General features: G+C 36.2%; 2 protein-coding genes across 2 annotated transcripts; both read right to left on the minus strand.

The window, feature by feature from the left end:
* Nucleotides 1-45,511: 45,511 nt before the first annotated feature.
* LOC141512005 (olfactory receptor 10R2-like) lies at nt 45,512-102,005 on the minus strand. The gene is made up of 3 exons (XM_074220934.1): nt 101,903-102,005; nt 50,808-50,899; nt 45,512-46,477 (listed from the first exon to the last, which is right to left on the minus strand). Exons 1-3 carry the CDS (start codon nt 102,003-102,005, stop codon nt 45,512-45,514), a joined length of 1,161 nt encoding a protein of 386 aa, XP_074077035.1.
* Nucleotides 102,006-129,729: 27,724 nt separating this feature from the next.
* Nucleotides 129,730-135,710, minus strand: LOC141512006 (olfactory receptor 10R2-like). The gene is given in 4 exon segments (XM_074220935.1): nt 129,730-130,695; nt 135,149-135,186; nt 135,189-135,294; nt 135,669-135,710. Coding segments are annotated over 4 exon segments (1,152 nt in total).
* Nucleotides 135,711-137,531: the final 1,821 nt, after the last annotated feature.

Consider the following 137,531-nt stretch of genomic DNA (forward strand, 5'->3'; position numbering starts at 1 on the left):
ACAGCTCAGCAGGCAAGACACAAAAGGCCAATTAGGAGGGGCCCATCTCAGAACCCGTGTTCATCTGGTTCAACTTGGCTATATGGAATTTGATTCCTGGGAAAATCCTAGAGTAGATTCTTAAAAAGATGCTTTAAGAATATCCAAAATATGAAGAAGTGATTATAAAATACAACATAGTTTCATCAATTGTAGACTGATTTCTCCTTTGGATCAGATTATTTTACTAGTAGTTTATGGGAATATAATTAGTGAGATATCATTTCTCTATATTTTAGAAAGCTTTTGATGAAGTTTCTCATACTATTCTTCTGGGGAAGATGGAGAAAAATGAATTAGGTAATAACTATATGAGAATTCAGAACTAATTGGAAGACTCAAAAGTAATTGTTAATGGTTCATTGTCGATGTGGCAGAAGATCTCCAATGAAGAGATGTGAGCTTGTCCTTATTTCTATAGATATACAGTAGAAATATATATGTAAATAATAGAAATAAGATAGACATTTTTACCAGTGTCTTAGACAGAAGCATAAATAGCACACTTGTCAAAATTGTGGATGACACAATGATGGGCTCGTTAGCCAACAAAATTGATGACAGAGTCCAGTTAAGAATTTATCTTGATAAGCTTGATAATTGAGTTGAATCTAGTAGATGGAAAAATGCTAGAGGTAATTGTAGAAGTCTTATACTTCAATTCTATGAACACAAGTTGAAGGAAACATCAGTTGTTTTATGAAAATAATCTGAATATTTAATTGGGTTTTGAGTTGAAAATGTTAATTTGGGTAATGTGTTAGCTTTAAATAGTAACTGTGAAGGGCAGCTAGGTGGTGCAGTAGATAGAGCACTGGCCTTGGTTTCAGGAGTACCTCAGTTCAAATTCAGTCTCAGAAACAATTATTACTCAGTTGTGTGACTATGGGCAAGTCACTTAACCCCCTTGCTTTTCATTAACCAAAAGAAAAAAGAAAAAGTAGCAGATAAATGCATTTGTGGGGCAGCTAGGTAGAGCAGTAGATAGAGTCAAGACTTGAGTTTAGATCCAACCTCAGAAACTTAACAATTGCTTAGTTATTTAATTTTGGGTAAGTCACTTAACCCCATTGCCTTAAATAAATAATTTTTTTTAAAAGTGACAGTGAGCTTGAGAAGCATAATTTGTTGTACAATAAGAGAAGCATATTTTACAAGAAAAAGTGACATAGATTAAATTTACCAAGAAGGCAAACTGAGGTATCTTCTCTAAGAAAGATAACATTTACTGGGCAGGTAAGTGGTGCAGTGAAGAGAGCATCACCTCTGGAGTCAAGAGTACCTCAGTTCAAATCCAGTCTCACACACTTAATACTTACTTAGCTGTGTGATTGTGGGCAACTCACTTAACTCCATTGTCTTACAAAAACAAAACAAAAAAACAAAGATAACATTTTATTCAAATTATCAGATTCCTGGGAAAAGATGAATCAATATATGGTTCAGAGCAAAAGGAAAGCTCCTCTTTTATAAGCTTTTGAGGACTAAAGAACAAAAAAAAAACAAGATAGATGACAATATAGGGTTAAGGGAAATGTGACAGGTTACAAAACTGAGGCATGGGAAACAAGATGATTGATTAAAGTTGGGAATGGGGTATGGTAAAATATCCCTCCTTAATCCTGTTACTAGTAAGAGTTCACTGTTTGCCTCTACCTGCAAGATCATGACCTAGATAGCTTTGGATGACAAATGCAACATCATTGAAGGAGAGCTTAATGGTATAAAGATATTGGACCCAACTCCTTTATGTCAAGTCACATCTCCTAAGGTTAGCAAAATTCCTATAGTTAAGAATAGAACAGTGACTAGCAAAAAAATTTAGAACTTAAATCATCTGAATTCTGAACTTATCAGAGATAGAAAACCATGACTTAGGCAATAACAGGACAAAAATCAATTAATTCTGAATAGAATCAATAAGAAAATCATACAAAATAAATGGAAAAAACACTCCAATATCTTAATCAGGAAAACCCCAAATGGGATCATGAAGAGTTGAATATGACAGAAATGACTGAACAACACCAACAAGGAGTTGAATAAATTATTGATTGATTTATTATAATAACAATTTTGAGCATCACATTTTAAATACAAAATGGATAATATCCAAAGAAGAACGACCTTTTTCCTTTTCTCTTTTCTTTCTTCTCTTTATCATCTCCCTAGTCACATATGATCAGTTATTGACTTCATGCAGATGATTCCCAAATCTATATATGCAGCACTTACCTTTTACTTAAGCCCCATACACATCAACAACTGCTTTATGGACATCTCTATGGACATATCTAGATGTCCCAGAAGTACCTCAAATAGTGCAACCTGTCAAAATAGAATTTATCTTTTACCTTTAACTCTCTTCTCCTCTTATTTTCCTTGTTTTCCTTATTTTCCTTATTTCTCCAAAAGACAGAAAATCTTCAGAGAAGAGTGGAACTTAATAGAACTTTGAAGCACACTAAGTTCCTTGTTGTGAAATGTATAACTTTTGATTCTTCTTGTTATTTAATGGAAAGAACAATGGTATTGGATCATTAGATCATAGATTTAGATCTTTAAGAGAGAATAGAGGCAACCTTATCCATTTCTTTCATGGAGACAAAAGTTTGTTCTCCTGACAAAGTGATTTTCCTAAAGCAGATGTGAGCAGGACATCCCCATTCTAAATATACTCCAGTGGCTACCTTTTACTTCCAGTATCAATTATTCATATTCAAATTCAAATACAAAGAATCCTACTTTTCCAGTCTTCTTACAAGTTACTCCCTCATCATGACCACTGTGATACCCTTACTCTGACCTTGCAGCTGTTCTATGAACAAGACACTCCATCTCTATAGTCTGGGCAGTTCCTCTGGCTAGCCCTTATACCTGGAATTTTTCTCCTCCTTCATTCTAAATACTGACTTCCTTGGCTTCTTTATGTCCTATAAAAACAATCCCACCTTCTACAAGAAGTCCTCCCAAACCCTTTTAATTCTAATGCCTTCCCTCTGTTAATTATATTATATTTTTGCTGAATATAACTCATTTGTACATATTAATTTGCTGGTTATCTCTCCCATTAGACTATGAATTCCTTGAAGAGTGAAACTGTCTTTTGTCTCTTTTTGTATCTCCAGCATTTAGTGCATATGGTAGAAACTTCTTATTGACTGAGTAGGACTGATTAGTCCGTTACTATGTATATGACCACTTAGAAGCCAATTAATATTTTTTTAATCTCAATTTCCTTAACTATTAAATGGAGATAATAGTTTTGACTGCCTAGATGAAAGGAATATTGTGAGAAAAGTATTCTGCAAATCTTAAAATCTTATGAGATATTATTATTATTTTACTTTTAATGAATTAATTTGACTACATTCAATAAACATATATATGTATATATATATATATATATTTCTTCTATTGTTTAGACTTTGCCAGATATACTGGGAGGAAGTATGAATAAAGAAAAAAGCAAAACTGCTCCAAAATTTTCCTGGACCTCTTCATACCTTGAAAGTCCTTTGAATAAAGGTTACATAGAGGCATACATACAAGCACACAAATACACACATATACACTTTTCTATTTTTTTATCTGATACATAAAATTTTTCTGAGTAATTTAATCATTTTATTAATAATGCCAACATTTTAGTAAAAGTGTGAACATTTAGGTATATCTCTTGTAGGACAAAGATAACCATGACTGTGGCTCCAGGATTATATGCCCATTGGAAGAGGATGTGGCAATCAACTCTGATTGATGAGAAAATATATAGTACAATGAGGAACTGAATCTATTAAATTGAACTTTGTTTATACCATTTACTTCTAAGTTACCCCAGGCTTGGGTAATCTATTCAAAGAATTTATCCCCACCTAAACCTAAGCACATTGGCTTCTCCTCCTGGCCTGAAATTTTAGTCTGATCTCATTATCAGTAAATTTCCGAAAGATACTAAACTTTTGGAACCAGGACTTTAGAAAAGGGGGGAAATTCAGCATGTCCCCAAATCATTGACTATTAATAGTCATTTTTCCTCTGGTTGTTGCTTTCATGAGATAACTTGAAGAGTCTCAGAAAATTTCTATTTCCTGCCATTCCATATAATCCCCAAAATATCCCTGCTCTGGACCTATCTATGATGTTGAAAATTCCTACACGAGACTTTCAGTAGGTTATTTTTTTCTCTTTTCTTACATACTTTTAAAAATAAAACCAAAGTAAGAACAATTTGACCTTCTGTACTTTAGCTTGGTAGAAGATTAAGCCTATACAATCTTCATAAACTCACTATAAGCCTTCTCATATTTGGACATTAAGTACTCCTTAGACTAGCTACTGCTTTATCTTCTTCCACCTCACTCTTCTGTTACCAAATAGTATTCTCTCAATGCCCAGGTAGGAAGCAGAAGTTTCTGTCTTTTGGAAAATGATGACAAGCTAAGGATGGATTTCTAAGTTATAGTGATAGTCCACCAAGAATTAGGCAATCATTTAGGATTTAAAGGAGGCTGAACATATTTGTATGATGTCATAATTTCCATACTTTCAAATCCCTGCTGTACTTTACCTCACTATCATAAAAGACAAAGGCAAAAAAAATCCTAAAAAACAAAAACAAAACTAAAAATAATAGTTACACTGCAGGTTTCAGAGTAAATACTTTATTCCCTTCTTATGACTGTCAAAAGTAACTTACTAAGATGATTTGGTTAAAAGACCTTTATTTCTCAGCACCTTAATCAAATTATTCTTCATGTCCTTGTTTCTAAGGGTGAAAATTAGGGGAATAAAAAAGGTGTGATAAGAGTGTAAAAGATAGGCCCTTCTCTCCCACCATGAGAGAGGTGTGTCTTTTTGTTAAGATATCTTAATAAAAACTATTTTAATCACTCTGGACTAAGTATTCTCGAATCATTTATAACAATTTGAGGGTTCATCTCAAGATTCTAATGTAAATCTCTTTTCCTGGTATTTTCCAGAAAGAACACAAGAAAATAATGCACGTCAATTGCTTGATTTCAAGGCCACTTTCTTGGTGTTCTTTGCTAGGGAAATATCTCAGAGATTCCTAGGAAAATTGGCCTGGGTTTGGAATCAAGGGTGATAAAAATGCCTGGGAGTAGAACCGCAATAAAGGGGAGATTTCCAGGGTGGCACAGATAGCCAGAACCACCCTGGACTGGCTAAGAAGCCCTCAATGTGGGAGAGCTATCCCAAAGGAGAGGCCAGAGGATGAGAGTGTAGGTGCCCCAAGGAGGGGGATTTGGGTTCCCTCTCCAGGAATTTCTCCAAAATCTTAAAGGGGGAATGTTGCCTCCAGGTTTGGGGAGCAAGGGACCCACGTGGTTGCTAGCTGGAAGCCAAGGAAGCTAGAAGGAAGGAAGCTGATGCGATCTAGTGCTGTGTGAGTGAGTTGGAATGTTCCCGTGGGAGTGTGTGTGTGTGTTTGTTCTATGTCCTGTCTTGTGTAAGTGTCTGTTTTAGGGATTTCTGGGTCTGAAGATCCACCTTAAGTTTTAAAAGAGGGATAGCTAGAGGCAGCTAGGTGACGCAGTGGATAGAGCACCAGCCCCGGGGTCAGGAAAACCTGAGTTTAAATCCAGCTTTCAGATACTTAAATTACCTAGCTGTGTGGCCTTGGCAAGCCACTTAACCCCATTGCCTTGCAAAAAACAAAAAAAAAGAGGGATAGCTGGGAGTTGAGCCCAGGAGTTTCAGAAGGTGGGGGAGAAGGAAGTAGGTGTGCGGTGACCCCCACGTGGAAATCAGCCCCTCCCTCACTGAGCCAGTGGTAGCTAGGTGTATACAGTTAAAGAGAAGGGAGGGGGATTCTAAAAGAGAGAAAACTGTGGTTTGGGGAGAGATTAGAAGAGTTTAAGAGAAGAAAGAACCTTTAAGGAAAAGATTGAAAAGTTATAGGATGGAAGATGCTTTTATACATATGAGTGATTGGGAAAGATCCAGTGTTTTCTCCCTGGTTTAGGGGAAGGGGGTGGTAGGTTGGATACATGATGATCTTGATCCCATCTTGTTAAGACTTGAACCTTAGACTGAGTCTACCTAATGGGAGGGGGGGATAGACCAGAGACTTCAAATGCTTAAGCCTTAAAGGGAAAGAGATTCATCCATAGGTGGGATATATATATATATATATATATATATATATATATATATATATATATATATATATGCTCTGGCCACGTGGCCTGAGTGATGACACACTGTCTTTAAGGTTTCTCTACTAGAGTTTTCGAAAGCACACTGAAGGTTTTTAGTGTCGTAACATTCTGATGAAATCATACAGAATGGGAAGAATTAAATGACCGAGATTGTTAAATTAGTTTGGGATTAAACTATTTTAACACTATTGTAACTTATACAAGGATTTAAGTGGTTTGGAATTTTAAACATTATTGTAAACTTTATTGTAATACCTTTGGGTTAAAGAAAATGATATTGTGTTACTAAGAAGAGAAATACTTAGGTTATCAGGGATGTTTACTGATTTCATTTGGGAAAAAGCTCTCATTGTTTATAATGTTAAGCCTAATAATGGTAACAATTGTATTTTTATTTTGGATAGAACTTTTGGAATGTGAGTGCTGGATTCTCTGTTTAAGATACTCTAAAGTTTTTGTCAAACTAAATTGTTGGGAAGTTTAGTTGTAATGCATTGGGGTTTTAAATGTATCATATGTATGAAGTTGGATTTTGAGAATCTGGGTAAAGAGACAAAAGTGTAAAGATCATGGGATATTAATTTTGCTCGTTCTAAGGAAAATGAGATGTTTAAATAAGAATCTTATGATTAACATATATTGACAATGTATGCTTAATTTTAAAGAAGTCAAGAAAGTGAGCTTCTTGGTAACTGCAGATAGCTGATGTGTGGGACTCTGACTGATGCTGTAGTGTAACTTATTGATGAACAAAATTTATCTATCAGTTATGTGATATTTTTTTGTAACTGCAAAGAGATTATATTTGTAATATTTATTTATCTATTGTGAATGTTATTTAAATACTGTATTGTTAAACCCTGAGATTAATGTGATTGTTTTGAAGCACAATAAGAAAAATATGAAAAAGTATGACCCTTTCTGGGATAGGTCTGTGGGTTCATAATTAATTAATTAATTAATGTAATAATGGAAGGATTGCTTTGTACAATCAAGTAATTTCTGTGTTACTCTTATTGCTCTTCTGTTATAATGAAATTAATAACGAATGTTTGAAATTTAAAGCTACCTAAGATATTTTAATGGTTTTAAAGAATTCTGAAAAGTAATTTGTATGTTAGGGGGCAGCTAGGCAGTGCAGAGGATAGAGTACTAGGCCCCGGAGACAGGAGACCTGAGTTCGGATCAGGCCTCAGATACTTAGTGATTGCTTAGCTCTGTGACCTTGGACAAGCCATTTAACCCCATTTGCCCTGCCAAAAATAGCCATTTATATGTTTAGGATGGCTAGTAGATAAACAAGTTTATCTATAGAAGTTTCTAGCTATGTATATGAATTGGGAATATTTTGGATCTATATATGTATATTCCAAATTATTGGTTGTTGGCTTTGAAGTAAAAGCGCTATTTAATATAGGAAAGATAAACATAAGATAATTTGAGATTTCTCTATGCAATCTCCTGGACAAAGGAGGAATTTTTTGTTGTAAGATACAACAGGCTAGAAGGAGATTTATCAAGCATAGGGGGATATGATAAACCATCTTTATATAGAGATAGAGAAGATATGTTTTCAGAAAAAAGGATGTCTCTAGTAAGAAGTTGGAGATGAGGTTTGTAGGACCAGTAATAGTTAGGATACCTGGTTTTAGGGAAAGACCCAGGAAGGATATTTGGAGCATTAGGTAGAGGTTTCATTAATTGGGACTTCATTAAGAATATAATTTGAAATTTAGGGAATTGTATTCACTGGAACTTCTAACTAGGTGAAGTTCTAACTAGGCAAAACAGCTATTTTAGGTCACAGGACTTTGAATCAATTTTCTCTTAAGTCAGACACCAGGATGGTCACTAAAAGGAAATGCTACTGGGTAAATGTCATGTTTTTAGAGCCAATGAAGACAAAGGGCTAAAGATGTCAGGTGACAGGGATGGGTAGCTGAAGGGGCAGCTTCTCAGTACAGCTGAGGCTGGACCTTTTTGACTTGATTTCCCCAAAATAACATTTGGATAATGTCTCACCTGGAAGAATGAATCTGGCCTAAGACATTTGACTTGCCCACATGACCTGCCTGGACATGACATTCAATATTTATATCTATAAAGGAATTTTCATTTAATGTTCTGGATCTTTATAATTAGTTACTAAGCAAACCAGAAAAAGCAGTTTTAGGTGAATTGGATCTAATAGCCAGAGATGGGTTAGGTGTCTGGCTCTGATACATGCTATCAGCTACATGTTACGGTGGGAAGTAAGTTTCCTTAGTTTTTGTAAGAAGGGTGGAGATATTTAGGTAAGAAGAATGGGAATTTCTTAGGATAATTACAGTTTCAAGTTCTAGTTTAAGTAAAGGAGTGATTTAGATAAGTACACCAGGAAAAGGAAAATATGGGAATATTTGGGGAAAAAATTTCATTTTGGTTAAGGATGTTTGAGTCATTATTGTAATGAGAGCAAAGGTTAAAATTGATTTATTTTAAACCAGATGCTGGGTGGTCTTAGAACAAAGATGACTGTTGAATGTATGTGTCACAAGCTTGAGTCAATGTGATCATTCAAGTTTGCTTATGTAGTGAAACACTAATAGAGGTTTATTGTATTAAAAGTGAATTTTGGGGGAGACTAGGTGGGGAAGTGGATCTAGCACTGGCCCTGGAGTCAGGATTATCTGAATTCAAATCTGGCCTCAGACATTTAATAATTACCTAGCTGTGTGGTCTTGTGCAAGCTACTTAACCCCATTTGCCTTGCAAAAATCTTAAAAAACAAAAAAAAGTGAAGTATGTGAGTCAATATGTCAATAAGACAAAATGTAAATTATAATAAGTTCCATAATCTCATTGTTTTGTGATGGAAACATGTGTTTTGATCCAAATAAGATGTTAAGCAGTTTCTCTACCAGATGACAAGGTCTCAACTAGTCACCAGAGCTGTAAAGTACTTTTTTGGAACAGATTCAGAAGATGCTGAAGGACAGCATGGGGAGAAGAGAAGAGAGCAGAGACACTGGACCAGTTCATCTCCACCATCTCTGGCCTATGTATATTCTTTAGCTGTAATTTCCTCTTGACTCTGTAAGTGTGACACCCCTACTTATGTCCTCCTTATGGAAAGGAGGAAAGGAGGCAGGGTCAAAATTTTCTCTATTTAGAGAGAAAGAGGGAGATTATTGGGTGGCATTATTATATCTACATAAATCTGTATATCCTATCTAAGGAGTGAGTCCTATCTCTGATTTAGACAATGGGGTGCTAGTAAAGGTGGGAGGAGAGTCTAGCTGGCAGAAGTCAATGCCCAGTCTTTTGGTGTGGCTAACAGTTGGACTTGTGATAGTTCACAGCAGTTTGAAAATTGGCCTTGGGTGATGGTACCCCTGGGTTTGGTCTAGATTCTCAATCCCTAGTCAGAGTTGTACTGTGGCATAGAATTTTGATCCAGAGCAGAGAGACACCAATGGCATATGACTGAGCAAGTTCAGGGTGACTATTGTTTATAATTGCCTGGCTGGGATATTTGCCTAGGGAATAGCAAATGTCTATACATGTCCAGAAGCAGGGCACATATATTCAGGACTGTGCAACTTAAGAGATAGGTGGCCTCAGACTCATATGAGATTAATGATGGTACCTGGATCACTTGTAAAGATGAGCAAACTGGGGCATTTGTTAAGGGAAACTGATTCTGAGTTAGTATGGACTTGCAAGGAAAGTGCTGAAATGGTCATTTGCAAGAAAAATAAATTAAGGAACATCACTAGGTATATTAGCTATTCTTGAGGTTGATCCAATGGCACAAAATCAGGAATTTAATCAATTTTGGAGACAAGAAGACCTTTCTAAAGACATTGGTATAAAACCTTGCAGTGGAGGTAGGTACAGCAACTTTGTAAATGCACCTATTATCATGGTGATTATATGGCCTATTTAAGAGGGCCCCTTGGAAGTAAAAAGGAACAGTTGGAAACTATGTTGCTGGAAGACCAACTAGCACTAGAGGGACATTATCAGATTTGTAGGACTACTGCCTACCCCCAGTTGTCCAAAGAGTTGGTCAGGGAGTTGTTATCTAGACTTAAGGGCCTACTACCTGGGCACAGAATGGGAGTTGGGGCTATGGAAGCCCAGTTAATATCCTGAATAGACTAATAAGACTCCAAGCTATGGTGGAAAAATTATGCAATCCTGCAACTAAGGCCTTGGACTTACTGACTGATCAAGCCTTGCTAACAAAAGAGGTGATTATTCAACATAGATTGGTATTAGACTATCTTTTGGCTGAAGGAATCTGTGGTAAACTGAACTTATCAAATTGTTGTCTAAAGATAGATGACAATGGGAAGATGGTAAAGGAGATAACCAGGGATATCAGAAAGTTGGCACATGTGCCAGTCCAAACCTGGACAAGTCTCTTTAGTACCTCTTTGGATGAATGGGTTTACTGGTTCATGGTGGAAACAATTACTGGGTATCTTACTATTGGCCCTAAGTGGGATAATCCTATTAGCCATGTGTGTCTCCCATGTATGATCCTAGTTAATAACTCAAATAGTACAAAATTCTATCAGCAAATTAAGACTGGGGTATGGCTGTAATAATGAAGAGGTAAAAATATTGATGGAAAAAAAGTCAGTAGTGCTGCTGAAGATGAGTGATTTTGAAGTAATTTGAGGAAGACATTGCTGGTTAAGTGTGAAGACCAAGTAGTTATTTAAAAGAAAAGTGGGGGCTGTGAGGAATGAAGGGTGTTGTTGGTTTTCACAGGGTATGGAGAGGGGCTCCTTTGAAACCCATTACAAAGGAGGAATGGCCCCAGTCAATCACAAAACTGTGAGAGTTCTAATCCCATTCCAAAGATGACAAACTAGATTAGAAGAAACTAGTCTTTAACTGGTCAAGAGTAACCTAGTCTTGACCTTCTCCTTTGCACATGCTCAAAAGGATCTATCTGTTCTTGTTCATTAGTATAATGATCAAGGTGGGGAAAGATATAGGAACCAATGTATGAATTAGATTTGTGATCCCAGCCTCTGATTGGCATGAATGGGGCAGGAACAAAGTCTTTCAAAGTGCATAAAAGAGCCTGTGTGTTGGGATTTCCCTGCCCCTATCTCCCACCATGAAAGAGGTGTGTCATTTTGTTAAGGTATCTTAATAAAAACCATTATTATCACTCTAGGGAAAAAAGGATAAAAGATAGCCATAAGGTTGTCATCCCTCTCTGAATCTCTGACCACAGTGGGAAGCACAAGTAGAGAAGACCTTCATCTTCTCCTTAGTTGAAGGGATCTTAGACAGTAAAGAGAATGAAAACACATAAAAGAAAGATAAATAGAAATATCCCCAGTAAAGCCAATATTGAGATATCTTGGGACAATAACCTCTGTGACAACACCATTATGGCATGATAACTTGAATACTGCTATCATGTGGCAGGGGGAGTATTTTAGATGATTGGAGTCTCAGAATGAGTTTAAAAAGATCAAGATGGTTTGCACTAAGGAGATAAAGAAGGCACAATTCCAAGCTAAAACCATAACATGCCCACATATTTTGCAAGTCATCAATACTAGGTAGTGGAGAGTGTTGCAGTTAGCCAGAAACTGGTCATAACCTATCAGAGTGACATTATTGCAGTTTAGACCAATAAAACCATGAAAAAATAAATATCTGTAGTCTACATCCCTTAAAAGAAATGGTCCTATTCTTGGTTAACAAGTCTACCAGCATTTTAAGAATAATGGCTAATATGTAACAAGTTTCAGAAAATAAAAGAGCCCTGAGGAAGAATTACAAGGGAGTATAGAGCATCCAATCTACCCAAGGAAGGGTTATGATTGCCAGATTACCAGTGAGTGTGAGAAGGTAAAGAAAGAAGAAAACAAAGAGGACAACTTGGCAGTCTGGGTAGACTGAGAAACCAACAAAGCCAAATTCTTCCAAGAGTGTTTGATTTACTTTCATTGCTCTGAGATTTAGAAAGGTGAAAGAAGCAATTAGATTATCACAGACTAAATCAATTTTTTAAACCTACATTCTTACAGACCTAAAATGCATTTATCTTAAGGTTTAGAAAACAATATTTATAGGGAGCCAATTTCCAGGCCAAAGTTTGTTTTACTCAGGTCAGTATAAAAAAGAAAGTATTTCTTTGGAGTATTACTAAACTGTATAGGCTTCATTTGTGTCAGGTGATTCAAGAAGGGTCCATTATCATCTTAGAGGATAAAGACTAGGTATTGAACCTTTCCTATCATTCATGCTGCAAATCATTTTTAGTCTATATGGAGGTAAAAAAATGTTAAGGATAGAGCCTTTTAGAATGTCAATTGATCAGGTTACACTCAGTCAACTTACTTTAAATGAATTCTATGTGACACACAGGATGGTAAACTCCAGGATTCAAATAAATGTAAAAATAATCACTGTCATCAGAAGGTTTGTACCCAGTGTACCCTAAGGTCCATTTTGATTGCAATTCTATGATCCTCTGATCTTTGGTTCTCTAAGATTTCAGATACAGACAATAACCTTGCTACTTTTTTTTACAGATTGGGGGAGGAGGACATACAGTAAAATTTCATGTAGGAGAAGGATTTTTTTCTAAGCCTATAAAGAAGATGGGATTTTTAAAAGGCAGAGATATTAGAGTTAGGGGAATTCCAGATGGATGACAAAGAAAATAAATTTGAAAAAGTAGGATACTCTAGAAAATAGTTGAGGTGTTTCATTTTGACTAGAGTTTAGCTAGGATATAAATAGGAGAATAATAGAATAGGAGAGCTAGGTAAATCAGAAGACTTCTGGAAGGCCTCCAATTTTAGACTAAAATTTTTAAATGTTTGTGAGTCACAGGGTCTTTAAGCAATGAAAGATATCATCAGAGTTGTTATTTAGAAAGGTACCTTTCAGCAATGGAAAATTCAGAACAAATGTTGAGATATAATGAGCATCTGAACAAAAGAATGTCAGTGTGAGTGGAAGTACAGGCACATATAAGAACTACTGAGGAAGTAAAAATAATATGATTTAGCAAGAGGTTTGGTATGGGGCATGGGTGAGGTAGAAATAATTAGATATATTCTCAAGGTTACAATAATGAGAAACTGGAACAAAAGACAGAATCTGACAGTGCTATATCCTAATCTGTTTCTAGATGTACTAATCATCATATATTCCACCTTTGAACTACTCATCAATATTTGATTGGCAAGAGATTAAACACCAGTTCAATGTCAGCTTGCCATTCATTGTAATATACTGCTCTCTGAGGGAACCTTTTTCACTTCAGTCTTCAAAGTTTAACATTAGGTCATTCCATCCTAAGAAACAAGGAGCAGGGGCAGCTAGGTGGCATAGTGGATAAAGCACGGGCCCTGGAGTCAGGAGTACCTGGGTTCAAATCTGGTCTCAGACACTTAATCATTACCTAGCTGTGTGGCCTTGGGCAAGCCACTTAACCCCGTTTGCCTTGCAAAAACCTAAAAAAAAAAGAAATAAGGAGCATCATTCCTAAGAGATGGATGATGGTATCTGTTGTCCTCTGATAATTGGAAAGGAGTTCTATTCAGATCACTGAATCTGTAATGATGGATACTTGTACTATGACATGTTCAATGCAGTTATAACATGACCTATCCCATAGAAGTTGGCAGGAGCCCCAGGAAGTCTTCTCTTTTCTTTGTGCAGGGCAGAGCTATCCTGGAACTAGTGACCAAAGAGAGGGCCCAAAAACTTAGAAAACATCACAGTTCTGGTATCCAATGAGGTTGTGCTCAATGGATTATATTAACAGCAGAGCAGCATGGTAGAAGTGATGAGGAATAAGTCAAAATGTAACTTTTAGCACTGAATGGGTGATAAGGAAATGGAGATAATGAGGCCAGTTTACATTTTTGATAAGTTTTTTCAATGAGAGGCATGTGAGATGGAGACATCTGACTCCTTAATACCATTTATAATTCTGGAAACTATAGAATACAGAGGGATTAAGGGAACAATTTAGGGAACAGAAAAAAAGGAGATCTGGGCATGTCTACAGGAAGAGGACATGTTGTCAGTTGAAAGAACAAAGCTGCAGAGAATGAATATCTGAAGGAATAACATTCTGGAGAAGGCTAGAGGAGGAAGGATTAGCCTAGAGTCAATGTGCTAATAATTGAAGAAGCATTAGCCTAGGCCTTAAAAGTGCTGAATTTGAATATATTATTTTGTAGCTTAATGACCATGACTATTTCCTGATCTTCAATTTTCTTACCTATAAAATGGGGATATCATTGTTTACTGCTTATAATCACTGGAGGAAATTGCTTTGTACACTTTCTTTGAACTTGTCAAAAAATAATTGTTACTTTTTTGACAAAGAGGAGCAGGTTCATCACTTTCAAAATACTCAACTTCTTCTCACAGGGCAGAAGATTCTCAGTCTGTTATTCAAAATCATTCAACAATCATTTATTAAGCTACAATGTCAAGCATTGTACTGGGTAAATTCGAGGTATGCTTCTCACCTTTGTTGGAATAAAAAAAAATTGAAACACTTTTATTCTCAGTCTTTAAGAACCTTTATTTTAATTAGTGGAAGTAGGGGAGGGGCAAAAGTTCACAGAATACTTAACATGTGAATTATTTCTGTGGGGTATGAAATACAGCCCTGGATGGTAGACAGTTGGATAGAAATAATCTTACCTTTCAAATTATTATTCAAATTCAGTGCAATATGAAACTTTTCCTGGGAATATGTGTACTAGAAACTGGTTCTCAACTTCATATATACTAGCAGGAAAATAATGTGGTTTATAAATGCTTTATGAATAGCCCAATAGGCATGTAAGATAGTCCTCAAGAGAAAGAAGAAACCTGATGAAAATAAGACCCATTGACCTTTTTGTTCTGTGCTGGTAAATACTGAACAATAAGCTCTCCACAGAGATCAAAAGGACATAGGAAAAACTTTAAAATTAATTTGCATTATTGATATTGTTCCCATCATTTCTTAAAGCTAAGCAATTAACACAATAATAAATGGAAATATGAATGAATTCTCATGCTCTCTCTGGGATGTTAAAACTGTTCAGGATTTTTTTCATTTCATTTGTAGATCTCCAATCTGTAAATGCTCATACTGATAATTTAATAATGGCTCTCAAGCATTTATTTGACCTGACTATAGTATACCCCTCACTCAAAAGATTGTTCTGACAAATAGTGAGGAAGAGAATAAACATTTACATAGAAACTACTATGTGTCAGGAAGGCATGGATACTTTTTCCACATTATAACTAATAAAGCTGAGGTACACAAGATAAAGTGACTTGCCCAGAATCACACAGTTAGTAAGTATCTAGAAGAGGTCCTCTGGATTCCAGACCTAGAAGTCTTTCTATTGAACCATCACTGTCTCATTTACTTTTAGTTAGGCAGGTGACCAGGTGCCGTATGTTTTTCTTCTGTATGATCTATAGGAAAGAGAGAAGACTTGGAGTCAGGAGAGTGAATAAATCACTTCACTTCTTCGTCCTTATCTGTAAAATGAAAAAGATTGAAATAAAAATTGCTAAAGTCCTTTTCTGCTAACATACTTGAATTTTATCTATTCTTTTTTTTAATCAGTGATTTCTTCCCCTACTTTTGAAGATTTTTCTCCTACTCCCAATGAATGGATTTTCCAACCTGATGTAGAGAATTATGAATGTAGCAGAAACAAAATCTGTAATCTTTTAATGCTGTTACACCAGGGTATCTTGTTAAGGGTATAGATGTAAATTGAGATGTAAATTGACTCCCATTATATTTCTTTGTTTAATGTAAAATTTATATCCTGTCTCTTCATTTCCAACCCCCAGTCTCTAACCCTCTACCTTATTCCAGTCATATAAGGGGGGGGGGGAAGGATTTCCCCTTTTCTCCTTAGTGCCCAGATAAGGGGAAAAGCTATAAAACCTGAGCTGGTCCTCCATTTGGGGTGGCCCTCTTTCTCTTGTCCAGTCAACTATCTCTCTCCTTCTTGCTGTATCTGTCTCAGTCTCTACCAAGCAACTATGTCTAGCCTTTTGCTCTGAATTCTTTCTTAAGTTCTTTTTGACCTTTTACTTTGATATATTTCTTAATAAAATCCTGAACAATTTTAACATCCCAGAGAGAGCATGAGAATTCATTCGTATTTCAGTGGCCTCCAAATTCTTATGCTTATCTGGTTACCCAAATCCTAGGCAACACAACTTCTTTCTTTTAATTCTGATGAATTAAGGAGCACTCTAAGTTTTCTCTCAGATATTTTTTCCCCACTATACAAATCACCAAATGTATCTTCAATTATGTAAACATCTCCATTCCAATTTTCCAGGTTATTTTCAAAGGGGCTATAAACTGCTTGGTCACTGGAACAAATGGGGCCAAGTTGTAATAAACTTTCAATAAAGCCAAGATAAACTTTATAGAAAACTGCTTTCCAGAGAATAGGTAGAACCTAATATTCTCATCTAATTCCTGAGATATCAAAGAAAGGTAACCTGGGGATTCCCACTTACTAGTGAGAATCATATTCAAAGTAACCAAATGGCATGATTCCCAGGAATGGACCAAAGACCTTAACCAGGAGTCACAAGTTTGTCTTATCTTTGGGGCACCTGAAAGAAGAGTATTAAAGTATGACTGAAGAGACTGTGAATAGGACATGGTTATTTAAAAAGCTTGATATGAATGGGGGGAAAAAGCAAGGTTAAGAATCAGACTAGCAAGGTTCAAATCCCACCTTGGTTATTTATTGCCTATATGACCTTAAAAATGAATTTTACCTCTGGGTCTTAGCTTCCTCAATTGGAGTCAATAATCTTTAAACTCCTTTCCACCTCTAGTTTCTATGATTCTATGCTCTCATTTTATTCACCTGATTTATGAATTATCCTGAGGAGAGAGTGATTCTCAAGCTAGTTCTTTGACTGTTCTAGATTCCTGGAGGGAGTTTCCTTTATGGAATAGTGTCTATACCACTATTTGGAGTTAGACTTTGCCTTTGACACTAACAGGCTCTCTGACTCCAAGAAGCCTCTTAATGATATCTTACTCTCCAATTCCTCCTGTGTAACAAAAGGATAGATAGTATTTACCTCTCATGATTGTTATGAAGATTATATTAAATTAAGCATAGTAAATGCTTTACAAACCTTAAAGCAAGCAAGTATGAGTTATTGTTATTAGTATTATCCTCTTTGGTAAACTCAAAACTGACAAACAACAGGAGAACAAAGCTTATTCCATTTTTTCTCTCATGCAGATGAATAGCCACTGAATGTAATACAGTGATAAAGCACATTTTACCTCCTAATTTGGGACCTTCATCCATCTATGTTGATGACAACCTGTATGTAACTCATAAAGAGCTGCTTGAGACTCTGAAGTGATAAGTAACTTATCATGATAAAAAGTTATTTAGATTCAAAGGTGGGATTCAAATTCATATCTTCTTGACCCCAGAAAGAACCTAACACTTATTCCATTAACCAATTCAGATCATTCAGTTTTATGATAAATTAGAACTCGTGCACTATTTTGCACTATTTTATTTCACAGTCCACTTTTGATTCCATAATTTATACTTGACCACAAAGGCTAGATTGTATTGCAAAAGAGATTTCTACCTGAATGCATTTTTTCAAGTTTCTCAAAGTTCATTATTTGTCAAAATTCCATTTTTACTAGTCACAGACAATGTCTTCCAATTTTTTACTCACTCAGGAGAAAAGTCAACAACTCATAATTTAAACAAATGTATAGGTTAGGGCAGAAGATTATTTTCATCCTAGCTGGGAAAGTCTTCACTTTTTTTTTAATTAGTGAGATCTGATGTTCTCCAGCTCCAGGGAATTAAGGTTAGAAGGTTTTATTGGAACTATTCTGATCCTCTCATCAGAGGGTATCAAAGAAACTTTCTCACCCAAATTTGTAATTTATCCTCATTATTCCAATGTGTTTCATGTCATGTGATTTAGGTACACAGAATACTAAACTCTGTACAACATTTCCAGGTTCACACAAACTGACTCCAATAGTTCAGACTCTTATTTCATAGCAATTTATCCAAATGCCTTATGTTCAGATCTCCATACAGGCTCCTTTTTGCCTGTCATAATGATTATTTTTTTGGTTGACTGATCCTTTCATTCATCAAATAATAGCATACAATTACAATGTTAAATATTGGCAACCCAAAGGTGTATGCCACCATCGATCTCTAATATCAAGAGCTTATGCTCTTAGGTGATATGATTTTAATGCACGAAAAACCAAATAAAAATACAAAAACCATACACTGGAACGTGGACCTTCCATCAAAGTTCCTGATGGGCTATGTGAGGAGATAGAAATAGAGTTTAAGAAAAGAAGATGGGGGTGGACTTCCGGCCAAGATGGCGGAGAGAAGAAAGGCACAGTTCTAAAGTCTCCTGATCTCTTCCCCATCTATCACATGAAACAAACCTCTTAAAAGAAATCCGAACCAGGAAACACAGAAAGAAAAGCCAGGAGAGGAAAATCTAGCTCAGGATTTGTCTCCCACAGCAGCCTTGGCTGAGTACCAGCAGGTGAGTCTAAGCTCCAAGGGAAGATCAGCACGGGATCAGCCAGATCAACAGCTGAATTAGAAGCGGGAGTCTGAGGGACCGAGAGCAGGACCTGCTGGATCAGCAGTGGGGCTGGAGGAAGGGGGCTTGGGTCCACGCGGAAGCAGAGACGCTGGTGTTGGTGCTGTCCCCCTGGAGACTGGGGAAGGGGCTGCCGGGAGAGGTCTGGTGCAGGAAAGCTGTGGATGGCATCCCTGGGCTCCTCAGGTCTGAGAAACTCTGAGCCCACACCTCCATTGCACTGAGGCCTCTTCTCAAAAAAATTCAAATTACTTCTGCCTCAGGCCCAGGTGTGTGAGCAAAAGAACCAGCCCAGCTGAGGAATGACCTCAGGCCAGGACAAAGCCACCATGGATTGAAGGCAAAAGAATTCAATAGCTCCAATTCCCTCCCTCAAGCAAAGGGAGAAGGCCTCGCAACCAAGGTCACAGACACTCCAGAGAAAGAAACCAGCACCTCCTACTGGCCAGCCAGAGAAACTTCACGCAGTAAAGCCTTTAGAGATCACAAGCCCAGGTGAACCAGCTCCACCCAACTCAAGGTCTCAGCATAATGAAGAAAGTCAGCAGAAAGGTTTATCCACAGAAAAATTCCTGGAAGGGAAAGACCCCAACCCAGAGAGACCTGGAACATCTGAGGAGAATATAATCTAGTCTTTATCACAGAAAGACTTCCTTGAAGAAATAAGGAAGGACTTTAAAAATCAACTGGAAAATTTGGGGGAGACAATTAATACCTTGAAACAAGAGAACAAAACCTTAGAAAGTACAATTGGACAAACACAAAAGGAGAATAAATCTCTTAGATCATCAAATGGACCATTACAAAATTAGAATAATTCTCTCAGATCCTCAAATGAGCAAATGCAAAAAGAAATGAATTCTCTCAAAACCTCAATTGGTCAAATGGAAAGCTCTTTCAAAAGCAGAATTGACCAGTTGGAAAACGATAATGAAGAAAACACCTCCCCCCCAAAAATAATGGAGTCTACAGAAACTAATGACTCCAAGAGACAGCAAGAGTCAGTTAAACAAAATCAAAAAGTAGAAAAAAATAGAAGCAAATGTGAAATACCCCATAAACAAAACCACTGACCTCGAGAATAGATCGAGGAGGGGCAACATGAAAATTATAGGACTTCCTGAAAACACTGAAGAGAAAAAAACCCTGGACTTAATATTACAGGATCTAGTGATGGAAAACTGCCCTGACATCATGGAATCAGAGGGCAAAGTAGTTATTGAAAGAATACATCGATCCCCACCAGAAAAAGATCCTAAAAGGAAAATACCAAGGAATGTTCTGGCCAAACTCCAGAACTATCAGATAAAAGAGAAAAGCCTGCAAGCAGCAAGGAAGAAACAATTTAAATATCAAGGAATCCCAGTAAAGATGACACAGGACCTGGTTGCATCAACTTTAAGGGATTGAAGGGCCTGGACCAAGATATTTCGAAGATCACGGAATCTTGGAATGCAGCCAAGAACCTACTTTCCTGCAAAGATGAGCCTTCTCTTCCAGGGAAAAACATGGACATTTAAGGAAATGGAGGAATTCCACAAATTTCTGATGAAAAGACCAGAGCTAAACAGAAAATTTGGATATCAAACAGGAGGTTCAAGAGATATATGAATAGGTAAAAAAAAGGGGGGGCAGTAAAAGGAATAAAATGCAATCCAGCAAGTTGAAACTGGCTATATCCCAGGATGGGGGGGGGGGGGTAGAGACTCTCTCTTAAATCCTGAGAAATGTAACTCTAACAGAGAACATATACCTACCCAGAAATGATGGACATCCATGACCTATCCATGAGACTGATATCTAATGGCATGTAACTGGCTTTAACTCCACTGGGGAGAAAGGCTCTAATAATTCTCAGGAATTTGGACTCTATTCAACAGAATATACTGAACTAGAAGGGACAGACACTCAGAATTTTGTATGACATAGATAGAATGATCTAAAAAAAATGCACTACTTCCCTAAAAAGGGGGACAGGAAAGAGACGGGAGGAGGGAGGGGATTGAATGGGACAAATCTCATTACACTAAGAGGTAAAAAAAGCTATGGTCATAGAGGGGAAGAAGGGAGTAGAGGAGAAACACCTGAATCTTCTTCTCATCAGACTTGGCTTAAAGTCAACCTACACATACTCAGTTAACTTATGAAATATCTAACCTTTCAAGAAGTAAAAGGGGAAAAGGGGAGGGGGGACAGAGAAAGGGAAGGGGAGTGGAGGAAATAAGGGGAAATAACAAAAGGTAGGGAAGGGAACAGGGAAAGGGGAAAGAAAGGGGAGGGTATGATATAGGAGGGCAAACACACTAAAGGGGGTAGTATTCTAAAAGAAAATCCTGGGGAATATGGCAAAAAGGTGGGAAAAAGGGGAAAAATACAAACAGAGGGAAGATAGCACAGAGGGCAATAAAGAATTAGTAATCATAACCTTGAATGTGAATGGCATGAACTCTCCCTTAAAACTTAAGCAAATAGCAGAGTGGATTAAAAACCAGAATCCTACAATATGCTGCTTAAAAGAAACACATTTGAAGCAGAGAGATACATATAGAGTAAAGGTAAAAGGTTGGAGCAAAATATATTTTGCCTCAGCTGAAGTAACAAAAGCAGGGGTAGCAATCCTTATCTCAGACAAAGTAGCAGCAAAAATAGATAGCATTAAAAGAGATAAGGAAGGAAACTTTATCCTACTAAAAGGTACCATAGTCAATAAAGTCATTTCAATATTGAATATATATGCACCCAGTGGGACAGCACCAAAATTCTTAAAGGATAAGCTGAAAGAATTACAGGAAGATATAGACAGCAAAACTCCACTAGTAGGAAAACTCAACCTCCCGGTATCAGATCTAGATAAATCAAATCATAAAACAAACAAGAAAGAAATTAGGGAGGTAAATAGATTGTTAGAAAAATTAGATATGGTAGACTTATGGAGGAAACTGAATGGGGATAGGAAGGAATATATCTTTTTCTCTGCAGAACATGGAACTTATATGAAAAAATTGACCATGTACTAGGACATAAAAACCTAATGATCAACTGCAGAAAGGCAGAAATAGTGAATACATCGTTCTCAAATCACAATGCAATAAAAGCCATATGCAATACTGCACCAAGGAGATATAGACCCAGAGCAAATAGGAAACTGAATAACCTCATCATAAAAATTGAGTGGACCAAAAAACAAATTATAGAAAGAATTAACCATTTTATCCTAGAAAATGATAATAATGAAACAACATACCAAAACCTATGGGATTCATTCAAAGAAACTCTCAGGGGATATATCATAGCTCTAAATGCTTATATGAATTAATTGGAGAAAGAGGAAATCAGTGAACTAAATGTGCAACTGAAAAAATTAGAGAAAGATCAAATCAAAAATCCCCAATCAAATACCAAATTAGAAATTTTAAAAATCAAAGGAGAAATTAATAAAATTGAAAGCAAAAAAACTATTGAATTAATAAATAAAATCAAAAGTTGGTATTATGAAAAAACCATTAAAATTGATAAAACCTCTGGTCAATTTGATACAAAACAAGAAAGAAGAAAACCAAATTGCTAGTATTATAAATGAAAAAGGTGAACTCAAAACCAATGAGGAGGAAATTAAAACAATAATTTGAAATTATTTTGCCCAACTTTATGCCAAAAAATTTGATAATCTAGGTGAAATGGATGAATATTTACAAAAATATAAGTTGCCCAGGTTAAATGAAGAAGAGATTAAATACCTGAACAACCCTATCTCAGAAAAAGAAATTCAACAATCCTTTATTGAACTCCCTAAAAAAAAATCTCTAGGGCCTGATGGATTCAAAAGTGAATTCTACCAAACATTTAAGGAACAATTGGTTCCAATCCTATATAAACTCATTGGAAAAATAGGGAAAGATGGAACTCTGCGTAACTCTTTCTATGAAACCAATACGGTACTGTTGCCTAAACCAGGAAGAGTTAAAACAGAGAAAGAAAATTATAGACCTATTTCCTTGATGAATATAGATGCAAAAATCCTAAATAAAATTTTAGCAAATCGACTACAAGTTATGACTAGGATAATATATTATGATCAAGTAGGATTTATTCCAGTAATGCAGGTTTGTTCAATATTAGGAAAACTATTAGTATACTCAATTATATCAATAACAAACCTATCAGAAACCCTATGATCATATCAACAGATGGTGAAAACGCTTTTGACAAAATACAGCATCAATTCCTATTTAAAAAAACTAGAGAGTGTAGGAATAAATGGACTGTTCCTTAAAATAATTAGCCGTATCTATTTGAAACCATCAACAAGCATTATACTCAATGGGGAGAGGCTAGAGGCACTCCCAATAAGATCAGGGTTTAAACAAGGGTGCCAATTATCACCACTACTATTCAATATTGTATTAGATATGTTAGCATCAGCAATTAGAGAAGAAAAAGAAATTAAAGGAATTAGAATTGGGAAACTAGAGACAAAACTCTCACTATTCGCAGATGACATGATGGTCTACATAGAGAATCCCAAGAAATCATCTAAAAAACTACTGGAAACAATTAGGAATTTTGGCAAAGTTGCAGGTTATAAAATAAACCCTCATTAATCCTCAACTTTTCTATATATGTCTAGCAAGAAACAGCAGGAAGAGCTAGAAAGAGAAATTCCATTCAAAGTAACCTCAAACAGTGCAAAATACTTGGGAGTCTATTTGCCAAGACAGACTCAGAATCTTTCTGAAAACAATTATAAAACACTTCTCACACAAATTAAATCAGATTTAAATAACTGGGCAAATATCAACACCTCATGAATAGGGAGAGCTAATATAATAAAAATGACAATTCTACCAAAACTCAACTATCAGTTTAGTGCCCTACCTATCAAAATTCCAAAAAAATTACTTTAATGAGCTTGAAAAAATTTTAAGTAAATTCATATGGAAAAATAAAAAGTCAAGAATTGCCAGGAGCTTAATGAAAAAAATTGCAAACAAAGGTGGCTTAGCACTACCCAATCTAAAATTATATTATAAAGCATCAGTCATCAAAACTCTTTGGTATTGGCTAAGAAATAGAGTGGTGGACCAGTGGAATAGACTAGGTGTAAAAGCAGGAGAGGATTATAGTAATCTGCTGTTTGATAAACCCAAAGAGTCTGGCCACTGGTATAAAAACTCCCTCTTTGATAAAAACTGCTGGGAGAATTGGAAGTTAGTATGGAAGAAACTTAGATTAGACCAACACCTCACACCCTTTACCAAGATAAGCTCCAAATGGTTACAGGACATAGACATAAAAAACAATACTATAAGCAAATTAGAAGATCAAGGACTACTCTACCTGTCAGATATATGGAAAGAGGAACAGTTTATGACTAAGGAAGAGTTGGAGAATGCCGGGTTTTTATTTACAACGCCGGCTTCTTTATGCTAGTCCGTCCTCTTACTCACCAGTCCAACACGTGATGAGTCTTCGGGGTACCTCCGGCCCCCACTCTTTGATGGGGGAAGAACCAGACAGAGCGCCTGAGGTGGGTAATCAGTCTTTATTCTTCTGTGATCACATTCCCGCTCTCCCACCTCTCAGCAGACCCTTTTATCCCCTCTGTCCTCCCTCCCATGAACTCTTACTCAATGAGGGGCCGAGTTCTGTAACATTCCCTTATAAGGTGATTATGTTTCCCCTCTAAGCGACCGCCAAGCCTCTTCCCCCCGCCCCCAACATCTCCCCCTTTCTGTTTTACAAGGTTATCACTTGGTGTGACCTTAAGCGGTGCTGAGGTTAGCCTTAAGTGGTGTCATTTCTACTGGCCTCTGATAGCCGGGGGCGAGGAACCCTGTCTTAGGTCATCTCCTTCAACCCAGGACCTTGCCCGTCTTAGGTGGCTGGGTCAGGAGAAGTTGCCCGTCTTGGGGTTTACCTCGTCTTACCCCTAGGTGTCACATGTCATGCATGGCGGCTAGCCAGACTTGGGGATCCGCCGGGGGCGAGGAACCCTGTCTTAGGTCATCTCCTTCAACCCAGGACCTTGCCCGTCTTAGGTGGCTGGGTCAGGAGAAGTTGCCCGTCTTGGGGTTTACCTCGTCTTACCCCTAGGTGTCACATGTCATGCATGGCGGCTAGCCAGACTTGGGGATCCTCCCCCGTCTCCATGGCCATGAAGGCTTTCTGAGTAAGAAGCATATAGCCCCTCTGTCGCCTAGCTAGGCGTTAGAAACAGACAACAAGTAGGGTAATTCCCAGAATCAGCGTCCTTGTTCACCCTCAAGGGGGTATCCTCCCGCCATCTGGCAATCCCTCCATGGTATGGGATCCTCGATGTTTTCCCCTGTGGCCACACATGAGGGGCCCCACCGAGGCAGAAGGGAGCCCCATCGATGTATTGGTCACTAGCAGGCGAGGGTAGATCGGGGAGTTCCGTGCTACCGGAAGGGGAGAGGGAATAACTCGGAGTATTCCCCATGTCGGATTTCCTTCAGATGGAGCACCTCCAAGGATCCCTACGATGATCAGAAGGCCTGAAAAAGAAAGAAATTCCTCTCACCCCGTAGGGTTGGTCATTAATCAAGGTCTCTTATCTTGTAAACAGGGAGCCATCTTTCTGGCTCTTCTATCTTATCCTCGGGATGAAATGACAGGTGGCCCTGTCTTCTGTTCTTTACCGTTACAAGGCCATGCCAACCTCCCTCTTCATCTCTCCACATGACTTTAGAGCCTGGTAGGGCCTTGGTGGGAGAGGGCAGGAGTGTTGGTTCTTTCTTAGCATGTCCTTTTGGGGAGAAAAATCTCTGGGCGGCTGTAGTGCCGTCATCCCTGACTTGTAGGAAATTCATGGTAAATAGTACCTGAGACAGGTCTGAATGGGTCAGTGACCTGCCAACTCCCCCTTTCTGTTTAAAAAGATAGGATGTAGCAGAGTATCCATGTAAAGCTGGCACAGGGTGGGGCTATTGGCCATTCCCTGAGGTAGGACGGTGAACTGATAACGTTTACTGGGGGCTTGGAAATTGATCGCGGGGAGGGAAAAGGCAAATTTTTCTTTGTCCTCCGGGTGGAGGGGAATGCTATAGAAGCAGTCTTTAACATCAATCACTATAATAGTCCACCCTTGCGGGACTGCAGTGGGCATAGGGAGACCAGGTTGGAGGGTCCCCATGGGTACCATGTTGGCATTTACTGCCCGAAGATCAATCAACATTCTCCAACTCCCCCCTTTCTTTTTTATGACAAAGACGGGGGAGTTATACGGGCTAAGGGACGGTTCCACTTTGTTCTCGTGCAGGAGGGTCATTACTATGTCTGTGAGGGCGATGAGCTTTTCTTTTGTCAGGGGGGGGGGGGCCACTGCTCAACCCAAATAGGTTTCTTATTAATCCATGTTATTCTAGGGGAAAAGCTCATCTCTAGAGTGGCCCCAATTAATTTCCCCGCAGGCTATCAGGGGTGGCAAGTGTCAGGTTAAGCTGGCTCAAGATATCTCTACCCCATAATGCATAAGGGAGGTCGGGTAGGCACAGTGGGGTGAAGAGTCCAGATTCTTCCAAAGCTGACCACCGTAGGGCGTGTGCTGCTTTCATGGCAGATCTATTGCCCCCCACCCCCGTCACTGCTTGAGGGTTCTGTAGGAGTGGCCACTCGCGCCTCCACTGTCCCCTATTTATGACAGAGCAATCGGCTCCAGTGTCAATTATCCCTTCGAGCTTCTGATTTTCCACCGTGACGGTTAACAGTGGTCGCCCAGAGCTGACCGGGTGGACCCAGTTCACATGAGCGGGAGGGGCCCGCAAGGGCAGCGCCTTTCCTACCTCTTGGCCCTGTTTTACCAAGGTGGGAAAGGGGTGGGGGTTTGTGACCCTTACGGATGTGGGACTTCCGGGACCAAAAATGACCTGGGTATGGGTGACTAAGTCCACACATCTCTCAGCCCCTGTGATGAGCGCTGGGAAAATATTTAGCTCAATGGGAATCATCGAGGTTTCCCAAGGCCCGATCTCTCTCTGCTGTGTCCCTTCTCTATAGTCAACCCTCACGGGGATAGTCACAGTAATGGGGCCGCTGTCTTCGAGCACGGGGGGGGGGGGGGGGGGCCCCGCGGCCGGGCCCCTCCCTTTCCCTTTTCCCGACTTCCCTTTGGATCGGCAGAACCTGGCTATGTGACCTGGCTTTCCACAGGAATAACAGGTCGGAACTGAAGTGGAGGGGGGCCGCTGCCTGCACTGTGCTTTGAGGTGCCCTGGCTTTCCGCACCCAAAACAGGTGGGTCTCACCTGCATACCGTGAAGGGCGGTCAGGAGGCTATCCTCCCGGTTCTCCATGGCAGTCACTAAGGCTTGAATTGAATCCTCACTGGGCATGTCCAGCAATTTGTCAACAGTTCCTTCTAATGAAGCGTCGGGGGGAAGGCTGCTAATGGCTGCGATCCCTTTGGGGCGAAGACCCTCTTTAATCAATTGTCTCATAAGTAGATCAGATCCCGGGGTGTCTCCCATTATACGAGTCACTGTCTCTTTAACCTCGTTCACAAATGAGAGGGGTGTCTGATCTGCTCTCTGCTTCAGCCCAACCAACTTCTGTGTGGCTCTCCCCCCTTTCATGGCTCCAATCTTATCCCAAGCTGCAACATGTGTTTCTTTAACAGTCTCTAGCTCAAACTGGCCATACCGGGCCTGAACAGCAGGGTCAGTATAGGCTCCAGTTCCACACAGGAGGTCAATGGCTAAATCCAGGGGAGTATAACCCCGGGATTTTGCCAGCTTAGAGGCCTCTCTGCGGGCCTGAGCCTTAAAAGCTAAATATAAGGAGGCATCTAGGCACGCGGCTGCAATTTCGTCAAAGTCAGCAGGGGTCCAAGGGTGCGTAGCAAAGAGGTTTTGCATCAGTCTTTTTACATAAGGGGAGCTTGGGCCGTATTTAGTCACGGCCTCCTTAAGTTCCTTAAGCATCTTAAAAGGGACAGGGCGGTAGTCTCGGGCTCCGGTAAGGGGGTCCGTAAATACCGGGTAGAGGCCCCAGTCATCCCAGTCCACCTCCTCCCCTTTCTCTATTGCTATGGAGGCACTGGTGGCAAGTAGGCCGGATGGGCGGAGCCCTTGAGGGGATCTCTGAAGGGCGGACAAGGAACATGGGGGATTTTTTTGCCTCTGTTTCCTGGCTGGGCCGCCAAGCCTGGGGCGCGGCAGCTGTCCAATCAGCGCGGACTTCTCCCTCCTCGTCAGCAGCCTCCCGGTCCCACCTACTCACGCTCCTCTTCCTGCCACCCCTGAGGACTGTTTGCACCCCTCCCTTCCCGCGCTCGGAAACTTCCGGCCCTGAATCTTCTCCCTGGGGGCCCCTTGTTCCCCCATTGTTTCTTCTAAGTTCCTCCCACGGATACAGGGGAGGGGGTGGCCTTCCCTCTTCCTCTGAGCTCTCTGAATCCGATCCCGCCAACGAGCTACCCACCTGAGTGCTGATTGTTCGTGCCAAAGTCACCTTCTGGGGATGCAGGGCTGCATCCACTATCTTATACACTGTAAAATCCTCAGGGGTCAGTTTTCCCGGGCAGGTGTCATCATAGGAGGCCATCTGCTGCCCTACCACCTTCCATTTATCTGGTTGGATCCCACTATGTTGCACCCAAGGGCAGATGTTCCAGATATTCTCAACAAAAGCACGGCACGTCTTGATAGGTAATTTACAGCCATGCTTAGCGCAGAGTTTATAAAGCTGCGCTGCAACGGCCTCTTTTTCCTCCGGCTCAAAGGCGGGAATACTATTCCGGCCCCCCATGCTGTCTACTAGCCGAGGCTGCAATCCTAACAGGTGGCAGAACTGGAAAGTTCCCGTTCGGCAAAAGAGAAGGAGGCAGCAGGGCACAATCAGACAGGCCAGCACGGCAAGGAGCGTGATTAGAGCAGAAGGAGAAAGGGAGGGGAAAGTAAGCATAGTCAACACAATAGGGATATGTCCTTCAGGCAATATCTGAGAGTAAACGCCCTCTCCTTCCTCCCGGTCAGAAACGACCGAGGCTGTCTGGAGAATCCGACCAGCGGATTCAGACGTTCCCTAGCAAAATCAGGTCCCTGTTCCGGGCGCCACTTGCCGGGTTTTTATTTACAACGCCGGCTTCTTTATGCTAGTCCGTCCTCTTACTCACCAGTCCAACACGTGATGAGTCTTCGGGGTACCTCCGGCCCCCACTCTTTGATGGGGGAAGAACCAGACAGAGCGCCTGAGGTGGGTAATCAGTCTTTATTCTTCTGTGATCACATTCCCGCTCTCCCACCTCTCAGCAGACCCTTTTATCCCCTCTGTCCTCCCTCCCATGAACTCTTACTCAATGAGGGGCCGAGTTCTGTAACATTCCCTTATAAGGTGATTATGTTTCCCCTCTAAGCGACCGCCAAGCCTCTTCCCCCCGCCCCCAACAGGAGAACATCACTAAAAACCAATTAGATGGTTTGGATTGCATTAAATTAAAAAGGTTTTGCACAGATAAAACAAATGTAACCCAGATCAAAAGAAAAGTAGTAAACTGGGAAACAATCTTTACAACTAATGATTCTGACAAAGGACACATTTCTAAAATATACAGAGAACTGAGTCATATTTTTAAAACAAAAAGCCATTCCCCAATTGACAAATGGTCAAAGGATATGCAAAGGCAATTTACAGATGAGGAGATCAAAGCAATCCATAGCCTTATGAAAAAATGCTCTAAATCATTAATTATTAGAGAAATGCAAATTATAGCTTCGCTGAGGTAGCACCTCACACCTCTCAGATTGGCCAGTATGACCAGGAAGGATAATGATCATTGTTGGATGGGATGTGGGAAATCTGGGACACTATTAGACTGTTGGTGGAGTTGTGAACTCATCCAACCCTTCTGGAGAGCTATTTGGAACTATGCCCAAAGGGCAACATCAGTGTCCATACCCTTTGACCCAACAATACCATTACTGGGTGTATACCATGAAGAGATGAGGAAAAAGGGTTAAAAACATTACTTGCACAAAAATATTTATAGCAACCCTGTTTGTGGTGGCAAAGAATTGGAAATCCAGTAAATGTCCTTCAATTGCGGAATGGTTTAGCAAACTGTGGTATATGTATGTCATGGAACACTATTGTTATATTAGAAACCAGGAGGGATTGGATTTCAGGGAAACCTGGAGGGATTTGCATGAACTGATACTGAGTGAGATGAGCAGAACCAGAAAAACACTGTACACCCTAACAGCAACATGTGAGTGATGTTCAACCTTGAAGGACTTGCTCATTCCATCAGTGCAACAATTGGGAACAATTTTTGGCTGTCTGCAAAGGAGAGTACCATCTGTATCCAGGTAAGGAGCTGTGGAGTTTGAAGAAAGTACAAGGACTATGCCCTTTAATTCAGGGAAAAAAACCAAAGATGTCTCATTTTTTGATCTGGTTACCTCTGAGAATTCTGTTCTCTTTAAGGATATGATTTCTCTCTCATCACACCCAATTTGGATCCAGGTACAACATGGAAACAAAGTAAAGACTGAAGGTGTGCTATCTGTGGGGTGGGGGTGGGGGGAGGGAAGCAAGATTGGGGGAAAACTGTAAAACTCAATAATATCTTTAATAAAAATTTAAAAAAAATAAAAAAATAAAAATCAACTGTAAAATTTGGGGGGAGACTATTAATACCTTGTAACAAGAAAACAAAACCTTAGAAAGAAGAATTGGACAATTACAAAATGAGAATAATTCTCTCAGATCCTCAAATGAGCAAATGCAAAAAGAAATTAATTCTCTCAAAACCTCAATTGGTAAAAGGGAAAGCACTTTCAAAAGTAGAATTAACCAATTGGAAAAGCTTAATGAAGAAAACTCCTCCCCCCAAAAAATAATGCAGTCTACAGAAACTAATGACTCCATGAGACAGCAAGAGTCAGTTAAACAAAATCAAAAAATAGAAAAAATAGAAGCAAATGTGAAATACCTCATCAACAAAACCACAGACTTCGAGAATAGATCAAGGAGGGGAAGTCTGAAAATTATAGGATTTCCTGAAAACATTGAAGAGAAAAAAAGCCTGGACTTAATATTAAAGGATCTAGTGATGGAAAACTGCCCTGACATCATGGAATCGGAGGGCAAAGTAGTACAGAAAGAGCACATTGATCCTCACCAGAAAAAGATCCTAAAATGAAAACACTAAGGAATGTTGTGGCCAAACTCCAGAACTATCAGATAAAAGAGAAAAGCCTGCATGCAGCCAGAAAGAAACAATTTAAATATCAAGGAGTCCCAGTAAGGATCACACAGGACCTGGCTGCATCACCTTTAAAGGATCTAAGGGCCTGGAATGAGATATTTCGAAGAGCACAGGAGCGTGGAATGCAGCCAAGAATCTACTTTCCTGCAAAGCTGAGCCTTCTCTTCCAGGGAAAAAGATGGACATTTAACGAAATAGAAGATTTCCAAAAATTTCTGATGAAAAGACCAGAGCTAAACAGAAAATTTGGATATCAAAGAGGAGGTTCAAGAGACACATGAAGAGGTAACAAAAAAAGGGGGAGCCGTAAAAGGAAAAAAATGCAATCCAGTAAGTTGAAACTGGCTATATCCCAGCATGGTGGGGGGGGGGGGGGGAGAGAGAGACTCTCATAAATCCTGAGAAATGTAACTCTAACAGAGAGAATACACCTAGCCAGAAATGATGGACATCCATGACCTATCCATGAGACTGATATCTAATGGCATGTAACTGGCTTTAACTCCACTGGGGAGAAAGGCTCTAATAACTCTCAGAAGATTTGACTCTATTCAACAGAATATACTGAACTAGAAGGGACAGACACTCAGAGTTTTCTATGACTTAGATAGAATGATCTAAAAAAAATTACACTACCTCCCTAAAAAGGGGGACAGGAAAGAGACTGGAGAAAGGAGGGGATTGAATGGGAAAAATCTCATTACACTAAGGGGTACAAAAAACCTATGGTAATAGAGGGGAAGAAGGGAGTAGAGGAGAAACACCTGAATCTTCTTCTCATCAGACTTGGCTTAAAGTCAACCTACACATACTCAGTTAACGTATAAAACATCTAACCTTTCAAGTATTAAAAGGGGAAAAGGGGAGGAGGGATGGAGAAAGGAAAGGGGAGTGGTGGAAATAAGGGGAAATAACAAAAGGAAGGGAAGGGAACAGGGAAAGGGGAAAGAAAAGGGAAGGTGCAATATAGGAGGGCAAACACACTGAAGGGGGTGGTACTCAAAAACAAAATACATGGGAATATGGATAAAAGGGGGGAAAAGGGGGAAAAATACAAACAGAGGGAAGATAGCACAGAAGGCAATAAAGAATTAGTAATCATAACCTTGAATGTGAATGGGATAAACTCTCCCTTAAAATGTAAGCAAATAGCAGAGTGGATTAAAAACCAGAACCCTACAATATGCTGCTTACAAGAAACTCACTTGAAGCAGAGAGATACATATAGAGTAAAGGTAAAAGGTTGGAGCAAAATATATTTTGCTTCAACTGAAGTAAAAAAGCAGGGGTAGCAATCCTTATCTCAGACAAAGCAGCAGCAAAAATAGATAGCGTTAAAAGAGATATGGAAGGAAACTTTATCCTACTAAAAGGTACCATAGACAACAAAGTCATTTCAATATTGAATATATATGCACCCAGTGGGACAGCACCCAAATTCTTAGAGGAGAAGCTGAAAGAATTACAGCAAGAGATAGACAGCAAAACTCTACTGGTAGGAGACCTCCCCTATCAGATCTAGATAAATTGAATCATAAAACAAACAAGAAAGAAATTAGGGAGGTAAATAGTTTGTTAGAAAAATTAGATATGGTAGACTTATGGAGGAAACTGAATGGGGATAGAAAGGAATATACCTTTTTCTCTGCAGTACATGGAACTTATACAAAAATTGACCATGTACTTGGATATAAAAACCTAATGATCAACTGCAGAAAGGCAGAAATTGTGAATACATCTTTCTCAGATCACAATGCAATAAAAGTCATATGCAATATGAGGCCGAGGAGATATAGACTTAGAACATGTTGGAAACTGAATAACCTCATCTTAAAAATGAGTGGACCAAAAAACAAATTATATAAAAATTAACCATTTTATGCTAGATAATGATAATAATGAAACATCATACCAAAACCTATGGGATTAATTGAAAGCAACTCTCAGGGGATATATTATTGCTCTAAATGCTTATATGAATAAATTGGAGAAAGAGGAAATCAATGAACTAAACGTGCAGCTAAAAAAATTAGAGAAAGAACAAATCAAAAATCCCCAATAAAATACCAAATTAGAAATTTTAAAAATCAAAGGAGAAATTATTAAAGTTTAAAGCAAAAAACTATTGAATTAATAAATAAAACCAAAAGTTGGTATTACGAAAAAACCAATAAAACTGATAATCCTCTTGTCAATTTGATTAAAAAAAAGAAAGAAGAAAACCAAATTGCTAGTATTATAAATGAAAAAGGTGAACTCACCACCAATGAGGAGGAAATTTAAGTAATAATTCGAAATTATTTTCCCCAACTCTATGCCCATAAATTTGATAATCTAAGTAAAATGGATGAATATTTACAAAAATATAAGTTGCCCAGGTTAAATAAAGAAGAGATTAAATACCTGAACAACCCTATTTCAGAAAAAGAAATTCAACAATCCATTATTGAACACCCTAAAAAACAATCTCCAGGGCCTGATGGATTCACAAGTGAATTCTACCAAACATTTAAGGAACAAATGGTTCCAATCCTATATAAACTCTTTGGAAAACAGGGGAAGATGGAACTCTGCCTAACTCTTTCTATGAAACCAATATGGTACTGTTACCTAAACCAGGAAGATTTAAAACAGAGAAAGAAAATTATAGACCTATTTCCCTGATGAATATAGATGCAAAAATCCTAAATAAAATTTTAGCAAATCGACTACAAGTTATGACTAGGATAACACATTATGATCAAGTAGGATTTATTCCAGTAATGCAGGTTGGTTCAATATAAGAAAAACTGTTAGTATACTCAAATATATCAATAACAAACCTATCAGAAACCATAGGATCATATCAATAGATGCATAAAAAGCTTTTGACAAAATATAGTATCCATTCCTATTAAAAACACTAAAGACTGTAGGAATAAATGGACTGTTCCTTAAAATAATAAGCAGTATCTATCTGAAACCATCAACAAGCATTATACTCAATGGGGAGAGGCTAGAGGCATTCCCAATAAGATCAGGGGTTAAACAAGGGTGCCCATTATCACCACTACTATTCAATATTGTATTAGAAATGTTAGCATCAGCAATTAGAGAAGAAAAAGAAATTAAAGGAATTAGAATTGGGAAGGAAGAGACAAAATTCTCACTATTCAGAGATGACATGATGGTCTACATAGAGAATCCCAAGAAATCATCTAAAAAACTACTGGAAACAATTAGCAATTTTGGCAAAGTTGCAGGTTATAAAACAAACCCTCATAAATCCTCAACTTTTCTATATATGTCTAGCAAGAAACAGCAGGAAGAGCTAGAAAGAAATCCCATTCAAAGTAACCTCAGACAGTGTAAAATACCTAGGAGTCTATCTGCCAAGACAGACTCAGAATCTTTTTGAAAACAATTATAAAACACTTCTCACACAAATTAAATCAGATTTAAATAACTGGGCAAATATCAACACCTCATGAATAGGGAGAGCTAATATAATAAAAATGACAATTCTACCAAAACTCAACTATCTGTTTAGTGCCCTACCTATCAAAATTCCAAAAAAATTACTTTAATGAGCTAGAAAAAAATTTAAGTAAATTCATATGGAGAAATAAAAATTCCAGAATTGCCAGGAGCTTAATGAAAAAAAATTGCCAACGAAGTTGGCTTAGCACTACCCGATCTAAAATTATATTATAAAGTGTCAGTCATCAAAACTCTTTGGTATTGGCTAAGAAATAGGGTGGTGGACCAGTGGAATAGACTAGGTGTAAAAGCAGGAGAGGATTATAGTAATCTGCTGTTTGATAAACCCAAAGAGTCTGGCCACTGGTATAAAAACTCCCTCTTTGATAAAAACTGCTGGGAGAATTGGAAGTTAGTATGGAAGAAACTTAGATTAGACCAACACCTCACACCCTTTACCAAGATAAGCTCCAAATGGTTACAGGACATAGACATAAAAACAATACTATAAGCAAATTAGAAGATCAAGGACTACTCTACCTGTCAGATATATGGAAAGGGGAACAGTTTATGACTAAGGAAGAGTTGGAGAACATCACTAAAAACCAATTAGATGATTTCGATTGCATTAAATTAAATAGCTTTTGCACAGATAAAACCAATGTAATCAAGATCAAAAGAAAAGTAGTAAATTGGGAAACATTCTTTACAACTAATGATTCTGACAAAGGACACATTTCTAAAATATACAGAGAACTGAGTCATATTTTTAAAACAAAAAGCCATTCCCCAATTGACAAATGATCAAAGGATATGCAAAGGCAATTTACAGATGAGGAGATCAAAGCAATCCATAGCCATATGAAAAAATGCTCTAAATCATTAATTATTAGAGTAATGCAGATTAAAGCTTCACTGAGGTATCACCTCACACCTCTCAGATTGGCCAGTATGACCAGGAAGGCTAATGATCATTGTTGGAAGGGATGTGGGAAATCTGGGACACTATTACACTGCTGGTGGAGCTGTGAACTCATCCAACCCTTCTGGAGATCTATTTGGAACTATCCCCAAAGGGCAACAAAAATGTGCATACCCTTTGACTCAGCAATACCACTACTGGGTCTATACCCTGTAGAGATGAGGAAAAAGTATAAAAAAATTACTTGTACAAAAATATTTATAGCAGCCCTGTTTGTGGTGGCAAAGAATTGGAAATCCAGTAAATGTCCTTCAATTGGGGAATGGTTTAGCAAAATGTGGCATATGTATGTCATGGAACACTATTGTTCTATTAGAAACCAGGAGAGATGGAATTTCAGTGTAACCTGGAGGGGTTTGCATGAACTGATGCTGAGTGAGATGAGCAGAACCAGAAAAACACTGTACACCCTAACAGCAACATGGGAATGATGTTCAACCTTGAAGGACTTGCTCATTCCATCAATGCAACAATCGGGAACAATTTTTGGCTGTCTGCAAAGAAGAGTACCATCTGTATCCAGATAAGTAGCTGTGGATTTTGAACAAAGTACAAGGACTATTCCCTTTAATTCAGAAAAAACACCTAGATGTCTTATTGTCTGATGTGGTTGCCTCTGAGAATTCTGTTCTCTTTAAGAATATGATTTCTCTCTCAGCACACTCAATTTGTATCAAGGTACAACATGGAAACAAAGTAAAGACTGACAGAGTGCTATCTGTGGGTTGGGGTGGGGGGAGGGAAGCAGGATTGGGGGAAAATTGTAAAACTCAAATAATATCTTTAATAAAAATTTTAAAAAAAGAAAAGAAGATGGGAAGAATACTTATATCAGACCAAGTAGATACAGAAGAGTTTCATATTAGTGCCAACCCAATTTTGAGGACAGTAATGGACTAATTCTTAAAATTCAAGAGAGAGGGTTGGTAACAAATTATTATCAAAATGAGATGAGGAAGAAAATATAAATAATTATAGACCCATATATCTACCTTCTTAACTCTACAAAATATATATTAGAATAAGTTATACATATACTAAAACATCTTTGATGAATATATGTAAAGTAAGCAAAGTTTTGCTAAGACTATTCCACAAAAAAACCACATATTTATAGTCACATAATTTAGTTGAATTATTAACTAAAAGAATCAAAATGCAACTTTATTTCAAGACTTCAACCTAGTTTACTAGCTTAAATGGATATTGGAATTTGTTCTTCCTTCCCACATTCTGTAATTCAAATTGACCTTTTTTCCACTTTTCTCACATAACACTCTATCTCTATTACTGCACTGCCTATCATACCTGTTTATAGCATAATCTCTTCTTACCTCTGTCTCAAAGCATCCCTCTCTTCTTTGAAGACACAACTCAAGCATTATTTTCTTGAAGTCTTTTCTGATCCCTGAAAATGCTTATGACTTCCCTCCCAAAATTACTTTGTACTCTTGCAATTATTACCTTTATATATATATATGTATATATATGTATGTATGTATTTTCACATATGTATATATCTATTCATGCATATTATATACATGTACATATATTTGTTGTTGTTGTTGTTGTTACTGTTGTTGACCCCATTAAAATATAAGTTTATTGAGAATATAGCTTGGTTCGTTCTTTGTGCTTGTATATTGTTAGAGTCTAATCTATTGCTTGGGTCATATTAAACTCTTAATAAAATATTAAAATACCTAAATATCAGCTGTAGACCCAAATTTGAAAAGGCTTTGCTGTCAACTTACAAGTTACTTCCTTCCAAAGACATCTGTTCCACTGACCAGGTTGTACATCAGGAGGGAAAAGAAAAAAAAATCCTAGTTACATTCCTGGTTTAATATAGCAGTCCCAAAAAAAGCCTATGTTAATGCTGCATTAATTACTCTGATTAATTGATTTGTTGATGTCTTAAAAACTATTTGGTACAGTAAAATATCAGTTCAAAGTCTCTTTTCTAAAAGAGTATCTTGCACGCATGTCTCAAGATCACAGGAGAGTCTTTGAAAATCCATTAACAAAAATATGTTTGTTTGATGACTCGTTATTAATATCTGGTGCAATGTGAACAATTTGAGATGGATGATCACCAAATGACTTTCTACTCTCAAAGAAGACATACAAGATGCAATCTAAATGAAAGAGGAATTCATTATAAATGTTGATGCTTTACAGATACTTCTTTGGGGGGGGTGATATTGTGTTAATTACATCGAGGCTTGAATTATTGTAGAATTTTCTAAGTATGATACATAATTATTCAAAAGAGTTCAGTGTAACTGGACACATTATTAAAAACTAATTGGATGAAGAATGCCTGCTGTCCAGATTATGATATGAAGTTACATGGGCCATATTTATAGGCAGTCTATCCAAGTACACATTAGCATAGACAGAAAGCATTCTCCATCCACTGGAGACCAACAATGAACTGGACTCAGAACAGAATAGGAGGAAGGGAACTCCCTGGTTTACTTCAGGGAAATTGTGTTAAGCTTTTTTGATTAACAAGTTTCTTCCTGAAACAAATGCTCATATTTTTTCATATTGCAGTAAGTAATCAGAATACAAGGTTACAAGTCTCTAAAAAATTAAATCTGTGGGTCATTCAAAGAAAAATGGAGAGGAATATGATGGGCCAGAGTCTACTATAACTAAAAATGCATGGCACAGACTACAGAAAGATTACCAGGCCTGGCACAAAGTGGGAACTTAATTAATGTGCTTTTTTTTCTTTTTGTCTTTCTCAAAGAGATAAATCGGTCACACAGAGTAAACCACTTTAGGTTGCAGTGATATCCATGCATTGTTATAAATCTTGAAGAAGAAAGCTACAATTTGTTAAACCTCCTTCCCACTGCTTGGAGGATTATCTTTCTTCCTAAACTCTATCCCCTGCCACCCTCTTACTGTAGAGGTTAACACCAGTCCCTCAGACATACAGTCAAGGAGCCATCATCTCTCAAACTCCCCAGTCCACCCTCTCCCCCCACCCAAACACACATTCAAACTCCTGTCAAGGTCTGTTTGTTTCATCTTTGCAACATCCCCTCCATATACCCCTTTCTCTCCTCTGACACTGCCTCCACTCTAGAACAGAATCCCATCAACCTCATAGAGTACTACAACAACCTGCCAGTGGGTTTAACTGTCTCAGCTCTTTCCAAACTACAGTTCATCCTTCATTCTGCCACTGAAGTGATTTTCATAAACCATGGTTCCTACCATGTCACTCCCTTGCCGAAATAAACTCTAGTGGCAACCTCTTATCTCCAGGAGCAAATATAACATATTCTACTTGGCATTCAAAGCCTTTCATTACATCGCCCCCCCTCATTTCATTGCAATTTTATTATACCTCATTTTCCAAAATGTATTCTTAAATCCATTTACATTGGTGTCCTGTTTGCTCCATGAACAAGACATTCCATCTCTGGGATCCAAGTAGTCTCATTCTGGTACCTAAAATGTTTTTCCTCCTTTGTTCTGACTACTGATCCTCCTGACTTTAAGTCCCAACTAAAATCTCACTTTCTCAATTCCAATGCTTCTTCTCTTTTATTTCCTTTATATCTCATATACAATTTTCTTTGTTTAAATTTGTTTGTATGTAGTCATCCTAATTAGATTCTAAGATTCTTGAGAACAGGAACTGGTGTTAGTCTCTTTTGTATCCCAGAGTATAGTAATATCTTTGGTACATTGTAGCACTTAATAAATTCTGAAGAAATAGAATTCATTTGTAGGACTATTTTCAATTTGAGTCATAGCATTTTAGCAAGTGCACTGATGAACTAGAAATAAACTGATGCAAAACAACCAGAAGATTGGAGTGCCTTGATATGTCATTTGATGAACCATTGAAAGAACTGAATAGGGTTAGCCTGGAGAAGGAAGAATTAAAACATTAATGTATCTTCAGATTGTTAAAGGACCTTCATATAAAAGCTGGATTACATTTGTTTGGCTTAGCTATAGAGAGTTCAAAAAGGAATGGTAAATGGACTTGTCAAAAAAAAAGAATTGTAGGCTTATTTTAAGTAAAATTTACCTAACAGTTGGAGACATCAGGAATCAAAATGGGATATTCTGGTCAGAAGCAGTTGTCTTTATCATAGTGCTGGATCACTACTTGCCAGATATGAGGTAAAGAGCTGACCTTTGGTATCTCTTAATTCCAAAATTCTTAGAAGTATTAATTACTGAAATTAAAAAGTTCATCTTCTTTTTCTATAACATAATCCATTAGTTATTCTTCCATGGTTCATTATTTTTTTATGCATCAATTCCTGTTCTCCTGTATCATGCACTCTCCCAAGAAATGACACTATTTTTAATTCTTCACTTAGTGTAATATTTGATGATTTATAGTAGTAGAAACAATAACAGTAATAAAAGTAGCATCCAGCATTCATGGAGTACTTACTCTACATCAAGCACTTTACAATTATCTCATTTGATCCTCTCAACCACCCTTGGTGATAGGTGCTATTATTACCCCCATTTTGGAGAGAAGAAACAGACAGCTGGGTTACTTGCCCAGAGTCACATAGCTAGTAAGTATCTGTGTCTAGATTTGAACTCCAGGTCTGGTAGTCTATCCACCAGGCTGCCTTGATGTTTAACTGTCTCATCTAGCAATAATAGCAGAACATTATTAAGGGATAGACCTTTGTTTTGGCAAGAAATTTAGTCATTGAAAGGGCTTTGTAATTTTCCACAGACATCAATATCAATTCTCCTTTTTCATTTAGTGTGGGTCCAATTTGTTGTCCATATCTTATAGTCATTTTTATCATTAAAAAAATCACTTATCTGATTACATAAATTAGATAAATCAGTAATGACTAGCACATTAGTAATGAGTTATTTCCTGGCTTTTAAAAATATAATACATTTCATGCTTTTGTGAAATTATTTCACACTTGTAATATCCATTACCTTTTGTTTCATTTTCAAAGACAGTTGCACAACTAGACAGTGGTACAGTGGAGAGTTAGAGTCAGAAAGACCTGAATTCAATTTGTGGCTCAGATACATAGTAAATTAAGTCACTTGACTCTGCTCATCTCAGTTTTCTCATATGTAAAATGAACTGGAAAAGAAATTGGAAAACCTCTCTAATATCTTTGCCAATAAACAAAAACAAAAACAAATGGTCACAAGATTCAGGCAGAACAACAACAATAACAATACATGATACACTGGCCCAAGGCTCCAGTGTGGCCTAGAAGGTCTTTCAAGTCTCTAGTTCTTTATTGTTGATTCAAATTTAGCAGTAAGTTTTTCATCATTCTCCCTGAATTTCTCTTTCTGTAATTACCCCTGTGATTGCTTTCCATGAGTAATTCTAGTGGTTCAAACTCAAGAATGGAATAAAATGAGGCATTTTTAGTCACGTAACATTTTAAAAAATTGAACAATAGCATGGAGAGAAGATTCAATGAGCCTATAGCATTTAGAGTTCCCCTCATATCTACACTACCTTGGTGGTAGGTCCAGGCAGAAGGGCATGATGGCTTATTTAAAAGAAAGATATCTTTGCCAATGAAGAAAAACAATTTCTTGTGTTTTCAACTTTTTTTTCCTGAAGCTTCTGGAAATTTTACTTCATTGGTTCAAGCCTTAATGAACTGTATGAAATAAATCTTCAGGATGGTTTCATTATATTTTTAGGTAAAAACCCGCCAGTGTCAGGCAACATCCAGTAACTACTACCATTTGTCACAGTCATATTGATATTAGATGTTGCTTCTCTCCTACTTATCTATTCCCCCATAACCTTCTTTGGATCCACTGACTTTCAAAGTGTTTTTGTATCTCTTGATCCTGTGCTACCCAGTATTCTGGGCTGACAGGAACTAGTTCAAATACAGGTAATTTACTCCAAAGGGACATTTTTCTCTCTGACTCATTGACCGCACCTAGAGCTGACTTAGGAAAATCTCTCATCCATTTATAATATATTCCATAGATTTGAGCAACAGGGTCCCTAGTTTCCATTCATGAATTTAATATGTAATATGAAATTGGTATGGGGCAGTCTTTTTCCTCCAAAAATCTCAAGAAACTCAAAGGGCTTGCAGCATTCCACAAAAGGAGACATACATAATCGCAGTCCTATACAAAACACTAATATAGCTTATCACATTACTCTAAAGGGGTTTAAACTTGGGTATCATCAGAGAAACATTCTAGTGTATCAGGAAAAATCACAGTTCCTTGCAAAGGGACACATTTTAACAGAAACTCTGCCCTGTTAGGGAAATGTTATTTTTTGAGAGTGCTGAAATGAAATGAAATATCTTTGTTCTGCAAGAAGGAAATGACAAAGGAGTAGAGAGATGTATCATTCTCTGCTTTGAAGAACATATCACACATGGGAATAGTTTTTACTCTTTGGAAGGTCTGTTCCCTCACTCCATGTATTTAGGTTAAGGGACAAATACTTCTCTGAATTTGCTATGCATTCTGTTTTGAAAAATTATTAAAATTCTTCTGGCCAAGATGGTGGAGAGAAACCAGGCACTGTGCTAAGGTCTCCTGGTCTTCCCTCATATATAATATAAAACAAACCTCTTAACAGAAATTTGGACAAACAGAAATTTGAAAAAGCCCAGAAAAAGAGCTAAGTGGAGAATATCTATGAACAAGGTCTGTCTTTAGAGATTGTTTTTAAGTCAGGTGCAGAGAGCAGAGAGACAGTGGGAGAAGGGTGAGAGCTGGATTAACCTAATGTTTTGACTGTGGGAGCTGCAGTATGATAACCAGCTAAAAGACAGATGTTTTGATTGTGAGAGAAGCAGTCTGGAGCACTACAGAGGGACTGGAGAAGAAATTCCAGCTCAGAGAGTTACAGTGTACAGCTGGACAAGATCTACTGCGCTCAGCTGGTCTGGAGGACTATGGACTTCATGCTTTCATTTCAGCAGATCCCTCTTCCCAGAATAAACACAGTAATATGCCCCCCAACCCCCAAGCTCAGGCATGGGCAGCAGAGCTCCCTCTGCTGAATAGGGAGATTAACATTCTCACCCCAGGGCATAACCCACATTGTTCAAGGAGAAAAGTATAAAACAGCACCTCCTTTCCCCTCCAAGCCTAGGGAGCGGGCTTCAAATTAAGGTAACAAACTCTCCAGAGAAAGCAACCAGCACCTCCTATGGGCAAGCCCACTTGGAGCTACTAAGTCAAGTGAGCAAATCCTCTAGAGATCTCAACACCATACCTCTGTGAACCAGCCCAGCACCCAACACAATATCATAGGAAAATGAAGAAAAGCCAGTGAAAAATGTGTGTGGGGTGGAGGTGAGGGGTCATAGAAAATGACCTAAAAGATAAAGACCCTAACTCAGAAAGATCTAGAACTTCTGAAGAGAATATGATTTGGTCTCCTGCCCAGAAACACTTGCTTGAAGAAATCAGGAAGTACTTTAAAAATCAATTGGAAACTTTGGAAAAAGAAATCCAAGAGAAAATTTACATCTTGCAACAAGAAAAGAAATCCTAGGAAAATACCATTGAACAAAAGCAAAAAGAAACTACTTCTCTCAAAACTTCAATTGGACAAATGGATAACTCCTGCAAAAATAGAATTGGAAAAGGAATTGCAAAAGATAAATGAAGAAAATTCTTCCCTAAAAACAAAAGAATGGAGTCTGTGGAAACTTATGACTTCATGAGACAACATGAATCTGTTAAATAAATCCCAAAAATAAAAAAAAAAATAGAAGAATATATAAAATACCTCATTGGCAAAACCACTGACCTTGAGAATAGATCTGGACAAGACAACTTAAGAATCTTTGGGCTCCCTGAAAATATTGAAGGGAAAAAATGCCTGGACTTAATGTTTTAGGATTTAGTGATGGAAATTTCCCTGACAGCATGGAACCAGCGGGCAAAATAATCATTGAAAGAATACATCAATCTCCACTGGAAAGGGATCCCACAATGAAAAGAACAAGAAGTATTATGACCAAATTCCAGAACTATCAGATAAAAGAGAAAACCCTGCAAGCAACCAGAAAGAAACAATTTAGATACCAAGGAGACACAGTAAGGATTACACAGGGCCTGTCTGCATCAACATTAAGGCATCAAAGGGCCTGGTATGGCAATATTACACAGAGCAAGGGAACTTGGAATGCAAGCAATAATTCACTATTTGGCAAAACTTAGCCTTCTCTTCCAAGGGAAAAAGATGGACATTTAATGAAATAGGAGGCTTCTGCTGTTTTCTCCCCACCATGCTCAGCAATCCCTCCCAATATATCCCCACTTTATTTTAAATTTCTCTTGCCTTTTCCAACTAAACTTCTTGTACAGGCTTCTGTAGTGGCCTTTACTTCTTTTCCTCTCCCTCCCTTCTTAACTCTCTATGGCCTAATTTCTGACCTCATCAATGAAATGAAATTTCTTTCTCAAAAATTGTCAGATATAGCTTAACTGTCACATTTCTTGTTCTTTTCTCTAGTTATATTCATCCTCATCTCTGTCTCTGTTTCTTTTTGCTTGACCTTTATTTTTTGTTTGTTTGCAAGGCAATGGGTTTAAATGACTTGCCCAAGTTCACACAGCTAGGTAATTATTAAGTTTCTGAGTTCACATTTGAACTCAGGTTCTCCTGACTCCAGGGCCAGTGCTCTGTCCACTGTATCTTTTTATGCTTGATATTTATTCAGGTCATTCCTGATAACCATCAGTGTTCCCCAGAGTTATATTTTTGGCACTCTTCTCTTTTTATTCTATTTCATTCAGTGATCTCATCAGCTCCCCTAGTTTTCTCATTTCTATGAAAATTTATTTGTCAATTCCTAACTTCTCTCCTGATGTCTAGTTAGTTCTCTCCAATGAGATGCCTATTAGACATCTCAAACTGCTTGTTCCATATACATCTTAAACTTAACATGTCAAATATGAAACATATATTTCCTTTCCAAATTCTTTATTTTTCTTCTCTATTACAGTGGAGCTTGTCATCATTCACAAAGGCTTAAAACCTATCATTCTTAAGTTCTTACTCTTTCCCACTCCCTCAAAAGTTTTGTTGTTGAAGTGTTGATTTGAATCATTACTTCCATGGAAATAGTATATGCTTTTTAGCACATGTATACCTGGACTCAGGAAAAATTTTTAAATGATACCTTGGCCAACTCATTTATTCCTAATTACATTACATCCAGGGATTCCAGTCATGCTGATTCACATTTGGCCCTTTGACCCAGATAACTCCAGAGGAAGTGAGGTTGGTGACTACACAACACTCCCACACTCAAATCCAATTAGTTGCTTGTCATAGCATTACCTCCCTGTTGTCATGGTCTTCTTCAAAAATGAAGGACAAGCATCATCATTTTCTTTTTAGAAGAATTTCCATACAAGGGAAGATGATCCAAACAAGTTCAATAGTGGCAGTGGATTCTGCACTCTCCCACATTCATTCTTTGTTCTTCCACTGATGTTGACTTGCAAAATCATTATCTTTTTGTTTTTTCCCTGGCACTCTGATCACCCAGAATAGATTTCAATCACTTCTCCCCATGTAGATGATCTTCTTTCAGAATCTTTAAAGTGTTTTACATATATTATCTTATATTACCTCAAAATAACACTGTAGGTAGATAGAGTAGGTATTATTGCCTCTATTTTACCAATGAAGAAATAAAGGCTCAGGGAAGTTAAAATAATTGGCCAGGGTTATATAGTAAATGTCAGAAGTGTAATTTAATTCAGATCTTCATGACTTCTAAGCCATGATGTCTCATGATGTATGGAATAATATTTCTGGTATTTCATCTTCAAATAAGACTTCTTTTGTGGCAACATAAAGTGTTTCTATTGAAATGTGCACATGGGTCAGAAAAAATCCAAATACAAGTATGAAAAGCCTCTATCAAAGTCATTGCTCTGCCACATTTATCATGTATAGAACCATATATCCACACAATTATTATCAGCTTTTCTGAAATGCTAATGTTATAAGATTTTATGGGAAAATTTTCCTCCACTGATAACTTTCCGGATGGCCATCTGAACATCCCTGTTCCTGAGGCTATAAACCAGAGGATTCAGCAAGGGGGTGAAAACAGTATAAATCACTGTCACCAATTTGTCCTTGTCAGATGTGACCTTGGATGAGGGTCTCAAGTAGACAAAAGATGCACATCCATAGTGGACTATAACTACTGTGAGGTGGGAGGCACAAGTAGAGAAGGCCTTCCGCTTCCCTTCAGTAGATGGAATCCTCAAGATAGTGCTGACTATGAAGCCATAGGAGATGCAGACTAGAATCCAGGGTACCACAAGTACCAAAACACCACAACTGAATATAATCATCTCATTGACATAAGTGTTACCACAGGCAAGGTGAATAACAGGTGAAATGTCACAGAAATAGTGGTTGATCTTGTTTGAGTTACAGAATGGGAGAATGAAGACTAAGATGGTGCCAATCATTGAGATCAGTAATCCACTCACTCCACAAATAGCTGCTAACAGTCTGCAGGTCCTCCAATTCATCAGGATTGGATAGCGCAAAGGGTGACAGATGGCAGCATAGCGATCATAACCCATTACACCCAACAATAAGCAGTTATTAATAGCAAAGGAAAGAAAAGAGAACATTTGGATAGCACAGCTGGTAAGAGAAATTACCCTGAACACAGAAAGCAAGTTGAGAAGCATCTTGGGCAAAATAACAAATGTATAACAGGTCTCAGAGACAGAGAGGACACCTAGAAAGAAGTACATGGGGATATGGAGATTGTGCTCAAGGAGGATGACTGCAACAATGGTGATGTTTCCACACAGTATGACTATGTAGAGGCAGAAAAAGACAGAAAAGAGAACAAATTGGAGTTCCTGGAGGTTGGAAAATCCCAGCAAAAGGAATTCAGTTACCATGGTAATGTTCTCTGCTGGAAGTTGCTCCCAGGGAATGGTCTGCAGAAAGGAGAGAAAAGAGAAAAGAATGTTAAGTTATGTGGACTGAAGGAATCAGAGAAATTTATATTTACTTGTCTAGGCTATTGTCACTATTCTGTGTCCATTAAATGAAGCCCTTAAGCAAAGGAAAAAGAAGAAAGATGAGAAGAAGGAAAAATGAAAGGGGATGGTATCTACAATAGAAATTACTCTGGTCATTAAAAGGAATGTGAATAAGCAAGAGAGGAGCCCTAACAGTGAAGGGACTATCATCAAATAACTATCTATTTAAACTTTTGAATTTGTAACCTGCAGAAAAAAGATAGGTATCTTTCAATAAATGAAAAGCTATAATATAATAGAGGGAATACATTGATTGTGCTTGACCCCAGAACTAGTGACAAAATACAGAGGCTGCAGAGACAAAGATTTCAGTATTTTCAGAAGGAAAAAGTTCTTAGCTGAGTTTAAAGCATTATAGAGATATAACTTTATGTTCCTGAGACTTTTCCCAGGCATTCAAAAGAGCTTAGTTAGTTTGAGAGTTTCAATTACCTAAAGGAAAAGAATTTCTTCACGGGTATGGGGCACAACAAGGAAAACACTGAGACACTGAGATACAAGTAGGTAAGGATGTGAACCTGAGTGAAAAAGGAGGGAAGTCAGAATAAGGAATTGTTAAAATAATGAAAAAAATAAAAAAAATAAAAAATAAAAATTAAATAATGGACTGAATTTGAAACCCTGGAAATCAGATCAGCAATTTTGGACATTAGGAACATATAATACAAATTGTGTTGAATCCATTTTTTGTCTTGGATTTCACAAAGCAAAATGGTAATTGTCTGGGCTTCCTGAAATAGCCTTTTTGTCTTGTTCTATTGTTTGTTCACCTTTCTTTATTATTTAATAATATTCTTAATAAATTATATAAAAATTATTAATGAATATTGAATAAACATATAAGTTTGAGAAATGAGATGGAGAGAAGCTATAGATCTGTGACATAGATCAAGAGATTTGTCTACTTTATTCTAAGAACAAGAGAATAAATTTTTATAATTTCATGTCAGATGTGGTCAACTTTAGAATTTTGATTGAAAAGTTGACCTCTTCTCTTTTAATTCCATCATCAAGAATGCTGTTGATTTGTTTTTATATTATTTTCCAAAAATTTGCATTTGTGTATCTGAGAAAAACAGATAGTGATGGAAAGAGGGACAGAGAAATAGGGAGTAATTTTATATGTGAAAAGTTTTTAGTTATAATTTTTGCAGTAATATTAAAATCAAAGATTTTCTCTCAAATTTTTACTCTCATCCCTTTTTTCACTTAGATAAGGATCAATCCCTCAGTTTCATTGAAATTGTATCCCTTCTCCCAAAGACATGTTATCTGTACAATTTGTCTCCTTCTGGGTTTTTTTCCCCATCTTTGATTTCGTCAGTGTCATTTCTAACTCCTCTATAAGCAATTTGATATTATGATATTAGAATCTGTTTTATAAACCTACAAAAGCACAAATACAGATTTATGTATATATATATATATATATATATATATATATATATATATATATACATATATCAAATATGTGTGAATTTGCAGGAATTTTCTGTCTTTCTTTTCCCTGTTATCTTTCTAGTTTCATACTTAAGTGTTCTCAGGTTCACTTATCTAAACTGGAAAACTTTCCAAGTATTTTTTAAATTGATTTTATACCCCTTCCTTCAAATAGTTCAAATAATTATTAATTCTGATAATCACTTTCCTGCTTAAGAACTTTCAGTGGATCTTTATTGACTATGGGATAAAATACCTCCTCTGTCAGTCTCTCCTTGTACACAATGTTCACAAATGCTTTCTTGTTTCCATCTCTATTTTCAATTAATTATTATATGTTTACTAATTATTATCCTTCTGGCTTTTCCTTACTAATTTATTTGAAGAAAAATATTAGAAAGATTAAGAGAAGTAGATATCAAAAGCAAAGCAAACTTTTGAGGAGACACAGAGAAAGATAAGCATAAGAAAATAAGCAGAAGGGAAATACACAGCTAGATACTACATCTATGAAATTGTTGTTCAGTCATTCATTAATTTTCAATCTATTTGATTCCTATACTTTGTTCATGGGGTTTTCTTGGCAAAGATACTAGGATGGTTTGACATTTCCTTCTCCAGTGTGTCATCATTTTATTGAGGAAATTGGGGCAAATAAGGGTAAAAGTGATTTCCTCAGGATCACCCAGCTAGTAAATATCTGAGGCCAAATTTGAATTCAAATCTTCCTGACCCCAATCTAAGTGTGCTATGTGCTATACCAACTACCTGCCTTCATATTTAAAATAGAAATAATAAAATTTATGCTGGAAATACAAGTTCCTTCAATTCAATTAATGAAGTCACAGAATAGCAAAGTTAGGAAAGGTTATTAATCTTACCAAGACAAACTTATAGTTGAAAAATAAATTCATCTATAACATCACTACAGAAAGATCACTGAGTCTTGGTTAAAAGAAATATAGCCAGTCAACTAGGTGGAGCAGTGGATAGAGTACCTGTTCCGGAGTCAGGAGGACCTGAGTTCAAAGCTGATCTCAGATACTTAAAATTGCCTAGCCGTGTGACTTTGGGAAAGTCAGTTAACCTCATTGCTTTGCAAAAAATAAATAAATAAAAAAAACAAAAAAGAAACATACCATCTTCCAGGATAGCACATTCAAATATTGCATACCTCTAATTGTCAGAAGAAGTTTTTCTTTACAATAATCAAAGTTAATTTTCTTGCTACTTCCACCCAATGCTCCTGGCTGTCCTGTGAGACTATGGATAAGTGCAATCCATATTGCACAGTTATCATGTCCTCTCCTTATTCAATTTCAAAAACATGTATTAAATAATCCAGGGGATGTTTCCAAACTTTGAGCTATCTTCTTCATCTTTATTTCAGCAACTTGATCCAAGACATAATTCTCTTATTTTTATAGACATTGGGCATTTAAACTGTTGCCTTTCTACCTCCATTCTTAGACATGGCTATCCCCTGTTAGCTCCTAACCTCCTCTCCAATTTCCACCTATAAAAATGAAATCCATTTCTTAAGACCTAGTTTAAATGTCACCTCCTTTAGCAAGTATTCCCTTACCTTAAGTGATTTCTTCCTTCTCTGAAATTTTTTCACGTTATTTTTCATCATTAATAGTAGGGATTTTATCTTAGTTATTATTTTATCCTTGAAACCTAGTCCAAAAGACCTCAATAACCTTGATGAATCAATGAATGAATGGATATTTGGAAGTTGGATTCTATGTTAAAATCCTTCCTCTCCTAAATCTTTGTTAAACACCTCCATCAAGGTGCTCAGTGTTTTAAGGTACCTAATGTTTTCTGCATTAGTCAATAAAAGAAGTCAGAAAATATGATCTTTAAGACTACTATCAGTTCTAAATTTCATGATTCCTTCCCTTGTTGTCTGGTCCCAATGATAATGATATCAATTCAGATGGGATTAGAAGGATGGGAACCCAATGTCCTTTCTTCCTGTTCTGCAGCTTTGTAAATATGACATCAATTTTTTGCCTGAATATTCTGTCCTTCCTGTCCTACCTTTTCAGCATGAATACATACTACTTGAAAATAGAGAAAAAAGGTAATATCTGTGAAAACAAAAAAATGCGGGTTGTTGTTATATGATACCTTTTGTGTATATCCTGATAGAGATATAAAAGTTCTTTGTTTCAAGTATATATATATATATTATATATTATATATATATATATAATATATATATATATTTAAAATCGAAATAGACAGGTAGCTAAATACATGTATACCTGACCACACAGAGATATATATCTATACATATACAAGTACATATTATTTACATATAAATGTATCATTAAGAAAACTAAATAAAACCAAATACTGAATCACAGGAATAAAAATCTAACTTTTTATTTGATTTCTTACAACAATCCTGAGTAATACATTATTATCCAGTGTCTGATATGAGTTGGACTAGGAAGTGGTTGAGACTCATTACAACTCTAAAATTCTGCGAACCCTATTTTATAGAGAATAAAAATTAAATCCCATTATAGACAGTAAGTGACTTATCCAAGCTTATAGAGTTATATTTTCTGACAGTGAATACTTTACTTTCTCTAGTTAACTTTCAAGTATGGTACAGAGTTGCTTGTTGTGACATCATATCCAATCTAAATTAGATAGCCAGAGACATGAAATTTTTTCCCCTTCTGAATGAATGACCAAGTGACTGACTGAAGGACAGAAAATCTAATGCAATAAATCCCTCTATAATTTTTTTCCGAGACTATGGACTTACCTCATCACTACTCAGGTTCTTCATCTTGGAAATTGTAGCAGAGATGTCTCCAGAATGAGAAAGGAAGAAGAATCCAAGAAGAATCAAGCGTTCTATATCGGTAGAAAGTCTTGCTATAGTCTCTATTTCAAACCTTCATTACTTTCATCTGGAATACTAAAATAGTCTTCTTTTTAGTCTTCCAGCCTCAAATTTTTCCACTCACCATCATTGCCATCCTTCACTCAGCAGCCTAAGTGACTGATGTCAAAAGATATCTGATGGTGTCAAACCCCTTACTCATAAAATAGCATTGACTCCTTATTCCTTTCAGGATTATACATAAATATCTCTTATTTGAAAATTTAAAAGTCTTTATAATACAGACTTTCCTACCTTTCCAACATCCCTAAGTGTTATTTTCCACTATTTTGTACACATTCCATATGCACTGGTCACTGTCACTGCTGTTCCTCACACGTGGCTCTAATTTTTATCTATCTGTATTTGTACCAGCTGTGTCTTATGGCTGGAATACTCTGTCTTCTCACCTCTACCTCTGAATTCCTTCAGGATTCAGGAAAGTTTTCTGAATACTACTTTTCCCATCCTCCATAGCTGCTACCTTTATTTTCAAATTATAAAATTATTTTTTATCTCCTCTCTGTCTGTCTCTCTATCTCTCTATCAGACTCTCTGTCAGGTTCTGATAAAGAAATATAATATATACCTATAAAGATATAAAATTTTGTATTTTCCCAGATAAAGTATATCCTTTATTAAAATGTGAACCTAAGTCAGCAACCTCTCTTTAGCCTATGGAGCCATCACAGTTCAGTGGCCAAATATGAATCATGATGACTGGAGATGGCCCTGGATGTAAAGCAATCAGGGTTAAGTGACTTGCCCAAGGTCACACAGCTGGTAAGTATAAAGTATCTGAGGACAGATTTGAACTCACATACTACCTAGCTGCCCTATGCTTAATAAATGTTTTAATGATTTACTGACTGATTTACTCTTATTGACTTTCTTTTTTTATGTACAAGTAATATTTTTCCTAGGTTCTACAGTTAAAAAGAGCAAGAACTGGTATAATGAATGGAATAAATCTTTTCAAGCAAGAGTGTTGACTAGGCATCATTGACATTGGGGGAGACTGCTTAAAGAAAAAGGTATTTGGACTGAAGGATCAGGCAAACTGGGAGGAACTAATTGAGAAATAGGGATGCAGAATCTCAAACTTGAAAATGAAGGTAGTTGCAAATATGTGAATGACTTGGGAGGAGGCAGGAAGTGAGAAAAAAAGGGAATTGTCAAATAAGATAATGAGGGGTGGCTAGGTAGTATAGTGGATAAAGCACCAGCCTTGGAGTCAGGAGTACCTGGGTTCAAATCTGGTCTCAGACACTTAATAATTATTTAGCAGTGTGGCCTTGGGCAAGCCACTTAGCCCCGTTTGCCTTGCAAAAAAAACCCCTAAAAATAAGATAATGAGAATATTTGCCTGAAAGAGGAGATGGGACTGAGATAGATGATACTAGAGTAGCAGGATCTTCTGAAATAGAGAAGCTTCCCAGGTAGATAATAAAGTCAGGGATTGTTGGTTCTTTAGTTTTCACATACCTACCTAGTTGATTAATGAATACAATAATTTCTCAGCAACCATTTCAGTGGAAGAACTGTGTCTTCTTCCTTCTTTATTCCCTTAGTCCCATTATTTCTCAACCCTCACTTTAATTATTCAGCCCTCTTTAACTATTTTATGCCTTCATCTTTACTCTCACCTAATTATTGATCTGTCAGTTCCAAGGATCTCTCAAGTGAAACTGTCCTCAAACATCTCTATTTTCCATGTTTTAGGCCCTCCATAATTTCCAATCCCTATAACCTGAAAGAAATCCAAATCTTTCCAAATATACCTCCATCTCATTGTTCTCACCTCATATAATCATCCTGGATCCTCCTGATGTCTTCTCTGATGATATCTCTCCAAAGGGTCATCCCAATGAGCATTGAAAATAGCCTTTACTTTTCTCTTTGTCACTGGTAGCAACAATATTTTTTTATCAGTAATTGTGCTACCATAAACCTTGGGAGTCTTTACTATGTTGAATAATTTGACATAGATTAGTCCTACAATTATCTAAAAATATTCAATAGAGATAACTAGATCTGCCACAATGACCTCAAAACTCTATGCCCAATTGGAAGAAAATAAGACAAATTGGGAAAATCATCTGGTCTGCTCCTGAAAGTTCCCTGTGGGCTCATTAAAGAGCTGGCACTTAGTGGGGACCATAAGAAGAGCCAACAAATCTTCTCCCTCAGGTTAACCTATCTCTAAGCCTCCAATTCTCTTTATCATGTCTTTGTTAACCTCATCCAACTGCAGATCCTCTATTTTCTCCTGAGGAGAAGGAATAGCTTGTGAAGGACAAAGGTAAATATTTAGATGAGCAGAGGAAGAAGGAACCCTGCAATTACTACAATTAAATAACAAATCTGGAGAACAAAGGATAGTGGTAAAATATTAAGTTCAAGTAAAAAAGTGCACCCAAAGTTTCAATAAATTCTTTCCTCATCTTCTAGTAAAAGAGTCCTATGTCCAGAATATTCTTCCTATTAAATTACCTTGAAGGAGAATCATCCTTCCAGTTCTTCCTATGAGACTCAAGAAAGCTCCAGCTTCTGCCTCCCACCCCTCCAACTACCACCATCTTCCCCACAGGGATCTAGGTTCACATCAGGTTATAAATGTAATAAAGGTGAATTTTATCCTTTATCCCAATTACATTTGGGAGATCCCTGGAAGGACAGGCAATATAATACCATAGATAGAGAGGGGAAAATCCTGCCCCTCACAGGTAGTCTCTTCAAGTTCTAAGAAACAAAGAACCTGGCTATGAGTATGCCAGTGTGAAAGATCTTGAATTATGTTCATCATTATCACCAGGCAGTTGATCTCTTTGGTCTGCTAAAGTATCCTTATACACTGGAAAGCACACTTGCCATTAAGTCCAAATTCTCAATTTTTACTCCATTTAACTTAGATTTTTGTGATCCAGAGTGTTTCTGAACCTCAATCACAATCACTTTTTCTGTAGAATGAAGAGAATCGCATCACAGTATTATTGTGAGAATTTTTTTTGTAAGCTTATAATGCTCCATGATGTCAGTTATTATTATTATTACTAGAGGAATCTCATGCCAAACTCTTCCCAATGTGTAATCAGTAACTAGTAAGACTTTTTTTAAGGAAAAGTCTCAGCTTCTCTGCATGTTACTCCCAGCTTTCCAGGCCTCATCTTTTTCTTGTCAATCCCCTTATCCTCTAGAGTCCCTTTACTTGTCCCCACACAATCAGTTCTACCATAATCCATCAATACCAGGATTGTTCCTGGATAAAGCATGTCATGCTTCTTCCCTAGGATTATATTCACCATTGCTTCAAATTTATGCTTCAAAGTAATCTTCTTTGTCAACACTCCATTTTGAGGATTGTCTCCCTTTAGAATGTAAATTCCTTGAGTATATTGATTGTCTTTCTTTTTGTTTTATATGTTTGTTCAGCACCTTGCTTAGGATATTATAAGTCTTTGTAAAGTTCCTTTTAAATCATTTTGACAGGAAGATTCTTTTCAAGAACCAAGTATATCTTCAATGGTACAATAAATTGCAGTTTTAAGGTTAATTGATCAACATCTTTACCACTGTTACTAAAGATGATGATGATGATAACAATAATAAATAGCATTTGTAGGGCTTTCAGGTTTGTAAATATTGCCTCATTTGATCTCCAAATATCTATGAAATGTAAATGGTGTTATTCTTCATTTCTCAGATAAGAAAATTGAGGCAGATAGAGATTAAATAACTTGCCTAGGGTAAGACATTATAAAATTTTTAAGCAACTGAGGCAAGATTTGAACTCAAGTTTATTCTAATTCCAAGACCAACATTATGTCCAATGACTTGATCTGAATAACTCCCAATCTCAATGTTCACAGTTTGGATCTTCTTTCCAAAGGGAAAATCTATTTTATTTTTAACCCACTATCAAAAATCTATATCCTAGGTTACCCTTAACATTCCAATCACTACACAGTAGTTCAAATCATAGCTCTTCTATTAAAGGAATATCTATCCAGTCAATATAACTTTTTGATTTTTAGTGTCACCATTTGTGAAATATTAGGAATATTAGTAAAATTTAGGAACCATGCACCAACACAAACTGCAGCATTGAAGGTGCTATAAGAGAATGGAATGGGTGGTAGAAAGGGAAGGGATTTGTCAAAGGCAAATAAAAGGCTAGTTCTCAACCCAATGTACTAATAGTGTCCCCCTGAAGAACAACTTGGGGAGGAAGGAGAAATTATATATCTGTAATAGGAGATGAAGATGTTACAATTTTTCAAATTTGGGGTTATTGGTGCACAAGTAAATCACATCCGTTGTGAGAACTGTCCTTCTATGGGCAAGTTACTGCTTCAAGGAAACAAAACTCTGGGAAGATAACTGGTACTTAATAGGGTGAAAGGATATTGACACAGAAAATATATTTCATGGTTGATGGGAAGACATTTGATCTTGGATTGAGCTAAAGATATATCAAAGATTTTGGACACAGGAAAATTTCTATAATGTGATAATCATGTGGTAATGTTTCTCTACTAATTAGTTATCTTATAAATTGACAATTCTTATAATAATGGTTGTCCTTCATTCTCAAAGAAGACCATGAAATCAGGGAGGTGATACCATGTTAGGCACAAGAACGGGATTTGTGTGGGGGAAGTGCTGTGAGAAGCCACCAATCTCACTTACTTCTCCAGTAATCTGGACTCAGTCACCAAATATGGATCAGGATGACTAAAGATGGATCTATATATGAGGCAATCAAGGTTAAGGGAATTGCCCAAGATCACACAGCTAGTAAATGTCTGAGTCTGGATTCAAACTCCCATTCTCCTGACTCCAAGATCAGTGCTCTCTATCCATTGTTCCATCTAGCTGCCCTATTATTCTGTTAGTAATAACAAAAACAATGGGAAAATTTATAAAGATTTACAAAAATATACAGACAGACTTTTCCTAGAAGATGGAAAACCAAATGAGGTACCAAAAATTAAAAAAGGAATTAATATGATAAATTCTGTTAATCAAATAAAAAAGTACAGAACACATAGAAGAGAAAGATCAGTAGATGATGAGCTAGTCACATTGTTCAAATGCCAAATGCACATTTGTCAAAGGACTATTTTAAGCAGAATTTATAGAGGACAAGAGTTCACAGTGGATCAGAAAAAGTGTTAGAAGGACACTCTCTAAGTTTATATAAAGAACTTTGGAATTGACTATGTCAAACTGCCACAGAACTGCCAAATATGGCATATCCCCAAGGAATATACTTTGCTTTATGAACAAAGTAGAATTGAAATTACTTGAGGAAAATACAAGATGTGCATGTTTAAATAATTCAACCCTGGGGTTCACATGGAATATTTCTGCCCAATCTATGACAGAGCATCCTGAGCTCTTATTAGTGTGATAAATCACTATTGAACACACTGAAAGATTTTAATACAGTGATGACACTTTGGTCCTCTTCAAGAATGAATGACGACAGCCAACTCTTAAATGGGATCTTAACACAGGAACTAGAACTATGAGAATGTATCTGGAATTTTAAGTACATGCAATACACCTCCACACTACCTCTCTAATACTAAAATAACCAGTGTTTACCAATGAAAATCCTTGCTCTACAAATTATTGCTTAAAAAATAAAAAGAACAGCAACAATAAACTCCTCTTTCCTGGGAAATATCACATTGATACAACCCAATAATTTCTCATTTTGATTCAAGTTTCTATACTTTTTCAAGCTACTTAATATAGCCCTTGAAACATTTATTATCCTGTTATATAATGCATTTATATTATATAATATAAATATATTTATATTCTAATTCTTAGTAGACTTTAGGATACTAAATATATAACATTTAATACATAAATATATTTTTCTTCTTGTGCTGCCCAGAGTCTATTGAGTCAAGTCTATATATATATATATATATATATATATATATATATATATATATATATATATTCAAGTTACAATACACACTGAAGTTGACTGACAATGATTTATTTTTTTAAGATTGACTGACCAAGGGGCAGTTAGGTGGCACAGTGGATAGAGCATACTTACCACTTTCTCACCTGTGTGACCTTGGGCAATTCATTTATCCCCATTGCCTTGTCAAAACAAAAAAAGAAAGATTGAGTGACTTGGGATGGGATGGGGGAAGGAGAGCTGATACGGCAGAGAAAAGACAGTGACTTGCCCAAGCTCTTCCCCAAATGACTCCAAATACCTTTAAATAATGACTCTCAATAAATTCAGGAGTGGTAGAACCCCCCAAAAAGACAGAGTGAAACATTTTTTCCAAACCAAGATCAGATGGAAGATTGAGTAGAAGTGTCGGCTATACCATGGTGAGAAAGAAGTCCAGAGGAGCAAGGACCCTAGAGGAGCAAACCAGCATCAGCAGTGGCAGTGTGGCAGTTTCCAGACCTCTCAGTTCAGAGATTGCCAATGAAAATTTGGAAGGTCAACAGAAAAAATATGCCACAACAGGAGGAGAGTGGAGCACAGTCTAGAGTAGGTATCATCAGCACAGACCAGCCCCTAGCAAATCATGATTATACCTCAGGAGTCACTGAATAAGCACTGGCAGCAGCTGCTTCTGGAGCACTGAGCCCACAGAAGATGGGGTGGTCATAAGGAGATGGGAGGGGTACCTATGCCATTACTGAGATAGGATTCTGTTGCTTTGCCCATAATCAAATCTGGGTCACAGTCTTGGGTCCCAGTACCAGGAGAAGGAGCAAAAGCACAACAGAGCTGAATGCTACAACGGAACAGTGACCGTCTTCACATTTACAGTACATTAAGGACCAGAACTCAGGACAGGAGAGTGCTACAAACCTCTCTTTGGATCATAAGACCTTGGAAGAATTAAAAATTTGCACATTTCTAAAAGTATCTCTGAAAACTGCTGCCAAATCCCTCAAAACATAGGACAGAACACCCTCAACACCTGAAGCAGAGATCCATCTTGACAAAGAGTTGAAATCAAATCATAGGTTTGGGGAAATGAGCAAGTAACAAAAGAAAAAACAATCTGAGCCTAGACATTGACTATGGGTAATCAAGATCAAAACACATCAGGAGATAATAAAGTCAAAGCTTCTAGGCCATGCAAGAACTCAAAAACAATTTTGTAAAATCAAGTAAGGAAGGTTGAGGAAAATTTAAGAAGAGAAATGAGAGTGATACAAGAATAGCTTGAAAATAGAGTAGGGGGCGGCTAGGTGGTGCAATGGATAGAGCACCAGCCCTAGAATCAGGAGTACCTGAGTTCAAATATGGCCTAATTACCTAGCTGTGTGGCCTTGGTCAAGTCACTTAACCCAATTTGCCTTGCAAAATCCTAAAGAAAGTGGGGCGGAGCCAAGATGGTGACAAGAAGGGATCAAGTCTTAGGGGCTCTCTGATAAAATTTTGAAACTAAGGACTCTAACTAAACTTTCCAGAGACAGAACCCACAAAGGAACCCAGGGAGGCAGTTCTCCTACTCAAGGTAACCTGGAAAAGAGCAGGAAGGCTCTGCTCCCCAGGGTCGGAGGGACGGCCTGCCAGAGGGGCGCCTGCCAGAACGAAAGAACTTCAGCTTCCCGGAGGCAATCCCAGGGAGCTGGGAGCTTCAGCATACAGCAGTGGGGGAGTCTCCTGAGCTGCACCCCGGGGCGCACAAAGTGGGGAAACAGCAGGGACCTCTGTCAGAGTGAGCACATGGAGCAGAGCCCTCAAGGCACACAGGAAGCAGTGTGGTCTTTCAGCAGATCCTGATCCCAAAACAGAAGCAGGTGGAGCTGGTAAGCAGGAGCCTCAAGGGCATGAGCCCATTGAGCTGAGGGAGGGGAGTGAAGAGAGACTGCAGAGCTCTTTCCTCTGCCTCTGGAACAGGACTTTGGTGCTGTGACCACATTCAGATCCTAATCACAGTCTAGGCCCCCCCATAGAAGAGCAGGGGCCCCACACACACCACAGCCCTGTGGCAGAGGGGGTCACTTATGGTCATTCACAGACCAGGAAGGAGGACGGAGCCTCACACACTGAGACCCTTGTGGGAGTGTCCCAAAAACTCAGGAAGCACCACAAAACCAGGCCCAGGCTGGGAAAATGAGCAAGCTGAGAAACAAGAGGAAGACCATTGAGAAATATTTTGCAAATGAGCCCAAGAAGGATCAAAATACTCAGTCTAAAGATGAGGAAGCACAGGCTCCTGCATCTAAAGACTCCAAGAAAAACAGAAATTGGGCTCAGGCTATGACAGAGCTCAAAAAAGACTTTTGAAAATCAAATGAGGGAGTTGGAAGAAAAACTGGAAGAGAAAGGAGAGAGATGCAGGGAAAACATGAAAATGAAGTCAGCAGCTTAGTCAAGAAAATCCAAAAAAAATGCTGAAGAAAATAGCATGCTAAAAACCAGCTTAGGTCAAATGGATAAAACAGTTCAAATAGTTATTGAGGAGAAGAATGCTTTAAAAAGCAAAATTGGCCAGATGGAAAAAGAAATAAGAAAACTCTCTGAGGAGAACAAATCCTTCAGACAAAGAATAGAATTCAGGGAGACTGATGAATTTAGCAGAAATCAGGAATCAATACTTCAAAACCAAAAAAAATGAAAAATTAGAAGAAAATGTTAAATATCTCATTGAAAAAACAACTGATATGGAAAACAGACTTAGCAAAGATAATTTAAAAATTATTGGAATACCTGAAAGTCATGATCAGGAAAAGAGCTTTGACATCATTTTCAAAGAATTGCTACAGCAAAATTGCCCTGATATTCTAGAAGCAGAGGGCAAAATAGAAATGGAGAGAATCCACCTATCCCTCCGAAAAAGAAATCCCAAAAAACCAACCCCTAGGAATATTATAGCCAAGTTCCAGAACTCCCAAATCAAAGAGAAAATATTACAAGCAGCCAGAAGGACACAGTTCAAATATCATGGAGCTGCAGTCAGGATCACACAGGACTTAGCAGCAACTACATTGGAAGCTAATAGGGCTTAGAATATAATATACTGGAAGGCAAAAGAGATAAGAATGCAGCCAAGAATGAACTACCCAGCAAGGCTGAATGTCCTCTTCCAGGGGAAAAAATGGACTTTCAATAAATCAGGGGAATTTCAAATGTTCCTTTTGGAGTGGCCAGAGCTGAACAGAAAGTTTGATCTTCAGGTACAGGACTCAGGTGAAGCATGGAGATTGGAGGAGAGGGGGAAAACAGGAGGGAATTAATGATGATGAACTGCATGTATTCCTGCATAGAAAAATGACATTGATAATACTCATATGAACCTTCCCAGTTAATAGAGCAGGTAGAGGGAGCTTTTATAGTTGAAGCACAGGAGAAAGCTGAATTCAAAGATAAAATATGGTGTAAAAATGGAGTCAATAGGGAAAAAAAGGGAAATTTAATGGGAGAAAGAAAAAGGAGAGGGGGAATAGGCCAAGATATTTCATATAATAAGATTTTTTTATTACAATGAGCTATTTAAATGATATGGAAGAGGTGAGGCAAGGGGGAATGAGGAAACCTTTGCTCTCATCAGAGGTGGCTAGGAGAGGAAACAGCATATATACTCAATGGGGTATAGGCATCTGTAGTAAGAAGGAGGGGGAGCAGGGGAAGGGGTGGGGATGTGAATAAAGGAGGAGAGGATGGACCATGGGGGGAGAGTGGTCAGATATAACACATTTTCTTTTTTACTTCTTGCAAGGGGCTGGGATTGGAAGGCCTTTCCAGGACCATGGGGCCAGGTGGATTCTGGGCCTAAGGGATGGTGTGGGGGCCCAGGGCTTCTTGGCCCCAGGACCAGGGATCTGTCTACTATGCCACTCAGCTACCCTACAGCAGATTCAGAGTGAAAGGAGAGAGAAAATACAGTACATGGTAGTGGAGAAATAAGAAAGTAGGGAGTTGCGATCAGCAATGGCAAAGTTGGAAAAATATGGAAGTAACTTTTGTGATGGACTTATCATAAAGAATATGATCCACCCATGACAGAGTTGTTGGTGTTGGAACAAAGACTGAAGCACATTTTTTATTATTATTATTTGGGGGAGGGTGTGGGGCAAATGGGTTTGGGTGGCCTGCCTGGGGCCACATAGCCTGGCTCAAGGGCCAATGCTTTGTCTGCTATCCAGCCACGCCTACTATTATTACTATTTTATTTTATTTTGGGTCTTTTTTTTCTTCTTTTTGGTTTTTGCAGGGCAGTGGGGATCGGCTGGCTAGCATGTCACATGGCTGGGTGATTATTGGGTCTATGGGGATGGATGTGGGCTTGGGTGTTCATGGCTCCAGGGCTGGTGCTTCATCCATTGCGCCACCTGGCCATACCTACAATTATTACTATTGTTTTTTTATTTTAATTTTTTTCTCTCCCCTTTACTTTATCACTCAAGCAAGTCTATATTCATGAGGGGGAGGGGGTATTTTGTTTACTCTAAAACAAGAATATTTTATTAATGTATAAAAAAGCATCTGTACAAAATGAGAATAAAAAATAAAAAAATTTAAATTAAAAAAACTGAAATGAAAAAATTTTTAAAAATCCTAAAGAAAACAAAAAATAGAGTCAGCAGCTTAGTGAAGGAGACAGGAAAAATACTGAAAAAAAAATCTTAAAAACCAGACTGTGTTAAATGAAAAAAAAAGTTCAAAAAATTCAATGAGGATACATTAAATACATATTTGATGAAATGGAAAAGAAAACTTTAAAATTCACTAAAGAAAATAATTCCTTAAAATATAGAATTTAGCAAAAGGAAGTTGATAGATTTTGTGAGAAATCAAGAAACTATAAATTAAAACTAAAATAATGAAAAATTAGAAGAAAATATGAAATATTGCATTGGAAAAAACAATTGACCTAGAAAACAGATCAAGGAGAAATATTTAAAATTATTGGATTACCTGGAAGCCAGGATCAAAAGAGAACTTATATATCATTTTTCAAGAAATTAACAAAGAAAACTGCCCTGATATTCTTTTTTAATTGATAGCTTATTTTATTTTTCCATTTACAATGTGTAATTCATAAATATATGGATGTTTTTTAAATATTCAGTCACATACATTTATGAATTACACATTTTTACCACCCTTTCTTCTAATTCCCCCATCCCCTTGGTGTTGAACAGTCTAATTAAAGTTGTACATATACTTTTCTGCTTAACATATTTACATATTAAACATTTTGTGGCTAATTAGGACTAAAGGAAAAGAAAGAAAACCATGGAATAGAAAGGAAAAAAGATAAGAAGATTTTTTTTAAAAAATGAATATAACATCCATTCATGTTATGTAGATTTTTCTAAGTTTGGTTTTTCCTCGGGATTTGGTTGACATTGTCCATAACAGGTTTCCCAGTATAGTCCTAGATCACTAAACTGCTGAGTGGAGCTATATCCATCATAGTTGATCAATGTACAGTGTAGTTGCTAATGTGTACAATGTTCTCTTTCTTCTACTTTCTTCTTCCAGCATCAGTTTGTGTAATTCTTTCCATGATATTCTAAAGTCTGATCATTCATTGTTTCTTATAGCACAATAGTACTTCATAACATTTGAAAAACATAGATTGTTCAGCCATTACCCAATTGATAGGCATCCCCTCAAGTTCCGTTTCGTTGGCACTACGAAAAAGAGTTGGTATAAATATTTTTCAACATGAGATGTCTCTTTTTTATGATTTCTTTTGGAGAGAGGCCTACTATTTGTATTGCTGGGTCAAAAGGTATGAAGAAATTTATTTCTCTGCCCAAAGAGCATCCAGAATGGTAAGATTAGTTCACAACTCCCAGTCCTCTCACAGTCACTCTAACATTGATCACTTTTCCTTTTCTGTTATCTTAGCCAATTTGATAGGTGTAAGATGGTACAACATAGTTGTTTTAATTTGCATTTCTCTAATTATAATGATTTGAAGAATTTTTTCATATAACTATATATAGCTTTAATTTCTGCATTTGAACACTTCCTGTTCATATCCTTTGACATTTATTAAGTATAGAATGATTTGTAACCTACAAATTTGATTCATTTCTTTATACATTTTCAAATGAGGCCTTTATCAGAACCCCTAGCTACAAAAATTGTTTCCCAGGTTTCAGTTTCCTACATTGGTTTTATTGGTGCAAAAACTTTTTAAATTTATTATAGTCAAAATCTCCATATTTATAATATTATCTAATTCTTATTTGGTCATATTTTTCTCCTCTTTCCTTTGAGTATGTTCGGAAATCTTAAGTGGTCTATGAATCACTTATTATGTCTAAATGCTGACCACATTTTGACCTTATTTAAGTATAGGGTAAGTGATGTGAATCTATGCCTAATTTTGCCATACCATTTTCTAGTTTTCCTAGCAGTTTTTGTACAATAGTGAGTTCTTATCATAAAACATAATATCTTTTGGTTTGTCAAATACCAGATTACTATAGCCATTTACTACTGCTTCTTTTGTACCTATACTAATACAATAGTCTTCTATTCTAAATCTTAATGAGTAACAGACAGTTTTAATCACAGTTGCTTTATAGAATAGTTTTAGATTTGCTAGAACTAGACGACCTTCACTTGCATTTGTTTTCATCACTTCCCTTGATATTTTTGTAAATCCAGGTGAATTTTGCTACTATTTTTCTGGCTCCATAAAATATTTTTGATAGTTTGATTGTATAGCATGAAATAAGTGATATTATTTCAGAAGAAATGATATTTTTTCTTATGTTAACTCAGTCTGACCATGAGCAATTGATGTCTTTCCAATGATTTATACCTGTCTTTGTGTGAAATGTGAAAAGTATTTTGTAATTTGTTTCATACAGTGTGAAAAGTATTTTGTGTGTGAAAATTATTTTGTGATTTGGTTCATATATTTCTGACTTTGTCTTGGGAGGGAGATTTCCAAATATTTTATGTTGTCTGTAGTTACTTTAAATGGAAATTCTCTTTCTATGTTCTGCCCCTGAACTTTGCTGTTCATATATAAAAATGCTGACAATTTATGTGCATTTATTTTATATCCTGCTTCTATGCTAAAATTATTAATTAGTTCAAGTAGTTGATTTTAGTCGATTTTCTTCCATTTCCTATGTATACCATCATATCATCTGCAAAGAGTGAATGTTTGCCAAATATAATTCCTTAAATTATTTTTCTTTCACTTATTGCTAAAATTAACATTTCTAATGCTCCTACTATAACTAATTAAATAGTAGTGGTGATAATGAGCATCCTTGTTAAATTCTTGATCACATTTGGTTTTGTTTAAAAATTTTATTTATTTTGAGTTTTACAATTTTTCCCCTAATCTTACTCCCCCCAACCCCCAAAGAAGGTAATTTGCCCATCTTTGCATTATTTCCATGGTATACACTGATCCAAATTGAATGTGATGAGAAAGAAATCATATCCTTAAGGAAGAAACATAACATAAAATAGATAGCAAGATCAGACAATAAGATATCAGTTTTTTTTTCTTCCAAATTAAAGGTAATAGTCATTAGTCTTTGTTCAAACTCCACAGTTCTTTCTCTGGATACAGATGGTATTCTCCATCACAGACAGCCCCAAATTGTTCCTGATTTTTGCAGTGATGAAATGAGCAAGTCCATCAAGTTTGATGTTGATCATATTTGATAGGCTTCTAGAACCTATAATGTTTGTTGATGATTTTAGATAGATACTGCTTATTATTTTAAGAAAAACTTCATTTGTTTCTATAGTCTCTACTGGTTTTTTGCTATTGTTTTTGTTTGTGTTTTTAGTTTTTGCAAGGCAATGGGGTTAAGTGCTTTCCCCAAGGCCACACAGTCAGGTAATTATTAGGTGTCTGAGGCCAGATTTGAACTCAGGTACTCCTGACTCCAGGGCCGGCGCTTTGTTCACTGCACCACCTAGCTGCCCACTACTCTCTAGTGTTTTTAATAGGAATGAGTTTTGTATTTTGTCAAAGGCTTTTTCTGCATCTATTGAGGTAATCATATAATTTCTGTTGGTTTTGTTATTGTTATGTTCAAATTACATTGAATGTTTCCCTAACACAGAACTATCTTAGTCTACTTGATATAAATGCTACCTAATCATAGTGTATTATCCAGTAATAACTTGCAATCTCTTTGCTAAAACTTTATTTGAGATTTTTGCATCAATGTTCATTAGGGAGATTAGTCTGTAATTTTCTTTGTCTGTTTTGGCTCTTCCTGGTTTAGGTATCAGTATATTGATGTCATGAAAAGAATTATGCAGAATTCTTTCCTTTCCTATTTTTTTTAGGTTTTTTTGCAAGGCAAATGGGGTGAAGTGGCTTGCCCAGGGCCACACAGCTAGGAAATTATTAAGTGTCTGAGGCCAGATTTGAATTCAAGTACTCCTGACTCCAGGGCCAGTGCTCCATCCACTGCACCCAACTAGCCGACCTCCTCTCCTATTTTTAAATAGTTTACATAGAATCGGAATTAATTGTTCCTGAAATGTTTGGTATAATTCACATGCAAATACATGTGTACCTGTAGATTTTTTTCTTGCGGAGTTTATTGATGGTTTTTTCAGTTTCTTTTTCTGAAATGGGATTAAATATATTATTTCCTCTTCTGCTAATCTGAGTCGTTTATATTTTTGTAAATATTCATACATTTAACTGAGCTTGTCAAATTTATTGGCATTAACTTGGACGAAATAGCTCAGAATTACCTCTTTCACTTCCTCCTTAGAGGTGGCAAATTTACTCTTTTTATTTGATACTGATAATTTGGTATTCTTTTTTACTTTTTTAATACAAATTGACCAAAGGTTTATCTATTTTATTAATTGTTCCATAATACTAACTCTCAGCTTTATTTATTAAGTCAAAGGGTTTCTTGCATTGAGTTCCATTAATTTTTTCCTTTAATTTTCAAAATTGTTAATTTGGTATTTAATTGGAGATTTGTATTTGTTCTTTTTCTAGTTTTTTTTTCATTGTATAACCAATTCATTCATCTCCTCTTTCTTTGTTTTGTTCATGTAAAAATTTAGAGATATAAAATTTGTCCTAAAAAACTGCTTTGATTAAATATCATATTTTTGGTATGATGTCACTGTTGTTATTTTCTTAGATGAAATTTTTGATTATTTCTGTGATTTGTTGTTGATTCACTCATTCTTTTAAATTATATTATTTAGTTTCCAATTAATTTTCACTTTCTTTTCATGGTCCTTAGTTACTTGGAATTGATGACCTAGTACATAGGTATTTCAAAGAAAAAAATATACTGTTTTCCATCTCAATTCAGTTTTCTCCAAATTTCTATTTTATCTAAATTTTCTAAGATTTTATACAACTTATTTTGTGTTTAGATTTTTCCAATTCTGAAGAGAGATGTTGTGATGCCTTCCTATTATAATTTTGTTGTCTATGTCTTCCTGTAATATGTTCACCTTCTCTTCTAAAAATTTGAATGCTATAGCACTTGGCACATATATGCAGAATAATGAAATAGCTTCATTGACTACAGTGCCTTTTAAGAAGATGTAGTTTCCTTCTTTATTCTTTTTAATGAGATCTATTTTTGTTTTTTTGCTTTGTCTTCATAATATATTTTGCTACAGTCTTTACCCTGTGTGTATGTCTCTGCTTCAAATGTAGAATTCTGGTTTTTAATCTATTCTTTCTGCTTCTGTTTTATGGTAGAGTTTATTGTATTCACATTTACAGTGATTTAAGATTATCTATATTTCCCTCCATGATTTCTTTCCCCATTTAAACTTTTCTTTTACCTTTCCTCCTATCTCTCTCTTCACCAATGCTTTGATCCCCTCCCCATTAACTTTTCTTTCAAATTTTAAACTATAGCTTTGCTTTTAATTTTGCCTTTCCTTTTATCAGTTGTCTCTTCCTATTCTGCCCCAACTCTTTCCACTTCTCTTTAGGATAGGATAGATTTTTTAAACTGAATTGAGAATGTATGTTATTCCCCAATGCATCAAATCTATCAAGAGTAGGATTTACTCAGTGTTCACATTCCTGCTTTTTTCCCCTATACTATAATAGGTCTTCTTACTGCTTCACCTGGTGTTTTGTATGCTTTAAAGCCTAGCCTGCTCCTCCAAGATTCCTTCTTTTCATATTTTTATTGTTTCAACCATGTCTCATACCTACAACCTTTCTCTCAAAATGTACTCCTTTTATCTGTCCTGATAGAAGTATCTTTCTCAAAGGTTGAGTGATTGTTTGCTTAATTGATTGATATGTTGCATTGCTTTATAGTGATCAAGTACATATCCCCCTTCTATCCCATTAGAAATACACTTCTCAAGAACCATAAATCATATTACATCAGAATTGATTTATACCACTCCCCTCTTTTCAAGTAGTGTCCATGGACACACAATCCTCATGGACCAAAGCATTATGCAAAGTCAAATCATTTCATGGGCCATTTGTACTCACCCCCTTCTAAGCACACTCCCTCCAAATGTAGCCAAAGTATCAAGCAAAGCAAAATCACTTCATCATCTTTTCATGTCCAGTCCCTCTAAATACACTCTCTCCCTGTGTCCCAAAAACTTTCCAACACTATTATTTCTATACTCTCTAACCAAAGTTTTGGGTATACTCTCTCCCACAGTCACTTTAGCCCTCCAACCATAACAATGCAACAAGCCTTAACTAAAATATTAAAGACACTCTGTCCCTTTGTCCCTATAGTACTCAAACTACAGCACTATAACCCTTGTTAATTAAAGTATGGAATAAAGTAAGATCTAATTTAAGTCAAACCCATCTAAATATACTCCTACCCCCTCTACTTACTGTACTCCAATCCTCCTTAACTTAAATATCTAGTAAAGTAAGGTCAATTCATGATATAATTATGTATACACCCTCTTAGCATTCTTCCACCCATTGTCAAACTAAGAAATGCTACCTTCATAATCAACATTATTTCATGTCTCATTTATATCCATAGCCTCTAAGTACAATATCTTCAACTATATTTAATCCTTTATCCTAAGAGAAATACAACGCTCAAGAATTATAAGTGGTAATTTCCCCTTTAGGGATGTATAAAGTTCAATGCTTTTGACTGGTTTTTTTTAACCATTCAATTGAACTTTTTATGCATCACTTGAGTATTGAATTCAAAGATCAAATTTTGTATCCTGTTATGGTCTTTTTATCAGAAAATTTTGGAAGTCTTCATTTTCATTGAAAATTCAGCCTCAGACACTTAATAATTACCTAGCTGTGTGGCCCTGGGCAAGGCACTTGACCCCATTTGCCTTGTAAAAAAACCTAAAAAAATCCATCTTTTCCTCTGACAGAATATGCTGAATTTTGTAGGGTAGTTAATTCTTGGTTATAATGAAAGGTCTTTTGCCCTCCAGATAGCATTTTCTAGATAAATCCTGTGCAGCTCTCATTGTGGTGCCTTTGTATTTACTTTGCTTCTTTTGGGCTGCCTGAAACATCTTCTCCTTTAGTTGAGAATTCTGGAATTTGGCTATGATATTCCTTGGAATTTTTATTCTAGGGTTTCTGGGTATTCTTTAAAGGACTATTTTGTCTTCTTGACCTAGCATATTAGGACAATTTTCCATGATACTTTCTGGAAATATATTTTCCAGGTTTTTTTTTTTTTAATCTAGGTTTTCAGGTAGACCAATAATTAGTAATGGATCTATTTTCCAGGTCATTGTTTTCTAAAATATACATGTTATTTGATTATTTTCAGCGGTTTAATTTTGTTTGATGGAATCTTGGTGACTCAGAGTCAACAGTTTTCAGATGAATTCAGAATAAATTAATGCTATCTATGGCCATATTAAAAATATATCCCAGACAGCTGGGTGGCACTTTGGATAGAGCAACAACCTTGGAGTCAGGAGGACCTGAATTCAAATGTGACCTCAGACACTTAATAGTTATCTTTGTGAACTTGTCTCTCTAAATCTAGCTTCTTTTTCTCACTAGAAAAGAATTCCTATTTCTGACAGACTATTTTACAGACCCATGGAAAATGCCCAAAAAGGAATTATATAATCTGGCTGGAACAAATATTTCCAGTTGTATGCTATTCAACTTCCCAATACATTCTAGGGACACCTGACAAATGACGTTCTTTTGACCACTGTCACTCCAGTTCTCAAGCTTGGATTACCTTTCTTTTTGCCTTTTAAAGTTTTGTGCACTCTCAAAAAGCAGCTTAAATTTTACCTCTCCACTGAATCCTTCCCAAATATGTGTACACAGAAATTTTCTTTACTTTCTCAAGTTGTTGATGATAGAGGATAATTCATTTCTGTGCATTTTTTAAAAAATATTTTTGCATATATTTCACATGTGAATATGAGTCCTCAAGGGGTTAACAGGAACCGATGTGAATCCAAAGATAATATCATTGTAAGGATGCTAAAGCATTTTTCAACAGGACTGACCTTGAACTCAAAGTGATAAGCAGTACATTTTTTCTGATTTTAAATTAATTGAATTTCACAAGAGAAAAATTTAATGATAGAACTTATTCAAAAAAAAAAAGAAATGCTTGTCTATATTGAAAATGTTTGTGTCTATGGAAATTTTTATCTCATTTCTCCTCTTGAATTTGATACGATATTTGATCCATAAAAGATGCTTCACAAAAGTAAAATGGGTAAATGAAGGGAGAAAGGATTTTATTAAAGATATCTTCTCTGGCTGACTAGGTGGCACAGTGGATAAAGCATTGGCCCTGGAGTCAGGAGTACCTGGGTTCAAATCCAGTCTCAGACACTTAATAATTACCTAGCTGTGTGGCCTTGGGCAAGCCACTTTACCCAGATGCCTTGCAAAAACCTAAAAATAACAAGATATCTTGTCTTCTAGAACTGATTTGGCTGCCATTTTCTATGGCATTCAAGATCCTACAAAATCTTGTCCCACACGACCAGTCTACATTATCAACAGTGATTATCATCTTTAATTAGTTCTTTTTCTAATTCCCTAAATTTCATGATAAAGTCAAACTGTATGACCCACAAAAATTCATTGTGTCTTCCTGCCTTTATGCTTTTTTTTACATTCTTGTTCATCTTACATTCTTAAAGAGAACCAATAATATCACAAGGGTGATGTCTTGATTTATACATGAATTTAATTTAAATGAGGAAGAGCTTCCAAAAGTAAGCCTCACTTTTTCCTTCAGAGCCATCAAACTTCAGTGGCAAAAAGAAAAGAAAAAAGACAAGAAGACTGGCTATGACACAGCATATGGTAAGTGATATTGGCTCTTCTAAATTAAAGCATTTTCTAGGTTTCAGTTTTTCTGAGGCACTGCCCATTCAATTACTAAGGGTAAGGTAAGAAGTGAGACAAAAGATTGCACAATTTACCATCTTTGTACTATTCTTTGTTTTTTAAGTTTTTGCAAGGAAGTAGGGTTAAGTGGCTTGCCCAAGGCCACACAGCTAGGTAATTATTAAGTGTCTGAGGTCAGATTTGAACTCAGGCACTCCTGACTCCAGGGCCTGTGCTCTATCGACTGTGCCACCTAGCCGCCCCCTGTACTATTCTTTTTTGCAAAGAATGTCTTCCCATTGTCTCATTTCCCATTGAATATATTTGCGTGTGTGTGTGTGTGTGTGTGTGTGTGTGTGTGTGTGTGTATAATATAAACATACACATATACTTTAATGTAAAAATAATGTCCCCTTTTTTACAAAACCTTCTCTTATTTGTTGTTATTGAGTTTTCACTTTGAATCATTTGTATTGCTCTTTGTTTTGAAGAGGAGCCAAAATGACAGCATCCTTATGTTTTCTATTTCTTGCTATGTATATTGCATGTTCACTGATTGGAGATAGGTTAGGGCCTGCATCAGATGTTTTCCATCTGCCTGTTGGAAAAAATGTTTCATTATATTATTTGTAAAAAAAGATTATTCTGTTCAAGACCAATGTATGTTTAAATATCACTTGACTCAAATAATAATCTAGGAGTTCTGGCAATGGCTAAAATGCTTTAGGTACCCCCAGGACCTAAATCCATCTAATTCATTCTTGTTTTGAGTCACCACACCCAGAACTCCTGATGCATCCACCCAAGTTTTCAATCTAGCTTTCCTTATGTTTAGGCTTAATTCTTGAGTGGACACCCTTATGTGAATTCTGTATAATATAAAACATCTATACCTTCAGGATAAAAGGTCATATCTCTCCCACATTATTTTCAACCTAATGTTTTATTAAATTTCTTCCTAAAACTATTTCAAATTTGTTTTTGTTTTTCTCAGAATGGCATCCCCAAAACAATGACTTTTGCATGCACAACACAAGGCAACTTTAACTTCCTGCTGCCAGGCTTATATCAGAATGGGGATATGGAAAGTGTCCAAGAAAAAGGAATAATCTTCCCTTTGACCACAGACTTTCTCTTTCCTCCTATCCTTTTTATTTGTGGGAAGAAAAGGAAAGTTGGTAGAAAATGGAATTTTTTTCTTCTACTATTCATGTTTGACTCTCATTTAGTGCTTTACCCTTTTCCTACCTAATCTTCTTCCTTTGAAGGAAAATGAAAGAGTTTCCCATTTTAATCATCTTACTCAGTGAGTTATGTAAGGATCTCTCTTAAGTCATAATAGGCACAGCTTCTAAATGTCCCACTCATCTCATACTGTATTTGCCTCTAGTCCCAATCTCTAAGACTGGTACCCTTCACTCACTGATGAACATTCTCACAACTGGTCATACCTTTCACATTCCAGTGATTCTAAACCTCTGGAGTCATCACACAAATTATATACTCCATCCCTCAAACTGATGTTTTGTTCCCACCTTCCTCAACCCTTTAACTCAAAGTTCCAACCAAACTCAATTAAACCTTCTATTGTGCTCTGTTGAATGCATAATCTATATGTAACAAACTGTTTTGTATATAACCTTTCTATATCTTTATCCTAACTCTTTTACCTATCAATCCTTCTGTCTGGTAGCTCTTCCTAAAAGTTGAATCTTTGCTGATGACGCAGTTTCCTTGGCTACCCCTTTGAGAAGAGACTGCACTGTCATTCTTCATCAGCTTTATTCATTCTCTTCTGTTCACTGGTATAAGTAGTGTAATTAGAATACCTTTTGTTCCTCATTGCCATTTCAAGACTTTCCCTCTTCCTCCTAATCTCTCTTCCTTTTAAGTTTATGCTATTAATATCTATCACCTAATTGAAATCTTGGTAACCAATGTCAGCTTGTATGATTATCAGTTTTCTCAGAAGAACATGACAATTTAAAAAAAGAACACAGTAGTATAAGAAATAAAACAGTAAAACTGCCCAGAACTTTTCAACATAAAAAAATCTAATTAAAAAATCATGTTCAACTCCTGGAAAAAAATGTTGCAAATATCAAAACACATAGGGGGAAACTGCTTTGAATGAAGCCTCTAAACAGATCCTAAAGTCAAATAACACACCAAAAATGAAAAAAAAAAACCAGTAACGAATCACAGTGAAACAACTTTTCAGCTAGATATATCTTGAAGGAACTTCAGGAAAAGGTCTGGCTCATGGGTTGAAAGGAAGTATAGTCCAGTGTAAGCAGGAGAACTGGGAAACCAGTGAGAGACTTTTGGTAAAGTGCAGTTAAAGTCTGGTCATAGCTCTGCCAACTTAAGTGCCTCAACCAAAGCTCAGAGATCAAGGTGTCAAGCCCTAGGAAGTTTATGAGCTGTTGGATTATCTTAATGTGGGGAGCACCCTAGGAACCCATGAAATGCCAGATCAGAAAGTTGAGAAAAGAATCCCCACCCATAGAAAAAACCAACCAAACAAACAAAAAAAAAAAAACAAATAACAAATAATAACTTGGGACTATACAGTCTATACTATAAGAACAGAGCTCAAATGACAAAATGATCAGGGAAAAAAGTGCTAACCATTGATAGCTATTATTTTAATAAGGAGGATAAAAATGGCATTTTAGAAGAGAAAAGCAGTGACACATACCTACATGTGAAGCCCCTAAGGGGTTAATGAACTGGTCTCAATTCCAAAAAGACAATTTAGAAGATTTGAGAAATGATTTTAAAAACAGAAATAAATAGGGGAAGAAGAAAAATGAAAATCATAATGAGAATCATTATGAGAAATTACTTCAGAAAACAATAATTTTAAAAGTAAAATTGACCAGCTGGAAAATAAAACTAACCTAATGGAAAAGGAAATAAAAATGCTAACTGAAGAAAATAAAATCTTAAAATTTGTTTACACATTACTAAAATATTCTTGTTTAAGAGTAAACATAATGCCCCCCCCACAAAAATATCAAACCTCATGAGATATAAATTAAAAGAAAGAAAAAAAGTGTCTCAGTCTGTGTTCTGATACCATTCACTCTGTCTTGGGTGGATTAATTTCTTTATCATAAGTCCATCATAGTAGTTACTTCCATATTTTTCCACAGTTGTTGCTGCTGAATGTAATTCCCTCCATTCATTCCTCCCCACTACCATCTAATACATTATTTCACACCTTTCATTCTGTCCCTTTGCAAAAATGTGCTTTCTAAAAGAAAATGTGTTATATCTGACAGTCATCTCCTATGATCTACCCTTTCCTCTATCATTTTCAGACCCCTCCACTCCCCTGTCCCTCTTCTCTCCTTTTTCTTCTAGGTGTCTATAACCTATTAAGAGTGTATGCTGTTTCCTCTCTGAGAAATTTCTAATGATAATTAAGGTTCCCTCATTCCCCCTCACCTTCTTTCCTTCCAGCATTGCAAAAACTACCTGAAATATCTTTTATCTTAAATATCTTAACCTACCTTGCCTCTCCTTTCTCTTACTCCCAATATATTTTCCTTTCACCCATTGACTCCATTTTTACAATATATTTTATCTTCAAATTCAGCTCTCTCCTGTGCCTCATCTATGAAAGCTCCTTCCATCTGCTTTATTAAATGAGAAGGTTCATTTGAGTATTAGCAGTATCATTTTTCTATGCAGTAATACATGCAGTTCATCATTATTAAGTCCCTCATAATGTACCCTTCTCCTCTGCTCTCTATGCTTCACCTGAGTCCTGTACTTGAAGGTCAAACTTTCTGTTCAGCTCTGGTTGTTTCAACAGTAACATTTGAAATTACCCTGTTTCATTGTAAGTCCATGTTTTCCCTTGGAAGAGGATGTTCGTCTTTGCTGGGTAGTTGATACTCAGTTGTATTCCAAGCTCTTTTACCTTCTGGAATATTATATACTAAACGCTATGAGCCATTAATGTAGATCCTGCTACGCCTTGGGTAATCCTGACTGTAGCTCAATGAGATCTGAATTGTTTCCTTCCGGTTGCTTGTAATATTTTCTCTTTGACTTGAGAGTTCTAGAACTTAGCTATAATATTACTGGGGATTGTTTTTTTGGATCTCTTTCTGGGGGAGATAAATGAATTCTCTCAATTTTTATTTTACCCTGTGCTTCAAGGATATCAGGGCAATTTTCCTGTAGAAATTCTTTAAAAATGAGGTCAAGGCTCTTTTCCTGATCATGACTTTCGGATCCCCAGAAAATTTTTTAAATTATCTTTTCTGGATCTGTTTTCCACATCAGTTGCTTTTTTCAATTAGATATTTCATGTTTCTTCTAGGTTTTGATTCTTTTGCTGCTGAATTATTTTGCTTTGATTTCTCACAAAGTCATCGACTTCCTTTAGCTACACTCTACATCTGAAATATTTGTTTTCCTCAGAGAGCTTTCTTATCTCCTTTTCCATCTGGCCAATTCTGCTTTTTTAAAGCATTCTTTTCCTCAATAACTTTTTGAACTGTTTTATCCATTTGACCTAAACTGGTTTTTAATATGTTAATTTCTTCAGCATTTGGTGGGGGGGGGGGATTTCCTTGACTAAGCTGCTGACTTGATTTTCATGTTTTCTCCTGCATCTTTCTCATTTCTTTTCTCAATTTTTCTTCTATCTCTCTTATTTGATTTTCAAAATCTTTGTTGAGCTGTCACAGCCTGAGTTGAACTTCTATATTTCTTGGAGTATTTAAATGCATAAGATTTTTTTTTACAGATTGTGTGTTTTGATCCTCCATGGCACCAAATAATTCTGTATGGTCATGTTTCATTTTATTCTGTTTATTTATTTCCCCAGTCTGCACCTGGTTTTGGGGTGCTTCCTAAGCTTTTGAGTAATATTGAGACACCCCTGCAAGGACATCAGCATGAGACTCTTACTGATCTCCTGGTCTCATGAATGGCCACAAGCTCACACCTCTGGGTCCCTAGACTGTGACCAGGGTCTGAATGTGATCAAACTCCCAGAGTCCTTTCCCGGGGAGAGAGGACAGACCTCAGCAATCTCCCTCTACACCCTAATTTTTGGTGCACTAAGTACTTAGGGAGCAGCTGCTGGGTTGCTCCATAGAACTGCTTCTGTTTCCTGGGATCTTGGCTGAGCTGAAGGCTATGGCTGCACTGAGGAGGGCCACGCTGGCCTGAGCTTCAAGCTCACTCTGGCAGTGGTAACCCTGCTAATCTTCCAAATTGTGCTTGGTGCACCCTGGGTTGACAGATCAGGAAACTGTTTCTGTTGCAAGGAGCTGGGGCTTTCAGGTACACTGGGGCTGTTCCTGGAAGGTTGAAGCTCCTCCTCTGCACTGCTGCTCCTCCAACCCCATGGAACAGATCCTTCCCATTATTTGCCAGGTTACCCTGGGATGGAGAATTGCCTCACTGGATATTTCTGTGGGTTCTGTCTCTCGAAAATTTAGTTAAAATCATAATTTTAAGGGTTTTGAAATATTTTGGGGAGAGCACCTAAGAGAGGCTGTTCTCCAGCCACCATCTTGGTTCTACCCTCTGATGTATTCTTGATGTCTCATAAAGCCATCATCATCCACTATTTTAATTGCTTAGGGTTTATTTTGTTCAGTTAACTTTTGTATTTCATTATCCAGTTAATCAATTCTATTTTTAAAAGCCTTGTTTTCAACAGTCAATTTTATGTTTCCTTTTCCAATTTTAATGATTCCAAATTAAAAATTCTCTCATTTAATTTTTTCAATTTTTCTTCTTTCTTACTTGCTTTTTGAAATCCTTTTTTGAGGTCTCCTAAGATTACTTTTTGGAATTGAGAACAATTCATAATCCCCTTTGAAGTTTCAGATGGAGGCATTTTGTAACTGCTTTCCTCTTCTGAGATGTGTTTTGATCTTCCCTGTCACCATAGTAGAACTCTTTTTGGTTTTGTGTTCATTTTGAAATTTGACCCCTTCTCCTGGGAACAGAGCATACAATCTGAAGCTTTTTGTGCTGTGAGTTGGTGGTTTACTCCCTGGCTTTCCACTAAGGAGCTCACAGTTTGCTCCCTGCCTAAAACAAGTATGAGATTTTCATTTCACATCAATTTGAACATTTCACACCAAATATGAACAAAAATAGGAAAATGATAAAAAAAAAACTTGGAGAGGATGTGGGAAACAGGACATTATTGCATGATGGCTGGAGTCATAAACTAATCCAAACAACGTGGAGAGCAATTTAGGACTATGAACAAAGAACAAGAATACCCTTTGATGTAGCAACAGTTCTACTTGATTTATATCCCAAAGAGATCAATGCAAAAGGATCAGGATCTATAAATATTAATAGCAGTTCTTTTGTAGAGATTGTTATTTTATTGGGGATAATTTGGGCAGAAAATATTAAATTGAAGGGTTGCTCATCAATTGGGGAATGAATGAACAAACTGTAGTATATAATATTTACTTTTACTCCCCCCTCCGCAAAATAATAGGGTTAAGTGGCTTGCCCAAGGCCACACCGCTAGGTAATTATTAAGTGTCTGAGGCTGGACTTGCACTAAGGTCCTCCTGATTCCAGGGCCACTGCTCTATCCACTGTGCCACCTAGCTGCCCCAATGTGGAATATAATTTTGATGGGATATTTCTTTGCTATGAGAAATGATGATCAGTTTGCTTTCAGAAAAAAACAAAAACCAGGAAGAATTTTACAACGCAAAGTGAAGTGAGAACATTGTAAAGAGTAACAAGAATAATATAATTATGATTAACTGTGAAACCTTAGTTACTCTAATCATATAATTATCCAAGAAAATTCCAAAGGCCTTACAATAAAATTCTATATCCAAAGACAGAAATGATGAACACGGTATGCCAACTGTAGAATTTTTTTGTCATTTTATTGCTTGATTCTTGCATTGAATCTAGTATAGAAATGTCACATGACTTCACATAAACGATTAATATCATATTGCTTTTCTTCTCAAAAGATAGAGGAAAGGCTAGCAGAAGGGAGAAATTTGGTGTGTAGGTATAGTTAGATATAAGAAGCAATATCAGTGAAGCATGCTTAAAAATTCTCTGATAAAAGTAAGGGTAAGTTCAAGAGGAAATACACATAGGAACCTTTTTATTACTAATCTGTTACTATAAATTACATATATATATATATATATATAAATATATGCATATAAATAATATTATACATAATCTTGTACAATCTCTTAACAACTCTTCTACTAGATTCAATTATGATGAATGTACTACACAGATAACTCCCAAATAATTATATCCAGCTCTAGTTACTCTCCTGAATTCCAGTTCCAAATATCTTTTTATTATCGCTACCTGATAATCCTATAAGATCTCAAACTCATTAGGCTTATAAGGATAAATTATTATCCTCATTTCCCAACCATCATTCTCCTAGAGTCATCCTACTTCTATTTTTTTTCCATTTCCCTTGATGTGACCACCTTCTTTCCAGTCATTCTGATTTCAGACCTTGAGTCCTCTCCCTCAACATCTATATCCAATCAAATGCCATTTATTAAAAAAAGTCTTTAAACCATACCCATTCTCTCATCTCCACTCTCACAATTTACATCCTAATCCATGCCCTTTATAACCTTAGGCCAATACTGCTGTAATACCTCAATTTCTTCTCTCTCCTGACAACTTTGTCCTTATACTACCTAGTAATCATTCAGGGCATTTGTCTTCTGCTATGGTACACAATAGAAAAAATGGTTAAGATTTTGAATTCATATAATGTAAGTTTCTTAAAGGCAGTTAGAAGAAAAAATATCCAGTACATTAGATCAAAATTAGGGGAATGAATTGACAGGAGTCGTACAAGATGGGCTGTCAAGAATGGGATAGTATCTGTATCATTAAAGGAAATGATCAAAATGATGAGACCCATAAAACACTTGACAATAGTGTTTATACTGATTTTTCATTTGAGTCCTTTACTATACTAATGAAATCACAAATGTGGCCTAAAGAAAGCATTGTCTTTTCTCCCTTCTTTATTCCCCAACTCAGCCCAGTTATCTCCCAGCACTTAATTCCTGTCTCCATCCCTCTTCATTTTTTGACTCTTGCCTAATGCCTATCTTCCTCATTCTCTTACTCACAGATGACAAAGGTTGACTTTAGCTCAGAAGAGACCTGGGCCATTAATTAAATGAGCAAATCAGTCTTGAAGTATTAGACTTGCTAAGCCAAAGGCAGGAAGGTCCTGATGATTCAAAATGTCCTTGCCCTGAGTGGTATCCTCACCTCATATTAGCTATAATAAACTCATATGTATACATATATATATATATATATATATATACACATATATACATATATATAATATTGTGTACATAATATATATTATATATAATAATATAATATGTGTGATAAATGTAATAAATAATGCATATAATAGATCTTCAAATATAAGTGTTGGGTCCCAATGACTTGGAAAGTTCTCTCATTTAATTATTGAGTAAGTTCTAAGGATTTTACAAATGAAACTGTCCTCCAATATCTCTACCCACAATATTTTATGGGTTCCTCTGTAATTTCTAGGTCCTTCCATAAATTCTCCCTGGAGGAGGAGACCCAAATCCTTCTAGATATCCCTCCATCTCATTGATCCCACCTCATGTCTTCATACTGGGTTCTCAATGGACATTTCTCCAAATTTTCATCCCCATAAGCATTATGAATGGTCTTTTCTTTTGTCTCTTTTGCTGGTAACCCTAGAAACTTTATCCCAAATTATGTTAGTACTGAATAATTTGACATAGGTCCTTCCACCTGCAATTATCTAAAAGAATTCAATGGGGACAAGTAGAGCTGGAACAATGACCTTAGAGCTCTATGTCCAATTGGAAGAAAATGAGACATAGATGGGAACATCCTTTGGAAGTTTCCCCTGAAGGCTAATTAAGGAACTGGCAGCTAGTGGGGTTCCTCAACAGAGACAATAAATCACCTCCCTCAGGTTTACCTACCTCTAAGTCCCTAGTTTGATTCAATTAGATCTTTATTACCATTATCCATCACCATCTCCTGTACCTTCTCCTGAGGGGAAGGAATAGTTTTTTGAAGAATGAGTGAGAACTTGAATAATTAGAGGGATGTGGAATCCTGCAGTTATAAAATTAAAAAATACATCAGTGAAACAGAAGATAGTAGGAAAATGTTCAGGTCAAGTTTCAAGGGGCAGTCAAAGGGTCAAGAAATTCCTCCTCATCTCAAAGTAAAATGGTCCTATAAAAATGAAATCCTTCATTTTAAATTAGCTGTAGGAAACACCTTACGTAGGTCTTCCAATAACTCTTTGGAAAATTCCAAATGTACTCCCCAAATTTCCCTACAGGAATCTAGCTTCACATCAGGTTATAAAAGGAAACCCCCAACTCCAATTGGGAGATTACTGAAAGGAAAAGCAATCCCACAGGCACAGTTAGAGATGGAAGTTCAAGGCAAATTCAACCCCTCTCTGGTACTCGCTTCAATTCCAAAGGGACAGTTAATCTGGCTGTGAGTGTGCCAGTATGAATAAACGTTGTTGCATTATATTCGTCTATCACCAGGCAGTTAATTTCTGTAATCTGCTAAAGTACACTGGAAAGAACACATCCTGAAGTCCAAAGACTCAGTTTTAAGTCCCCAAACATTTATTTACTTAACATATTTCTTTAGACTCTTTCTGAACCCTAGTTCTTTTTCTGTAGAATGAGAATAATCACATCATAGGATTATTGTGATGAAAGCATTTTGTAAACTTAAAATACTCTGTCAGTTATTATCAGAGGTATCTCTTATCAATATCTTCCCAATGTGAGTGTCTAGTTAGTAACTAATAAGGCCTCTTTTTTTTTTGAGGAAAAGTCTATAACTCTACACTTTGCTCCCAGCTGCTCAGAGTTCTTTTTCTTTTCCATTTTAGTCCCCTTCTCCCCTAAAATCCCTTTAACATGACCTTAGGCAAACAGTTCTGGAACCAAGAACCATAATCCAATCAGTTGTGGAATATAGTTCCTGGATAAAGAGTTTCAAACTTCTTTCCTAAGATTCTATTTATCATGCTTACAGATTCCCAATTCAAAGTAATCTTCTGTAGTTGCTACTAAATTTGGAGGATTGTCTGCCCATGAAGTAGAAACTATTTTTATTTTTTGTATGTCTGTTCAGTTGGTATTGTTTAGTCTATTCTTAAGTCATTAGTAAATTCCTTTGCAATCATTTTGATAGAAAGATGCTTTTCAAGTACTCAGAGCTTAATTGGTCATCATCCAAAACTCTGTTACTGGTGATAATAATGATGAAAACAATAATAGAAAGCATTTGTATAGTGCTTTCAGGTTTGCAAGGAACTTTTCAAATATTGTTCCTTATTCAACCTTCTCAATAACCTTGGCAGATGATATTATTGTTCATTATACAGATAAGGAAATTGAAGCAGATAGAGATTAAATGACTTAATAAATTCACACATTACAGACTTTTAAGGATCTGAAACCAGCTCTGTACTAATTCCATGTTTAATCTTCCAAACACTGATATAATCTGGCTACCTGTCAATCCAATATTCATAGTTAGCTTCTCCTTTTCATAGGGGAAATCCATTTCATTTTATGTCATTAGCAAAAATCTATATTCTAAGTCAATCTTAATATTCCAGTTACTACATTATGATGATTTGGACTTGATTCCATGGCTTGAGTTCCAGCTCAATCACTAAGTGAATATTAATCCAATCAAAATAATTTTTTTGAATTGTGGTTTCCTCATCTGTAAAACTGGGATAACTCTCTTAACCATATGAACCGTGAATAGACAACAACTGCAGCATTTTAGTAGTTATAGGAGAGTGGTAGATATGGTAGAAAGGGAAAAGACTGAAAAAAGGCAATTTAAAGGCTAGTTCTCAACCTGATGTAATAATAATGTTCCAGTGAAGAACACCTTGGGGAGAAAGGAGAAATTACATATCTGTAATAGGAGATATGGACCTTACATTTGTAATAATTTGAGGATATTGGTGCACAGAAGAACCATGTCCTTTGTGAGAATAGTGTTTGCTTCAAGGAAAGCAAAATAACACTGGGAAAATAACTGGCAATCAGTAGGGTAGAAAGACATGAATACAGAATATGGATTTCATGATAGATGGGTTAGAGATTGATCATGGGTTAAACTGTGAATAGTATATCACAAGATTTTAGACACAGGATAATTTCTATCATGAGGTAATGGTTTTCATTCCTTCCCTCAAAAGTGATTAATCTATGATTAGTGAACAGAAAAGAGATAAATAAGAAATAAATAAGAATAATTCCTGTAATCCTAAAGCAAAAGCTTAGAATATGTAGAAAAGGAATCTTTTCTAATAAAAAGGATTTGAAATAAAACATAAAAGACAAATGTTAAAGAGGAGAAATAGAGGAGGATTTTTCATTGGAAAAAGGAGGAAAGAGATGAATTGTAACTAAAGAAAGTAAATTAGATCAATAAATTCAGTCCTTCTTCCAAAATTCATATTATTTACAAGCAGTTGTGGTGGAGAAGAGAGCATAATGTTGGCAGAGTTGAATCTAGGCAATGCATTTGGTGGAAAATGAAGAGATGTCTGAAGATCTGAAAACCTTTATTTTACATGTAATTTTCTTAATAATATTTCATTTTCCTCAATATAACAAGAAAATTTGGGGCATTCAGTTTTACAAGATTTTGAATTCAAATTTTCTGCCTTCCTCCCTACATCCCTTCTACTCCTTCCCTCTTTTAAAAAATGGTAAGCAATTTGATGTGATGTATACGTGTGGTGACATGTAAAACACATACCCATATAAGTTTCTGATATTTTTCAAATAGAAGATTTGGAAGATTTGTCCCAACCATCCAATCAGAGTATACATATAAGATGTGAGTAATATAACTTATACTATCTTTGTGGCAATGAATTTCTTAGTGATGAATTTTGCTGCTGCTTGGGGGTGGAAGTAGAAAGGCATGGTAATGGTCGAGTCAAATACAAGGAGTATAGTTCATGAGAAATGAAATTTTTTCTGGTATATAAGAAAAATAAATTATAAAGAGGAATAGAGGGGAGTCAAAACTATTTCTTTTTTTGTTTATTTATTTTATATTGTTACAATAATCTTCTTGTGAGAGTAATCATACCCCTCTCACCCCCCCCAAAAAAAGATGAGAAACATCAAGAAAAGAGAAAGAAAAGAAAAGTGTACCTCAATCTGTGTTCAGATTCCAATGGCTCTGTCTCTGGGATATGTTGCCTTCCCCATCATAGCCGCCAGAGGAGTTGCTTCAATATTTTTCCCACAGTAGCTATCACTAGCATTTCCCTCTACTCTATTGCACCTGACTCTCATCTATTCTATTCACTTTCTCCTTTCATCCTGTCCCTGTTCAGAAGTGTGTTGTATCAGAGTACTCTCTCCAACAATCTTCCCTCTCTTCTGTCACCTACTCCCCCCCTTCCCTCCCCCTATTCCCTCTTATCCCATACCTTTCCTCCCATTTTTCTCTAGGGTAAGTTAGATTTCCTCACCCTATTAAGTGTGTATGTTATTTCCTCCCTGAGCCATTGCTGATGAGAATGAAGGCTCCCTCATTCCCGCTCACCTTCCCCCATTCCACTCCACTGTGAAATCTTTTTCTTCACTGTTATGTGAAATATCTTATCCCCTTCTTTCTTTCCTTTCCTCTTCTTCCTAGTACTTTTCTTCAACACCCATTGACAACATTTTTTCTTTTTTTATTTATTTTTTATTCTCATTTTGCACAAATGTTTTTTTACATTAATAAAATATTCTTGTTTACAAGTAAACAAAATACCCCTCCCCCCATGAATATAGATAGATTTGCTTGGGCGAAAAAAGTAAAGGGGAGAGAAAAAAATTAAAATTAAAAAAAATAATAGTATTAATTGTAGGTATGGCCAGGTGGCACAATGGACGAAGCACCAGCCCTGGAGCCATGAGCACTCAAGTCCATATCCAGCCTCGTAAACCCAATAATCACCCAGCCATGTGACATGCAAGCCACCTGATCCCCACTGCCCTGCAAAAACCAAAAAGAAGAAAAAAAAGACCTAAAATAAAATAAAATAGTAATAATAGTAGGGGTGGCTGGGTGGCAGACAGAGCATTGGTCCTTGAGCCAGGAGCACCTGAGTCCGAATCCGGCCCCAGACACCCAAAGATCACCCTGCTATGTGGCCCCAGGCAGGCCACCCAGCCCCACTTGCCCTGCACCCTCCCCCAAATACTAATAACAAAAAATGTGCTTCAGTCTTTGTTCCAACAGCAACAACTCTGTCATGGGTGGATCACATTCTTTATGATAAGTCCATCACAAAAGTTACTTCCATATTTTTCCACCATTGCCATTGCTGATCGCAACTCCCTCCTTTCTTATTTCTCCAATACCATGTACTATATTTTCTCTCTCCTTTCACTCTGACTCTGCTGTAGGGTCGCTGAGTGGCGCAGCAGACAGATCCCTGGTCCTGGGGCCAAGAAGCCCTGAGCCCCCATACCACCCCTTAGGCCCAGAATCCACCTGGCCCTATGGTCCTGGGCAGGCTTTCCAATCCCAGCCCCTTGCAAGAAGTAAAAAAGAAAATGTGTTATATCTGACCACTCTCCCCCCATGGTCCATCCTCTCCTCCTTTATTCACATCCCCACCCCTTCCCCCTGCTCCCCCCTCCTTCTTACTCCAGATGTGTATACCCCATTGAGTATATATATGCTGTTTCCTCTCCAAGCCATCTCTGATGAGAGCAAAGGTTCCCTCATTCCCCCTTGCCTCCCCCCTTCCATATCATTGCAGTAGCTCATTGTAATAAAAAAATCTTATTATATAGAATATCTTGGACTATTCCCCCTCTCCTTTTTCTTTCTCCCATTCCATTTCCCTTTTTTTCCTATTAACTCCATTTTTACACCATATTTTATCTTTGAATTCAGCTTTCTCCTGTGTTTCAACTATAAAAGCTCCCTCTACCTGCTCTATTAACGGAGATGGTTCATATGAATATTATCAGTATCATTTTTCTATACATGCAGTTCATCCTCATTAAGTCCCTCATATTTCCCCCCTCTCCTCCAATCTCTGTGCTTCACCTGAGTCCTGTATCTGAAGATCAAACCTTCTGTTCAGCTCTGGCCATTCCAAAAGGAACCTTTGAAATTCCCCTGGTTCATTGAAAGTCCATCTTTTTCCCTGGAAGGGGAGATTCAGCCTTGCTGGGTAGTTCATTCTTGGCTGCATTCTAAGCTCTTTTGCCTTCCGGTATATTGTATTCCAAGCCCTACGAGCTTCTAATCTAGTTGCTGCTAAGTCCTGTGTGATCCTGACTGCAGCTCCACGATATTTGAACTGTGTCCTTCTGGCTGCTTGTAATATTTTCTCTTTGACTTGGGAGTTCTGGAACTTGGCTATAATATTCCTAAGGGGTTGGTTTTTTGGGATCTCTTTCTCGGGGGGATCATTGGATTCTCTCCATTTCTATTTTGCCCTCTACTTCTAGAATATGAGGGCAATTTTCCTGTAGTAATTCTTTGAAAATGATATCAAGGCTCTTTTCCTGATCATGACTTTCAGGTATTCCAATAATTTTCAAATTATCTTTCCTAAGTCTGTTTTCCATATCAGTTGTTTTTTCAATGAGATATTTCATATTTTCTTCTAATTTTTCATTTTTTTTGGTTTTGAAGTATTGATTCCTGATTTCTGTTAAATTCATCAATCTCCATGAATTCTATTTTTTGTCTGAAGGATTTGTTCTCCTCAGAGAGTTTTCTTATCTCTTTTTCCATCTGGCCAATTTTGCTTTTTAAAGCATTCTTCTCCTCATTAACTTTTTGAACTGTTTTATCCATTTGACCTAAGCTGTTTTTTAGCATGCTATTTTCTTCAGCATTTTTTTGGATTTCCTTGACTAAGCTGCTGACTTCATTTTCATGTTTTTCCTGCATCTCTCTCCTTTCTTTTTCCAGTTTTTCTTCCAACTCCCTCATTTGATTTTCAAAGTCTTTTTTCAGCTTTATCATAGCCTGAGCCCAATTTCTGTTTTTTCTTGGAGTGTTTAGATGCAGGAGCTTGTGCTTCCTCATCTTCAGACTGAGTATTTTGATCCTTCTTGGGCTCATTTGCAAAATATTTCTCAATGGTCTTCCTCTTGTTTCTTTGCTTGTTCATTTTCCCAGCCTAAGCCTGTTTTTTTAGGGTGCTTCCTGAGCTTTTGGCACACTCCCACAAGGGTCTCAGTATGTGAGGCTCTGTCCTCCCTCCTGGTCTGTGAATGACCATAAGCGACCCCCTCTGCCACAGGGCTGAAGTGAGGGGGGCTCTGCTGTTCTATGGGTGGGCCTAGACTGGGATCAGGATCTGAATGTGGTCAGAGCCCCAGAGTCCTGTTCCAGGGGCAGAGGACAGAGCTCTGCAGTCTCTCTCTCTTCACTCCCCTCCCTCAACTCAATGGGCTCATGCCCTGGGGTCTCCTGCTTACGGGCTCTACCTGCTTCTGTTTCCAGGATCTGGAATGCAGTGGCCAAGCTTCTGTGTGCCCTGAGGGCTGGGCTCCACGTGCTCACTCTGGCAGAGGTCCCCCGCTGTTCCCCCACTTTGTGCCCGGTGTTCCTCGGGGTGCAGCTCAGGAGACTCCCCCGCTACTGTGAGCCACAGCTCCCAGCGCCCCAGGGCTGCCTCCAGGAGGCTGAAGTTCTTTCAGTCTGGCAGGCCACCCCTCTGGCGGGCCACCCCTCTGGTGGCTGCCTCTCTGATCCGGGGAGCAGAGCCTTTCTGCTCTTTTCCAGGTTACCATGAGTAGGAGAACTGCCTCACTGGGTCCCTTTGTGGGTTCTGTCTCTCGAAAGTTTAGTTAGAGTCCTTAGTTTATGAGTTTTTATCAGAGAGCTCCTAAGACTCAATCCCTTCATGTTGCCATCTTGACAACATCTTTTTCTATATTATACCATTATATTCAGCTCCTTCCTGTGCATTGTTTATATATGTACCTTCTAGCTGTTCTTCTGATGGATAGTCCCTGCTCAGCTATTGTGGTGATGTGGGGGCCCAGACTGCAACTTGGATCTGAGTGTCGTCAAACAGCTGAGTCCTGCTCCAGGGAGAACACAAGGCCCTCTGAAGTCTCCCCCAACCCCCTTACTGTCTATGGGCTGAGAGCTCTGGACATGCTGGGTGGTTCTGACAACTCCTGCTGCAAGTTCTCACCAGAGAGCTGCTCTGAGGCTGGAACTCCAGTCCACACTCACTCTGCTGTAGCAGAGGTCTTTCACCATCTCTTCTAGCTGTGCCTAATGATGAAGCCATACCCTCTATTATAGACCCGGGTGCCTGGCTGTATTGTGCTGTGCTGCAGCTTTTTCCAACCCCCAGTCCCAGTGGAGCAGACCTGTCCTAGAGATATTCTAAGTTGTCTTGGATTGGGAAATTGTATTACTCAGGTTTCTGTGGGTTCTGCCCCTCTAGATTATGGCTAGAGTCATAATTTGATGGTTTTTGGAGTTTTTTGGGAATGCGTTTGCAGGAATTCCTGCCTTCACACGCCATCTTGACTCTGCCCTCTCAAAATTATTTCTAATTGCTGATGATATGATATTTTAATTAGAATATACTAGTGAATCATCAAAGAAATCAATGAAGACAATCGCTTTAGTAAAATTTTATAATATAATATTGGTCACAAAATCAATATTTATAATAGTAATAATAGCCATGATGATGATGATTTATGCTGATGACGATATTGATGGTAGCAATGGTGGTGATAGTGCTTTTGGAGATGATGAAAACGATAATGTTGATCCAGGTGGCAATAATTGAAATAGAACTTAAATTCAAAATAACTACATGAAATAAAATATTTGTGAATCATCAAAATTTGTATGTTAAATTTTTTAAATATTCCTTAAAACATAAAATTTATTTTAAATAACCAGAGAAATGTCCACTATCAACAGTAGAGTCATATTAAAGACATATTTGGTTTTAATTAATGTCAAGATATCTGTGTTACATAACATTTTTATCTCCAAGTGACTTGGAGAGAGGTATAGCAGGCATACCTGTTAACTTTTCAAAAGCCACAAAGTCAGTAGGGATAACTAACAAAATAGATGATTCAAAATCTCTAAATAGACCATGAAACCATAAGAAATTAGACATAATGTAATAAAATGAAATTTATTATTTATAATTGTAAAGTCTTGCTTCCAAATCACATGCCCAGCAAGTTAGAAAGTGTGCACACATCCTCCAAAACTCATAATTTTTTGAGTCGCCCTGTGTTTTTTTTTTTGCAAGGAAATGGGATTAAGTTATTTGCCCAATGTCACACAGCTAGGTAATTATTAAATGCCTGAAACTGAATTTGAACTCAGGTCCTTCTGACTTCGGGTAGGTGCTTTATTCACTGCACCACTTAGTTGCCCCATAAATCTCTCCAGACGAAAAGTTATACAAAGTGATCATATAGTTTCAGCTGTCTTCATTGTCTTAAGGAGGAATTCTTATGAGGTGACAACCAATACTCCTTCACATAGTCAAAAATAACCTAAACATGAAACATAATTGAATTCTGATCTGCTCCTTCCTGATCACATGAAACCAAAAAGCAGAAATTGGCTCTAGCTATGACTCCAGTCTGACAGCATTCTGCTGTGACAATACTTAGAGAAATTAAGAGCTATAACAGTATGGCAATATGTGTGGATCCACCAACCCTAAAGAAAGGGAGAATCATATCCAATTGGGGTCAGTTCTCTCTAAGATGCTACATGGGACAAAATCTAAACTTATGAAACATGAATTGCCCAGAATGGGAACAAGCTATGATAGTTTGGAAGTCCAGGCTCCTGGAAAGCTGTCATCAATATGAAATTGCCTGAAAAATGTCTGTCTGAAAATGAACAACAGGGAGACTTAAGGAAAAGAGAGAATTTCCCAAAAATCTCTGATGGAAAAAAAATTAATTAAAGGCCTTGAACAGTAACAGATAAACAACTATCATTAACTGAAGGGAATATGACCTCCAAATAATCAAAATTAGACCAGTAGTCTATGGATAAATAATCTAAGGCAAAAGAAAATTAATCAACAATTGTTGAGACCAAATATCCAATAGATCCCAAAGAAAACTTGGACCTACAGTAGAATATTTCTAAAAAGACTTTGCAATTATGATCATGTATGAGCACCTTCTCTTCCTCATTTTCATCTCCCTTTTATATGTTACCTACTCCTATGAAAATACAAGTTCATCACACAAACATTAATCACCACCAGTGGACTTTGGCCCTGGGATTTCATTCCTCCTTTGGACCAAAACTCTTTTTTCATTCTTTGCAAAGATCATCTGTAATGAGTCTGTTTTTATAACTTTATAGTAGATGTGTCACTATGAATAGCAATACCTGGGAAGATATTACATTGAGAAGATGTGTAACTGCATATAGGACCTGACTCATACATATATTGCCAAAAGTACATGAATATTCATAGTAGCAATCAATCAAAAACAATAAGCATGACTAATTAATTAACCAAAGTAGTTACCTTAACAATAACAGTGTTCAACAGTTAACTATGCTAACAGTTAACTATAAACAATAGTGTACATGAAAAACAGTTAACAAAAAAATCATTGCTATACAATGAAAACAATGCAAAACATGTCCAAATGAACATAAGAACAAAATAAAACTAACACACTAAAGCATGCAGTAATAAACATGCATGACAATAAAGATATACAATTATACACAAGGCATATTTAACATGAGGAACCTCTTAGTACTACTGCTTAGAGACAAGTGTAAATTATATCTTCTAGTAAGTAAGTAATTTCATTACTTACCTTAATGACTGGTCTGATAGATCTAGTTCTATATGGAGTTGTTTTCTTTTTCCATTTGGTCAACTGAAGTTTTGAAGGAACTTTTTTATTTTTTTCCATCTGTCCAATTGTATTTTTATTTCTATTTATTTTTAGTGATGCTTTCTTTGATGTTCCAATTACATGTTTGAAAGTTTTTCAACATTCATCCACTTGAATATTTATGTTACACAATTCTCTTAAACCCTTCCTTCCCAATTCCATCCCTCAGCAGTGAATAATCTAGTGAAGTTTGCAGATGTACATTTGTGTCAAACATGTTTACATATTATTCATTTTCTTTTTAAGGCATTAGTCCTAAGAGAAAAGAAAGAAAAGTTTGGGATGAGAAGGAAAAAAAAATAAGAGAAATTTTTTTTAAAAGTGACCATAGTGTTCATTCAGATTCTGTAGTTGTTTTTTTTTCTTCATATGGATGTGAATGGTGTTGTCCATAACATTTCCCACAGGGTTATCCTAGCTCTGAATTTTGGAGAGGAGGTGTATTTATCAATCTTGATCAACTCACAATGTTGTTGTTAATATGTATTATGTTTTCTTCATTCTGCTCCCGTTGTTCAGCATTAGTTCATTTAATTTTTTCCATGCTTCTCTAGAGTACAACCATTCATGGTTTCTAATAGAACATTAGTATTCCATAACTTTCATATACCATAACTTCTTCAGTCATTCTGCAAGTGATCACAATCCCTTCAATTTCTAATTCTTTGTCATTAAAAAAAGAGGCACTAAGAATATTTTGAAAATATTTGGGACTTTTAGGCTTAGTATTGGTATTGCTGGGTCAAAGAATTTGATCAGTTTCATTGGTCTATGGTCATACTTACATAATGCTCTCCAGAATGATTGGATTAATTCACAATTTCACCAACAATGCATTAATGTCCTAATTGACCCACAACTTCTCCAACACTGAACATTTTCCTTTCATGTCATCTTAAACAATCTGATAGATGTAAGATCATACTTCATAGTGCTTCAATTTGCATTTCTCTAATGATTTGGTTCATTTTTTATTTGATTATATATAGTTTTAATTTCTTCATTTGATAACTGTATATTCATATCTTTTGACCATTTATCAATTGAGAAATGGCATATTCAGTTTGCTATATATTTTAGAAATATATAGATAGAAATAAATTTTAGAAATGAGACTTTTATCAGAACCCCTAAACTGTGAAAATTGTTTCACAGCTTTCTATTTTCCTTCTAATTTTGACAGCATTGGTAGTAATAGTGCAAAATCTTTTTAATTTTATTTAGTATAAATCATTCATTTTGCAATTTGTAACATACTAGAATTCTTGTTTGTTCATAAATTTCTTCCCTTTCCACAGATCTGATAGGGTATTTCTTGATCTGTTAATTGCTCAATGGCCTTATGTCAAAATCCTATACTCATTTTGACCTTTTATGGTAAAGGGTATGAGATGTGGGTCTATGCCTAGTTTTTGCTATCCTAATTTCCAATTTTCTGAATAATTTTTGTAAAATAGAGAGATCTTATCCCAGAAGCTAATGACTTTAGATTTCTCAAACAGGGTAATATACTCATTTACTACTGTTTCTTTTGAACCTATACAAATCCACAGATCCGTTATTCTATTTCTTAACCAATACCAGGCAGTTTGATGACTGGCACCATCCCTTGATAAACCTGACATTGTGTTGCTCCAGATGAATTTTGTTACTATTTTTTATCAATCAGTAAAATAATTATTTGGTAGTTTGATTGTATGACAATAAATAAAAAATTTATTTTGCATAAAACTGTCTCCTTTATTACATTAGTTCAAACTTACCATGAGTGATTGACATTTTTCCAATAGTTTAGATCTGACTTTAATTTTGTGAAAAACGTTTTGTAACTTTGCTCATACATTTTTTTTGGATTTGTCTTGGGAGATAGATTCTCAAGTATTTTATGTTGTCTGGAGTTACTTTAAATGGAATTTCTCTTTTCATCTCTTGCCCTTGGGCTTTGTTGTTCACATATACAAATGCTGATGACTTACATGGATTTATTTTAAAACTACTACTTTGCTGAAGTTGTTAATTCTTTCAAGTAGATTTTGTGATGCTTTTCCAGGTTTCTCTAAGTATAACATCATATCATGATATCATATCTAGGTTTCTCTAAGCATAACATCTTATCATCTGCAATGAGTGAAAGTTTTGCTTTCTAGTTGCCTTCTAATTCATCAATATCTTTTTTATCTCCTTTGGCAAAAGTAGCATGTCAAATATTACACTGAATAGTAGTGGTGATAATGAGAATTCTTATTTTTATCCCTAATCTTAATGGAAATGTTCCTAATTTATTCCCATTTCATATAACATTTTCAATAGTTTTAGAAATATACTGCATTTTATTTTAAGGAAATCTCCATTTATTTCATCTTTTTTCCCAATATTCTAGTTTTTAATATCCATGGATATTGTCTTTTGTCAAAAACATTTTCAGTATCTATTAAGATAATCATATGATTTCTGCTGATTTTGTTATTGAGATGTTCAGTTTTGTTGAGTGTTTTCTTAATATTGATCTATCTCTGACCAACTGGTGTAAATGTTACCTGATCTGGGTTTATTATCTTATTAAATACTTGCTATAATCCTTTGCTAAAATTTTATTCAAGATTTTTGCATCAATGTTCATTAGAGAGATTGGTCTATAATTTTTGTCTGTTTTGAGTTTTCCTGGTTTAGGTATCAAAACTATATTGGAGTCATTAAAGGAATTTGGCAGAATTACTTCTATTTTTTAAAATAGTTTTTTGAAGAATTGGTATTAATTGTTCCTTAAATGTTTGGTAAAATTCAGTTTTAAATCCATCTGGACCTGGAAAATTTTTCTTAGGAAGTTTATTAATGGTTTCTTCAATTTCTTTTTTTGAAATGGGGTAATGTAAGATACTTAATTTCTTCATCTGTTGATTTGTGTAGTTTGAATTTTGTAAAAATTTATTCATTTCATTCATATTCTCAAATTTTTGCCATATAATTGGTAAAATATTTCCCAATTATCTCTTTGAATTCCTTTTCACTAGGGCTGAATTCACCCTTTTCATTTTTGATACATTTGATACATTTTTGATAATTTGGTTTTCTTTCTTTTCTTTTAATCAGATTAACCAAAGGTTTATATATTTTCAGTGGACAATGTATCCAGAAGAAGAAAAACAAAACAAAAATAACCCTTCAGAATCTGATGAAGACTTTACCAAAATTGCCTATTATGTAGCTCTTTCCTTTAATCCTAATTCCTTATATGGAAAATGACTAATCTATAAACCTATTTATCAAAAATATGTATGTACAATGCTAACTTGACTGTTCATCACTGAAGGGAGGAGAGTGGGAAGAGAGGGTGGAAGGAAATATTGTAAATTAGAAATAAGTATGTGCATATGGATGAATAAATAAAGAAATTTTAAAGGTTTATCCATTTCATTGTTTTCTCTTTTCATAAAACCAATTCTTATTTCTATTTATTTGATCAATGGTTTCCTTACTTTCAATTTTAGTAATCTCTCCTTTGATTTTCAGAATTTCTAATTTGGTATTTAATTAGAGATCTTTAATTTGTTCTTTTTCTAACTTTTTAGTTGCCTACCCAAATCACTCTTTCTCTATTATATCCCATAAGCATTTAGAGATATAAAATTTCCTGTAAAACTGCTTTGGGGCTGCATTCCATAAATTTTGGCATTATTTCTCATTGATACCATGTTTTTTTTTAGTTTTTGCAAGGGAGTGACGTTAAGTGATCTGCCAAAAGTTACACAGCTAGGTGATGATTATGTGCCTGAAACTGGATTTTAACTCAGGTACTCCTGACTTCAAGGATGGTGTTCTATCTACTGTGCCACCTAGCTGCCCCCATAGTTACCATTTCCTAGATGAAATGATTATTTCTATGATTTGCTGACTGAACTATTTGTTCTTTAAAATTGTTATTTAGTTTCCAGTTAATTCTTGTTGTTATGGGTCTAGTTTATTTTCATTTTTACTTGATATTTTATTTTTCCAAATACATGTTATGATGGTTTTTTAGCATTCATACATACATACATACATATATATATATATATATTTTTTTTTTTTCAAATTACAAAATTTCCTTCCATCCCACCACCTTCCCTTCATTGGCAAAAGTCAGATTAATATTATACATACAGATTTGGGTTAAACACGTCTACAGATTAGTTCTTTTCAGGATGAGACATTAGGATTAAAGGAAAAAAATACATGAGCTCTTTTTGAAAAGTGAATATAGTGTTCATCAGATTCTGAAAGATTTTTGTTTTGTTTTGCTTTGTTTTTCTTCCTCTGGATAGGCATATGATTGTTCATAGCAAATCTATAAGGGTTTTCCTAGCTCTCTGAACTGCTAAGAGCAGTTGCATCTATCAAGAGTTCATCATCTCACAATGTTGTTGTCTATGTGCACATTGTTCCCTTGGTTCTGTTTCCTTCACTCAGCATCACATCGTGTATTTCATTCTGCGCTTCTGTAAAGTCTGACCACTTATGGTTTCTTATAGAACAATAGTATTACATAACATTCATGTACCATAATTTATTTAACCACACCCCAATTGATGGTCATTCTTTCAATTTCCAGTTTTTTTCCACTACAAAAAGAGCTACCATAAATATTTTGGAACATGTGGGACTTTTTCTATGTTTTTATGACTTTTTTCTGGATACAGGCCTAGAATTGGAATTACTGGAGCAAAGAGTATGAACAGTTTTACTGCTCTTTGGGCATAGCTCCATATTGTTTTCCAGCAGTGCATTAATGTCCCAATCTTCCCACAACCTCTACAACATTGATCAGTTTTCTCTTTTTGCCATCTTGGCCAATCTGATAGGTATAAGATGATAGCACATCGTTGTTTTAAATTGCATTTCTCTAAAAAATAATGATTTGGGGCATTTTTTCATATAACATATAGAAATATATATATATATATATATATATATATATATATATATATATATAATAGTTTGAAAACTCTCTGTATCCTTTAACTATTTATCAATTGGGAATGATTTGAAATCTTATAAATTTGAAGCAGCTCTCTATTTATTTTAGACATATTGTTCCTAGTTGTGAGGGTTGTTTCCCATCTTTCTGGCTGCATTGATTTTATTATTGCAAAAACTTTATGATTTGCTATAATCAAAATCATTCACTTTGCATTGAATTCTGTTTCTGGTTTGATCATAAATTTGTCTACTTTCTGAAGATAGGATAGATAATTTCTTGGTCTATTACTTTTTCTATGATATTGCCTTTTATGTCTAAATCCTGCACCCATTTTGACTTTATTTTGGTATAGGGTGTGATATGTACATCATTGCTTAGTTTTTGCCAGTTGTTCTGGTTTTTTCCAACAATTTTTGTCAAATAGTTTTTATCCCAGAAGCTAATGTCTTTCAAACAGTAGAAAAATGTAATCATTTAATACTGTAATACTGTTTCAACCTGTCCTATTCCATTGATCCATTACTCTGTTTCTTACCCAGTACCAGGAAGTTTTGATAACTGCAGCATTATAATATATTTATAAATCTGGCAGAACTAAGCCACCTTCCCTTACATTTCTTCATCAGTTCCCTTGCTATTCCTGACCTTTTGTTACTTCAGATGAATTTTGTTACTATTTTTTTCTGGCTTGGTAAGATAATTATTTGGTAATTTGGTGGGTATGGCACATAATAAATGCCATAATTTGGGTATAATTGTCATTTTTATTATATTGGATGGACCTAATCATGAGCAACTGACATTTTTGCAATTAATTAGATCTGACTTTATTTGGGTGAGCAATGCTTCATAAATGCATTTATACAGCTTCTGGGTTTGTCTTGGGAGGTAGATTCCCAAGTATTTATTGTTGCCTACAGTTGTTTTAAATGGAATTTCTCTTTCTATCTCTTCTCTTGGGCATTGTTGTTCATATAGAGAAATGTTGATGATTGATGTGGGTTTATTTTATATCCTGCTACTTTGCTGAATTTGTTAATTATTTCAAGGAGAGGGGCGGCTAGGTGGCATAGTGGATAAAGCACCGGTCTTGGAGTCAGGAGTACCTGGGTTCAAATCCGGTCTCAAACATTTAATAATTACCTAGCTGTGTGACCTTGGGCAAGCCATTTAACCCCATTTGCCTTGCAAAAACCTAAAAAAATTATTTAAAGGAGATTTTAATATGATTTTCTCAGGTTCTCTAACAATACCATCATATCATCAACAAAGAGATAAAGCTTTATCTCCTCATTGCCAAATATGATTCCTTCAATTTCTTTTTCTTATCTTAATGCTAGAGATAACATTTCTAAAACTATATTGAATAGTAATGCTGATAAAGGTCATCCTTGTTTCACTGCTGATCTTATTAAAAATGCTCTGAGATTATCCCCATTACATATAATATTTGCTGATGGTTTTATTTAGATATTATTTATTGTTTCAAGAAAAACTCCATTTATTATTAAATTCTCTTGATGGACAGGGGAACTCAAGACTTATGTATGTTTTTATGCTCCAAATCAATATTTTTAGGAGGAATGGATATATTGTATCAAAGGATTTTTCAGCATCTATTGAGATAATCATGTAATTTCTGTTGGTTTTGTTCTTGATATATTCAATTATATTGAGTGTTATCCTATTGAACCATTCCTGCCTACTTGGTTTAAATTCAACCTGATCATGGCATATCATTATAATAATAACTAACTGTAATCTCATTGTTAAAATTTTATTTAAGATGTTTTCATCAATGTTCATTAGGGAGATTGGCCTATAATTTCCTTTGTTTGTTTTGGTTCTTCCTTGTTTAGGTATCAGAACCATGCTGGTGTCATAAAATAAATTTGGCAGAACTCCTTTTCCTATATTTTAAAAAAAAACTTATGTAGAATAGGAATTAATTGTTCCTTAAATATTTGGTAGAATTCACTTGTCAATCCATCTGGACTTGGAGACTTTTTTGTATGGAATTTACTAATAGTTTCTTCAATTTGTTTTTCTGAAATGGTATTATTTAAGAAATTTATTTCCTCTTCAGTTAATCTGGGCACTTTGTATTTTTTGCAAATATTCATCCATTTCATTCAGGTTATCAAATTTGTTGGCATACAGCTCATCAAAGTAGCTCCTAATTACCTCTTCAATATCCTTCTCATTCATAGTTAGTTAACCCTTTTAATTTTTGATACTGGTAATGTGGTTATCTTATATCTTTTTTAAAATAATATTAACTAAAGTTTTATCTCTTTCATTGGTTTTTTCATAAAATCACCTCAATTTTATTTATTACATCAATTGTCTTCTTGATTTCAGTTTTATTAATCTCTCCCTTGATTTTTAGGATTTCTACTTTGGTATTTAATTGGGAGTCTTTAACTTGTTCTTTTTCTAGTGAATGGAATATTTTGAATAAAACCATTTCAGGGTTAATATTCCTAGTGAAATCCTCTCAGGGTTAAGAAATATTAGAGAAATAACACGTTATTATTCTTAAACTATTTCTAGAAGAAAGCTCCTTGTATTCCAAACAAGTGGCTCACTCTCCTAACTTTTGATAAGACTACTTTTTTGCAAGAGACAAACCTTGCATTCCAAAGAAGTTCATAAAACTCCACTTGTATGATAAGTAGACTGTTCCTAGACCTTGCATTCCAAGACAATCAATAACATAGTTATAATCCTGAAGGTTATTCTCACCACCTGGACAGTAAAGTAATATTTTATGAAAACCTTTCATTCTTTTCTTTATTGCTGGGGTAGATTTTTCACAAATAGAATGTAATGCTAAAGACTTACCAGAGTCTACAGAGATGGACAATAGGAAGGAGGAGGGGATCACATTAGGCCATATATATAATCTTGCTTGATTGTCAATTTGGGGTAGCTCCTTGATCTTCACTTCCTTTGTGAGACTTGGAGTGTGCCCTTTTCTCAAGAAAAGCCAAAATAAACTTTATTATTTTTTGCTCAGAAGAGTTTCTATATTTTTTAAGTGGGTTTTTATCTGACACACTAGCTTTTCTAGTTTTTTTTTAATTTTTAGCATACCCAATTCACTGATCTCCTCTTTGTCCATTTTTTTCATATAAGCATATAGAGATATGAAGTTTCCCCTCAAAACTGCCTTTGTTGAATCCCATAAATTCTGTGTTATCAGTATCTTGGATAAAATTATTATTCCAATCATTTGTTGCTTGATACACTCATTATTTAAAATTAAGTTATTTAGTTTCCAATTAGTTTTTGATTTCTCTTTCCATGACCCTTTATTACATGTAATTTTTATTGCATCATGGTCAAGGAAGCATGAATATGTTATTTCTGCTTTGCTGGATTTTATTATAAGGTTTTTATGCCCTATATGTTGATGGCCACTCAAATGAGTTTGGGTTAGAAGGTCAGTTATAACTAAAAAAATTAAGCTCTGGTGACCCTTGAGCTGAAGGCTCTGATTTGATAACACAACTGTGTCATTCATGGCCTCACTTGTTGATAGCCCTGTTCCAAACTTCTTGATTTAAGTTATGTCCTGCCAGGTTACATCCTGTCCAAATTAGAGTTACATCTTGTTTATATCCTGTATGCTAATTTTCTGGTTTTTTGCTATAAGAACTGTTTGGTACTTTCATTAAACAGCTATGCTAGTTGTGCTGCTAGCAACCCCACCTGAGTGTACACATGTTTCTTTTCTCTCCTGAGCTGAATGAATGCCTTGATGGACAGGGGAACACAAAACTTATGTATGTTTTTATGTCAGTTTTGGTGTAGAGGCCATGTACTTCATAGAAATAGGGATATTCTTTTCTATCCCTATTTTCTTCAGAGGTCTATCATATCCAAGTTTTCTAGGATTTTATTCACCTTCTTAACTTTCTTCTTGTTTATTTTTGGGGTTATATTTATCTATTTCTGAACGAAGAAGGTTGAAGTTACCCATTATTAAAGTTTTGCTATCTATGTCTTCTTTTTCCTTAATTTTATTCATTTAAGAGTGATTTGCTCAAGGTCCCACAGCTAGACAATTATTATGAAGTATCTGAGCTTGGATTTGAACTCGGGTCCTCCTTACTCCAGGGCCAGTGCTCTAACACTGCAACACCTAGGAGCCCCCTGTCTATGTCTTCTTCCAAGTTACTCAATTTTTTCTCTACAAATTTGGTGGTTATACCACTAAGTAGATATATGTTTAATAATAATATAGCTTCAATATCTATGTTGCCTTGTTTCTTTTTTAGGTTTTTGCTAGGCAATGGGGTTAAGTGGCTTGCTCCAGGCCACACAGCTAGGTAATTATTAAGTGTCTGAGGCTGGATTTGAACTCAGGTACTCCTGATTCCAGGGCAGGGCCTGTGCTCTATCCACTGCACCACCTAGCTGCCCCCATGTTGCCGTTTTATGAAAAATGTATTTTCCTTCCTTATCCCTTTGAATGAGATCTTTTTTTTGCTTCTGCTTTATCGAGATCAGGATTACTACCCAGGATTTTTTTTTTTACTTCAGAAAAAAGGATAGTATATTTTGCTCCATCCTTTTACCTTTATCCTGTGTATATCTCTCTGATTCAAATATGTTTCTTATAAGCAACATATTGTTCAATTGTGTTTTTAAACCATTCTGTTATCAGTTTTCATCTTATGGGATAGTTCATCCCATTCACATTTAAAGTTAAGATTACTAATTCTGTATTTTCCTCCATGTTTTCTATCCCCATTTGTATTTTTCTCTTTTCTTTCCTCTTATTCCTCCTCACCAAAGTTTATTCCCTTCCCCCTTTAACTTTTCTTTTAAAATTTGTTTGTTTATGTTCTTTTTTATTTTAATTTATTCATTTATTCTTATTTTGTACAAATAATTTTTTATACATTACTAAAATATTCTTGCTTAAGAATAAACATAATTCCCCCTACCCCCAAGAAAATATAGACCCACATAAGCAATAAATTAAAGGGGAGAGAAAACAAATAAAATTTAAATTTAAAAAATTAAATAAAATAACAACAACAACAACAACAACAACAACAACAACAACAATAATAATAATAATAATAATAATAGGTATGGCCAGGTGGTACAGTGGAAGGAGCACAGGCCCTGGAGCCAGGAGCACCCAAGCCCAAATCTGGCCACAGGCACCCAACAATTCCCCACCTTTGTGACCCCATGCAAGCCACCCCAATCCCATTGCCCTACAAAAACAAAAACCAAAACCAAAAAAAGACCCCAAATAAAATAAAATAGTAATAATAATAATAGTATGGGTAGCTGGGTGGCAGACAGATCATTGGCCCTTGAGTCAGGAGCACCCAGGTCCAAATCCAGCCTCAGGCACCCAACAATCACCCAGTTGTGTGGCCCCAGGCATGCCACCTAGTCCCATTTGCCCTGCAACAACCCCCAGAAAATAATAATAATAAAAAATGTGCTTCAGTCTGTATTCCAACACCACCAGCTCTGTTGTAGGTGGATCACATTCTTTAGGATAAGTCCATTACAAAAGTTACTTCCATATTTTTCCACTGTTCCCATTGCTGATCGCAACGCCCTCCATTTATACTTCTCTAATACCATGAGCTATAATTTCTCTCTCCTTTCACTCTGTCTCTGCTGTGAGGTAGTTGAGTGGTGCAGCAGAGAGATCCCTGGCCCTGGGATCAAGAGGCCCCGAGCCCACATACCCACCTCTTACCTAGCATCCACCCTGCCTATGGTCCCGGGCAAGCCATCCAATCCCAGCCCCTTGCAAGAAGTAAAAAAGAAAATATGTTATATCTGACCACTCTCCCCCCATGGTCCATCTACTCCTCCATCACTCACATTCTTCCCCTTCCCCCTGTCCCCCTTCTCTCCTTCTTACTACAGATGTCTATACCCCATTGAGTATATATGCTGTTTCCTCTCCTAGCCACCTCTGAAGGGAGCAAAGATTCCATCATTCCCCCTCCACTTCCCCCCTTCCATATCCTTGCAATAGCTAATTGTAATAAAGAGTAATCTTATTATATGAAATATCTTGGCTTATTCCTCATCTCCTTTTTCTTTCTCCCATTACATTTCCCTTTTAATGATTGACTCTATTTTTACACCACATTATATCTTCAAATTCAGTTTTCTCCTGTACTTCATCTATAAAAGCTCCTTCTACCTGATCCATTAATTGAGAGGATTCATATGAGTATTATCAATGTCATTTTTCTATACAGGAATACATGTAGTTCATCATCATAAAGTCCCTCATATTTTCCTCTTCTCCTCCACTCTCTGTGATTCACCTTAGTCCTGTATTTGAAGATCAAACCTTCTGTTCAGCTCTGGCCATTCCAACAGTAACATGTGAAATTCCCCTGGTTCATTGAAAGTCCATCTTTTTCCCTGGAAGAGGACATTCAGTGTTGTTGGGTAGTTGATTCTCGGTTGCATTCTAAGCTCTTTTGCCTTCTGGAATATTATATTCCAAGCCCTACAAGCATTTAATGTAGTTGCTGCTAAGTCCTGTGTGATCCTGACTGCAGCTACTCAATATTTGAATTGTACCATTTTGGCTACTTGTAATATTTTTTCTTTGACTTGGGAGTTCTGGAACTTGGCTATAATATTCCTGGGGGTTGTTCTTTTTGGATCTCTTTCTCAGAGAGATGAATGGATTCTCTCCATTTCTATTTTGCCCTCTGCTTCTAGGATATCAGGACAATTTTCCTGCAATAATCCTTTGAAAATGATGTCAAGGCTCTTTTCCTGGTCATGATTTTCAAGTATTCCAACAATTTTTAAATTATCTTTCCTAAATCTGTTTTCCATATCACTTGTTTTCTCAATGAGATGTTTCACATTTTCTTCTAATTTTTCATTCTTATGGTTTTGAAATATTGAGTCCTGATTTCTCTTAAAATCAGTAATCTCTGAGTTCTATTCTTTGTCTGAAGGATTTGTTTTCCTCAGAGAGCAGTCATATCTCCTATTCCATCTGGCCAATCCTGCTTTTTAAAGCATTCTTCTCCTCAATAACTTTTTGAACTATTTTATCCATGTGACCTAAGCTGGGTTTTGGCATGTTATTTTCTTCAGCATTTTTTTTTGGATCTCCTTGACTAACCTGCTGAATTCATTTTCATGTTTTTCCTTCATCTCTCTCATTTCTTTTGCCAATTTTTCCTCTATTTCCCTCACTTGATTTTCAAAGTCTGTCATGGTCTGAGCCCAATTTCTGTTTTTCTTGGAGTCTTTAGATGCAGGAGCTTGTACTTCCTCATCTTCAGATTGAGTGTTTTGATCCTTCTTGGCATCACAGGCAAAGTATTTCTCAGTGGTGTACCTCTTTTTTCTCTGCTTACTCATTTTCTCAGCCTGAGTCTGGTTTTGGGGGTGCTTCCTGATCTTTTGGGACACCTCCACAAGGATTTAAGTGTGTGAGCCTGTCCTCCCTCCTGGTCTGTGAATGACCATAAGTTCCCCTTCCACCATGGGGCTGAGGTGTGGGGGGCCCTGCTGTTCTATGGGGAGCCTAGACTGCAATCAGGATCTGAATGTGGTCAGAGCCCCAGAGTCCTGTTCCAGGGACAGAGGACAGAGCTGGGCAGTCTCTCTCTGCTCCCTCACTAGGCTCTACACTTATGCCCTGGGGGCTCCTGCTTACCAGCTTCTGCTTCTTGTTCCTGGATCTGGGCTCCTGCGGCCATGCTCCTTGCTGTGTGCCCTGAGGACCAGGCTTCATGTGCTCACTCTGGCAGTGTTCTCCCTGCTGTTTCCTCAAGTTGTGCCTGCTGCTCCCTGGGGTGTAAATCAGGAAAGTGCCCCAGCTGCTGAGAGCCATGGCTTGCAGCATCCTGGGCCTTCCTCCAGAAGGCTGACGTTCCTTCTCACTGGTGGGCCACCCCTCAAACCTCGTGAAGCCAAGCCTTCCCGCTCTTTTCCAGGTGACCTTAAGTTGGAGAATTGCCTCACTGGAACCCTCTGTGGGTTCTGACTCTCAAAAATGTAGTTAGAGTCCTTAGCTTATAGGTTTTGCTCCAGAGCAACTAAGAAATGGTCCTCTCCTGTCACCATCTTGGCTCCACCCCTTTCAGTTTATTTTCACTTCTATCTTTCCCTTCCCTTGCTCCACTTCTTTCCCTGTAGAGTTGGATATATTTTAAAAGCCAAGTAGCAATGCATCTCATTCATTCTTTGGGACAATTCTATGGAATAGAATTTACTCAGTGCTCACACCTTTCCTTTTTTCCCTCTGAAATTACAAATCTTTGTTCCCCTTTATCTGGTGTTATTAATTACTAAAATAATGTTAATCAGCTATCATCATATCATCAATCCCAGCTTGATTAAATGGTTGCTTGATAAGCTCAAAGTGTTACCAAAGAACCATTACTGATTGATTGATTGATTGATTGATTGACCAGCAGTATTGCCTCAAAGTAACTAAATATCCTCCTCTCTTCTTTCTCAATACAGTAAACTTTCCAAGAGTTTTGAATTACATCAAATTATAATTATTTTTTACTTTATCCCCTTATCAAGAACACGGCAGGACATCCGGCCAAGATGGTGGAGAGAAGACAGGCACAGTTGTAAAGTCTCCTGATCTCTTCCTCATCTATCACATGAAACAAACCTCTTAAAAGAAATCTGACCCACAAAACCCAGGAAGAAAAGCCAGGAGAAAGAACATCTACATCAGGATTTGTCTCTGGCAGCAGTTTTGGTTGAATTCAGGCAGGTGAGTCTGGGCTCAGAGAGAGGATCAGCCCCGATCAGCCAGATTAACAGCTGAATTGAAACCAAGAGTCTGAGGGCCTGAGAGCTAGACCTGCTTGATCAGAGGTGGGGTTGGATGACAGGGGCTTGGGTTGGCGAGGCAGCAAAGGTACTGGTGTTGGTGCTGTCCCCTGGGAGCTTGGGGATGAGGCTGGGGGGCGAGTTCTGATGCAGGAGAGCTGCTGACACGATCCCTAGGCTCCTCTGGTCTGAGGAACTCTTGAGTCCCACTACAGCTCAGAACTCTTCCCAGAGTAAACAAATGCAAACTACTTCTGCCTCAGGCCCAGGTATGTGAGCAGAAGAACCAGCCCAGCTGACAATTGAGAGTAAATGACCTCAGGCCAGGGTAAAGTCCACCACTGACTGAAGGCAAAGGAATTCAATGGCTCCAACTCCTCCCTTCAAGCAAAGGGAGAAGGCCTCAATCAAGGTCACAGACACACCAGAGGAAGCAACCAACACCTCCTACTGGCCAGCAAGAGGAACTGCACTCAGTGAGTAAAGACTTTACCGATCCCAAGCCCCTGTGAACCAGCCCATCCCCAACTCAAGGTCTTAGCAAAATGAAGAAGGGTCAGTGGAAAGGTGGATCCATAGAAAAATTCTTGGAAGGGAAAGACCCTAACTCAGAGAGACCTGGAACCTCTGAGGAGAATACAATCTGGTCTTCAGCACAGAAAGACTTCCTTGAAGAAATAAGGAAGGAGCTTAATAAGTTGGGAGAGAAAATTAATACCTTGCAACAAGAAAACAAAACCTTAGAAAGTACAATTGGACAAATACAAAATGAGAATAAATCTCTCAGATTTTCAATTGGACAAATAAAAAATGAGAATAATTGTCTCAGATCTTCAAATGGGCAAATGCAAAAAGAAATTAATTCCCTCAAAACCTCAATTCATCAGCTGGAAAGCTCTTTCAAAAGTAGAAATGACCAAGTGGAAAATGAGTTGCAAAACGTTAATGAAGAAAACTCTCCCCCCCCCCCCAAAAAAAAAGAATGGAGTCTGCAGAAACTAATGACTCCATGAGACAGCAAGAATCAGTTAAACAAAATCAAAAAATAGAAAAAATAGAAGGAAATACAAATACCTCATCAACAAACTACTGAGCTCGAGAATAGATCAAGGAGGGGCAACCTGAAAATTATAGGACTTCCTGAAAACATTGAAGAGAAAAAAAGCCTGGATTTGATATTACAGGATCTATTGATGGATAACTGTCCTGATATCATGGAATCAGAGGGCAAAGTATTTAATGAAAGAGCACATCGATCCCCACGGGAAAAAGATCCTAAAATGAAAACACCAAGGAATGTTGTGGCAAAACTCAAGAACTATCAGATAAAAGAGAAAATCCTGCAAGCAGCCAGAAAGAAACAATTTAAAGATCAAGGAGCCAAAGTAAGGATGACGAAGGACCTGGCTGCATCAATATTAAGGGATCAAAGGGCCTGGAATGAGATATTTCAAATAGCAAGGGACCTTGGAATGCAGCCAAGAGTCTACTTTCCCACAAAGCTGAGCCTTCTCTTCAAGGGAAAAAGATGGACATTTAACAAAATGGAAGAATTCCAAAAATTTCTGATGAAAAGACCAAAGCTAAACAGAAAATTTGGACATCAAACAGGAGGTTAAAGAAACACCTGAAAGGGTAAAAAAAAATAGGGGGGGTAAAAGGGAAAAAAGTAAGTTGAAATTGGCTATATCCCAGCATGGGGGGGGATTCTCATAAATCTTGACAATTGTAACTCTAACAGAGAGAATATACCTAGCCAGAAATGATGGACATTCATGACCTATCCATGAGACTGCTATTTAAAGAGATGTTACTGGCTTTAACCCCACTTGAGAGAAAGACCCTAATAACTCTCAGGAATTTTGACTCTATTCAATAGAATATACTGAACTAGAAGGGACAGACACTCAGAATTTTCTATGACTTAGAATGATCTAAAAAACACTATCTCCTTAAAAAGGGGGATAGGAAAGAGATGGGAGGAGGGTGGGGATTGAATAGGGTAAATCTCCTTACAATAAGAGGTACCAAAAAACTTATGGTAATAGAGGGCAAGAAGGGAGTAGATGAGAAACACCTGAATCTTCTCATCAGACTTGGCTTAAATTCAATCTACACATACTCAGTTAACTTATAAAACATATAACTTTTCATTTATTAAAAGGGGAAAAGGGGAGGGGGGACAGAGAAAGGGAAGGGGAGTAGGGGAAAAAGGTGAAATAACAAAAGGAAGGGAAGGGAAAAGGGAAAAAGGGAAAGGGGAAAGAAAGTGGAGAGTGTGATATAGGAGGGCAAACACACTTTAGGGGGTGGTATTCAGAAACAAAATACTGGGGAATATGGATAAAGGAGGAAGAAAGGGGGGAAAAATAAAAACAGAGGGAAGATAGCATGGAGAGCAATAAAGAATTAGTAATCATAACCTTGAATGTGAATGGGATGTAATCTCCCTTAAAACATAAGCAAATAGCAGAGTGGATTACAAACCAGAATCCTACAATATGCTGCTTACAAGAAACTCATTTGAAGCAGAGAGAGACATATAGAGTAAAGGTAAAAGGTTGGAGCAAAATATATTTTACTTCAGCTGAAGTAAAAAAAGCAGGGGTAACAATCCTTATCTCACACAATGCAGCAGCCAAAATAGATAGTCTTAAAAGACATAAGGAAGGAAACTTTATCTGCCTAAAAGGTACCATAGACAATAAAGTCATTACAATATTGAATATATATGCCCCCAGTGGGACACCACCCAAATTCTTAGAGGAGAAGCTGAAAGAACTACAGGAATACATAGGCAGCAAAACTCTACTAGTGGGAGGCTTCAGCCTTCCATGCTCAGATCTAGAAAAATCGAATCAGAAAATAAACAAGAAAGAAGTTAAGGAGGTAAATAGATTGTTAGAAAAATTAGATATGGTAGACTTAGGGAGGAAACTGAATGGGGGAAAGAAAGGAATATACCTTTTTCTCTGCAGTACATGGAAATTATACAAAAATTGACCATGTACTAGGACAGAAAAACCTAATGATCAACTGCAGAAAGGAAGAAATAGTGAATACATCTTTCTCAGATCTCAATGCAATAAAAATCATACGCAATACTGGGCCAAGGAGATATAGACCCAGAAAAAATTGGAAACTGAATAACCTCATTTTAAAAAATGAGCGGAACAAAAAACAAATTATAGAAAGAATTAACCATTTTATCCTAGATAATAATAATAATGAAACAACATACCAAAACCTATGGGATTCATGCAAAGCAACTCTCAGGGGATATATTATAGCTCTAAACGCTTACATGAATAAATTGGAGAAAGAGGAAATCAATGAACTAAACATGCAACTGAAAAAATTAGAGAAAGAACAAATAAAAAATCCCCAATTAAAAACTGGATTAGAAATTTTAAAAATTAAAGGAGAAATTAATGAAATTGAAAGCAAAACAGCAATTGAATTAATAAATAAAATCAAAAGTTGGTATTATAAAAAACCAATAAAATTGATAAACCTCTGGTCAATATGATTTAAAAAAAAGAAAGAAGAAAACCAAATTGGTAGTATCATAAATGAAAAAAGTGAAATCACCAACAATGAGGAGGAAATTAAAGGAAAAATTCGAAATTATTTTGCCCAACTCCATGCCAATATATTTGATAATCCAAATGAAATGGATGAGTATTTATGTTTTTGTTTGTTTGTTTGTTTGTATGATTTTAGGTTTTTTGCAAGGCAAATGGGATTAAGTGGCTTGCCCAAGGCCACACAGCTATGTAATTAATAAGTGTCTGAGACCGGATTTGAACCCAGGTACTCCTGACTCCAAGGCTGGTGCTTTATCCACTACGCCACCTAGCCGCCCCGGATGAGTATTTATAAAATATAAATTGCCCAGGTTAAATGAAGAAGAGATCAATTACCTAAACAACCCTATCTCAGAAAAAGAAATTCAACAAGCCATTATTGAACTCCGTAAAAAAAAAAATCTCCAGGGCCTGATGGATTCACAAGTGAATTCTACCAAACATTTAAGCAACAAATGGTTCCAATTCTATAAAAACTATTTGCAAAAATAGGGAAAGATGGAAGTCTGCCTAACTCTTTCTATGAAACCAATATAGTGCTGTTACCTAAAACAGGAAGACTTAAAACAGAGAGAGAAAATTGTAGACCTATCTCCCTGATGAATATAGATGCAAAAATCCTAAATAAACTCTTAGCAAAACAATTACAACAAGTTATCCCTAGGATAATACATTATGATCAAGTAGGATTTATTCCAGGAATGCAGGGTTGCTTCAATATTAGGAGAACTGTTACTATACTCAATTATATCAACAACAAACCTGTCAGAAACCTTATGATCATATCAAAAGATGCTGAAAAATCTTTTGACAAAATACAGCATCCATTCCTATTAAAAATACTAGAGAGTGTAGGAATAAATGGACTGTTCCTTAAAATAATTATCAGTATCTATCTGAAACCATCAACAAGCATTATACTCAATAGGGAGAGGCTAGAGGCATTCCCAGTAAGATCAGGGGTTAAACAAGGGTGCCCATTATCACCACTACTATTCAATATTGTATTAGAAATGTTAGCATCAGCAATTAGAGAATAAAAAGAAATTAAAGGAATTAGAATTGGGAAGGAAGAGACAAAACTCCGACTCTTCACAAATGACGTGATGGTCTACTTAGAGAATGCCAAGAAATCATCCAAAAAACTACTGGAAACAATTAACAATTTTAGCAAAGTTGCAGGATATAAAATAAACCCTCAGAAATCCTCAACTTTTCTATATATGTCTAGCAAGATACAGCAGGAAGAGCTAGAAAGAGAAATCCCATTCAAAGTAGCCTCAGACAATAGAAAATACTTTGGAGTATATTTGCCAAGACAGACTCAGAAACTTCTTGAAAACAATTATAAAACATTTCTCACACAAATTAAATAAGATTCAAATAACTGGGAAAGTATCAACTGCTCATGGATAGGTAGAGCTAATATAATAAAGATGACAATTCTACCAAAACTAAACTATCTGTTTCGTGCTCTACCAATCAAAATTCCAAAAAATCACTTTAGTGATTTAGAAAGAAGTGTAAGTAAATTCATATGGATAAATAAAAAGTCAAGAATTGCCAGGAGCTTAATGAAAAAAAAAAGTGCGAAATAAGGTGGCCTAGCCCTACCTGACCTAAAATTATATTATAAAGCATCAGTCATCAAAACTGTTTGGTATTGGCTAAGAAACTGAGTGGCAGACCAGTGGAATAGACTAGCTGTGAAAGCAGGAGATAATTAGACCTAAAAAAAACTATACTACAAGCAAATTGAAAGATCAAGGCCTAGTTTACCTGCCATATCTATGGAAAGGGGAGCAGTTTATGACTAAGGAAGATTTGGAGGACATCACCAAAAACCAATTAGATGTTTTCTATTACATTAAATTAAAAGGCTTTTGCACAGATAAAACCAATGTAACCAAGATCAAAAGAAATGTAGTAAATTGGGAAAAAATCTTTACAGCTAATGATTCTGACAAAGGACTCGTTTCTATAATATACAGAGAACTGAGTCATATTTTTAAACCAAAATGCCATTCCCCAATTGACAAATGGTCAAAGGATATGCAAAGGCTATTTATAGATGAGGAGTTCAAAGCAATACATAGCCATATGAAAAAATGCTCTAAATCATTAATTATTAGAGAAATGCAAATTAAAGCTTCTCTGAGGTACCACCTCACACCTCTCAGATTGGCCAGTATGACCAGGCAGGATACTGGTTATTGTTGGAAGGGTTGTGGGAAATCTGGGACATTATTACACTGTTGGTGGAGCTGTGAACTAATCCAACCCTTCTGTAGAGCTATTTGGGCAATAAAAATGTGCATACCCTTTGACCCAGCAATACCACTACTGGGTCTATACCCTGAAGAGATGTTGAAAAAGGGTAAAAACATTACTTGTAGAAAAATATTTATAGCAGCCTTGTTTGTGGTGGCAAAGACCTGGAAATCAACTAAATGTCCTTCAGTTGGGGAATGGTTTAACAAACTGTGGTATATTTATGTCATGGAACACTATTGTTCTATTAGAAACCAGGAAGGTTGCGATTTCAGGGAAACCTGGAGGGATTTGCATGAACTGATGCTGAGTGAGATGAGCAGAACCAGAAAAACACTGTACACCCTAACAGCAACATGGGAGTGATATTCAAACTTGAAGAACTAGCTCATTCTATCAGTGCAACAATCAGGAACAATTTTGGGCTATCTGCAAAGGAGAGTGCCCTCTGTATCCAGATAAGGAGCTGTGGTCTTTGAAGAAAGGACTATTCCCTTTAATTTAGAAAAAAACAGATATCTTATTTTCTGATTTTCTTACCTCTTAGACTTCGCTTCTTTCAGGTTATGATTTCTCTCTCATCACACCCAATTTGGATCAAGGTACAACATGGAAATAAAGTAAAGACTGACAGAGTGCTTTCTGTGATGGGGGTGGGGGAGAGAAGCAAGATTGGGGGAAAATTGTAAAACTCCAATAATATCTTTAATAAAAATTAATTAAAAAAATAAGAACACTCCAAGTACACACAATTCTCAAGACCCTAAGTATCATTCATAATCAAATCATTTCCTCCAAGCATATTTCCTCTGTCTTTCCCCCCATTCAACCCAGGGTACTTAAACTTTTGTTAAGGAAAGTATAAATTAAGTCCAACCCTGATTTAATCAACTATAAGCATCTCAAAGAGCTCTAAGTACTGGGATGCTCTTAATGTCTCACTTAAGAATTTTACAGTGGCTTGTAAATTATGGGAGCCAATGACTCAGGACCACCCAGCTTTTTTGAGCACAGAAGAATTAGAGTAGTGGTCAAAGGAAACTGATACACTTAAGTTTAGAGTAAAGACCTCTAATTTACATGAGGATATTTTACCTCAAAGGTAGTGATGTCATCATGAACCTTTTCAATGTAGAAACAAGATATAAATCATAAACATATCCTCTAAGTCCAATCTTTTCAATGGTATTCAACTTTAAGCATGCTGAAAAAAAGTATAATTTTCATGAATTATAAATGTTACAGTTCCCCTATTAGGGTTGTATACAATTTAATGGTCTTGACTAACATTTGTTTTGTCTTGCTTGGTTTTATCCTTCCTCTTTCCATTTACCTTTTTAATCCATCTCTTGAGTTGTGTATTTGGCAATTGAATTCTCTGTTCAGGTCTGGTCTTTTTGTCAGGAAATTTTAGAAATCCTCTATTTAATTGAACATCTATCTTTTCCCTGGGCCATTTACTACCCTGCTGAATTTTGCAGGTTAGTAAATTCTTGCTTGCATTTGCAGGTCCTTTGCCCCCCCGCCCAATATATGGTATTCCATATTCTCCAGTCCTTGAAAGTTGAAGGTGATAAGCCTTGTGTGAGTCTGATTATGTTTCTTTTGTATTTCAATTCTTTGTTTTTTTGCTTGCAATATTTTCTCCTTTATTTCATAGTTTGAAATTTGACTATAACAGTCCCTGGAGTTTTTATCCTGGGGTATCTTTCTGCATATTATTTCAGTGACTATATTGTCTTCTTTTTTTTACTTAATTTGGGCAGTTTTCCCTGATAATTTCTTGCATGATGTTTTCCAGTTCCTTTTTTGATCTAGGCTTTCTGGTAGTCTGGTGATTTGCAAATTATCTCTCTTGGATCTAATTTCCAGCTCATTCATTTTTCCTAAAAGGTACTTAAGATTTTCTTCAGTTTTTTTCAGCCTTTTTATTTTCCTTGATAGAATCTTGTAGTCTTCTAGACTCGTTGGTTTCTATATTTCAATTTTAATTTTTAGGGTTTTATTTTCTTCAATTACCTTTTCCATTTTGTTATATTTATTTTTATTTTTATTTAGGTTTTTGCAAGGCAGTGAGGTTAAGTGGCTTGCCCAAAGCCACATAGCTAGGTAATTATTAAGTGTCTGAGGATGTATTTAAACTCAGGTACTCCTGACTTCAGGGTCAGTGCTCTATCCACTGCACCACCTAGATGCCTGGTTTATTTTTATTTTTAAAGGAGTTCATTTCTTTGGCCAATTTTTCATAATTGTCTTGCATGACTCATTTCTTTTTTTCCATTTTTCTTTGGTTTTTAAATTTTTTTTTAATTTTTATTAAAGATATTGAGTTTTACAATTTTCCCCCAATATTGCTTCCCTCCCCCACCCCAACCCCACAGATAACACCCAGTCAGTCTTTACTTTGTTTCCATGTTGTACCTTGATCCAAATTGGGTGTGAAGAGAGAAAATCATATCCTTAAAGAGAACAGAATTCTCAGAGGTAACCAGATCAAAAAATGAGACATCTGGGTTTTTTTTTTCCCGAATTAAAGGGAATAGTCCTTGTACTTTGTTCAAACTCCAAGGCTCCTTATCTGGATACAGATGGTACTCTCCTTTGCAGACAGCCGAAAATTGTTCCCAATTGTTGCGCTGATGGAATGAGCAAGTCCTTCAAGGTTGAACATCACCCCCATGTTGCTGTTAAGGTGTACAGTGTTTTTCTGGTTCTGCTCATCTCACTCAGCATCACTTCATGCAGATCCCTGATGGTTTCCCTAAAATCCCATCCCTCCTGGTTTCTAATAGAACAATAGTGTTCCATGACATACATATACCACAGTTTGCTAAACCATTCCCTAATTGAAGGACATTTACTGGATTTCCAATTCTTTGCCACCACAAACAGGGCTGCTATAAATATTTTTGTACAAGTAATGTTTTTACACTTTTTCCTCATCTCTTCAGGGTATAGACCCAGTAGTGGTATTGCTGGGTCAAAGGGTATGCACATTTTTGTTGCACTTTGGGCATAGTTAAAAATAGCTCTCCAGAAGGGTTGGATGAGTTCACAGCTCCGCCAGCAGTGTAATAGTGTCCCAGATTTCCCACATCCCTTCCAACAATGATCATTAGCCTTCCTGGTCATACTGGCCAATCTGAGAGGTGTGAGGTGGTACCTCAGCAAAGCTTTAATTTGCATTTCTCTAATAATTAATGATTTAGAGCATTTTTTCATATGGCTATGGATTGCTTTGATCTCCTCATCTGTAAATTGCCTGTGCATATCCTTTGTCCATTTGTCAATTGGGGAATGGCTTTTTGTTTTAAAAATATGACTCAGTTCTCTGTATATTTTAGAAATGAGTCCTTTCTCAGAATCATTAGTTGTAAAGATTGTTTCCCAGTTTAATACTTTTCTTTTGATCTTGATCACATTGGTTTTATCTGTGCAAAAACTTTTAAATTTAATGTAATCGAAATCATCTAATTGGTTTTTAGTGATGTTCTCCAACTCTTCCTTAGTCATAAACTGTTCCCCTTTCCACAGATCTGACAGGTAGATTATTCCTTGATCTTCTAATTTGCTTATAGTATTGTTTTTCATGTCTATGTCCTGTAACCATTTGGATCTTATCTTGGTAAAGGGTGTGAGGTATTGGTCTAATCTAAGTTTCTTCCATACTAACTTCCAATTATCCCAGAAATTTTTAGCAAAGAGGGAGTTTTTATCCCAATGGCCGGACTCTTTGGGTTTATCAAACAGCAGATTACTATAATCATCTCCTGCTTTTACACCTAGTCTATTCCACTGGTCCACCAATCTATTTCTTAGCCAATACCAAACAGTTTTGATGATGGATGCTTTCTAATATAATTTTAGATCGGGTAGTGCTAAGCCACCTTCTTTTGCACTTTTTTTCATTAAACTCCCGGCAATTTTTGACTTTTTATTTCTCCATATGAATTTACTTACATTTTTTTCTAGCTCATTAAAGTGATTTTTTGAAATTTTGATTGGTAGGGCACTAAACAGATAGTTTAGTTTCGGTAGAATTGTCATCTTTATTATATTAGCTCTACCTATCCATGAGCAGTTGATATTTGCACCGTTATTTAAATCTGATTTAATTTGTATGAGAAGTGTTTTATAATTGTTTTCAAAAAGATTCTGAGTCTGTCTTGGCAGATAGACTCCCAGGTATTTTACACTGTCTGAGGTTACTTTTAATGGGATTTCTCTTTCTAGCTCTTCCTGCTGTTTCTTGCTAGTCATATATAGTAAAGTTGAGGATTTATGGGGGTTTATTTTATAACCTGCAACTTTGCTAAAATTGCTAATTGTTTCCAGCAGTTTTTTAGATGATTTCTTGGGATTCTCTAGGTAGACCATCATGTCATCTGCGAATAGTGAGGGTTTTGTTTCTTCCTTCCCATTTCTAATTCTTTTAATTTATTTTTCTCCTCTAATTGCTGATGCTAACATTTCTAATACAATATTGAATAGCCGTGGTGATAATGGGCACCCTTCTTTAACCCTTGATCTTACTGGGAATGCCTCTAGCCTCTCCTCATTGAGTATAATGCTTGTTGATGGTTTCAGATAGATACTGCTAATTATTTTAAGGAACAGTCCATTTATTCCTACAGTCTTTAGTGTTTTTAATAGGAATGGATGCTGTATTTTGTCAAAAGCTTTTTCAGCATTTATTGATATGATCATATGGTTTCTGATAGGTTTGTTATTGATATAATTGAGTATACTAACAGTTTTCCTACTGTTGAACCAACCCTGCATTCCTGGAATAAATCCTACTTGATCATAAAGTATTATCCTAGTGATGACTTGTTGTAGTCGTTTTCCTAAGATTTTATTTAGGATTTTTGCATCTATATTCATCAGGGAAATAGCTCTATAATTTTCTTTCTCTGTTTTAACTCTTCCTGGTTTAGGTAACAGTACCATATTGGTTTCATAGAAATTTCTAATTTGGTATTTGATTGGGTATTTTTGATTTGTTCTTTCTCCAATTTTTTGGTTGCATGTTTAATTCATTGATTTCCTCTTTCTCCAATTTATTCATATAAGCATTTAGAGCTATAATATATCCCCTGAGAGTTGCTTTGAATGAATCCCATTGGTTTTGGTATGTTGTTTCATTATTATCATTACCTAGGATAAAATGGTTAATTCTTTCTATAATTTGTTTTTTGGTACACTCATTTTTAAGATGAGGTTATTCAGTGTCCAATTTGCTCTGGGACTAAATCTCCTTGGCCCAGTATTGCATATGACTTTTATTGCATTGTCATCTAAAAAAGATGTATTCACTATTTCTGCCTTTCTGCAGTTGATCATTAGGTTTTTATGTCCTAGTACATGGTCAATTTTTGTATAGGTTCCATGTACGTCATAGAAAAAGGTATATTCCTTCCTATCCCCATTCAGTTTCCTCCATACGTTTACCATATCTAATTTTTCTAACAATCTATTTAACTCTCTAATTTCTTTCTTGTTTGTTTTATGATTTGATTTATCTAGATCTGATAGTGGGAAGTTGAGGGCTCCTACTAGTAGAGTTTTGCTGTCTTTGTCTTCCTGTAATTCTTTCAAGTTCTCCTCTAAGAATTTGGGTGCTGTCCTACTGGGTGCATATATATCCAATATTGAAATGACTTTATTGTCTATGGTACCTTTTAGGAGGATAAAATTTCCTTCCTTATCTCTTTTAATGCTATCTGTTTTTTCTGCTGCTTTGTCTGAGATAAGGATTGCTACCCCTGCTTTTTTACTTCAGCTGAAACAAAATATATTTTGCTCCAACCTTTTACCTTTACTCTATATGTATCTCTCTTCTTCAAATGAGTTTCTTGTAAGCAGCATATTGTAGAATTCTGGTTTGTAATCCACTCTGCTATTTGCTTATGTTTTAAGGGAGAGTTCATGCCATTCACATTCAAGGTTATGATTACTAATTTTTTATTGCCCTCTGTGCTATCTTCCCTCTGCTTGTATTTCCCCCTTTCCCCCCTTTTATCCATGTTCCCCAGGATTTTGTTTTTGAATATCACCCCCTTCAGTGTGTTTGCCCTCCTATGTAGCACCCTCCCCTTTCTTTCCCCTTTCCCTGTTCCCTTCCCTTCCTTTTGTTATTTCCCCTTATTTCCTCCACTCCCCTTCAATTTCTCTGTGCCCCTCTCCTTTTCCCCTTTTAATTCTTGAAAGTTTAGATGTTTTATAAGTCAACTGAGTATGTGTAGGTTGACTTTAACCCAAGTCTGATGAGAAGAAGATTCAGGTGTTTGTCCTCTACTCTCTTCTTCCCCTCTATTACCATAGGTTTTTTGTACCTCTTAGTGTAATGAGATTTGTCCAATTCAATCCTCTCCCTCCTCCCATCTCTTTCCTGTCCCCCTTTTTAGGTAGGTAGTGTATTTTTTTAGATCATTCTATCTAAGTCATAGAAAATTCTGAGTGTCTGTCCCTTCTAGTTCAGTATATTCTATTGAATAGAGTCAAAAATTCCTGAGAGTTATTAGAGTCTTTCTCCTCAGTGGAGTTAAAGCCAGTTACATGCCATTAGATATCAGTCTCATGGATAGGTCATGGATTTCCATCATTTCTGGCTAGGTATATTCTCTCTGTTAGAGTTACATTTCTCAGGATTTATGAGAGTCTCTATCCCGCCCCCCCCGCCATGCTGGTATATTGCCAGTTTCAACTTGCTGGATTGCATTTTTTCCTTTTACCACCACCCCCCTTTTTTTTTACCTTTTCATGTGTCTCTTGAACCTCCTATTTGATATCCAAATTTTCTGTATAGCTCTGGTCTTTTCATCAGAAATTTTTCGAATTCTTCCATTTTGTTAAATGTCCATCTTTTTCCCTGGAAGAGAAGGCTCAGCTTTGCAGGAAAGTAGATTCTTGGCTGCATTCCAAGCTCCCATGCTCTCCGAAATATCTCATTTCAAGCCCTTCGATCCCTTGAAGTTGATGCAGCCAGGTCCTGCGTGATCATTACTGTGGCTCCTTGATATTTAAATTGTTTCTTTCTGGCTGCTTGCAGGATTTTCTCTTTTATCTGATAGTTCTGGAGTCTGGCCACAACATTCCTTGGTGTTTTCATTTTAGGATCTTTTTCTGGTGGAGATCGATGTACTCTTTCAATAACTGTTTTGCCCTCTGATTCCATGATGTCAGGACAGTTTTCCATCACTAGATCCTGTAATATTAAGTCCAGGCTTTTTTTCTCTTCAATGTTTTCAGGAAGTCCTATAATTTTCATGTTGCCCCTCCTTAATCTATTCTCGAGGTCAGTGGTTTTGTTTATGAGGTATTTCACATTTGCTTCTGTTTTTTCTATTTTTTGATTTTGTTTAACTGACTCTTGCTGTCTCGTGAGTCATTAGTTTCTGTAGATGCCATTATTTTTGGGGGGGATGAGTTTTCTTCATTAACCTTTTCCAGTCGGTCATTTCTACTTTTGAAAGAGCTTTACATTTGACCAATTGAGGTTTTGAGAGAATTAATTTCTTTTTTCATTTGCTCATTTGAGGATCTGAGAGAATTGTTCTCATTTTGTAATTGTCCAATTCTACTTTCTAAGGTTTTGTTTTCTTGTTGCAAGGTATTAATTGTCTCCCCCATATTTTCCAGTTGATTATTAAACTCCTTCCTTATTTCTTCAAGGGAGTCTTTAAGTGCTGGAGACCAGATTGTATTCTCCTCAGATGTCCCAGGTCTCTCTGGCTTTGGGTCTTTCCCTTCCAGGAATTTTTCTATGGATCCACCTTTCAGCTGACCCTTCGTCATTATGCTAAGACCTTGACTTGGGTGGGGCTGGTTCACCTGGGCTTGGGATCTCTAAAGGCTTTACTTAGTGCAGTTTCTCTGGCTGGCCAGTAGGAGGTGCTGGTTGCCCTCTCTGGAGTGTCTGTGACCTTGGTTGGGAGGCCTTCTCCCTTTGCTTGAGGGAGGGAATTGGAGCTATTGAATTCTTTTGCCTTCAATCAATGGTGGGCTTTACCCTGGCCTGAGGTGATTCCTCAACTGGGCACGTTCTTTGGCTCAAACACCTTGGCCTGAGGCAGAAGTAATTTGCATTTGTTTGGGGGCAGGCCTCAGTGCAATGGAGGCATGGGCTCAGTTTCTCAGACCCGAGCATCCTAGGGATGGTGTCCGCAGCTCTGCTGCACCAGAACTCTCCCCACAGCCCCTTCCCCAAGCTCCAGGGGGGCAGCACCAACACCACCGCCTCTGCTTCTCTGTGGACCCAAGCCCCCTTCATCCAGCCCCACCACTGATCCATCAGGTCCAGCTCTCAGGCCCTCAGACTCCCTGTTCCAATTCAGCTGTTGATCTGTTTGATCCCGGGCTCAGACTCACCTGCCAGTACTCAGCCAAGGCTGCTGCAGGAGACAAATCCTGAGGTAGATTTTTCTCTCCTGGCTATTCTTTCTGGGTTTCCTGGTTCGGATTTCTTTTAAGAGGTTTGTTTCATGTGATAGATGGGGAAGAGATCAGGAGACTTTAGAACTGTGCCTGTCTTCTCTCTGCCATCTTGGCCGGAAGTCTGGTTTTTAAATTTTTTAAGCTCTTCTATGAGCTTTTGGATTTCAGTCTAATGCATAGACTCTTTTGAGACTTCCCCTGTGATTAATTTTTTTATTGATCTCTTCTTCAGGCATGACGTTGTTATCATCTTTATCAGAAAAATAGTTTTATATAGTGAGCGCGCTTTTAGTTTCTTTTTTCCTCATCTTTGTTGTTTTAGCTCTGGTTCTGGGGTATGGAGAATATAGATCCAAAGTTTTTATGCTAGGGACTGGGGTCTGATCCCTGCCTTGTCATTGGCTAGGATGTTGCCTATGCAGTCTAGACCTTGCCTTTGCAGAGGTTTATTTCCTATTTTATGTTCAGGCTCTACAGTAGTTTGTTCCCAACTCAGTTCTCTCTTTGCCCAAATATACTAAAGGTTCAGACTTTGTTTGGGTTTGGGAACTCTCTGATATCTTGCTTTCTAGCTCCTGGGATCTATGCTATTGTCGAGCTATTGGGACCTGGACAGTATTGTGGCTTAAAGCCTCCCAATGGCTTTCCCCCTCTCCAGCCTCACTTAGCTTTACTTCTCCTTTTTTCCCAAAGAGAGAGATCTTCACTGAAGATCCTCCATGATGTCCACCACCTAAAACTTCTTTGGATCTTCCCTTTTTCTTGGTGTAAATTGTAGTTTTAATGTCCATGCAGAAGCTTCATTTATCTCTGGGAGCTTATCCACACCAGAAGTTTGTTATCAATTAAGTTTGATTTATCTTACCATGGCTTTTTATTATATGTAATTTATATTGCATCATGATCTGAAAAGTATGCATTTATTATTTCTGCCTTTTGGCATGTGATGGAAATGTTGTTATGATATAGTACAAGGTCACTTTTGGTATAGGTGCCATATACTGCAGAGAAAATATATATATATATATATATATATATATTCTTTTCTGTCTCCATTCAGTTTTCTCTAGAGGTCTAAAATATCCACATTGTCTAAGATTTTATTCACCCTCTAAACTTCCTTCTTGTTTATTTTGTGGTTAGATTTATCTAATTCTGCAAGAGGGAGGTTGTGGCTGACTACTAACTACTTTTCCTTATTATTCATTCATCTTCTACTCTAAAAATGTGGATGCTATATACATATATATATATATATATATATATATATATATATATAAAATCATGATTATATATATATATATATATATATATATATAATTTAATAATGATATAACTTCATTGCCTTTTAAGAGACCTATTTTTGCTTTTGCTTTGTCTGAGATCAGGATTGCTACCCTGATTTTTTTTACTTCTCCTGAAGCATAATATAATTAGCTGCAGTCTTTTTACCTTTACCCTATGTGTTCTTTGTTCTTCTGTTCTTCAAATGTGTTTCTGTAAGCAACATATTGTAGAATTATGATTTTTAATCCATTCTGCTATACACTTCAATTTTATGGGAAGAGTTCATCCCATTCCCATTTATATTTAAGATAACTAATTCTTTCCACATTTTTACTTTTCTCTTTCCTTTTCTCATTTTCCTCACTAATGTTTTGCTTCCTTTTCTGTTACTTTCTGCATTTCCTTTTCCAATTAGCTAGTTTTACTTTTAAAAGGAGTGTTTTCTTTTCCCACTTGACCAATTTTACCTTTCGAAAATTTTTATTGTCATATTTTCATTATTCTCCCACATGGGCATCATTTCTTTTCTCAGTTATTTGCTTCCTCTCATTCTTGGCTTTAAAATTCTCTTCTAAGAGGCTTTTTGAATTTTAGATCAATTCAAAATATCTTTTGAGTCTTCACGTGTAGGCATTTTGTCATTACTTGCCTCTTCAGGGGTGGCATTTTTATCTTCCCTGTCACCATGGTAGTTTTCAATGGCTAGTACTCTTTTGGGGAATTTTTTGCTCATTTTGAAAGTTGACCTCTCCTCCTGGGGCACAGGTGATAGAGTCCTAAGGGTTTTGTGCTAGGGCCAGGTGTCGGTCTTTGACTTTCTGCTTCATCATCTCAGGCTTTAGCAGTTTGTTTTCTGTGTTAGGGTAGTCTGACCCAGTTCAATTGGATGCATCAGAGTACCTAGACTCAAACTTTAAATTTTGGAATCACGTTAGGCCCTCAGCGCTGGCCTTCTGTACTGCTGGTCTGCTGAGCTTGGGCCTAGGTGATTTAGTTAGAGAGAGAGAGACAATGTAATGAAGAGCCTCCCGTGTGCTTTTCTAGTTTCCCCAATTACACTGGGCTGCATTCCCCATATATCCATGTAAGACAGACATTTTTTGAAGTTCTTCCAAGATATCTTGAACTGAAAAGTTGTTTCACTCTATTTTAGTGATGGTTCTTTCACTTTAGGGTGTGTTTACAGGCTTCATTTAAGGTTATTTTGGGAAAAGATCCAAGAGCTTCCTAACTTCTCACCACCATCTTTGCTCCACCCAAGAAGTTATCCAATCATTTTGGAAAACAATTTGTAACTATGCCAAAACAACAATTAAATCTCAAAGTTTTGTGATAGAAAACATCATCTACATCCAGAGAAAAAAATACGGGTTTTTCTTTTTCTGATACCTTTTTCCCCTCCAATTATTACTTCTTTCAAAGTATAATTAATATGGAAATAAGTTAAACATGACTATACATGTAAAACTAATATCAGATAACTTGCTGTCATGAGTGGTGAGGAGGGAAAGGAGGGAAACAGAAAAATGTGAGGCTCACAGGCTTATAAAAAGATAAATACACTACTATCTTTGCACATAATTGAAAAAATAAAATAACATTCAAAAGAAAAAAGAATTAAAACAAATGTGATCAAATTTACTATGTATATTTGCACTATATTTTTGTAAAGAATGTTTCCCCTTCATCTCATCATCTGTTGCATACATGTGTGTATAATTTAATATCCAAATAAAATGTTACCTCCTTCAGAAAACCATCTCTTTATTGTCAGAATCAGGTTTCTTTATTGATTTTGAATTGCTCTTATTTTGTTCTCTTTTTTATTTTTGGAGACTATTGGATTTGCTGACCTCCCTAGGATCACCCAACTAGCATATGCTGGGGGGGAGCTTGATCTGAACCCTGGCTTTACTGATTTCAGAGTTAGTGCTCTATCCATTGTCACCTAGCTTATTTTGAAGAGGAGTCAAAACTTCTTCTGACAGTGTCTTTATGAATTCTATATTTTGCCACCTGTAGTATGCTCACTGAGAGGAGGAAACAGAGGGACTGGTTCAGATATCTTCTATCTGCATGTTGTAAAAATGATTTGTTATGTTATTGGGTATAATTATTGCATGTGATTAAAAGTTGTTCATATCCAGATAATAACCTAACCCAAATAACTCTCAAGAGATTTTGATAATGGTTACAAGGTATTTTGCATTCCTCTAAGACGTAGATCCTTGCAAAGAATTCTTGTTTTTAGTACCCATACCCAGGACTTGTAAAGAATTTACTTGAGTTTTTAGTTTGGATTGCCCTGTTTCTTGGCCTACATATGTGATTTCTGATGGACACTATTGTCTAAATTTTATATAATGTAAACTTTCTTCACCCTGCATGAAAAGGGGCCATGTTTCTCCCGTTTGCTTTCTTCTATCAAATGAACTAATAAATTTTGTTCTAATATTATTTCATTTTTTCCCCTCAGAACAATATGCCCAAAGTACCAATATTTGTCTACAGCAGCACAAAGAAATTTCAACCTCCTGCTGTCAGACCAATATCACAATGTGTATATGGAAAAATAAAGAGGAATAATCTTCCCTTTGACCTCAGACCTTCTTTCTCCTGCTGTAACTTTTCTTTGTGGGAAGAGAGAGAGAGAGAGCAAAGTTGGAGGATAGTAGGACATCTTTTCCTGTTGTGAATGTGTGATACCCATTTTCTGTTTGCCAGTCCTCTCCTTTGAAAAGAAAAGAAGTGGTAGAGCAGGACCTCTCATCTTATCATCTTACTGGCTGAATCATGGGAGAGATTCCTTTGAGTCAAACGGGGCACAATTTTTTAAGTGTCCTCTCAATACATACTGTATTTGCCTCTATACCTAATCTCCAAGTAGAATGATATTCTCTACTCAGTGAAGAATATTTTTGCATCTAGTCATAATCTTCACATTCCAGTGATTCTAAATTCCTACAGTCATCATAGAAACCTCATTTCCCACCCCCACAACTGAAATTTTATTCCAACTCTCCTTAACTCTCCCACCCAAAATTTCAACCAAATACTTCCTAGATTTTATAGTGAGCCCTGTGAAACCATCTTTTCTGTCAGTACCAAATTCTTTTTTTTTCTTCTCACACTCCTTCCATCTGCTAGCTCTCACTGTTACTTGGTTCTCCACTTATGTCACAGTTTCCACAAGCATTCTTTATAGAAAAGAATGTACCTTCACTCATCTTCACTTTTACTCAGTCTACTTTGATCACTGATCTAAGAGTGGGAGTTGGATTACCTTTCTTCCTCATTGGCATTTCCAGGCTCTCCCTCTGCCTTCATCACTCAGTGATTTTTTTTTTCTTTTAGTTCATGCTATTCATATCTACCACTTAATAAAAATCCTAATAACCACTGTCAGGTTGTAAAATTGTCCGCTTTCCAGAACATGAAATGAAAGCAGTAATACAAGAAATAATACAATAAAACTGGTCGGAACTTTTCAATATAGAAAATGGAAAATCCATTGGAAAAAATTTGTGATCAAGTCTTGGGAAAAATTGCTGTAAATTCCAAAACACGTAGTGATTAAATTTAGCAATGCATTGAGAAAACAAATTCTACAAGTAACCAGGAAGGAGACCTTAAAAGAAAGGGAAAATGTTTTAAAAATACAAAACTCTTTTAGTATTCATCAGAAACTGCATTTGGGAATTAAATTACGTGTTCCAAAGATCAATAGAGCTCAAGATGTTCAAGAATTCAACGTGACCTAGTCTAAAAATTTGAGTCTAACCAAAAATAAAAAAGGGATGCACACTCAATAAAAAGAGGTATTCAAAACAATCTGAGAAAAGAAAGTAATCCTAATGAAATTATACAACAAACAGAAGAAATACAATCAAGGTAAGCAATTCCATTAACCAAAAACATTAAAATTAACAACCGAGATCAAACTAAGAAATTTCTTTCTAGAATGTGATCCATCCCAAAGACAGAACTGGTGGTATCTGTATACAGATTGAAGTACACTGGGTTTTTTTCTCTCACTTTATTTTTCTTGAGGTTTCTATCTTTGTGGGCAGAGGGGAATTGTGTTTATTTTACAAGACTAATGTAATGTGAGAACATAAATCAATATATTTTAAGATAATTTTTTTAAAAGAGTTGTTATTTTTCTAAATTGATAAAAGGAAGTAGGGGTGAAAGAAGAGATCCAATCCCAAAACGTCATGTACTAAACTATTAAAAAACCCTACAAGTGAAACAAGTTTCTATGTGGAATTAAATTACAGGATGAGGAGGAGACAAAAATTGAAAGGAATATAAACCAATTAAATCAAAAGCTAACATTAAGGGGAAAATAATGTATATAGTGTCTCAGGATGAAGAAACACTTTAAGAGAATGGGGAAGGAGGCAAAGGGAGTGATTGAAAAATGAGAAAAAAAGAAAGAAAGAAAAGGGTGGAGAAAAAATTTTAAAATGGAAGAAAAAAAAGAAGAAACATTGTTTTAGTGGTTTGAGGGAGAAACACTCCTGCTTGTTTCTATGAGAGAAGTGAGATATTATTTAAAAGGATAGAGAGACCTTACAAAAATATATCTTCGACAGGGAAATTATGCTCAGAAATTCATTACTTCTGAAAAACATTCTATCAGTTTCTGGGAGAAATCTACATCCAGAAGAGTGGGAATACATGGACAGAGTGAAAAGGGAGGGGGTATGACCAAAGGGAATAATGAGGAAGTTCAAAATTGAACTGAACACTCAAGGACAGAGATAAATTTCTACCATAGGACAATATTCTCCCTATCATCTATAGAAATTGGTATTTCTCAGAGTGAAATACATCAAAAAATTGGTAGAGGAGAGAAGCAAGATCTACAGGGTAATAACAGACACTGTTTAGAAGAAGGAATTCAGAAGGTGCCTCAAAAATTTTAATGTGAGAAACAGAGAAAAGGGGCTAAAAGTTTTATAGCCATTAATTAAAGAATAAAAGTCTAAGTCAGATAAAAAGAAAAATAATCAATAGAATAAAGGGGAAAATCTATTTAAAAATATACAGAAAATGAAATTTAAACATCAATAAAGGAGAAGAGGAAAGGAAATTCTACTTGACTGAGAAAAAAGAGAAAGAAAATTATTAGATGAAATTAAACAATAAAAAGGATTATTGAGCAAAATTACAAAATTAAGAAAAGGGATAATAAAGTCTGAAAGGAAGTGAGAATGAGGGGAAGAGATCAGTTAAGGTTAGACTTATATTGAAGTAGATTAAGTAGATTACTAAAAAAAAACAACTTAAGAGACAAAGTACTAATTTTGCCGAAGAGGAGAAAAACAAAATCCTAAGACAAAAATACATTAATTAGAAATAAATGGAAGAAAATATAGTTCCAACTAAAAAGTTCAAATATAATTGATTAAATAATTATAAAAAGTGTAACAGATTGAATTTTAGAAAAGGAAAAAAAAGACTCTATAAGAAACAAACACAGAATTAAAAAAAAGAGAAATGGATAAACTTTACTTCGCATGCTGAATCCAAACAGACAAACCTTGCAACCATGCTATCAAAGAAAATTAAAACAGAATTACAACATAAATAAAGATAAACAAGAAAACTCCTTGATCCAAAGAAAAGTCAGTGCAAGAAATTTAAACTTATATGTGCTGCATTTGTCTTAACATTAAATTTTTAATAGAAAATAATTACTGAATTATAAGAAAACAGATTTTAAAGTCCTCAATTTGGGATGAACAAAACAAAAAGGAAAGCATATGGGAACACAATGAATTGAACAAATTAGTGCATGAACTAGAGTTAAACATATTACTTAATCTTCTAAACGGGACTGCTAAAAACATACTTCTCAGCATTATTTGGAACTTTTACAAAAACTTGCTGTTTATTAAAGCAAAGAGATTCTGAAAATAAATGAAAAAAGGATGATATAGTAAATACATCTTTTCCAGATGATAAAGCAACAACAACAACAGCAAATAATCACTTTAGGTATCATATAAAGGCAGCACAGATTGAAAAGCAGATTCAGTAATGAAATCATAAATCATATGTGAAGAAATAATAAATCATACGAACAATTAATAATTTTGTGAAAGAAAATAATAATGTTAAAAGAGGATGCAATAGGATGCAGTTAGAATAATCATCAGGGAAATCATATCCCTAACAAGCATACATCAACAAAATAGAAAAAATTGTATTCTTCAGATTATTAACTGAATATGCATTTTAAAAAACCATAAAACTAACTAATAATCAAACCAAAAGTAAGCATCATAGAGATAATATTAAATAATAGAGGTGAACAGGATAAATTGGAAGCCAAGGAAATTAGAAAATGATAAATAAAACCAAGTACTGACTCAATGTAAAGATTGAAAAAAAACAGAATTTTTTTTTACAAATCTGACTTCAAAGGGGAGAATATCAAATCAAAACTAGGAAATGGAACATGTGATATCACAACAGAAACCAAAGAAATAAAAAAGAATAATCAGGATATATTGTGTAAAAATATCCTAAAAACTGAGAACACAAAAGTAATATAGAACAATATACTCAAAAAACATAAGATACCCAAAATAGAAGATTAAATTTATATCTTAACATCAGGAAAAGGAAGTGGAATTATCACAAAAAAACTACCAAAGTGTGGTGGGAGAGCAAAGCCCTTTTTTAATTATTTCACATAATCAACTTCAAAATATAATTTATTCCCAAATTAATACAAATTATTCTCAAAATTTTAATTATTTTCAAAAAAATATTTTATTTGAATTTTGTTCTGAGACAAATATAAGCTTTATTTTCATTTTGTTTTTTGTTTTTGTTTTTTGTTTTTTGCAAGGCAATGGAATTAAATGACTTGCCTAAGGTCACATACCTAGGTAAATATTGTATGTCTGAACATGGATTTGAAATCAGGACCTCCTGATTCCATGACTAGTGCTCTAGCCAATATGCTACCTGGCTGCCCTGAAAAATACTGTCAATAAAATTCCAGGGAAGAATAAAACAGAGAAGAACAATGGAAACAAATATTTTTAATGGTCATAATTTTTATAAAAAATTTCAATGTAATCCTGTCAAATATCTTAAGGAAATTTTTCTTACAAATTATTCATTATAAGAAAAATGGTTCTACCATTAGAAAAACAACCTGCATTAGTCACACTAAAAACAAATATATACAAAACCATATGACTATTTCAGTAGATGCAAAAAAAAAACTTTTGCAAAGTGTAACATTAATCTATGCTAAAAATTCTACCAGAGTCTAGGCATGAAGGGTCCCTTTTCAAGTAATAAAATATTTATTTTAAATGAAAAGCAAGCATCAAATGCAATGGAGAAAAATGATAATTTTTTTTTTAAAATAAATATAGGAGCAAAGCTAGGATAAGCCTACTTTCCTACTATTATCTGATGTATAGTTCTGGAAATGCTAGAAATGTCAATAAAAAGAAATTCATGGTAGAAAGATAAGAAAAACAAAGAATTAAAGTATTTCTATTTTCTAAGATTGTAGAATGTAAAAGTGGAAGATCCAAAACAATCAACAAAGATACTGCTAAGACACCTATTATTTTCCTTAAATTTTCAGACTACATGACAGACAGAGGCAAGATGATGGAGTAAAAGCAGGAACTCTTCTGAGCTCTCCCCAAGACACTCTAAATATCTTTAAATACTCATTCTAAATTTTTTCTAGAGTGACAGAACCTGCAAAAAGACTGAGTGAAACAATTTTCCAGCCTGATCATTTGGAAGATGGGGGAAGGGCCAGCTACACTAGGGTGAGAAAGTAGTAGAGGGCAATCCAGGTCCAATGGGAACAAACCAACTCCAGCAATCCAGTAGCTAGAAGCAGAGCAACTGGATCAAAAAGGACTTTGAAAATGTAGTAAGGGAGGTAGAGGAAAAAATTGGGAAGAGAAATGAGAGTGATGTGGAAAATCATGGAAACCAATCAACAATTTAGTAAAGGATATAACAAAAAAAACTGAAGAAAATAATCATCTTAAAAACCAACTGAACCAAATGGAAAAAGAAGTCCAAAAAAAAAAAACAGTGAGGAAAAGAATGCTTTAAAAAAGCAGAATTGACCAAATGGAAAAGGAGATACAAAAGTTCACTGAAGAAAATAATTCCTTAAAATATAGAATGGAGCAAAGGGAAACTGACTTTGTGAGAAATCAGAGCAATAAACCAAAACAAAAGAATGAAAAACTAGAAAAAAATATGAAATATCTCATTGGAAAAACAATTGGCCTGGAAAATCAATTCAGGAGAGCTAATTTAAAATTATTGGACAACTTGAAAACAAAAATAAAAAAAAATCCTGGGGGCAGCTTGATGGTGTAGTGAATGGAACACTGGTCCTGAAGTCAGGAGGACCTGACACTGAAAAATTACCTAGCTGTGTGACTGTGGGCAAGTCACTTATCCCCACTGCTTTCCAAAAAAACAAACAAAAAAAATTGCCTAGACATCATCTTTCTAGAATTTATCTAGGAAGGCTACCCAGATATTCTAGAAGCAGAGGGTAAAATAGAAATTGTAATAATTCGCTGATTACCTTATGAAAAGATATTACAAAAGGAAAACTTGAAAGAATATTATATCCAAATTTCAGAACTTCCACATCAAGAAAATATTGCAGTTTTCTTTTTCTAGAAAGAAGCAATTTAAATATCTTGGGACCAAGTAGCAATTCTAATCAATGCAAAGATCCAATTCCAAGGATGAAAAATACTGATTGCTTGCAAGGGAGAAATGATGAACTCTGCATGCAGTTTCACTTACTTAATCTTTCTTGCTTTTTTTTAGCAAGACTAATAGACTAATATATTTTGCATGATTTTCCATATATAATTGACATCATATTGTTTACCTACTAAAGGGATGGAAGAAAGTCTGGAGGAAAAGAGAAAATTGGTAGCTCATTTTTTTAAAATGAATGCTAAATTAAGTATATTATTTAAAAAAGAAAAATCAATACAACATAAAAAGTAAAATTATAATTGTGAAACATATTAATATTTCTGAAGTGCAACCAGAGAAATTTTAAAAGAAAATTTTTATCTTTAAATACTTATATCAGCAGAAAGAAAAAAAAAGAAATAATCAGTGTACTAAATATAATGGGAAAATATAATCTGGAAAATCTATAGATTAATAAACAAAAAAGTAAGCCTTCCAAAGTCAAAGAAGAGGTTTTAAAAATTGGAGACCAGACTAATTAGAAAACAAATAGTGAAGTGGCAAGACAGCAGCAGCAGAGGACACACGTGAGCAAGAACAAAAAGAAACATATAAGTTGACCAGTTCATTGATTTGTTTGCTTGATTATACATCTTTGTTATAAGGAAAGGCTACTACTTGACCATTGACCAGTGTGGAATTAGGTAGTGATAGATATTTTAAAAAATAATATCAGTGAAGCATGGTTAAAATTTCCCTGATAAAAGGAAGGATAAGTGCAGGAGGAGCTACAAATAGAAGAATTTTTATTACTATTTTGCTAATATGTATATAGGTACACACACACACATATAATATATATATATATATATATATATAAACATGTTATGTGTATCTCTATATGCATATAAGTGTAACAGTGTACATAAATTCTTGAATAATTTCACAGCAGCTCTTATAGATTCAATTATAGGGATGGTCCTGTGCAGATGATCCCCAAATAAAGAGATTCAGCTCTTTCTTGACTTCTAGTTCCACATTGTCAAGTATTTTCTTGTTATTCTACCTGATATACTATCAGTAACTAAAACTCATAAAGAGTACTGTATTGTCCTCATTCCCTCAGTCAATCTTCTTAACTTCTCCATTTCTTTTGATAGTGTAACATTGTTTCCAATGATGCTGGTTTCAGACTTTGAACAATTTTACATTTGACATCTTTATTTTAAAAAATCCCATCTTTGTAACATTTCTCTCATTTTGACTCTCTTGGCTTATATCCTAATTCAAACCTCTGATAACCTTTCTCCAGAATCATTGTCAGAGTCTCTCCTAATTGGTATCACTAAAGTCAATTTTTTCCCTTTCCTGATCTCTATGTCTTTATATTGCTTAGTAGTCTCAGAACATTCACCTTCTGGCATAATACTCTAAAGACATAAATAGTTAAGGCATTGAAATCATAGAACATAAACTCTTTGAAGTCAGTTACTGGGTTTTTTTTTTATTTGTATCTGGAACATCTATCAGGAAAAAAGTTAAAATAAGGTATCCAACACATTGGATAGACCCCATATGGAAAAATTAAACAAAGAAACTTAACAAGAGCCCTTTAGGATGGACATCAATGATTGGGTTATAACCTATATTATTTTTAAAAAACTACCAAATTGAAGAGATATCAAACTCTTTTGGAGATAGTATTTAACCTGATAATACATTGTTCTTTAGAACAAACCAATGATTCCATCAGTGCACTAAAGGACTTGATATATTTTTGTTGAAGTGTTGAATTGAATCATTGCTTCCTTGACAATGGTGTATGCATTTTAGGATGTGTATATACCAAAGCTATGCCTGTATGCATTCAAGAACGGGGTTGATGCATGGGAAAATGAATTCAACAGTGACACTGGACTCTGTAATCTCCCACATTTATTCTTTGTTCTCCCACTGATATTGGGTTGCAAAACATTGTCTCTCTGTCTATGCCTGGCACTCTGTGCTCAGACTAGATTCTAAAAATCTCTCATCACATAAACCACCCACTTTCAGAATCTTCATAATGATATATATACATGATCACATATGTATCTCAAAACAATATGGTGAATTAAGTACAATAAGTATTACTGTCCCTATTTTACAAATTAAGACATGAGGCTCATTAAAGTTAAATTAATGGACCAGGTCTATATAGTTAATATGAGAAGTAGTTCTTCTTGGCTCCTAAACCCACAATATCTATTTGCCATACTGCCTTATGATTCCTGGTATAATATTACTGGTATTTTGTCCACTTGTCTCATGAAATGTTTCTATTGAATACAAACATGGGTTAGGGGAAAATCCAAATACAAGTTTGAAAGGCATTTAGCTCTGAGAATAGCATTCAGCCCATATCCATGGTCATGTCAACCATAATTTAACCATATATTCACACAATTATTTTCCAGCAGTTCTGACATGCTAATATTATAGAATTTTGTGAGAAAACTTTCCTCTAGTGATAAATTTCTGGATGGCAATCTGAACATCCCTGTTTCTGAGGCTATAAACCATGGGATTCAGCAAGGGAGTGATAACAGTATAAATCACTGTTACCAACTGATCTTTGTCAGATGTGACCTTGGTTGATGGTCTCAAGTAGACAAAGGATGCACATCCATAATGGACTATAACTACTGTGAGGTGGGAGGCACAAGTAGAAAAGGCCTTCCGCTTCCCTTCAGTGGATGGAATCCTCAATATAGTGTTAACAATGAAGCCATAGGAGATGCAGACAAGAATCCAGGGGACCACAAGCACCAGGACACCACAGACAAATATAATCATCTCAGTGAGATGGGTGTCACTACAGGCAAGGTGAATAAGAGGTGAAATATCACAGAAATAATGGTTGATCCTGTTTGAGTTACAGAAGGGAAGATTGAAGACCAAGACTGTGCAAACCATTGAGATCAGTAATCCATTCACCCCACAAGTAGCTGCTAACAATCTGCAGGTCCTCCAATTCATGAGCACTGGGTAGTGCAAAGGGTGGCAGATGGCAGCATACCGATCATAACCCATTACACTCAACAATAAACAGTTGGTGATAGCAAAAGAAAGAAAAGAAACCATTTGGATAGCACAACTAGTGTAGGAGATGGCTCTGAGAACAGAAAGCAAATTGAGAAGCATCTTGGGCAAAATGACAAAGGTATAACAAGTCTCAGAGACAGAAAGGACACCTAAAAAAAAGTACATGGGGGTGTGAAGGTTGTGCTCAAGGAGGATGACTGTAACAATGGTGATGTTTCCACACAGTATGATTATGTAAAGGCTGAAAAAGAAAGCAAAAAGAACAATTTGTAGTTCCTGAAGATTTGAAAATCCCAGCAATAGGAATTCAGTGACCATAGTAAAGTTCTCTAGAGGAAGCTGTTCCCAGGAAATGAGCTGTAGAAAAGAGCAAGAAGTAAAAATGATGAACTAGTTCTATAGACTGAGGGAACTGGGGCATATTTATATTTATATTTACTTTTCTACTTTTCACTATCCTATTTTCTTTCAATAAAACAATTAAGTAAGGTGAAAAGAAAAATGAAGAGAAGTCTAAATGAAAGGGGATAGAAGCTCTAACAGATATTATTATAGTAATGAGGGAAGCTATCATACTGAAGGGATTCCAGTGGAATGAACAACTGAAGAATTGAAGATGGTGAGAAAATAGTATCTTTAAGTATATGGAGAGTTGTGATGTAGTAGAGGGATTAGATTGATTTTCACTTAATGAGAGAGGGCAGAACTAGTAGCAATACACAGAGGCTGCAGAGAAGATTTTAGCAAATATATAAGGAAAATTATTCTTAGTAAAGTTGAAAACATAAAAGATAAATATTGCTGTGCTCCTGTGACTTTTCATAGACATTCAGAAGAAGAGCTGTGGCAAAACAAGCATTGAGACTGAAAGGGGCCATTAAGATAGAAGAAGCTGAAGATGTGAACCTGAGAACAAAAGGATAGAAGTAAGATAGATGAGTGGTAAAGCAGTACATCGAACCTGAGACCAGGGAGGACAAACTAGCAATTAAGAAATTTATGAATAAATAACACAAATGGAGTCCAATAAGTAATGCTTCTTTCCCTGGATTTCCCAAAGATAGTGATAACTGTGTCTGGGAGTCCTGTCACAGTCATTTTTATTTTGCTTAATTGTTTCTATTTCTTTATTACTTGATAATATTATTAATAAATTACAAAAACAACCAATAATGATTATTGACTAAGACTATAAGTTTGAGAATTGGGTTGAAGAGAAGAGAATTTAGGGTGTAGATTAAATGATAGCTCTGTTTTATACAAAGAAGAACAAGACAAAGTTGTTTAATTTCCATGTAAGCTATGATCAGCTCTAAAATTTTGCTTGCAAAAGCTTGCTTCTTTCCTTCTGTTACAGTCACCACACTAAGGATGCTATTGATTAGTTTTCATATTTTTTCCAAAATTTATATATGTGTATGCAAGAGAGATAGACAGTGACAAAGGGACAGAGAGAAAAAAAGGAAATAATAGGAAGAAAGTGATCTTATATGTGAAATGTTTTTAATCACTATTTTTGTAGTAATAATAAAATCAAAGATTTCTCCCCATACCTTTAGTAACTGCCTTTTGCCTCTTCAGAAAAGAATTTATTTCTCAATGCCATAAATATTGTGTCATTTCTCCCAAAGGTATCTTAACTGTACAATAGATTTACACCAGTTGTTTTTCTCAACTTTGATCTCTTCAGATCCATTTCTAACTCCTCTATAAACATTACAGCACTATGATATTTAAAGAAATTTTACATATATAAACACAAACACATAAAAATATACATATACATATGTCAAATGCATGTGTAATTGCAGTCATTTTCCTTCTTTCTTCTCCATTATTATTTTAGTTTTCTCATTAAATGTAATAAGGTTCATTTTCCTTAGTTTGACCTCTTGCCAAGAAATTTTTGAATGCTTTTATTACACTTCCTTCAAATAATAAAAAAATTCTAATAGTCACACCTTTGCTCAAATAATCTCAGTGGATTCTTATTGACTGTGGAATAAAATACAGTCTCTTTCAGTCTCACCTTCTAGTTCCCATTTACCTTTCCAACTCAATTAATAGTCCTTCACTTGACTCTCTCTGCATTCTAGTTTTTTACCATCTTTTGACAAGTCCTCAAGTTTATCAAAAATTCTCACTATTCAAAATTACTGTCCCTCATACCTAGAATTATTCTCACTCACCTATTTTTTGAAATTCTTCATTTCCATGAATGCTGCCATTTTGTCCTCAGTTAACTAAAAAATAGTCTGCTTCAAATTACCCTAAAATAATTGGTCAACATTTAACTTTATACAATCTACCTTATCTCAGACTGTCTGACATTTCAGTAAATTCTTCACCTGTAGATTTTAAGTTACTTGAGGTAAGAAACAGGTTTGTTTTATTTCAAGTTTTAGGTCCTGTGCATGATGTTCATCAATACTTTCTTGTTTCCAACTAATTAGCCTTCTGGCTTTTCATTTTTACTTATTTGAAGAAAATATATGCTAGAAAAATTATTAGAAGCAGATATTAAAAGCAAAAAAAGCTTTTGAGGAGAGACAGGATAAAAAGGAAAAAAAGAAGAATATACAAAAACAGGCAGGAGGAAAATACATAGCTAGTTAGAATGACTATCAAATTGTTGTTCAGTTGTTCAGCCATGTACAAGTCTATGTGATCTTTAGACTTTGTCCACAGGATTTTCTTGGAAATGATAATAAGGTGGTTTGTCATTTCATTCTTCTGTGTATCCCCATTTTAGAAATGAAGAACTGATACAAATAAGGGTAAATGACTTGCTCAAGATAACTCAGTAAGTACCTGAGGACAAATTTGAATTTGGAACTTCCTGAGTCCAAGCCCAGTGTCACACCACCTACCTTCCCTAAACTACTAAATAGAAGTGATAAAACTTATTGTGAAAATAAAAGTTCATTCAATTAATAAAGTCACAGAATATCAGAGTTAAGAAGGATTATTTATGTTACCAAATCAAACATACATCTGAATAATAAATTCATCTGCAACATCACTAACAAGAAATCAGTGAGTCTTAACTTGAAGATGTCCAGTTAGAAGAAATATCCCTTCTGTCAAGGCAATACATTACTATATTGGAGTGCTCTAATTGTCAGAAGAATTTGTTTTCTTATAAATAAGTAAATAAGTCAAATAAATCAAAGTTGATTTCCTGCTACTTCTGGCCACTGCTCCTTTTTCTGTCCCCTGGGACCATGAAGAACAAGGTAATCCATCTTTCACAGTACCATGCTTTCTCCCCCCATTCAGGTCCACAATACATATTAAATAATCCAGAACAAGTTTCAAACCTTCTCACTACCCTCTTCATCTTTATTTGAATATGCTACAGCTTGATCCATGGCGTAATTCTCTCATGCTTATAGACTTTGGACACTTAATATAATACTTCTCTTAAGCTCCTGTCTTTCTATCTCTACTTTTTGATTCATTTATGCCAATTCCCTCTTTCTCCAATTGCCTCCTCTCCAATTTCCACCTATGAAAATGAAACCCATTTTTTAAGACCTAGTTTAAATGCCACCTCCTCTAGGAACTATTTCCTTACCTTCTTAGCTTGAAGTGTTTTCTTCCTCTGAAATTTTTTCACATATATGTGTGTGTGTGTATGTGTGTGTGTGTGTGTATCTGTGTCCATATCTCAACTATCCAAATAGGCAGTTGGTACTTTAATGAAAGTGATTGTATTTTATTTACTATTTATTTCTTGATGTCTATTACAGTGTCTGATCCAAATGACCTAAATGATTTTGATGAATAAATGAATGAATGCATATTAGATAGTTTGATCCTATGTTAAAAATCCCAGCTCTGCTACTTTTTTGCTGAATACCTCCAACAGGATACTTAATGTCTTGAAGCTTTGTTATTTTTTGATTTGTTTTGTTTGTTTTTGTTTTTTTCTTTTGCATTAGTAAAATATGAAAGTCATAGAAGATGATCATTAAGGCTACTATCAGCTCAAAATTTTGTTCCCTTGCTATCTGTTCCCAAGGCTAATGACACTAATCCAGATGGAGGAGAAGGAGGGAAACTCATTGCCTTTTCTTCCTGTTATATTACTTTGTAAATGTGTCGTCAAGTATTTTGCATGAATAACTTGCTGTGACTTTTCAGCAAGAATGAAAACTACTTAAAACTAGAGAAAGGTGATATCTCTGTGTGCAAATGTTTGTGTGTAAAATTATATAGATAGAAAAGTCCTTTATCTTTCAATATATATGCATATATAATATAGTTGAAATGTAAAATAAATTGTTAAAATACACACACACAATATATATATATATATATATATATATATATACTCACATAGACATATAAGTTGAGAAATCCATATAAAATAAAATACTGAATCACAAGAATTAAAATCTATTATCTTATTTGATCCCTACAATAATTCAGAGAAATATACTATTATTCATTGCTAAATATAGTTGGACTGGGAGTTGGAATTCCTTAAAACTCTAAAATTCTTTAAACTTAGTTTTATGGAAAATAAAATTAAGACCCAGAGACAGTAAGTGATTTGTCAAAGCTTGAAAAGCTGGCAATTCAGGTCAGGAAGATAATCTAGATTGTCTGACAGTGAGCCCTTTACTTTCTCTAAAGCATTTTCAAGGACAGAACAGAGTTGCTTGTTTAGACACCACAGCCAATCTAAATTACATGCCAATGGAGGATGAAGTCAGTGCCAGTACTGGAGGAATGGCCAAGTGACTGATGGACTTTTGTTGATGCAGCAAAACCTCTAGGATCCTTCTGAGCCCACTGGACTTACCTCATCTCTATTCAGGCTCTTCATCTTGGAAACTGTAGGAAAGATGTCCCCAGATTCAGAAAGGAAAGAGGAATCCAAAGAGAACAAAGTTTTCTAGATAAGGAAGAAAGCCATGGTATAGCCACTCTATACTTCAAACACTCATTCTTTCACCATGAAAAGTACAATAGGCTTCTAATTAGTTTTCCAGTCTCAAGCTTCTCCACTCAGAACCACTCTCCATCCTCAACTCAGCTGCCAAAGTGATATGTGTCTGATCATATCAATTCTCTTAGTCAACAAACAGCACAGTTTCCCTATTCCCTCCAGTGTCATACCTAAAGGTTTCTGTTTGGAATTTAAATCTTATTATAACATGACCTTTCCTTCCCATGCAGTATCCCTATGTGTTATTTTCCACTATGTAAGTCACATTCTAGAATCATAGGCCTAGCTACTGTTGCTCATACATATGAAACTCCAATTCCTATCTATGCATTTGTACTGGATGTCCCTTGTGGACCAAACTTTCACTCCTCACCTCTTCATCTGAATTACTTGAAGATTCAGGGCTGATTTCCATCTCCCACAGTTACTACTGCCTTTTCTCTCTACTCTCTCTCTCTCTCTCTCTCTCTCTCTCTCTCTCTCTCTCTCTCTCTCTCTCTCTGCAGCTCTATCTCAGTCTCTCTCTTTGACTTTGTCTCTGTATTTATATGTGTATATATGTATAGATATATATATATATACACAGATACATACTTGTAAGTCTAAAGATATATAGATATGAAGATATGAATGCACACAGTTTTGTATTTTGCTAGATGAATAGATTGTCTCCTTCATTGGACTGGGAGTACTCTAAGGGCATAAAGTATTTTTGTCTGTTCATTATATCCCAATCTGGGTATGTTTGGCATTTATTACAAGCTTAGTAAAAGTTGTACTGATTTACTGCTTCTGTCATTCACTTTGACTTTCTCTTTAAGGATCATTTTCTAGAGTTACAAAGGAAGAGGTGCAGTTAGTGGGATAATTGTTTACAGACAAACGTGTAAGACAACTTTTCTCTTTTCATATGAATTGGGAGATGCTAAGGGTTAATGTGATGTTTGTCCTTTATTCTCATAAAAGACCATGACATCAGGGAGATGATGCTATGGCATGTATATGCTATGCTAAGACACCAGTCTCACTTCCTCCTCCAAAGTCATCTGAGTCCAATGGTCATATATGAATCAGGATATAGACCTAGGTGTGTGGCAATATGGTTTAAATGACTTGTCCAAGGTCACACAGATAGTAAGTGTCAAGTATCTAAAGTCAGATTTGAACTCAGGTTCTCCTGACTTCAGAGCCAGTGTTCTACCAACTGCACCATCTTGCCAACAGATTAGTTTAACAAGGAAGAAATAATTGAGATCTAGAGATCTAGAATCTGAAATGGAAGGGAATTACAAGCATGTAAATGACTTGGGAAGAGGTGGGAAATGAGAAGAAAATGAGCTGTCAAATAAAATAATGAAGATATTTTCCTGAAATATAAAGGTGGGATTGAAGAACAGGACACTCAGGTCACAGAATCTTTTGAAACAGAGAAGGTTCCAAGGCAGAATATAGTCAGTATTTATACCTATATGTAGTTTTTTCTATACCTATCTAATTAATTTTTGAATACAATAATTTCTCAGCAGCCATTGCAAAGAAAGTATTATCTCTTCTTCTGTCTCTATTCCATAACTCAGTCCCATTACTTCCTATCTTATTTTTACTTTTCACTCTTTAAGCACATTATATCTTCAACTTCCCTCTTGCCTAATATCCATCTTCTTCATGCTCTTACTCAAACTTGGCAAAAATTGACTATAGGGCAAAGGATATCATTAAATAAAGAAATCAGTCTTGAGACACTGGTCTTATTTATCCCAAAGGCAAGAAGAACCTGATGCTTTACAATCTTTTGCTCTTAATGAGGTCCTCATGTCAAACCCTATGTAATAATTTCCAAGTTTCTGCCTCAAATATAAATACTGGGGTCAAATGACTTGGAATGTTCTTTCATTTAACTACTGTCCTGTCAATCAAGGGTCTCCCAACTGACACTGTCCTCAATCATCTCTACCTTGCATGTTTTAAAGGTCCCCCCATAATTTGCAGACCTTCTGACTCCAATTGAAAGAAATTTAAGTCCTTGTAGATATCCCACCACCTCCTTGTCCTCACTTCCTTGTCTTCATACTGGGTCCTTTTAACCTCTTCTCCATGGGCATATTTCCAAACTACCATCCCAATGAGCATTATAAATGGACTTTTTTTTCTTGCTTGTAGTCCTAGCACCTTTATCAGAAACTATATTACCCTGACTCTTGGGAGTCCTTACTATATTGGTTAATTTAACATAGGT

This window comes from Macrotis lagotis, chromosome 2 (assembly GCF_037893015.1).
Source record: "Macrotis lagotis isolate mMagLag1 chromosome 2, bilby.v1.9.chrom.fasta, whole genome shotgun sequence".
NCBI lineage: Eukaryota > Metazoa > Chordata > Mammalia > Peramelemorphia > Peramelidae > Macrotis > Macrotis lagotis.

Bases quoted from the DNA above. Each gene is read 5' to 3' on its own strand.
- LOC141512005 (XM_074220934.1), bottom strand. From the start codon at position 102,005: ATGCTGCAAGCCATGGCTCTCAGCAGCTGGGGCACTTTCCTGATTTAC. The intron at 50,900-101,902 runs GTGAGCACATGA...CTACCGATATAG, and splicing joins GCAGGGAGAACACTGCCAGA to AACGCTTGATTCTTCTTGGA. The intron at 46,478-50,807 runs GTAAGTCCATAG...TCCTTTCTGCAG, and splicing joins AGAACCTGAGTAGTGATGAG to ACCATTCCCTGGGAGCAACT.